This window comes from Equus przewalskii, chromosome 4 (assembly GCF_037783145.1).
Source record: "Equus przewalskii isolate Varuska chromosome 4, EquPr2, whole genome shotgun sequence".
NCBI classification, from domain to species: Eukaryota; Metazoa; Chordata; class Mammalia; order Perissodactyla; family Equidae; genus Equus; species Equus przewalskii.
This window is the reverse complement of record NC_091834.1, coordinates 674,470-800,267: the sequence shown is the minus strand read 5'-3', so window position 1 is coordinate 800,267 and position 125,798 is coordinate 674,470. Positions and strand designations below refer to the sequence as shown.

Below are 125,798 nucleotides of genomic sequence, written 5' to 3'. Positions count from 1 at the left end.
AAAATCCTTTATGTTCCATCTATACATTCTTCCCTCCTCTCAAACCCCTGGCAACCACTGATCTTTTTACTGTCTCCACAGTTTTGCCTTTTCTAGAATATCATGTAGTTTGAATCATACAATACGTAGCCTTCAGATTGGCTTTTTTTCACTTAGCAATATGTGTTTAAGCTTCTTCCATGTTTTATTTATGGCTTGATACCTCATTTCCTTTTAGCCGTGAATAACATCCCATTGTCTGGAAGTCCCACAATTCATTTTTCTATCACCCACTTTAGCAGTTACAAAGAAAGCTGCTGTAAACATTTATGTGCAGGTTTCTGTGTGGATATAAGTTTTGAACCCCTTTGGATAAATACATATGAGTATGATTGCTGGATTATATGTAAGAGTATGTTTAGTTTTGTAAGAAACTGCCAAAATGTCTTCCAGAATGGCCGTACCAATGAATGAGCTGGAGATCACTTCCTTAAACCAGATCTTGCTAGGAATTAGGGTGGAATGCCGTGAGGACTTAGAACCATAATAAGAGTGTGGAAAGGATGACACCAAATGGGAGAAACTGAACAGAGTAAATAAAGTGGAGGCACAAATGACAACAGGAACTTTCCAGTTTACGGAGGAGTGGCCTTCCTACAGCTCATTGACTCCTGAGCACAGCTGACCTTATCACCGTTATCACTGTCCTCACCATCTTCCTTCACCTGACACTCTGAGTGATCGTTGAGAACAGTACACAGGTGATTTTGCCTGGGGTAATAATTATCCCAGGAAAATCACAAGTGGGAAATAAATTAACCAAACATGTTCAACATACATTACTTCTGGAGAAGAAGCGCACACACACACACACTCACACACACACACTCTCATTCGTTGAAACTGCTGGATGGAGAGCTTGCTTGACTTGGCTACTCAATTCAACAAGTGGCAATTGGCCTCACCCCAGTCCACAGGGCCCTTCATGACCCAGCTCCTCCTTGACTCCCCAGCCACTCTTCTTGTCACCACAACACCCTACCACCACTCTAGTCATGCAAAGCATCTTACCTCCAGAGACGTGACGTTCTTTCTCTGGACTCCTCAGACTGCACAGTGTGCTCCCTCTGACTTGAATTTCCTTACTGCTCTAAACACTCCAATTTGGGTAGTTCCTTCTAATCTTTCAAGTGTCAGCTTTGAAGTCTCATCCTCTTACAATTAAAAACAAATACTTGCTACTATCCTAGATTGGGCAAGGTTTTCTTCCCTATTGCTCTTGGTTTATCTTGCTAATAGTATTCACCAATACAAGAAACTGAACAATTCCTTTTTTCTAATTGAAGTATAATTGGCATACAATATCCTATTAGTTTCAGGTGTACATTACGGTGATTCAATACTGCTGTATATTGTATAATGACAGCCACAATAAGTCTAGTTACCACCTGTCACCATACAAAGTCATTACAATATTATTGACTATACCCCTATGCTGTACATTATACCCCCACAACATTAATCTTATAACTGGAAGTTTGTGCCTCTTAATCTCTGTCACCTATTTTGCTCACCCCAACCCCTGCTCCTTCTGGTAACCACCAGGAATAATTTTATTTTTAATTCCCCAAATTAGGTTCCAAAATAACTAGGGAAGGTGCTAAGCATTATTTACTATTCTAGTCTCAGATCTTGACACACTGTCTGACATATGGTAGGCACTCAAAACTTGTTGAAAGAATGAGTGATTTCTGTGTTGAAATGAGAATTCTTCCAGCTAACTTGATGGAACAAAATTGTTTTTCTGAATGTGGTTAGGCATAGTTCTAAGCTAAGGACATTTTATGGGGAAATTTTTTTCTCATAAAGTTATTGATATAATATAATTTTAGAGCTCTGCCTCAATCAGAATAGAACAAGTCATCTGTGTTACCAATGCCAAAATCTCGGAGAGTTGGAACAACACTGATTTCATATAGTCTCACACTGTATGTGGATAAAATTACACGGAGACAGTACTCATGGAATGAGGACACCAGAATTCTGAGGACAGGGGACTTGGGAATGTTTAACAAGTAAAATAGAGAAGACTTTTTCTCTATATTCCAGTATAATTACATGAAGATAATTGTTTCTATCAGCTTCGGCTGCACAGACATGCATTTATGTGTAGCTATGTGAGCAAAAATAAAGTTCATAATTAGACGCTTAAAAATATTTAGATAGCCAAGCTATTACTATTAAATAAATTTTCCTATGAAAGTGAGGCATTTGTATTTTTATTTATATGCCTATTTTCTCTAAAAGAGTGATTTTGTTTTTTTTAAATTTTCCGATAATATTCCAGAATAAATACACGTGAAAGGATGCTTTCTTTTTACATATACGAACTGGCAAGAATGAAAAACTTTCTCACAGAAGACTTTAATGACAGTTTATGAATTGTTTGCATGTTACTATATTTTTTCAAGTTTTATATTAGTTCAAATCAAATTCCAAGATCTTATTATTTTTATATTTTCTTTGAAATATTTGGTCATTAGCCGTTATTTCAGTTCTTCGGGGAATTATTGTTTTCCTCACTGATATTCTAGCATTCTCTGGCTTATTTCCCACAAGTAGAATGTTTTACTGTAAGAGTTTTGTTTTTTATGTCTTTTACTACTGAGAATGCAAATTATGGCATTTCGTTAAATGATACTATACTTCTAGCTTACTGCTTCTTTCTGTAGGCAATATTCTCAAGAAAGGACCAACGGTGCTCATGAGTAGACTAGGTAGATTGAAATGTGGAATATAATTCGAATAGTTTTAAATTTCTCCACCGACGGCTTCCAGCGGCTCTCATCCCCCGTTGGCTGTGCTTTTGAAGAGTAGATATTTTGGTACATTTATAACGTTAACTCAGACAAATGTGTTTATGTTTTCTCTATATTGTTCTCCTGTTTTCACATTTTATTTGTCAGAGTTTTAAAGAATAACGTTAAACTGTTGAGTTATTTTAGAACTGTAAGTGAAAGGAAAGGAAGAGACTGGCTTCAGTCACAGGCCAGAAGCTACTAGCACAGCCCTAATCAATCACTCCCTTTCTCGTTCCAGAAGAATTAATCAAGGAAAGATCAGGGGCTGGCCTGGTGGTGCAGCGGTTAAGTGCACACGCTCTGCTTTGGTGGCCCGGGGTTCACTGGTTTGGATCCCAGTTGCGGACATGGCACCGCTGGGCAAGCCATGCTGTGGAGGCGTCCCACATATAAAGTAGAGGACGATGGGCACGGATGTTAGATCAGGGCCAGTCTTCCTCAGCAAAAAGAGGAGAATAGGCAGCAGATGTTAGCTCAGGGCTAATCTTCCTCAAAAAAACAAAAAAAAAAGGAAAGATCAGAAAGGGTCAAGTAGAGCCATCCTTCTTCCATTACCTAGGAACACATCTTTTCTTCTATGAAGGAGGATATATGTATCTATTGATATAGATATAGATGGATATAGATGTATATTCATATTTCTTAATCCTCATTTCATTCACTTATTTCAAAATCTCCCAATGATCCATCACTCTCATTAAATTGAAAGGTAAATGGTGGTGGAAGCCGCTCAATCCATTATAATCATTCCCGCCTAATCCTGCTTAGGTTAGATTATGTCTCCTGAATTGGCCTGAGGACTTCCTGGGTAAAATGATTCTGTTTTTTCTTTTAAAACTGTAGTCCTTGACACATCAAGGCATTCAATAAATCTTATTAGGATAGTTAATGAAGAAATGAATAGATGGGTACACATTAAAACATTATTTAATTATTAAAGGGATTTCTGGAATAAAAGATTAGAAAATCTATTATTTTGAGTAGTTTTAAAGCAGATTTAGAACTGATTTTTCAATAAGCAGATGGTTCAAAATACTCAGGCGAATTCACAAGACTGTTAAGAGTGATAAATAATGTAGGTCACGTATCCCTCTGTGAAAGGCACAGGTACTTAGTAAACGAGTTACCCTTTTATAAAAGTGTCTCCCAAGGTCCTTTTAACAAGTAAACCATGATGTACCAACCGCAAAGGACACATGATCTGCTGACCAATTCCATCAAGCAAACCGCATCTCTACCAGTCCAAGTGGGCAATGGAGCTCCCAGTAACTCACTGGGGAGACAATTGTCCTTTCGTGGAAAGCTTTGGTATTAAGGTTAAATTGGGGCTTCTTTTTTGAAGGGGCCCTGTAGCAGCCTCAGAATCCCACGACCTCTCCAGTGAATGCACCTTGGATTTGCCTTTATTTGTGTCTACTCCTTTGTTTAGTTTTTTCTTTAACACTACTTTATCTAGCCCTTTTTTTTTTTTTTTAAAGATTGGCATCTGAGCTAACATTGGTTACCAATCTTCTTTTTTCTTCTTCTTATCCCCGAAGGCCCCCGGTACATAGTTGTATATTTTTAGTTGTGGGTCCTTCTAATTGTGGCATGTGGGACACCACCTCAGTGCGACCTGATGAGCGGTGCCATGTCCATGCCCAGGATCCCAACCAGCGAAACGCTGGGCTGCCAAAGTGGAGCGCGTGAACTCAACCACTCGGCCATGGGGCCAGCCCCTATCTAGTCTTAATTGTACTGAATTCATCAACTTTGGGGTCTTAAACATGGATGAAATGCAAAGAATATTTATGAACATGCTTTTTAGCCTTTCTTCAAAAGAATAAAAAACCCTTTCCATGCAAACTGGTATAAATACTAGAAAATGCTCACCGTGCCAACAAGTATTGGGTCCATCCGAGAGAAATGCAAAGGAATCACGTCAAAGAGGATCTTAGATTGAAAGTTCAGAATTTGGATTTATGAAATCAAAGAAATCCAAAGCCTTGTCAACCCGCAAAAACAGAAGCCAGTTGAAGAGTCAAAGTGTTTATTTGGGGTCAAATAATTGCAATTCGTGGAGCACAGATTCAAGTAGAAACCCAAACACAGTCACACTAGGGAGTAAAAGTCAGGGGCTTTTAAACGCAAAGAAGGGAGGTTGTATTACAAAGAATTTTAATTGGAGTTGGAGGCAGACAGCTAGTCTTGGCTGAACATTGATTGACTGTTGATTCTGTCTTCAGAAAGTCCACCATCCTCAGTGTTTGTGACCAGGATATCCGTTCTCCTGCTGAACTCTCAAACAATTGCCTGTAAAACAATTGCCATTTTGATCCAGCCCAAAGGTTTGGCCCCTTCCAAGTTTCGAGACAGCAAGGCAGTTTCTCTGGAAAGGCGGCTCTGACTCCGTTTTACCAGGACTCCACTAAAGTCAGTTTTGACAGCCCTACTCTAATTTACCTTCAAACTTTCATTCAGTAATTCTTACGCAAATTGTCGTGGACAGATGAGAATTGCAATGTTTCTGTTTCTGCTGTCATTTGTGTGTTATGCTATCCCTGAATAAGACGAATAGTTGTGACAGTTGGCAAAGAAATCCTAAGGTGTTCATTTATATCCTTTGGAATACTCCTTGAAATAAGCTTTCTTGGATTTTCCTCTCATGTAGGCAATGTTAGTGTGGAGGAGGATAATGCGGCATCCTTGGACTAATAAGAATTGCTAAAAGCACTTTTTTCCTTGACTGCTTCTACAATCTGCCTAAAGCCTGATTTCTTTAAGGCTTTCTACCTACCAAGTCATCCTGACAACCAGCCAAAAGGGATTTCACAGCAGACACTAAGTAAAAAGGCACATTCAGCTTTTTCTGCGATCCTGGGAAAGCATTTCCGGGCACAAAGTTATTCTTGATTTCTTTTAGTTAAAAGTCCTACCTAGAGAATTTATGGGATGGAAAATTTGGGGATTTGGGATTTTGAATTTTTGGAAACTCACTGTGTTGTCCAGAGGCTCTAATCCTTTTTAGAACCGCCCTCTCCCCCGGCGCCTCCTCCCTCCCGGTGACCCCAGTAGCTTTAGGCTCCTCCTAGTTTTCCTGGAGAACAAACTGTGCGGGTCAGGAGCTCAAGTGGAGATCATCTGAGCAAGGAACACGTCCTATTTGTCCTTTTTATTTTCGTCTCCCCTAGAGTCCCTGAGGCACAGAAGATCTTTAAAACATATTTATTGATTTTCTGACTGACTTACTGACTAAATGTCCATGTAAATGAAAGAATAAAGGAATGAATAATCACAGTTTTGTTACAGATATCTTTCCATCTTATCCTTTCAAGCTATTGTAAAAGGACAGTCATTGTGATTAGCTTATTCTTCATTATACATTGAATGTTTAAAAATAATTCTTAACATTATTTTCATTTATAGCCTACTACTACCTGTTATCTTAAATGCCGCAAATTTAAGATTAAATAAATATGTAAAACTCGAGTGCCCTTATAAATGCTTGAAACCAACATTGTTTTCTTTTTCTTAATTTCTCTCCTTTCCTTTGTATTGTGGGGACATTTGGCCCAAAGAAAGCACAGTGTTTTCAGGTCATGGAGGTATTTCTCAGAGGGAGTAGAGTCTGCTTTCTTGTGGTTCTTTATCCTTTCCTATAAGGCTTTCCAGAGCTCTCGTGCTGAGAATCTGTCATCCTAGGGATGGCTGGGCAATGCTTTGTTTTGCCTGTTGTCTTATATCAGTTCTGTGACCCTACAGATAATAAGAGGAAATTAAAGAAGTGAAAGTAAAGAAGTGAAAACCGATCAGAGGCACAAATAGAAATGAAAGTGAAAAAGAAGCAATAAACACAATGGAACTCTTACCATAAAGAGGATGGCACAAATAAATGATTGACTTAAAAATCTGAGAAAAGAATGGCAGTTTATAAAACCTGGGGGGAAATCAGAAGCTTGGCATTTATGGCTAGTTGATATGTAGAGATTACATAATAAAAAGTTTTCATGTCATGGATTTGAGAACTGGATATTTTTCTTTTCTTTTAAAGATTGGCACTTGAGCTAACATCTGTTGCCAATCTTCATTTTTTTTTCTTCTTCTTCTCTCCAAAGCCCTCCAGTACATGGTTGTATATTCTAGTTGTGAGTGCCTCTGGCTGTGCTATGTGGGAGGCCACCTCAGCATGGCCTGATGAGCGGTGCCGTGTCTGCATCCAGGATCCGAACCAGTAAAACTCCGGGCCACTGAAGTGAAACTTGTGAACTTAACCACTCAGCCCCAGGCCGGCCCCTGGATATTTTTCCCAAAGTAATTCAGCCAGTTCAGGGTCAAGACAAAATTAGAATCTATGTTTTCCTTCTTTAAGCCTAGTTGTATGGTGACTTTAAAAAGATTATCCATGTTATTAACATGAGCTCTCTGAGAACAAAGATTTTTGCCTTCTTCACTGTGGGGTCCTTATGTTCTAAAACAATGCCTGCCCGTTGTAGGCACTCAACCAGCGTTTGGAGGATACATGAATATGCACTGAATACATTGACTCATTAAGACAATTTTTGAAGGGTTTGTGACAAAGATTCTATGTTGAATGGTAAGTTCCAAGATATAAAAGCCCTAAAATATTTGACATTATTTTCTTTAAATAGTCATGAACGTTTAGTAAGTAAGTGTATGCAAGTACTGATATTTAAACATTTTTTACCTATAAACATGGTAATTTTGTGTTTCAATTGAAAAATCATTGTGTAATGATCAATATTGTATGCTTCTAAGAATACGAAAAAATAATAAGGCTATATCATGTTGGAAAAATAATACATCAGCTATGCTAATGATCTCTGGCAATGGTAAAAAGGTTATTTTATCTGATTGGGCTGGATGATTTACGTAAGAATCGTCTTGGAAGCTTGTCCAAAACGTACATTTCTGAATCCTTACCAATTGACATTCTGGACTAGAAGATCCAGTGTCAACTCCTCGGCCTGGCACTGAAGGCCCTTTGTACGAGGTCACAGCTGTGGTGTGGCGCCATCACCATCTCTCCACCAGCCCCATTAGACCTCCTCTACTCTCAGTCACACGTCACATCTTCTTGTCTCCCTGTCCTTGTTGTCTCTATCTGAAATGCTGCATGAGTTTGTCAAATTAATAAATTTCTAATCCATTTCTTCACAGATTTATTTAATGGTTTATTTGTTATCTGTCTTCCCCAATAGCAGGTCCATTCACCAGCATTTACCAAGACCCTGGTAAATTTTTCTGGTAAATAGAAAGTGATCAATGAGTATTTGTGATATCCATAATTGAATGACGTGTCCACTTTGCTATAGTAGAAGGCATAATGGCATAAATATGAGACAGAAATGCATATTCTGTCGGTGGGATTGCAGTGGGCGGGTTTATTAGTGCTTTTGGGGTAGGGGTTAGTTTTAGGAAAGGCTTCGTTGAATTGGCAACAAGTCAGAGTTGAGGTTATGACTGAAGGCTGGGGTTTTCTCCACAGGCAAGCACTGACCGAGGTTCTCAGTTTTAGTTCTCTCTGTCTTTCTCTCTAGCTCTCGCTCTCAATCTCGCTCTCTCTCAAAATGGCACATGTCATAAATAGGGGTTTTTTTCATTAATTCTTCAACTGTTGTTTGTTACCAACTAACCCTTATCACCGTTTGACAGCTTGACTTTATCTTAATTGGTAGTTGTGTCTTTTGTTTGTTTAATGTAACTAGTTTATCACGGGTGTTTTCTCTTTCATAGTGAATTCCTATTAGCTCCACATGATTCTCTTGGCTTTTGTGCTCAGTGTAAAAGTGAGTTGGCCTTTGGAAGGATTCCAGAACCTCTGACCTACGATTGACAACATTTACTTAATGACACAAAAGAAAATAAACAAAAGGACATTTTTGCACATCCCCAGAGACTTTCCTCATTAACATCTAATATTAGATTGTTTCATTTCCTGCTGTTGGCGGTCTTAGGAGCTGCCAGGTTATGCATTGCTTTCAAACTTACCCGAGAAGGTAGTGAGAACATAACGGGCCAAAGTTCTGTTTTTCATATACTCCGTTTTAACCTTTCCCTTTAAAATTCAATCAGCCTGAGAGGAAATAAATACTTTTTGTCTCCATTGTACGATGGGAGTGATGTCCTCCTCCACTTCCCCAGTGATAATCAGGATCCAGATGGCTGCAGTAAACCGCAAAATTTAGATCCAGTTGACTCCCAAAAGCAACTGGCAAGTGTTTCTACCAAGTGGAGGCCAACTGTTCCTAAGGTGGAGCCCTAGGGACAAATACTAGGCCAAAAGTGTTCCCAGGACTTATTTGAATTTGTGGTAATGTGCCTGTCAAAGAACTGTTTGGCATGTCCCCTGAGATGTAACCAGAAGGGAAAAGTAATTATGAGAAGAAGACATCGCATTCCTGAGGCATCGTGTAGCTGTCAACAAACTTGGGCTTGTATTACAGAATATCTTCTGAAAAACTAGCAGGACATAAAAATTTTAAAAGGGAAATAAACAGGGAATTATTAAAAACCCACTGCTTTTTCTGAACTATGAGAAAAGAAAGAAAGAAGCACTTGTGAAAACCCATAGATCTTAAGAATTTTACCCTTTTTGTTTTTTGAGGAAGACTAGTCCTGAGCTAACATTGCCACCAATCCTCCTCTTTTTGCTGAGGAAGACTGGCCCTGAGCTAACATCCATGCCCATCTTCCTCTACTTTATATATGGGATGCCTGCCACAGCATGGCTTCATGAGCAGTGCATAGGTCCACACCTGGGGTCCCAACCGGTGAACCCTGAGCTGCAGAAGCAGAACGAGCAAACTTAACCTCTGTGCCAGCATGTTGGCCCTCTATTTTTGTTTTTTATAAAAAGAAAGCTAAAACTCATTAAATATCAATTGCTCCCTCTTAGTTGTGTGTGAAATGGAATTGCCTGGATAGCTATTACTCACTATAGTTCTCACACTTAATGGGTCTACACTTTACTGACAGAACTAAAAACTGAAATTCTCATTCTTGAAGCTGAGAGGGGTAAAGTATTCTAAATCTAAGAGGAGGAAATTTTACCTTTCAATGATTACACTATTTTGATGAATAATTGCCTTTTTTCTTTTAAGGAACTCCTAGTTCAATAAGAGTCCACTGGTACATATAATTATGGTTTTCCTTAATTATTTGTTGGGATATTTTCTTTCTATCCAAATAATTTTGTCGCTGGCTACATTCTCTCTCTAGTTAGTTTCAACAATTAGATCGCTTCATCATTTAAGCAACTTTTTTGCCCCCAAAATATAAAGTACATGGGCAATATTTTAAGCAGCAATGATTCCTGTTTATTGAGCTCCACTTGCGTATAAGGCTGTGGCAAGAACTTTGCACACTCTAACTTATTTGAGTTTTCTCACGTATAAAAGGGGGTAATAATGATATTTACCTCTTTGTGTTGCTGTGCAGAATAAAGAGGTGGTGAATGAAAGCGCTCAGAACAGTGCCGGCCACACAGTAATCTCTAGATGCATTGTGTTACTTAATACACGCATATGAAAATACGTTACTTAATAGACTTGACCCCTGAGGTTAGTATTCAAATGTTGAGGGAATGGAAACTTAAGAGTTGAAGTAACTGGCCCAATTGGACAAAGTAAGTAGAAAAGCCAAAATCCTAAACTTAGGAGCCCAGGTGTGTAAGCTGGCCAGCCTCTTCTTCCAGCACCTGCCCTCCATCCCCACATTCCATCTCCCAGTATAGACAACACCAACATGCGGGAGGATGGCTCCTTAAGGAGAGGCGAGTCCTGCCTCCAGGAGAAGCACTTGCCTGAGTTGTGCTCTACACACAGGATCTTCCACCCCGTTCTGTATGTAGGATGCTATTCCTTTTTTCAAGTCCTATTTTTGTGTTAGGTTTGTTGTTTTCTGGCTCTCCTCCCCATTCTCCCTCCTATTCACTTGTCATCTCCAAGCTAAGAGAAGGAGGGTTGCTCTAGTTTAAAACAAAGTCATCCGGTTTCTCGTAGTGAAAACCAGATAGTCGCCTCCCACTGCTTCGCAGTCGTTAGTAGGCACGGCACCCTAGCTTCAGCCAGTCCCGAAAGCCTTTCTTAATCTCAGTCTGCAATTTTTAAGGATGGTTCGAAATCCCTCAGATGACTCTTAAAAGATTAAGATAGGCTCTCTTCGGCGACTCTGTGAATTTGCCTCGATAAAACGAAACGACAATGCACTTTTTGGGGGAACGTGGTGCTCAGACCCAAACAACATGATTGCTGTGAGGATGGACAGCTTACCCCCCAAAACACAACGGACAGAAAGTATTCATTTCACTTCCTGATGCATCGTGCAATCTTTGTAAATGTCACACCAGCTGGAAAGGAGCAAAGTTTTTAAGCAAGAATCCACAAAACAGGAAGAAATTTTGGGGGCAAACTACTTCGGGGATTAATGTTGTTCTTTGATGGCAGAGATAAACCTGCTTATCTTGGCCAAGAGACCCTTCTGCCTTTCAATTAACAACTTGTAAACGTAATTAGTGGGATATAAGCCAAGAGGAACAGTCTCCCTGCTATTTCCTGCCTTCAATCAGGAACACAGGCAGCCCTGCCCTTACTCTTCCTGTGCTCCCTGCATTAGCCTTCATCCTGGTGACCCAGAGGGAACCTGTCCTGATAAGCTTTTCCTGCAAGAATACATCAATTGTAATTTCTCCTGCAGAGTTGCTGTGTAAATGGGGGCGACTTACACTGACGTTTCTCGAGCTACTGCTCTAAAATGATTGCTTTGAATAGTTTCATTCCTCAAATGTGCTAAATATCAGGACATAGAACTTACATTGATAATCCATAAGACATCCAGAAATTCACACTGCTCCATAACACAGTTAGGTTTCTGTTTTTCTTGCTTTTACCAAGTCTGGGCCACAAATCCTTGAATGAATTGATCAGGTAGCTGATATAGCTTGTCTAACTTGGGAAGAATTGAAGGAGTCAAAATGATTCATTGAGAATGACTAAATACTTAGTGTGAAGTAAGACATTTATAGAACTAGCTTAGGAATACTTTTCATGAATGCTAAAGAACTATGTAGAAACTTCTAACTCAACTTTCAGGTGCCCATCTCTCAATGATAATCATATTTATACTTAGTGACTTATTCCCTTTTCTATGCATCTATGTCTCTTCTGTTTAGCCAATTTCCATATCTCTAATAAATACTTTTTATTTGGCTCAATCTACCAAATTTTATGACCTTTAATTCTCCTGTCATGACTCAGTCTTACAACATGCACATGTTTGAACATGTGATATGTGTGGCTATGAACTTGGAGGATAAATGAATGGTGATTTCATGTGGCTGAAAACCCTGATTCAAGTCTTAATAGATGCTTTTTGGATGTAAAAAATGATCTGCTGGGAATGATGCTAACAGCCAAAATTTCGTCAATCGTCTAGAAAATTGTCAACAATTTGTAGAAAAACCTAACTGTCTTCTCCAAAGTTTTTACTAGTTTCTCATGTTGATAAATATTTCTTTAGAGTGTTTTATTTTTCTTCACTAATACTTCATGAAGCCAATTCTACTCACAGACATGTGCTAGATAGGTATCTTTCTTTTTAGTTCAATTAAGCATGCAAGATATTAGGTGCCATGGACTGAATGTTTGGGTCCTCTCAAAATTCATATGTTGAAGTCCTAATCCCCAGTCTGTGGTATTTTTGTTATAGCATTCTGAACTGAGATATTAGGGTTTATTGTCCTTTTGTGGAGTTCTTTATTTTGTATGCATAGATGAGTGAGGCATGCCTTACGCCCACATGGAGCTCACAGTCTGTGAAGCAGAAATCAGTATACATACACTGCTTGGCTACAATACAAGCTAAAGATCAAGAGACAGTATGAGAGCCACATCCCATCAGCCACATTAAAAAAAAAGAGAGAAAGAAAGAATATTTTCATCTTAGAGAGTTGTTTTACCCTTGAGGAACAAATTGGACTTCTTTAAAAAAGTATTTTTTGTATTTAGTATCAAAATTTCAAAAACACAGAAATTGGAACAAACAATAGAGTGAAACCCATATACCAAGCCTTTCTATTGGGCTATTATTAATATTTTACCATATTTGCTTCAGAAAATTACATTTTCATGATGGAAAAGCCTGGGAGGACATTTGAATTAAAAGGAACTTTCTAAGCAACAGCACTGGGGTAATGTCACTCTGGGATTGCTTGGGAACAAGATGTTTGAGAGGATAAGAGACAAAAGGGAAACAAGGGTTGTCATATATCTGACATCTGGATCATATGAACACCAAGTTCAAGAAGATGTGTACGAAGAGGGGCGCTGGGCATAGAAGGGGTCTAACTTCTTTGTGAAAAGCACAGTGCTGCATGCTCTCGTCTACATTATTTTGTGTAAGATGTTCTGAACTTTGCCTACAGATAGCATAGATCTTTTTCTTCAGAGTTACTATTTGGAAAGAATTTCTAGCATGTTGAGTTGATGGCTTCAGGGGAAGAAAGAATGAAAGCACGGAGGTCAGTTGAGGGGGATGTGTATGACAGCTACGTGAGCACTGAGGAAATAACGTGGAGCACAGGGCGTGGAGGACGAGAAGTTGCAAGCACATTTTTAGGTTATCTTCAAGGATGAGGAAACTGACTTGGAACGGATCATGAAGGCACCTGGCTGTCTAGAACAAAGAGGACATTTTCCAGCTTCTTTTACAAACATGCATTGACATGTGACAAAATTCTGGCCAGCAGGATGCAGGTGAAATGCTACTAAGTTCAGTGTATGGGGAATGTCGTTAAGGAACAAAGTTATGCTCCTTTTCCACATCTTCGTCCTGACAAATGGAAGGCAGAGGCCATGGCGGAAGCTTCAGCTGGAATTCTGAAAGACTTACCTTTCAGACCACGGGACCGCAAGCCACAACCAGAGAATAGTAAGAGAGAAGTAGCCTGGATCCCTGCCACTGTGAAGTGAGGCAGCTCCAACTTGTCTAAATGACGATTCCTCTAGAACTTCTTCCTTTCTTGTCCTACCAGATACAAATTTAGTGACTTTCATTTCTCTTCTATGGCTTCTTCAAACCCCAAATAAGTACAATTCAACTATTGAACTCAACACATTCCTGTGAAAACTCTGGTCAAGAGAGACTGAGTATCTATTACCATTTTTTCCCCTAAGAGTTGTCTATAACTTGATGCTTTAAGTATCTTTTGATTTAAATTTTTATGAATGAAAAGACTCTACAAGAAAAGTAAGCTCCTAGATAAAGAAGAACTTGAACTTCCATGTAAATTCCTCAAAATTTACAGAGAACTTAGATAACACAAAAGTAACACAAACATTTGATTTTCTTAAAATATTATATAATATCCCTTAATTCTGATTACTAATTGAACTCTGGTGAACTCATAAATTTATGATACTGTATCACATTTAAAGGGCAGTAGACATTTTGAGCTAAGGATGCTCATATTAGAAATGTTTATGTAATTACTGTCATCAAATAATACTACTAATAAATGCACGAATATAATAATAGTGGGAAAACCCTCAATAAAAAAGAAATGTCTCTGGAATCAGTAGTGAGTTTTACATGGAATATGTTCTTTGGATATCGGATGACTATGTTTGATTTCCAAGAAAATTGTGGGAACTTTAGGAACTTATGCGTCTCTTCAGAATGTGCTGTTCGGCATCTATCTAGTCCTCACAGGGCTTTGGCTTGTTCCAAGTTACTTCCCTAAATAATTAATAAATAGATAGTGTGCAATAAATAATTGAAGAAGAAGGATCCATGTGGTCTGGCTGTTAGAGAGAAGTGTTGTGTGAGGGGAGGAAGAGTTAAAGATCAAAAACAAAAAGGGAGATGAGTAATTAATGAATCACACCCAAATACCAGAAATTATGGATCAAATCCACTTTTGATGTTTTGGGAGACAGGGGTAAACATGCACATTGCTTTGAATTATTTTAATTACTGGATCGTGTCCCTCTGAATGTGGCACTGAAAACTTGGTGGATTAGGGAGCATTCAGCATTTTATTTAGGTTGCGTGGTGAATATAACTGGGAAAGGTGTTCAATTTTTATTTCCTAGTGAGGGTTGGTTCTAACTATATGTAAAGAGATAAAAGAGACTTTGAGCTTACTGTGTTCCCTGGCTCAGATGTGCGTCTGGAACACTGCAGAGCAGTCATTCCAAGTGACATGCACTGTTGATGTGTTAGACGCAGGAGCTAAGCAGAAAACAAGGATTGAATTCCGGTAACTAAGCTCGAATTGCTGCATCCTTGTTTGGGATGCATTCCCTATACCCTCTGGGAGAGGAAAAGTAAAAGTACTTGTAATAAAAGATACAAATATGAGGATGCTTACAGACATAGGTATCATTCTTCCTTGCTCTCAAGTACAATGTCTGCTCCTTTAGTGGGAGCCTGTCTTGTTTACTCTTAGTCTTAAGACAGAATTTAGCATCTAGGACACACCCAGCAATTATTTATTAAATGAATGAAAATGCAAACAGTGAATTTAAATGACCATCTCACGTTATGCTAAAAGAATATCTCCTTTTCAGTTTTATATATATATATATATATATATATAGTCTATATATAGATATGTATATATAGTCTATATATAGATATGTATAGGCTATGGAGCCTGTGAGAGTTCATGTATATATGTCATAATACAAATAAAAATCATATATAAAATACATGTGTCTATGTGTACATATATGCAAAGTAAGGAGAACCACAATGGCAATAACTGTAGTTAACATATATTAAACATTTCTTATGTTCTAGATGGTGCTAGGCATTGCAATTTTCTGTTTAAGAGTCACATAATTTCATAAATTATAAAGTTTCTACAAACATTGTACCATTAGGAGAATGAATATGAATGAAATATCACTTACAGTCGTGCCTCCATGTCTGAGAGGGGATTGGTCCCATGGATACCAAAATCCTCAGATGCTCAAGTCCCATGTGTTAAATGGTGCAGTATTTGCATACAACCTGTGCACATCCTCCTGTCACTTTAAATCGTCTCTACTTATAATACCTAATACAATATAAATAGCTGTTACACTGTATTGTTTAGGCAATAGTGACAAGAAAAAAAGTCTGCACTTGTTCAGTACAGATGTAGCCATTGTAGGCCTTTCCATCTCTGGTTGGTTTAATCCACAGATGCAGATGCGGGGGGCCCACGTTAGTCAGTGGCAGTGCAAAATTTGTACCCATGTTTATTTGACTTCAGAGACTACACTCTTAACCAGTACATATATATTTTTAAAAACGTGTAAAAGATCAAAGAAATAATTATGCTTTTACTGCCTTTTTTTCATGAACTAAAGTATAATTCACTCCTAAGAAAATGTTTAAAAATGTTTCACTTCAGTATGAATCAAATATTCATGCAGAGAATAAAGAAAATGATGTGTCTCTCGCTATCCCAGTTACATCATTGACTTGTTTTTAGTATGTTATCTAAAGGTGGTAGAATGCACCAAGGAAGCTAGTCAACTGTGAATGTGTTCAGGGTAAATTACCTTATTACTTACTCTTCTTGAATAAAGCGGGAATCTGATTCCTAGCGGTATTCCATTTCCTGCATCTATACAAGAACAGAGTATTATATAAAACCTACATGTATCATTATACAGGGTATGAAACTGGAATTATTTTTATCTCTACTCCTTTCATTGGTTTGGAGTCAAAGATTGACCCCTAGGTAAGTCTTTAGTCTGTGAAACTCTTAGCAGGTTTCTCAGCTCTTAGCCTGGACGTTTTCCAGAGTTCTCTCATGTGCTGACTCTACTCAAAGCTGGCAGCCTTCTGAGTCAGCTGATAAGTTAGTCGGAGCAGTATGCTCAAATGTCATATAAGCTGCTTCCAAAATCCAAATAGAATAACCAAACTGTATACCTCTTCCTTACAGGTGGTGAGTGCAAGGTATGATAACTTGTCTTTTCCCTTAATGGGGGTGTCCTAAAGATCAACACACCGCTGCACTCTTAAGACCCTCTCTGATGAGCTGGCCCATGAATCTTGTAGGTTCACCGTTCACCTCTGGCTCAAAGGTGTGTAACTAGGCCATCAGAGTACTTGTGCTGCATACTCACCAGTTCCGGTTTGCATGATGTCATAGTCCCTCTCTCTCTTGAACCAGAGTGACGTTCTGAAGAGTATGAAGAAGCACAAGTACAATCCTGTGTACTATACTGTGACAGAGACAGAGAGCAGGCCGTTTAACACAGCCTTGGACCACGACTGTAAACGCTTGTCGCTGCCCTTCCCGTGTAAAGGCGGACTAATTTTTTATTCTCTTTATTAGTGGGGATTAAAAAAATTATATTTGCCAGACGTTCTGTTATGTTCAACATCCACATTGCAGCGGCAATTGGAGCCACCTGGTTAAGTCTATGGCATTCCATGGTCATCCACGTAGTTTTTGCAAAGGCCGTTCAAAAGAATTAAATGGGAACATCGTGGAAACCATTACACCTCTGTTCTTAAATCTCTGAGGATGGCGCGCACCCCTGCAATTCTATCCAGAATGCGGTGTTGCTCCTGAAGTCTCAGGAGGGAGGAATTCCAGGAATTCTCACTTGCTTCTTCTGATGCCACCATAATGGCTCTTAGACACCACAGGTTAAGGAACCAATAGAATGGTTTTGCCAGCTGCAAATGTATCTGCACCAGTTAGGCACTTGGGGATCAGGAGATAACCACGGGCGGGGGATCTTTGGTTTGGGGCCCTAGACTCCTTGTTAAGTGATCTCCTTTAGCCCACGGTCCAGCTTGGGGGCCCTGCTTGCTTTTATGTCCCTGATGTCAACATCAGATCATACTTGAGGCCCTGAAAGGTCTGGATATCCTCCTTTCTGCTTTGTACAGTTATTCTGGCAAACGGCTTGATGTCCTTTTGGGGGAAGAGTGTGGATATTTGGTTCTATATGTTTGTGGAGGAGTTTTCCCTCACACACAGTCACCTCTGAGAAACACGTCCCTAAGGCCAGCTCCCACACCCAGTGGGAAGGAAATCGAGATCCACGTCTTGAGGGGAGAAGTATCAGGTAATCTGTGGGCAGATTGTGGTACTGCTATAAGTCTGATGGTAGAAAGACCATGTTATCCACAGACTTTCGTTTTGCTTCAGGAAATATCCCCCAGACGCTCTTTAATACTCTTTTTGTCCTGTTGGTGTTTTATTTCTCTTAGAATTGATGGGAACGATGAAAACGGAGTGAGTTCCTGGCCCCGATTATCCTTCACTTTTTTTGGCTGGATATTACATTTTTTTTCTGTGTTTAGGATAGATGGTTTCCAGTTGAGTCACCAGATTATTTCAAACTGAAATAATCTATCCGAAACAGAGATGTTCTATTAATTAGGTCAGTGTTTTCCAATTCTGGCTGCAGAATGGGTTTTTTAAATTACTGTTGCTCTTGTTTTGTTTTTTGCCAATATCTCTGCTGCACATGTTGCCAAGTAAACAGAAGTTTCAAGCAGTGGGTCCAGCCATCTGAATTTTTAAGAAACTTCACAGCTGATTTTTGCTCCATTAGATTGAAAACTGCTGTAGCCAATTAAGTTTCTTTGTCTTAAGCCATCACTTTCAAAGTTCTGTTTTGACTGCATTTTCTTGGTTCTCTAATACTCATGAGCTATACATTGAGATGATGGCTTAGGGCCTAAGAAAATAATATACATCTCAATTAATTAATTACTCATTATTATATAATTGCAGTCTCTCTTTATAGGAAACTGTGGGCTTCACACAGTAATATCATCAGTTCCTGGTGTTGGTTATATTATATAATTCTTTTTGAATTTCATTCTTAGAATCTAAGTTCATCTGGGAAAACAAACAAATCTTACTGATTCTTTGGGCTGTATGGACTGTGATTTTTAAGTTACAGCTCTTCAGGCCTGGGCTTTCCTTCTATGCACACTGTTAAAGTTTACTGAGGGCTGTTGCAGAACTATTTAAAGTTTGAAGATATGAGTCTCTTGATATGTGAAGGATCATTTCATATTTAGTAAAAAGTTTTTTTGTCTTTTTTCTATCGCTATGATCCTAACGTGGAAACTGAAAAAACACAGAACATTCTTCATGGGCTCTGTGTTAGGACAATCCAAGTATATTCACATTACCCAACATCATTCAATGCTTTTAGCACCCTCAGTTTTATTTCTTTTTTTAAATTTTGTTTGTTTAATTAAGTAATATTTCAAATGTTTAAAAAATTAGACAATACAAAGCTTCTAAAAAGAAAATATTCAATGTGTCCCATCTCTGCCTCTCTCCAGTCCCGTTTCTCTGAAGGAATCTGTTTTAACTATTTCTAGTTTTATTCTTGTTGTAGTTTCCTCCACAACGGTACGTACAGTTAGCACAATGTGGTGGCTAAAAGCATGGAGTCTGGAGCTAGACTATTGGGTTCAAATCCTTCACCACTTATTAGCTGGATGACCTTGGGCTTAATTTTCCGCGCCTCTGTGTTCTCATCTATAACAGAGAGATGAAAGTGTCAGCTTTACAAATTGTGATACGTTAATGTAGAATAGTGTTTGGCATGTAGAATATTAGTGATTCTAAATGCCTCCAAATTTCTAAACACTGTAGTTATAGCACTATTTTTTGAATCATCAGTTCTAACTATTTTCTGTTGATGAGATGAAGACATGACTCACATGGACCGGGTTGTCTGGCGGCTCCACTGCAGCCATTTCTGCGTGTATTTAAGGCCCTGACGTCCTTGTGTTTACTTCTTCTTTCAGTAACTTCTTATCCCTTCACTCTTCTGCAGAAATGTGTTAGAATCTCCCATACGCTGAAGGTTCTCCTCTCGTTCACTTTATTAGGTTTATACATCTATTATGATTTATTATTATTTGAGCTGAGTTAGAGGAAAGGAGGTATCAAACATGAGCTTTGTTGTCATATTGAAAGATTAGACAGCTTTTTGAGTCTAAAAACCATATATATTTTCTGTAGAAATCTAGAGTGAGATGGAAGAAGGCTAAATGATATGTAGTTTTATGTGAGCAGAGAAGATAGAAAAACTTTTGCAAAATTACTTTGAGTTACCTCTATTTCTGATACTTAATTTCCAATCTGTAAGACAAGTGGTTGAACAAGATGACTTCTAAATCCTTCCAACTTAACTTATACTGGTTTTGCTTTCCTTGCCAATCTCTACTTTCCTTCTCACTGAGCCATGCTGGCTTATCACCTTCAATAAGGCAGTCTACACACAGCTCGCTTCCTATGTATCCTTGCTGTGTCATGTCCGCACACGAAATGGGAAGATAACAGAAACATTCTGCCACCCTTCATTGACAATCAGCTTCTTTCATGGTTAGTAATTAAAAAAGAAGAATTTATAAGCATTTATCTCACTTGTTCTTGAAGAATTAGTCTCAGAAATGGCCGTCTGAATGTATTTGGGTAACATTTAGTTATATATTTGGGGTATATCTATATTAGAGGTTCACACATATTTTGACCTAGTAAAGCTGGCAGAATATTTCTTCAGGAAAACTTGCTTGTTCTCCGAGGCTGAGTTAGATGGCCCTTCAAAGCAGACATCCAGGATTCTTCATGATTTTTTCTGTCCCTTCACATTCGATATCTGATCAATTCATCAGCAACTATGCTTTACTTTATGTATACGTGTGAATATATATGTGTACATATATTACATGCTTTTCTTAACAATGTCACCAATAAACCCTCTGTCATGTCACCCCCAGGCCACTCCAGCCTCCTGCACTAGTTTCCTAGCTGGTCCCTTTGCTTCCACTCTTCGCCCTACATTCCTCTCTTTTACAATGGCTTCCCCACACACGGAGAATAAAATCAAGACTCCTGCTGTGACCTATGAGCCTTTCTCAATCCGTCTCCTCCCACCTCGTCTATAGATCTCTCTCCCTGTCCTTTACTCCCTCCCCACAATCCTGGCTCTGGTGTTTCCCCAACAGGCAAATCCCTCCCGTCCCTCAGGTCTTTAGGCTGTAGTCTCCTCTGCCTGGACCGGTCTCCCAGGCCTTTCTGTGGCTGGCCCACTTTACGCCGAGCCCTTTGCTCCAGCGCGTCAGTTGAGAGAGATCTTCCAAAAGAGCTGTGCGTCTTCCTCACCTCCAGGCTCTCTCTTCCCTTTACCTCAATCTAGCTTCATCGTAGCACTTACCGTTTTGTGGTATCATGCCACTCATTTGTATTTATGGATATATATTTGTTTAGGTTTTACTTCTCTCTGTCTCTCTCCATCTCTCTGTCTCTATCTCTCTCCCCTCCATGGAAAGGTAGGGCAGACATCTTGCCTGCCTCCTTCCCTGCTGTACTGCTGTTTCCAGTACCTGGGACAGAGCCCGAACAATAATAGGGACTTAAAATACTTTTACATTGAATTCTCACAGCCTGTTTAATTGCTTCTGATCCCACCGGTCTGTAAGCATTGCAGAGCAGGAACCATGTCCATCTTACCATTTTCTCCCCAATACGGACCAGGGTGCCTGGAAAAAACACCTCTGTCTTAAAACAAAAGACAGAAGAAATGAAAGTTTCTGCTTTTGATGATGAGTCCTTTTTGGAAATTACTCTCTATGACATTTATAGGAAAATTCTAAATATTATAATAAATCATTGGCTTCATGGCATTTCTAGGCTGGTGGGCACTTTGAATAATTTGAAAAACGATAGTTGATTTTTAAAATTCAAAATGTATTTAAATCGTGTTTATGATGATCAGTTTGTAAGCTTTGGTGGTTTTCTATTACACATAAGCATCTTGAATCCATCAATGTCTTTCAGAGCAACTGGACACTGTTAGCAGTGAGGACAGCTCCAATTCTGCTAATAGCCGTATGAATTTGGGCAAGTCACTGAATCCCAGGGTACTCATTTGTTTTGCTTCTAAGGTGAAAGGAATGGTATGCACAGTCTCCAAAATGCTGATGTTCTCATTATACCACACCTTTTATGTCATAACAGTCACATTGGCTTCCACAAAAGAGTGGATGAGTCACTGTTAATCAGTCGCACTGGTGTTACCTGCAGAAGTGTTTACTTATGAATAATTGCTTCAGGAACCCTGTTTTGCTGGGTGGGCAATAGCTAGATAGTAGAATGTCCTTTGCAAAGCTGAGTTCACCATCACTTGCTGTGCTGTCCATGGAAAATACAAGCAGAGCCTCTTCATTTGGGCAAGGTTGCTGGCCCTTGAGTTTATGTGCCTGTTGGATTATGATGATTTATTAAGGCAGATAATCTTCTTTGAATTAAAAAACACCACTCTAAAAAAATTCTAAAAGCCGTGTTCAATGCTTTATAAGATTATTTGTCAATGTTTGCAATAGGTAAAACAAATCTATTTGTTCTATAGATCAACAAGTCATGTGTTCAGTGATGACCACCCCACTATACACTCTTATGTACTATATACATGTTAGTTCTTTATTCCAACTGTTTTTTTTTTACTTATCTAAATACCACTATTCTGCGAGTCATTTTTAGTTCCATAGGGGAGGAAGAGAAATCCTCTACCCTCTCTAGGTCCTTCTGGCTGGGCTACAAATTAAATTGACATGAGCCAGAACAACAGGAGAAAATCAAACACAGCTTTATAACATGTATACATGGGAGAAATTCAGGAAAATTGAGCAACTTGCCCAAATGGCGGTGGTTGCAACCTTAAATACCATCTTCAGCTGAAGACAAAGGAGGATGTTGGGGGTGGGGGAGTCAGTTATGGGAAATCACCAGAAAAGCACAGCAAACAAGAGTCAGGTTATTATGCAGATTTAAATCCTTGCCTTCTGCATTGATAAGAGTTTCTAGGGATAAGGTCATCCCCCCTTCTTCCTGGTACAGAGAGGGAGACACCCTTACAAATGTAAATGTCTCTCGCAAAGGGTAACTTCTACTTTTCAGTTTCTCTCATGTCTGCAGTTCTTAGCAGTAACCAGCCCAAAAGAACCCTCATGCCAAAGAGACACATCTTGAGGTGGCCAATTCTGATTGCCCACAGTTCTTTCTCTTGAACTACTCCAAGTTCTTCAAATTTCATTTGCTATAACCAAAACTACAAAGGCAGAACAATGAATATGATTAATAGAGGCCTAAAGTTGTTCCTTTACAAGGCATTCATTTTTTGCTCACTCACATTTCAATATCGTCTTAAATGTTTCAGAAATAACAAAACATTGGTGACCTAATCAATTTGAGCTCTACCAGGAGCTTCTTAGTTGGCAGAAATAGATGTAATAGGCTGCACATAATGATTAAGGCATGCACTTTACTTTAAAATGAATAAAACAAACAAAAACAAGACAAAAGGGAAAAGTCAACAAAAACAAAACCTATGCCACCACTATTGTTACTGTTATATCTTTAAAGTGTTTTGGTTTGATAGAGTCACCTATTAAGCTAAAAACCTCCCCGTATCATATTGAGTAATAGCATCAGAATGTTAGGAAGAGTGTATTTAGCTGCAGGTTCAAAGTTCAGAGTAGACGACAGGTGTTGTGCTGTGGGTCAGCATCAAGGAGCTCGGACTGAGCCAAGAGCAGAACAGAAAAGGCTAGAGAAACTGTGGATCAGTATCACAGTGATCTCTAGAGGGATAACGCAAGATACGCAAGTGAAAATCCTGGCAGCAGATCAGATTAGGCTGCCAGACATTGTAGAAGTGATGGAACAGTACAAAGACTGGAGAAAATAGTGCAATTCAGGAAAGGGTAAGGAAGGGGGCTAGATCTTAGAAATGTGACATTGAGCGATGGGGACACCATCATTGAGAGCCAGGGCCCATCTGTGATGGGAGCCTGTACATTCACCGAGGAAAGGAGACTGAGTTCAAAGGGTAAGATAGAGAAGCATTTGAGTTATGAGTGACTGGTAAACAGTTCATTACCCCCTGAGAATTTTGTTTACTGAGCCCTTATCGCCTACCCACCTGGTAGGAGTCAGCAGAAACAGGGCTGAGGGGAGTTGCTTTCAACGTATACAGCTATGGTTTGTAGTGGATCTGGCCTTATAATTACAAACTGAAGAGTGTGAAATATGTTATATTCCTATGCCTCCTTTTTATAAACTCACATTAGATTCTGAGGACCCAGTCCGCTGACCTGAAGGAGAATTCAATCTCTGTTACCGTGGAGGTTCTCTTCCTTCCAGTCGAGATCATGGATGAGTTCAGCTCACAGCCTTTGAGATCCTGCCCCTTCCCCCAGGGTACTGTAATGAACCTGGAGGAAAGTCCTGTTTTTGAGACTTTTGGAATCCTGCCCATCCACCCTGTACCAAAGTCGCTTTTCCTTCCTCTCCATGCTCTCAAGCATAATCTCTTCAATGAGTCCAGACACTTAGAAAAGTCCTAATGTGGAGTTAACTTCAAGTGACTTCTATTTTCTGCTCTACAAGATCCTTTATCGTTAGCCAGCCCTGATGGCATAGTGGTTAAAGTTCGGTGTTCGCCGCTTTGGCAGCCTGGGTTCATTTCCTGAGCAAAGAACCACACACTTGTCTGTGAGTAGTCACACTGCAGCAGCAGCTCACAGAGAACTAGAAGGACCTACAACTGGACCATACAGCTGTGTACCGGGGCTTTGGGGAGGAAAAAAAATAGGAAGATTGGCAAGAGATGTTAGCTCAGGGTGAATCCTTTCCTGCAAAAAGAAAAAAATCTTTATGGTAAGAACACTCCAACAGCATAACAATATGTTTAGAAATAAGGTAAAGAAAAATGAAGATCAAACCCATATATATTTCAATAATTTATCTAATCACTTTCCTCCACTATGTTCTCTCAAAGAACGCTTGTTTCCCATTCCTGGGTGACCACACACCATCCCCTCTGTCGCCATCTCTACCAACACCAGAAAGCTGGAACATGTACACGTCATCCCACATGAGGATGCTACCCCAGCCTAGTGTGATGTGTACACAAAGCAGCACCTTTTAACAACGCAAGAACTAGGGAGCTGAGCTTGGGTACCAGGATAATGTTTGACCACCCCTCTCAGGAGCTCACTTTTCTTAATCTCGCTTCTTCCATCACCATCCCCCAGGGTCTCAATCTTAGAGAGGCTCTAGGGCCACTTGTCCTCAGAGGTATTTGTCCTAAACATGAGCAGGGCTGACCTCGAGGTGGCTGAATGAAGTTTCTGTTCATTATTGGTAATTACAGCAAGCCACTGAATCCTATTCTCCAGCATCCTCCTAATAATCCCTTTGCTTCCACCACAACTATACCGAGATCTCCTGCTGATATTTTCATGGATTAAGCTAGCTGGCCTCTTTCTCTCACCCATATGAGGTCCAGGCTTTCAAGGGTGAGAGAAGAATGGGAATTTACGGAGCCTAATCTCTTACGGGACTGGAGTCGTCTCACTCTGTAGCCTACCTGCAAATTTCAGCTGCTCAAACCCATGTGACTCTGTTCCGTCCACATCAGCTGGGTGTTATTTTCTTGCAGCAGGGTCGGGTATGGTTCACGCTGAATGTTCTTCTTTCCCACGAGCAAAGCAGGAAGTGCCGTGCAGTGCTGGAAACTCTTTTGCAGTTGCTCTTACAGTGTTTCCTCCTTGAACAGGGCAGTGCTCTTCTTCATTGCAGCCTTTCTCAGCCAGGTCCCTCGTATGACCCACAGCATAAATCTCCCAAAGACGGTGCACAAGAAATGCCATTCTAGATGCACAGGAGAGAAGTTACTTTATTCCACACCAGGGACCCCTGAGGACGTTGGGGCTTGATTCTCTTGCAGAGCGCCAGATGAAAGACTATAAGGGACCCAGTTTCCTCCTTTTGTTTTTTTCTGTATGGGCTCCTGTGGGGTAGCCTGCGTGTGTGTGGTGAGGGGAGAGGATGGGGATCACAATCAGAACTCCTAGGAAAAACATGTTAAGGAGAACCACTTTCCTCTGATGATGAACCCATCATACGTGCAGCCTACACCAGCGTTCTCAGGAGAACGTGGCCAGGCTGGGCTGACACGTGGAAGCACACAACTAATTGTTGGATGAAGCAACTTTCCTCACGCTCCTGTAGCTTCGATCTCGCCCTTTCTATGGACTCCTTCGCAGCAGCAGGTCATCATGCTTTGAGTCTCTCCACCCCCTGCCTCAGCTCCTGGAGCCCCGCTGTTCTCCACCACATTACCTCCCGTGGGCAGCCAACTTTCCAGAAGGAGTTGCTTGTGCTTGCCCTTTCCCTCCCAGTCCTTGTCCCTCTCTGGTTGACATCCACCCCTAGAAATACCCGTGGTCAGAGTCAGCCATAACTCCACTTGCTAATCTCCTGTTTGAGAAATACTCTCTTCCTTTGTTGAGAAATACTCGTCCATCAACTTGTGTGACCTCAGACTCTGTGTGTTTTTTTATTCTTCCTACCCTAAAGGGTGCTCCATCTGTCTCCTGTGCATGCCCCTCTTTCTCTGCCCAGCCATTAAATGTACTGGGCATTGAACATACTCCGGGTTCTGGCCCTGCCCTCCCCCACTCCCCGTTGTCCCTGGGCCATCTACCTTCTCCTTTGGCTTCAGTTATTAGTCATATGCTGGTGCTTCCCAGTCTGCCTGTAACTGAAACAATCTCCTAAGCCCAGAGGTGTACATTTCAGTACCTACTGGACACCGCCACATCCCACAGGCACCCGAGACTCCAAAACTCAAAATCTCCAAAACCTAACTCATCATTTTCCCCTTAAAATCCACTATTCCCTTTTGTCATTTTTACCATTTGACACTTTCACCCAATTCTCCCACCCTGCAGCCTTGAAACCCATCAGTCTGTCCTCTGTATCTATGAGCTTGTTTTGTTTTATTTGTTTTTCTAAGATTCCACATATATGTGAGCTCACATACACCACATTCTCCTTATGCATTCACCCATTGAAGGACACTTAGGTAGTTTCCGTATCTTGGCTACTGTATATAATGCTGCAATGAACATGTGAGGGGGATGCAGATTCTCTTTGACACAGTGTTTTCCTTTTATTCAGATAAATACCCAGAAGTGGAATTGCTGGATCATTTGATAGTTCAATTTTTAATTTTTTGAGGAAACTCCATATTATTTTCCCCAGTAGTTGCAACAATCTACCTTCCCACCAGCAGTGCACAATGGTTCCCTTTTCTCCACATCCTCACTAAGGCTTATTTCTTATCTTTTTGACAATAGCCATTCTAACAGGTATGAGGTGATATGCCGTTGTGGTTTTGATTTGCATTTCCCTGATGACTAATGAGGTTGACCATCTTTTCAAGTACCTGTTGGCCATCTGTACATCTTTTTAGGAACAATGTCTACTCAGATCTTCTGCCCAGTTTTTAATTGAATTTTTTGGTTTTCTTTGGAATTCAGTTGTATATGTTCTTAATATATTTTGGATATTAGCCCCTTATCAGATAGGTGATTTCCAAATATTTTCTCCTATTTAGTAGGTCACCATTTCATTTTGCTGATGGTTTCTTTTGCTGTGCAGAAACTTTTTAGTTTGATGCAGTCCCACTTTTCGTTTTTGTTGCTTTAGCTTTAGATGTAAAAAAAAAAAAATCATTGCAAAGACCTATGTCAAGGAGTTTACCACCTATATTTTTTCTAGGATTTTAATAATTTCAGGTCTTACATTCAAGGTTTTCATCAATTTTGAGTTAATTTTTGTGCACGGTGTGAGATAGCGGTAGAGTTTCATTCTGTTGCATGTGGCTGTACACTTTTCCCAGCACTGTTTATTGAAGAGACTATCTTTTCCCCATTGTATATTCTTGCCTCCTTTGTCATAAATTAATTGACCATATACGCATGGATTTATTTCTGGGCTCACTATTCTGTTCCATTGATCTATGTGTCCATTTTTGTGCCAATATCATTCTGTTTTAATTACTATAGCTTTGCAATATATTTTTAAATCAGGGGGCATGCTGCCTCCAGCTTTGTTCTTCATTCTCAAGATTGCTTTGGCTTTTCAGGGTCTTTTGTGGTTTCACACAAATTTTAGGGTTATCTGTTTTATTTCCTTGAAAAATTCCATTTGAATTTTGCTAGGGATTGTATTGAATCTGTAGATTGCTTTGGGTGGTGTTGATATTTTAACAATATCGATTCTTCCAATCCATCCATGAGCATGGTATATCTTTCCATTTATGTGTGTCTTCTTCAGTTTCTTTCATCAATGTCTTGTAGTTTTTAATATACACGTCTTTTGCCTCCTTGGTTAAATTTATTCCTCAGTATTTTACTCTTTTTGAAGCAATTATATAGGGGATTGTTTTCTTAATTTCTCTTACTGATAGTTTTTGATTAGTGTATAGAAATACAACATATTTTTTATATTGATTTTGTATCCTGCAACTGTAATGAATTTGTTTATTAGTTTAACAGCTTTTTGAGGGAACCTTTAAGGTTTTCGATATGTAATATCAAGTCATCTGCAAACAGTGAGAGTTTTATTTCTTCCTTTCCAATTTGGATGCCAGTTCTTCCCTTTTCTTGCCTAATTACTCTGGCTAGGACTTCCACTACTATGTTGAATATCATTCCAGAGAGTGGGCATCCTTGTCTTGTTCTTGATCTTAAAGGAAAAGCTTTCAGCTTTTCACCATATGATGTTAGCTGTGAGCTTGTCATATATGAACTTTATTATGTTAAGGTATATTCCCTCTAAACCTGCTTTGTTCAGAATTTCTATCCTAAATGGTTTTGAATTTTGTCAAATGCTTTTTCTGCATCTGTTGAGATGATATATAATTTTTATCCTGTATTTTGTTATTGTGTTATATCACATTGACTTATTTGTGGATGTTGAACCATCCTTGAATCCCAGGTATAAATCCAACTTGATAATCGTGTATGGTACTTTTAGCATATTGTTTAATTCAGTTTCTAATATTTTGTTGAGAAATTTTGCATCTATGTTAATCAGGGATATTGGTCTGTAAATTTTATATTCTTGTAGTGTCCTCATCTGGTTTTGGTGTCAGGGTGATGCTGGCCTCATAAAATGAGTTTGGAAGAGTTCCCTCCTCTTCTGTGTTTTGGAAGAGTTTGAGAAGGGTTGGTATTAATTCTTCTTTGAATGTTTGGCAGAATTCACGTGTGAGCCTTTCTGGCCTTGAACTTCTATTTGTTTGGAGATTTTTATTACTAATTCAATCTCCTTACTGTAATCAGTCTCTTCAGATTTTCTATTTCTTCATGATTTAGTCTTGGTAGGTTGCATGTTTTTGGAAATTTATTCATTTCCTCTAGGTTGTCTAATTTGTTGACATATAATTGTTCATAGTAGTCTCTTATAATCCTCTGTGTTTCTATGGTATCAGTTATAACATCTCCTCTTTCATTTCTGATTTTATTTATTTGAATTATGTTTTTTTCCTGGTGAGTCTAGCTAAAGGTTTGTCAATTTTGTTATCTTTTCAAAGAACTAGTTCTTAGTTTTATTGATCTTCTTTATTGTCTTTTTAACCTCTATTTCACTTATTTCTGGTCTAATCTTTATTATTTCCTTCTTTCTCTAACTTTGGGCTTTGTTTGTTCTTTTTCTAGTTCTTTGAGATGTAAAATGAAGTTGTTTATTTGATACTTTTCCTGGTTCTTGAGGTAGGTATTTATCACTATGAACATCCCTCTTAGAACTGCTTTTGCTGCATCCCACAAATTTTGGTATGTGTCAAAAGTCCATAAAAAACAAGTAAACCAACAAATCGCTTAAGTTGAAATTAGTAAATGTTTATTATACACAGTTTTCAAACTTGGAGTGCTCAAACCAAAACATAGAATGAGGCTGAGAGGATATTGTTATAAAGCAGCTTATATAGTGTGAAGGCAATGAGTGTTTATTCTTCACAGTGATGGGTTACAATACTAAAATTTTCTTAAATAGAAGAGTAGTGGTTATTGGTTACCTCATATCAGTCTTGGGAACAATTTAAGTTTTGCTTATGATCTTCAGATACATAAGCAAGAAGGGACCCAGGTCAAGTTAATCTCACTAGTTTTGCAAAATAAGTTAAATTAATTTTTGCTTGTATGACTAATCAATCTTGTCTGCTCTGGGAACTTTCAAGTCTGGTCTCTGTTTGTGTTTAGTTTTAATATGTTACATTTCCATTTTTTTGTTTGTTTCAAGGTATTGTTTAATTTCTCTTTTGATTTCTTCTTTGGCCCATTGGTTGTGCATGTTGTTCAACCTCCACATACTTGTGAATTTTCCAGTTTTCTCTGTGTAATTGACTTCTAGTTTCTTCCTTTAAAGCAAAATATTTGCAAACATGCCCAGGGCCCCTCATCTCTGGCAGATGCAGGGCCTTGCCTTTGGATTTTGGATCAGGTGCCCCCACCTTGGCAGCCTGATCTTAGGGAGCCTGAAGTGGTGTGTTCTCTTCTGGATTTCCAGAAGCCTTCAGCAGCACTCAGAGACCCGTAACTGCACAAGTGACAGGGCCCAAGGGTGCAATTACAAACTCAGTTCCATCTATGCCCGGTTCTGCATACACATCGGTGTGAACCACCCCTACCAGCTCCGGTGTTCTTTCATCTTCCATCCTTTCACAGTGTGTCCAGCTTTCTCCGTGGGAACCCTGGAATTCTATGACCTTACTCTTCTCCATGTTCTTTTCCTTGAGTCTTGAAATTTTTCCTACGATTATCACTTTTAAAACACTCCATTCTTTGCACATTTTTTTCCAGTTCATTATCATCATCTCTTCAATGAGCATTGGCTTTTACGAAAGATAGTGGAGACAGTTGCCTTCAAGCAGCTTTTGCTTTATCCTATAAAAATAAACATTAGTGACAAAGAAAAGCAAAGCCCTCAGTATCTACTTGAAAGAGGGATGGGAGGAGGTACAGAGAGAACAAATTAAAATTAGCATCTCAGAATAATGCTTTGGAACTTCATATAGTCAAAGAAGGGAGAGACTGTCTCACTTCCTGACCTACTGGGAGGCCTGGCCAGGAGTGGACCCAGCCTTTTGGGTCATGGGGAGTGCAGAACTATGAGTGTCTCTCACATCACCAGACCTGATGCCAAAGGGCAAATATCAGAAAATCAGCCAACATGGTTTACAAGTCCAATGTATTATGGTGTGTCTGAGTCTAAAGGTTAAAGCTAGTGCTCTTACAAAAAACTCGGAGTCAAGGAGCCACGTCCAACAGAGGTCAGACTATGAACAGTAAGGTGTAGTGGGGGTGGACGGGAAAAAATCCCAGAGATGTAGGTTAACATTCAAGGCTGATTTCACATATTTCCTGATTTGCCCCAGTAATCCTGATGAAGGCAGCAATCCCTGTTTTTCATTTTTATTGTAGAAAAAGAAAAAAGCCCATAAAAAAGAGCCTACTGTGCACTTCTGTCTTGCTTTCCTTGGATTCAGAAATGCAAGTGAGCCCATTGGGTTGGATGTAGTCTGTGGCAACAGGTGTATCATGTGGTTGACCTTGAGCGGTAAGGCCTCCGACAGGCCTCATCCTTATCTGAGATCCCACAACCAGGGCAGGTGGATATGTCGGCGGAGGAGGGAATTACAATAGATATACTCAGTGCTGATGACATAATTCAGAAGTGAAATAGAGAGCATAAACCATTTAGATGTCAATGGAGCTGTGAGTTCCTAGATGGGACATACCAAAGAGTAAAGGAGACCTGACTGATAGATCTCAATTTCTAGCTTGCTCTCTCATGTGTAGGTCTAACACTCACCCCTACCACCAAACATTACAAGGAGCAACAGTCATTAGGACTTTGAATGGTATTCATTGCATTAAATCAAATGTTGTAAGTGAGGTCGTGTGTGCAAGCCCTGTCATGTCTGGCACAAATAGATAATCAATATTCTTATATGAGGCACAAGAATGTATTAGGAGACAAGCACAGCAGCTTCCCAAGGCCCAGTTAGGAGAAAATAAATTCAGGGACTTTAATTCATTCAAAATGAGTTTTGTGATAAAGAGTCTAACTCCTAGAAGAATTAATGAAGAAAAAATTAGACTCATTTATTCAAGAGCCAGGGAGTCACAGTAAAAGAGACCTCAGCAGCAAGGCCGACTTCAGGGCCAGGGTGCTGCCCGATCTCAACATGGGACATCTCCTGACCTGAGGCGTCTAGTCCAGCCGGTGTCTTGGAAAGGGCTGAGCCTCTGGTGAGACCAGTGGCCCTGCCTACAAACGCTAGAGGAACTGGGGTCTCAGAACCAAGAGGCCCAATCTGGTCACAGTTATCTCAAAGACAGTGGAGAATATCACTTGGGGCCTGACAGTGTTGAGATGCTAATTTAATAACAGGTTGGTGCTACACCCAACATATTTGGGTTCGAAAAGAATAGTGATTTTACTTTCGGTTGGAAAAACTTGACAGCAAAGAGAAACACACACAGAGCGGCAGTTATACTTCTGATAATAAATTTCTTAAAAAGTTTTTTGCCCCTATCTCAGCAGGAGGTTGGTAATATTGCTCTTTAGAAACAGGAGCCTTCTCCTGTAGCACAAACACAGAGAACCAGCAAGCAGAGCTTCTCATGTCTTTCCTCCTGTAGAAACTAGTGTTTGGAATTTTTGAATAAAGGCTCGCCATAATCCCGAGGGAGCGATGGTCTCACTCATGTCATCACATTCAGATCGGCTTTTTTATCAAATGTGTCACTGTTGCTAAATTTATGGTGTTCGCATAACTATTTTTAGAATACGGTTTGTGTTGGGACTTTTCGAAGGGGTATGTTTTGTCCTCATTGCTCTTTCTTTCTAAAGTGAGGAGTTACAGGGAGGATGGCCCACTAATCAGGATAGTTTATTACAAAATGTGGATGACGATGAGAATTTTGAAGAAGGAGACACCTGGAATCATAAATGGGAGATTGGAGACGATTTCCAGAGTTATGGAAAAAAAAAAAAAAAAAAACCAAAAAAAAAACCCCACTACTAATCCTGAAACCCAAAAAGGTCCATACAGGGATGTATGAAAGGTTAAAAAGCAGGGGAATACGAGAAGAAGGGCTGTGATGGGATTTATTAAACAGAGAACTTGAAATCCAGAAGGTGGGTTCCAGTTGCTTTGAATGAATTTCATTTGTTCCTCTGCTAGCTCTTTTCAATGTCACGTATTCTATAATTCTTTGCGAGTCTTATGTAGTTAGGACGAAGTTTTGTTCTTGAATTGAGCTCCTGGCGTCCTCTGTTTTCCGTGGAGTAACTTACGTTCTAACAATTCTAATTGGGAAGACACATTGTCTAGTGTGGTTTATTGCACATAAGGACCACCAGTAAGTATTTGTTGTGTGAAAAGACTTGAGTTTAACAAGATTCCTATTGAAGAATGGAATACAAATGTGCATACTGCTTTGCCATTCTCTACAAATAATGCTTCCAAGGGGGAAGGAGGCTTTACTGCCCTGGCTTTAGTCCTAGCCACCCTGATAGACTAGACTCAAGTGTTGCTTCCCAAAAGAACCCTTCCTGGGCCCCTCAGAACAGGGACATCCCACCCTAGTGCTCCCAGCGCACGTTTCTGCCCCGTGCTTGCCACGCTGTCTTGCATTACTGCTGCCCGCTCTCCGTGCCTGCCTTCTGGACCAGACTGGAACTTCTTAAGGGCCAGGAATATATAAGTGTCACATCCTCCATGTCTGGAACACAGGAAATGGTAAATAAGTGTTTCTGTAATAAACGAACACACAAGATATTGTCTGTTTTGCTCTGTCACTATTTGTAATTCCACTTCTCCGTGAAAGAACAAATGTGCGTTGTAAAAGTTAAAATACTCGGCAAGATGAGGTCATTACTTCTCAATCTTAATGTGGCAGTCATCTGTACACACCCTAACATGTCTATCAAACAGCTTTTGGGGGAAACAAATTTATGCCATGTAACGATCTGGGGAGATAATTTGTAAGGATCTGAAATTCTTAGAACATATTTTTTGAGAATCTGCAGTTGTAATCACTTATCTCAACTAAGCACCTTTAAGTTTTCGGTTTAAAAGCTAATAATTGAAGTGATAATACAACATGATTTAACGACTTTGAAAGAGCCTCACCAAATAATGAGGTTGAAGTTATTTATGACGGCTTTAGCCAAACAAAATAAACTTACCAATACAAATCATCTTCAAATTCTTCCAAATAAGTATTAGGACACTTCAGCTATCTATGAAGAGCATTGGAATTCTCAAAAGAATTATTTCCTTTAAAATAGAAAATGTTCTAAAACGTGTAGGTCTTTGGTTAGTATGGCTTAGAATCATTAAAATACGAGTGATATGTAAAACTCAGAGGGTGACTGCATCTCTTGGTTAACAGAAATTAAGCAGAATCAAATTTAAACTATGCAAAATTAATTTTACACACTTCAAATCAAATCAAAAATACAGAATTTGAAATACATTATTGAAAACCGTGAGGCAAGCACATCATTTTACTTAAAATCGCCCTCCCATCCCTACTCCTGCCTCACCTCCACTCCACACTCTCACACACACCCCGAAAATGTGTGCTGGATTCGGGCCTGGGGTGCCTTCGGGTGTCGGGTAACCCAGGAAACCCCAAGGGCAGATGGAGTTGGCGAGTGGCACTTTTCCTCCTGGGTGCCTGCTCTCCTTCTCGGGGCCATAACCCAGCTCTGGAGACCTTCCTGCCTCCATATCTGACGTTCCCATCCCCTCCCCACACAGCCCTCTCCAACCACTTCCCTTTGCCATCAGCACCAGCTCTGAGGTTACACTCTACCCATCACTTTTGTCTCGTTTTGAATTGAGCAGCACCGTGATCGTTTAAAACACGGCTCTAGCTATAACATAAAAAGAGCCCGCTCTCCAATCAAAACCAAGCCTTAAAATGCTAACATCCATCGCACTTGTTTAAGTGTTGCTGATCTTAAACGTGAAGTGAGCATGTCTTCAAAAGAGGGGACAAACGGAAATGACGCAAGAACTTTCGATCATGGGAGAAGGAGGGAGAGACCAACCTAGAAAAGAGGAATTTCTCAAGAATGGGAGGTCAGGGAATCAAAACGAAACTTCCACTTACTTCAGACTTTTTCCTGAGAGGAGCCTGCGAGCTTCGTCTTGCAAGAGAGAATTTCTGGGGCTCCACAGCTGTGCCCACCTCCTGCCTGGTGCCAGGCTTTGTCACAGGCACTGGACCGTTCTGCAGAGAACAAGGCTACCAGGTTAGCAGGGCAAAAGTTCCATTTAACAGACGAGAAAACTGAGGCTCAGAGAGCTTGCCCGAGTGAGGTGGTGACAACCGCGTCAGGAATCCAGTCTCCTCTTTGCTCTCTGCAGACCATCATTACGACCCAGACTGTCAGGAAGTGACTTAATGAAACATTGTCAAGTTTTCTCTCATCTGCTGTCAGCACGTCGGCCAAGGCGCCAGGCAGGCAGAGGCATGCCAGCACATTGCATAAGGGCCTGGATCCAGTCATCAGAGACTGTGACACAGGACCACGTGAGCAGGGAGCCAGAGACATGAGACAGAGTGAAGGGAGAGAGAGAAAACTCGAGGCCTGCTGCCACATGGCACCGGAAACAGAACCGCGGTCACGTGCTTCTGCAGCCACGCCATCAGAGGGTTTACTGACAGACAGAGGTCCAAACAACATCCAGAATCCATTAGATGAACAGTTGTTGGGCCTCTGGACCCAGGCACCATCAAAGATGAGAAACGGACGTTTCCTCCGCTGTACAGAGCGCGTGGTCTCCCAGGGGAGCTGGACCCACCACGGGGCAGTGGAGGCCTGGAGCACTCGCCATATTGTTTCTGCTTCGTTTTCCTCTGAAATTTGTTGCTGGCTTTGTTCCCAAGGATCATGGGCGAATTGGGATAAGTCTTAGAATGTCATTTCAGGCAATCTCTGAAATCAAATTTGTTTTACAAATTTGAAAAGAAAGGGGTTTGACTTCTTATTGCATTTATCCCGTTTTAGGCACAACCGTTTTCTGCTCACCCTCAAACAGTTGTTTTCTAAGATTTTTGCATATTTGGCAAAAAATGGGTAGTCAGTCCACTCTGGTTTTATATACAGCAAAGGTTAGAAAAAGATCGTGGAAGGGATGCTTGGCTGACGTCTCCACTTGTTTCTTGTGAAAGAGCCTCAAGATGGTACTTTTTTCAAATATCAGCTGTCATAGACCTTACTGCCACCAGTCACCTGTACGCACGATTTTCTAAATAGCTTTAATATTACAAAGAGAAACATTCTGGGAGTGGGTGTGGAACAGACGTCTGGATGTCGGAGAATGTGGGATATGAGCTCATTCTGTTTATTTACAGCTTGATTTCCCTGCGGAGGAAACATGTTCCCTTGTCATCTGCAGGATCTCCCAGGTGGAAGGCAATTGTTCTTAATCGTCCTGCTTGCTCTTTCAGTCAAAGTTCTTGGGCTTGAAACTGATTTTTCTCCAAGGCTGTATAAATCTTGGAGTTGGTGAGATAATTTCAGAAAAAAGCAGCATAGGCTATGAAGGCAATGATTTGACACGCTTTTTTTTTTTGAGGAAGATTGGCCCTGAGCTAACATCCATGCCCATCTTCCTCTACTTTATGTGTGGGAGGGCTGCCACAGCATGGCGTGCCAAATGGTGCCATGTCTGCACCCGGGATCCGAACTGGTGAACCCCCAGCGGCCAACGCAGAATGTGTGAACTTAACTGCTGTGCCACTGAGCCAGCCCCGACATGCTATTTCTTATAAGTCATTAAGGAATCATCAGTTGTGTCATCAACTCCCCCAAACTGAATGAAAACTAATTTTAAACTGAATTAATACTCATAAAGTAGTTGTACAAAACAATAGAAAGAATATTGTTCATGAGGCAATGCTGGTTCTATTTCTCAGAAATAAACATTTACATTTTTATTTCTTATGCTCTGACATAAACTAAGAATGTAAGCGTAACCCTGGCAGGTAGCGTCAAGCAGTATTTCCTTGGAAAAATATTCAAACCATAGCTTCCATATTGTCTCTCTTTTCATAATTTTTTATTTTTAGAAGTTAATAAGTTTTTCCATATAAAGATGAGTGTGTTCCTTAAATATAATTAGGAAAATATTTAAAAATAAAAAAACATATATATGTATTATTTATTCCACTAACTAAAGGTGAACACTTTAAAAGGTTTTGTGTATTTTCTTCCAAAGAAAACCTACTTCTTATGGCTTAAGAATGTCACTTAATGGAGATCAACTATTATATAGTATCAAAAAATTAAGGAATTCAATATTATTAATTAGAATTTGAAAGGAATAATAGAAATAAAATAGTCAAACTTACTGAATTTTCAGCATGCCAATTAGTCCTCATTCACAGAGGCATTGCCTCTGTTGGATTCATATATATTTCTTTGGTTGGAGTATTTTTCTGATATTCTATTCTGATAATACCTACTATTACAGTTCATTTTGACCTCCTAGATATTACAACAGCAAATATCTACAAAGCATAGTAGAAAAAACTTTGACTCTGATTTCAGGCCCTTTGTTCATCTCAATTTCAAATTTACATAATGATGAGTCCAATACATCACCCACAATCTAACCATCAAGGGCCCAGGATTCTGCTGCCTCTTGTTCATCGCTGAGAAAAAGTGGTCCTTGGTCTTAAAAAGGTTAGTTTGGGCAACTGAGTATTAGGAAATTGTCCAAGTGACAGTGTTTGGAGAATACAGATTATTAGGTGCTCCTCTAGCCTTTCATTTCCCTTTCAGAACTTTAGTTTTAGGGTAAAAACAGTAACAACCGGCTACCAGGATAAGGAAGGATGTTATAATCAAACAAAATTTTGACGCTTGATGAGTAGCTATTCCAACAGCAAGAGTAAAGAATAATGCCTGGCTGGTGAACAGGATGGCTCCCTCATCTCGTGGATTGTCTGCACTGCAGTGTTCGTCACATGAGAGACAATGAGGCTTAAGTAAGATGGTTAAGGTGTTAGCTCTCTGACTGCTAAATAACTGTAAGGTGGAGTGTGGCAGCAGACGAGGAGAAGTACAAGAGTAGGTATGAACTGTACACTGAGGGAACATGAGCCCTACAGCACGCCTCAGAGAGAGAAAATCAGTGGGTGTGAAGACCAGGAGTTTGCAATGGGGTCGTCCACGAATGGTCACGGAACCTTGAGAAAGGCATTCAACTTTTCTCCTCTGCCGTCTGTGTGACTTGAGTAGCACTATTAATTTGCATTCACTTGAGCAAACTGCCTACGTATATGTGTCAGCCAGTCTGGTTTTCAAGTCACAAGTCATCAGAAAAATTTTTCCCGAAAGTCAGCCTTACTCTAGAGAGAACAAATCTAAGAAATCACCAAGAAGGGCTTGAGATTGGAGAGAATTCTGAGATCCAATGGGAAAGATAGTTTAGCTCGATCGTAAAGCTAAACTTTAAATTTGCTTGATGGTACAATAGGAAATCCTTGTATATGATGGAGACTGGTTGTTCGTGATTCTGATAGAATAGAGGATTGGGATTCGATCAAACTATTGATTGATATTTGATTATTCCATTAAAGTATTGATGAATCCACGCATTCAAAAATATTACTGAGCACCCACCAGGCTCTAGACGCAGTGATGAATGCAAAGCCATGCTCACTGCTCTCCAGGCGCTTCTAGTTTAGTGGATAATGATAATTAATGACACGAGGCAGCAACTGTTAATTTTCAAGAGTGTTGCTGAAAGTAAATTCTCCAGGAGTTCATAAGAAACAATCTCTCAGAACAGAGGCGATCTTAAAGTCTCTCACAGCAATTTCATAGGAAACTACATGCTCAACTAAATGTACATGCTTCCGCAAGCAGAATCAGTTGATGTTTCCACAGAATTCCTTGTGGCTTGATCATTGCCATAAACAACTTATTCTTTATTCTTGTTTTATAACATGACTGGGATCAGCAGTAAGCATAAATGGAGACGCTGGTAACATTCTCTGAACATATTTCATATTTCATATTTTTCATATTTCATAGATTTCACCTAGGTTCTTGGTGAAGGAGAAAAGAATTTGCTTTGATAATGTCTCGATTCAATCTCTTACATTGCAGTTGTATAAATACATTTTAAAATTAAATTAAGTCACCAGAAAAGTTAACCTAACTACTCCTTCCCAAGGGAAACTGTGATAGAAAAGCATAGGTGGCAAGCTGTTTGTCTAATAATTATTGAAAGGACTACAAAAGGTTTGTGAATTCATAGAATTATCAATGGAAAGTTAGGTGAAGGTAACAATTTTCATTAACTGCAGGAAACCATTTAAAGGCGTACGCTGAGACTCCTCACAGGGTCCAGAGATGTAGATATCTTGTCTGGTCCTGATGTACTCTGTCTACAGGCCTCTTACGGCTTCTAGAGGATGTCTAAGAGTAGCTCAGTGATTTGAGACAATGAGACCACTGTTGAGACTGTCCTCAGGATATTTCCAAGCTTGTTGCAGATCAGACTGCTGTACAAGTTACTTGTTTTCTATGGTTCCTTCTTGTGAAGGTGGGAGTGGAATTCTCAGCCTGTGCAAAGGAGGAAGGGGATATAGAAATCCTATTTAGTTGCGTAGTCTGAAAAGATTTTCAAAGATGGCAAAGGGAAGCTGGGTGTGGGTAGGAAGAAAAGGAGGATGGAGGGTCCCTGGTCATGTACACCTTTTGTTTTTAGGGCTTCTTTGGTGCTCGCTGGAGTGTGGGAAGGTTTGCTAATGTGATTGGGTAAAACAAACTAGTTCTCTCATAGGGCCACAGCTGACATGGCTCAAAATTGTAGGGTGGGTGACTTTGTCCTCAGAGTGTTGCCAGCCCTCTTGCTAATGTCACCTTGGCAGCACATCCATCTCTCCAGTGCCTATTCTGGTCCTCAGAAACACGTTTCCTTGACCAGCTCATTGGAATGGTTTGTCCAATCATTTTCCATAGAAAGCCTTCAGTGTGACGGGCTCTGCGCTAAACAAGGGTGAGCTCACCACCACTGAGCGTGACTGGCAGATAATGGAGGCAAACCTCCATGGGAATTTATGTTATAATGTGACAAAGTCCCACGTTTGACATTCAGGCAATGGAATAGAGTTCTCATTTGAGGTATTATCAAGAAAAGTAGAGTTAGCATTTTTGGACTCTGATTTATATTATCGTTTTGATCTTACAGATTTCTTAACACTGTAACTAGTATATTATAGCAGAACAAATCGAATCAGTTTCTTCTGGCGTGTGAATTGGCATGCACTCAAAACAAACATAAAGTTTCATGACCGTTTTTGACTTTTCCTAGCGACTCTTGACCTAGGTCTTTGTGATTCTAATCTAATCTCTGATTCAGCTTACAACTTCCAATGTCCGCATATCCATTTATTTTTTACGTGTCCTCCATGTTTCCCTTCCCAGTCATCAATGCCTTTTGGGTTGAATATCTAAGAACAATTTGCCATCCAAATGGCAAAGTGGAGATAAACGTTGAAGAGCGAGGGTGGTCATATAAGGTCATTATGCCTTTATTTCCACCTCTGGAAAGTCCAAAAGCAGAGACAAAAGATGAAGAAAACCATGACAAAAGTGATCTTCAGATATTGTGTTTGTGAACAAGATGAAAATGAAGTTGACTTTTAACTTTACAGGAAGAGAAAAGTTCATAGGAAGACACCCAGGCCTATGTGCTTCTACTGCCATTAAAAACACAAATATGCCCATTAAAAAATACAAGTATTTTCTGCCTTACGATTTTTGTGTGCAACTAAGTCTTTACATGAAAGACTGTCAGTCTCCTATCGTCTGTAAGTTTCCTTGATGAGTTGATGTCCAATAAATCTTGATCAAGAGTTAGGCCTTGAAATTTTAACTGCTAAATTCACCCTTTTCTATGTTGCGGTCATTATCTTTAACTTGAATTTAAAATTCCACAGCTCTGTGCTTCTTTTTCAACACGTCACTAACATTAGGGACCAGATGTTTCCTTTAGATAGGTTAGGGTTTCTTCATTGCTTCCCTTTTTTCTCTAATGAAGAATAAGATCATACTATTATTATCATTATCACCTACCATCATTATCCTCCATGCAATTGTTTGAGAAACATCACAGTCCAGAGTCCTTGAGCTGGAAGCTTGGAATAACGGCTCAGGGACAAGAAAGGAAGCTCTAATGAAAAATGTGGAAAGGAACAATAAAGGGAACAAAGCCAGCGTATGGATATACTACATGAGGCTAGGAAAAAAATAGGCAACATTTTCCAACTTGCTTCACTGTCATGTTAATGTAGAAGGAAAATTGTCCTATGAGGAAATGTTCCAATTTGCATTGTTAGTTTAATATTCACATAAACTTTTAATAATTGTGTTTTAGGATATGACTGTTTCCATGGTTCAATATTCTCATTGCATCATTACGTTTTCTATCATGTAACATTTAATGGGAAAAAAAAATACTGGCAAGGTTATTTACTATTACTCTTCTGGTATAACTTTTGCTCCATAGACCAAATAGAGACTATGCACCATCAAAAGGCATTCAGGATTGTACTGGCATCTATAAAAATTATTAATCATATCCTATTAATTTATCATCTTTCTGCTGTATTTTACAAATGGTAAAATTAAAGTTCAGAGAGGTTAAATGGCCTATGACCACACATCTTGTAAGTGGGAGAATGAGCACCCCTAGATTTCCTGATTCAGACCTGGTTAATTTTCAGGCACTCCCATTACATGAAAGCACATTTTTTTCTTCGACAATAAAAGAAAAATAGCATTTTTAAAATATATTCTGTTTTAGGTTCCTTACAGCTTTTCAAAACTCTTCTACCCAAGATTCAAATGAATCTCAACCAGGTTGTCACTTAATTTTCAAACATATTGAATTGTTGAGTCCTGTATTTCATTTAGATCTCATCATAAATGGTTACACAATGTTTTTGCTTGAAAAACTACATTATTTCTTAAGATCTCATTAGATTTAGAACCAAGGTATTTTCAGAGGAAAAAAACGATGAGGCAGTATCTTTTTTTTTTTTTAAGCAAATACTGTATTTTACGGTTGAAGGCAAACTTCTTCAAGGTCTCATCAAAATCGTGATGAGGAATCATACGCTGCCAGGGAAAAAAAGTCACTAAATTTTGTTTGTTTTGCATTTATGCCAATTCACAACCCAGAGGAAACTGACTGGATTTATTTTGCTATCAAGTAACTTGATCTATAACATTTACAGAATATCAATAAATTCTTAAAATACCTTTAAATACTCAAATGTCTCTTTTAAAACGCATCTTACTGGTTGATGAATGAATTAAAGAGGCCTGAATAGACTTTATTTTTAAACTCCAAACTGTTGAACGCAGGCTGGTTGTTTGGGGCACCATCTGAGTGCGGAGGAAGAAGATTGAGTTTTCCAAGGTCTGAGAGCTCAGTGGAAATTGCCCATTCAAAAAAATGAAGAAAGCTTAATGGCTGCTGGGACGAGCCTGAGCAAAGCCATAAGGTAACGCTGAGATCCACATTCCAGGCAAAGGATCCGTGGACACCAAGGCCAGTGAGGAGGCTGGAGGTTGAAATCAGAGAAGCGCTCAGAGCTTGGTGAGAGACAGGAATGTCCTGAACACGGACTGGACGTCAGTGAGCAGGTCAGAGGGTCCCAGATGAGGGAGCTCACCACCAGAGTCCAGATGCCAGCAGTACAGGCTAAACTCTTACGTATTCTGAGTGGAAACCTGTGTCAGCCATTAGCTCAAATGATTTAGGAAAATTCTCTTTCCTTCTTGCTGGGCTTTTCTTCAACAGGAATAACAACCTTTGCTTTCAATGAGACCCCCACCACCTCTTACCTCCCCCCTACACCAGGGTATTTAAACTGGAAGTAAAAGGAAAGAAATTACATTATTATGTGTTCAACAACTTCTTGGCATCTGCCTGCTGGCAGGTTTGTGGCCCTTCCCTAGACATATCACGTAACGTTGACAATTTCTGCAGTCTTCCTTCATTGAAAAATGCACAGTAGGGCCCCATCGAGAGGATCGACACCTCCTGTGGCAGCTATTGAAATATTTGGGGGAATGTTAAAAAGAAATATTCTCAAGTTTCACAATTGTGTGTCTCACAGCAAGAAGTCAGCCAAGGTTGCAGGGACCCATACTAGCGACTTGCATCAGATGTGCTGCTGAACCAGCACTCATACAAACCACACAGGAATGACACAAGGGATGACCTGGCTGGGCTTCCATGCCTTGGCCTGTACATAGTATCTGACTCTTTTGGACTAACAGACATAGAGCAAATCCACAGCCTTTCCTTAAAATGTCCCAGTTAAGTCAAAGAGGATTTGCCGTAGCCCACATTCAGTCAGAAAGATCACTGCTTCATTACGCCGTGTTAACAACCACCATCGGCAATGGCAGACGACAATGTCCTTCGAACATTGTGTGTAAGTTAATCAATCTACTTTATTTGTGAATGAAAAGGCAATAACAAAACAAAACACATAACTTCCAGAAAAAGGCAAACTAAAAACTCCATTCGAGATAAAAATTCTGACACAAGGAACAGAAAGCTGCTATTCATGTTATCTACCCTGAAATCTATGGTATCTACAAATGAAAAGACAAAGGTCAAAATCACTAAATTCATCTCAGATCTTTCAGGAATCAATGACCGTAGTGCCTAAGTCTGGTAACAAACCAAACAAGTATAATTAGCAAACATACCAGCTTTCTGTATCATCTACTACTGGGACCGTTGTGATGTGTTATTAATCAGTTATGTGAACTTTATCTCACATAAAAACGTCTCGCTGTGTAATATCATCGCTGCATCTCTCGGGTTTATGCCAAAACTGTTTCAATTTTGATAGATGGGAAATCTCTTCTCCTTGTACCTTGGTGGTTATGACCGATCCCCGGCTACATGTTGAGTCATCCGCTGAATCCCGGACGTGACCAGCGATTAGGGTCTGAGCTCAGCAATCACATGTGGACTTGACATGGCTGCCCTTATCTTCCTCTCAAGGAAGGTTGTTGTAAACGATTTACTAAAATAAAAATATTCCTTACAAGTATCTGGATGTTACCCAGAAAATGGTGTGGTGAAGAATATTCAATTCATGTGCTCATGGGTCCAGGTAAAATTCAGAAATCTGGTAATTTAATGCCAATTTTTGGATAAGGAAGATTATGGAGAATGAGGGATTGCAAAAGTTTAAGATAATATTTATAGCAGGGCAACAGTTAGTGCAGGCGTTTGAATATCGTTCTGATGTTCTTTCTTACAACCCCGAGACACTTGTAATTTTCGAAGAGAAGAAGGAGAGTTAAAATAGCAAAGCCAAGGGGAAGTGTGAGCCAAGATAGTGCAGAGAATAAATGCCAACAACTGCTTTCACAAATCTTCAATATTTCCCCAATTCCTACCCAAAAGATACCTTGGCCAAACCTTCAACTACTTCTGTGATATTTCTCCAGTTTTCTTTTCCTTTTTTTCCTCCGTTTAAAAATCATTTCCTACGTTTTCAGTTGGCAGAACTTCGGGCAAAGTGAGCGCCCGCCTGTTCCCACACGTCTAAGGGCCCGCGAGTCTTTCTCTAGGCTGTGCGCCCTAGCAGAAGAAGCTCTTTTCTTTCCCCTTTGCTCTGGTTCAAATCCTACCCATTTGTCAAAGTGTGACATGACATCCTGCTACTGCCTTTCCTCATCTCTGAGGGCTCCAAGCAAATTACTGATGCAATCTTAGGTGTGATAACTAGCTATTATGTAAAGCAGTTTCCTCAAACACTGATTTAAAATAGTCAGGGATTAACCAGGATAAAGCTGGTCAATGTGTCTCTTGCAATTCCTATTTTAAATCAACTCAAAATAGAACTGCCTAAAAAAGAAAAATAACAGTTTGAAATCTAGCGGTTGTCAAATGCGTGTGCATCCAATTTGTCAAAACTGATCACTGCCAGCTACATGGACAGCTTTAAACACTTAAATTTTGAACGACCATTATTCCTATTTTTACAGTGATTTTATAAATCATGAGTTAAAGATATTGAGAAACCTGAGGATATTGAAAACTACAGGTGAAAGTGGAGGAAAAAAGCATGTATATTTGCAAATTTGCACCCACCCCATCTTTATCAGACTTAAGAACTGCATTCAGCTGATTTTCATTCCAATAAGGCAGAAAGAGTTGTTTCTGGCAATTCAAGATCAGTAATCGAAGAGAACGTGCAGTGTCGCGTATCCTTCACGTGATGTTTTATTTGTTAGGTACAAAAACAGTCACATCCAAACAGTGTTATTGGTGGAGCAGTGTTTTCATAAAACAGCCTGCAACCTTCTTTCTTATCTCCTATTTAAGAAATTAAACACTGGGAATATATATTTTTTAAAAAGATACATTTTAAAAGTATGAAATGCAAAAATTCAATTATCAATTTAACAAAGAAGTTTTTGTCTACATTTGAAGAGAGAAAACGTAGTTAAGTTTTAGCTTAAGTTTCATTATAAATTTGGTACTGAAACACAATATGCTATAATTTTATGCATTAACAAATTATGCTTTTTGTTGCTTATTTGAAAGTAAAATTTCCTTGTTAGTAAGAAAAATTCAAATTTAGTTCTCCTTTATGGCTATCTTAAAGAATACACAATCCTTAACAATTTGCTAATATAATTAAAACTCTAACTCTTTATCGCATTTTATTAAAAATGAATAACATTTTTAAACTATAGAGAATTTATATATAACCTTAAAAATAGATCACAGGTCAGAAAAGGTTTGTAAATGTTAGTTGGTAAATAAAAATCATTAAAAACTGAATATAGTAACTTAATCCTTTACAGTCACTCAAATTTGATGTATATATAAATCAATAGATGAATAAATACATAAATTGGAAGGAGGAGGGAAGAGCAAGATTTGTTGGAGAAGAAATTGACTGTGAAGCCAGACAGACCTGGTTTGAATTCTAACACTGACGCTTGTTAGCTGTAGGTCTTTAGGAAAGATATTTAACCAAGAAAACTTTAGTCTTAGAGCACAAGATAATTACAAAAGTAAAAAATTTGACAAGATCTCTAATACACCTAGCTATGTAGTAAGCTCTAAGCAAATGTTTTCCCATTCACATGCTCTGGTGGTGTCCCACATACAAAGTAGAGGAAGATTGGCACAGATGTTAGCTCAGGCCTAATCTTCCTCAGCGGAAAAAAAGAGAGAGAGAGAAAATGGGCTAGAATTACATTGAGATGTTGACTATTAAATAATAAAATACATCTCTAATGATGCTGGAATTTTAAGATCAGAAGTTCCATTAGGATAAGAACATGTCTTAAATTTACACAGATTTCCTGACGAGAAGCAAGGGCTTTCATTACATGCTTCCTGCTGTAGAAACCGCTGATATAAGAATGCATCTGTTTCAAACATAAGGCATAAACTCTAAAATAAACTGGTTTGCGGGACTAGGAAGTTAATTTACAACATCTGTGCCTAGCATTATGTGTATTACTATTTCTAAATTCAAATCAAATAATCAGTTTAAGATGGAAAAAATGAGCAAGATATTTTTTTAATGCACGATAGACATTGTGATTTAAATAACACTATTCCCCTGTTTAAAGAGAGACTAGGAGGCCACTATCCCTGTGCCAGTTCTGTTGAGGTACGTGGAGATTTCTCTTCTGAATGTGAACAGTAACGGCTTTGCTTGGGCTGGATTTGGAATAGCAGCGCCTGGGGTGTGGCAGACAGAGTTCCACAATGGCCCCAACATTCCTGCTTCCAGAGCACGTGCCTGCATATTTCCCTGCCCTGGAGAGTAAGTGGGACTGTGAATATGACAATTTTCATTCCAGTGCGTAGGATGTGTTATGTCCCAAAATTGGAGGCTGTCCATCATGGGGGAGGCCTTAAAAGGGGACAGAGATTTCAAGCATGAGCCATTCTCCTGGTGGCTTTCAAGAAGGAAGCCGCCATGTTGTGCCACATGGAGCAGAAGCCTGACGGGGGCTTCCTGGAGCTGAGGACAACGCCTGCAAGCAAGGAGGCAGGAACCTCAGTCCTACACCTGCAAGGAACTCACTGTCCAACAAACACGTGAGCATAGAAGACGACCCCAGGCCTCAAATGAGAATGGAGCCCAGCAGAAACCTTGACTTCAGCCATGTGAGAACCTGAAAAGAGAATTCCGCCACACCCTGCCCAGACTTGTGACATACTGAACTATGAGGTAATAAATAGGTGTTACTTTAAGCCACGGAGCTTGTGGAAATTTGTTATGAAGCAATAGGAAACTAATACTTGAGGGTTTTGTTTTGTTTTGCAATTAATTCCCACCACTTCCTGTATCAAAACGAATAACCAGAAAGCTATAGATTTTCCATTCCGCACAGAAATTCTTTCACGGAACAAAGGTTCAGTGTTAAATCTTAAACATTTTAGTTGTGAGTTAGTGTAATAAATAAATATACAAAAGTAGTTTATTGAGCTAGTCAACAGATATTTCTGGTATGCTTTCTACGTGCTGAGTTCTCTTCTCTGCAGGGTGGAATGTAGCAGTAAACAAGCTGGGGAAAATTCCCTGGCCTCAGGGAGCTTCCATTTTATATGGTAGACATTAAAGATTTTAAAAATAGCAAACAAATCTGTGGTAAAATCAGGTGGCATAATAAAAGCAGTATAAAGCGGAACTAGAAGATAGGGTGTGAAGAGAGATGGTTATTTTAGACACACTGGCCCCTAGAGAGAGGAGATTTGAGCAGAAAAGCTCAATGAAGAGGGAGCAGAACCAGCATGGAATCTGAGAGAAGAGGGTTCTAGGCAGAGGGAACACCCAGTGGGAGGTCCAAAGGCGAGAAGCAGCCAGACATGTTCCGGGAAGGTCAGTGTGGTTTGACCAGGATGCACAAAGTGGAACACGGAGATAAAGATGGAGCCACGGCCAATGGCTAAACCGTGGGTGGTCTTCTAGATTCTGAATCTTTGAAGATATTTTCTACTTCTGAACCTTTTGTTAGAACTCCTTGAAGACACTGTCCATTTTAACCTTTATCTCTTACAAAGATCTACTTAATCAAGTTATCGTGGAGTTTGGTGGATCAAGAAATCTGACGTCTGCTGAAGAGTGGCTAAGTTTTCCTTTATGATGAGGGCTTTGAAAACGTCACAGTTTCCTGTGGTCCTGGTTGCCAGGAGACACCAAGCTCGGGCTTCAGTGAACCAACATTCCTCAGCTGAGGTTTTTGGGGTGAATCCATCTCCCCTGCTTCAGGATTATTTTCTTTGTTATTTGTTTCATGTCTCCATTGATTTCATGTTGTTTAAAATACCTTTTGGAAATAAGTATAACAAAAAAATCAATAAAACCTCCACATTCGCCCATCAGAGATCTTTCTTTCTAAAACTATGATTCATATGAAATCCATTTAGCAAACAATTGGTTAGTATCTAGGGGTGTGGATTAAATTTAATAAGCTCTCCATTCCATCGGAGATTAAATATGTATGCCAAGCACGATAAAATAAGATTTAAATTTACGGGGAGGTAAAGCCTTGTATACCAGACTATGGGAGGTAAACACAGGTAGAGCTTTTGCTGGCTAAGGGGAGTTGAAGGCAACATCACAAAGAGGAGATGCTCTCATTTGATCTTGAAGCAAGACTACTGTAGGCTGCCAGATACAGCAATGCTTGTACACCTAATAATAGCAAAGGGCGCCATTAGTGTTGTTTATGTCATAACATTATATTCATGTGATATATAAATAATAATTGTAAATAATTTCCTTGTAGAGTGCAGCAAAGCATCTTGAAGCAGGGGCTCCTTTCAGTTGCACAAAGTAACAACATGGGCTAATAGCACAGACAATAGTTTCTAAATATGGAAGGATCCATTAATTCCAATAAAATTTGTCTGGGATGGAGATTGCACATCTTTTCTTTAATATCCTGAGGAAGATTTGCCCTGAGCTAACATCTGTGCCAGTCTTCCTCCATTTTATATGTGGGACGCCGCCACAGCACGGCCAACGAGTGGGATCCAAACCCTTGACCCTGGGCTGCCGAAGCAGAGTGTGCTGAACCCAACCACTAGGCTGTGGGGCCGGTCCCTGAACACATTTTTTAAAACTTCTAGTGCACACACCAAGTGAAGGATCGTTGAATTTGGAGAGTAAATTTTAGGTAGAGAATTGAAACGTCTAGACAGAGGAATATTTGAAGCAGTGGGAAATGCAAGATATGAAAGCAGGAACCATTTCATTGGAGAATAGATTTGATTTGGGAACAGAAATGGTAGTCGAAGGCCATCAATACTGGTCAGAGGAGTCTGAAGTCCATTCTGCAGGCAATGGGTCCTACTCGTGTTTTATTTTAGACAAATAAATCACAAAATATAATTTGTATTTTAGAAAGATCAGTCTGAAGGAAGTGGGAAGAATAAATGAGAGGGGGTGATTCTGCAGGCAGGAGAGTCAGCTAGGAGACCAGGGCAATGGTGAAGGTAGGTGGTGATCCAAAGCCCACTTGGGTGGAGGCAGCGAAAATGAAACACAGGAGACAAACGGAAAATATGCGGTGCAGCCCGAGCTGTTGGGAATCAGAAGACGACCGAGTGCTTGGGGAGCTGTTTCGAGCTGGGCGACAGGGAGTCTGGTGATGGGGTCTACAGAGATCCAGGGCGCAGACTCGGAGGTAAGGAAGGGGGGACCTGTCTGAGACAGCTGGGTGGAGATGACCACAGACGGTTGACATGCGCTCACATCACACAAAGTCAATCACAGCACAGTCTCGGAGCTCAAGACCCGGAGCCACGGACACCTGGGCCTAAGTCTGGCTACCTGGAGCACCGTGACGGTGAAGGGAGTTACCCAGCTTTACTGAACCTCCACTTAAATTTGTAAAATGGTAAACATCAGTTTTATCTCCAGAGTTTTAAAAACACTAAATGAGGTAATACACACACTCTATACACGTGTATAGAGAATTCTCAAAAATGCTAACTAGTTTTACCATTAGGATAGAATTTAGGGGTAGAAAATAGGTTTGGGGATAACTGTGCAGAGGTGCTGAATTAAGCCCATGGAGTAGGACACATTGCCAAGGGAGAGAAGACACAGGAAGAACAGAGGAGAGATGGACTTAGACCTTAGTAGATCCCTACTTTTAAAACGCAGATAGAGCAAGAGGAAACCAAAAGTGGTCGGGGCAAAGACAGCCGAGAAGGTGGGTGTCCGATCTTTACACGAAAAAAATACGCAGAAACAGAGGAAGCACATGCGAAGTATGATCTACGGGCTGGAGGTCTTAATTCTAGAGCTTCGTTAGAACCTGTTGATTGACCTCAGGATGGACTTCATCTTCCCGTTTCTCCTGAAGAAAAGAGGGAGAAGCTACAGGACACTAGACCCTGCTTTCTACAGTTGCTCACCAAGAAAGTACATAAGAATTGTCCGATTCCGGACCGATTATTCTGTGATAACATCAGAACAAACCTTATAAACAGGGAGTGCTTCAGCATGGAAGGAATAATTATAACAAACCAAGCCTCTGCGTCTGATTTAAAAACCGGTGGGACATGTGCTTGGCTCCTCCCGTAATTGGCTACCAGCCTGTTGTTTTGTTGTGCTGGAAGAGGGACTTTATGTCCTTTGGATATTATTTGCTCTTGGTCCAGGGGGACTCAAGTTTCCATCAGATTACAAGCTCTATACGCACGGCCAGACGTGTGCAAGACTCGCACAGTTTCTCTAAGTCACTTTAAAATGCTTCCTTTGAGTCTCGGGTTCTTCCAGGCTCCTTCGGTCCTTCCACTGCGAGAATGAAATGTCACTCTGGACTCAGCCCTCAAAGCGTCACTTGGTGTGTTGTGACTCTCCCTGCCATCGCTGGTGCAATCTTCCTAAGAGAACCCAAACAAAACAAACGCGTTGTTGCTGCAACATGCTGTTCACCCCTGCCCCACTCAGCCCGGCTCGCCCGCACATGTGTTTATTCCATTTTCATGCAGGAAATGTTTTTCCAGCGCTGGCTACGTGCCAATCACTGAGCGAGAGGCTTGTCGTGTTTTATCTGAAGAGTATTATTGTTTCTAGAATAACTTCAATTTAAAGACTTCCTCAATTCTTCTTTCCTCATATACCACCACCGTGCATGTGTACAGATATAGATATAGATGATGCATACATGTATTTGAGCCATCCGGTAAACAAAGAGCCAAAGTTTGTGCCCTCAAGTATCTCATTATTCAATGAAGGGGGACAAGCACCATTTAGCAAATCATGTGTGATCATAAACTTGGATAAATAGAGAAGGGGAGTTGCATTGTGCTAAGCTACGCGGAAGTTCAGATACGTGTGCATACATCCCATGTGTGTCTGCACATACACATAGACATTGTATGCATATGTGTGTGTGTATGTGGACGTATATGGACACTGGATGTATATATGCACACACATATGTCTTAGAGAGCTGTCTGAGCCCTCAGCCGACCTCATCACTGTGTAACCCTCCTTTATGACCCGTGCCAGCGTATCTCAGCTTACGATAATATGTTACTATTTCTTAACTAGTGCTTGTCTACTTCACTACACAGGAAGGTACCTAAGAGCACAAACTTTGGCTATTAACCATTTTTTTCCCCAAAGGAGGAGCACAATGCTGTACACAGAAAAAAAGTCTCCTTCTATCTTGCTGTTGTGTTAATAAATGATTAAATGACCACTCATCCAACTTAAAGGGGAGGCATGCCGATATCGGACAGTAAGATTTTATGCAAATTCTTGATAAGGCTTTTACTACTAACGAAGATGACACTGGAAGGAAGAAAAAATAAGGATATAAAATTTAGCAATAATTTCAGGCTTCAAAGACTTAAGACCACTCCTCCATTAAATTATTTGAGATAGTGTAACTTTGCATCAATTCTCATCACTTTTGAACAGCAAGCACACGACAAGCACTCTTCCCTAACGTCACTTTTGAGAGGAGGTGGCAATACAAGCGTCACGATAAGCTGATGTGTAGAATAAAGGCATGTCACGTGCACATAGATTTGAGGAGAGCAAGTTAAGCAGAGGCTAATATTAAGGCTTCGTCACAGCTCCCCTGCAGGACAATACTCCTCATGAAGAATGTCTTCGAGTAAAATTATTTATTCCACGCTAACATAGGACAACAAACGGACAAACACACACACTCACAGAAAACCCTGGTAAGAAAAGTGTGCTGATAAAATCAGTTACAAATTAGCCCCTGGATGGCTTTCAGATCCTGAATGTATAATTTCAGCAAGCTGATAATGGTCCAAGGGCATTTTTCAAATGTGTTTTTCCTAAAAACAAGTCAGCTAGGCTAGTGTGTTTAAGTGTATTGGTGAACATTATCATTGTTTTCAAGTGTATACAGTGTGTTTATGCCAAATTTTCCCAAGGCCACGAACTACCCCTTCGTTGTTATGTTCAGGGCCAGAGATTCAAGAACAGTTAAGGTTAACTCTAACACAATGGACAGAAATAGATAAATGAGGAGCAAGTCTATGATTTAAAATCTTAGTTTCCCTGAGAGGAATTTTTCAAAAGCATCATACTATTAATTTAAAAGGCGCAAACAAATTGAGCATGACATACTCAAGGAGGAAGTCAGTTCTCTTAATCATTCTTGAAGCGCACTGGCTGATGCTGGTTGGACAAGGAACAGGGATAACACCCTGAAGGCATCAGGGAAGCATGACGGGGGAGGTGCTGGGAAAGAGGGAAAATAAGAGAAATACTATGGCTGCTGTATCAACGATGCTTTGCTTACGTCCATGTGACTCTAACTGCTTGTTCTGAGAAAAGATGTTCACGCAAAAATGGGAGATTCCACAATAATGTCTTATGAGGAACATTCTGTCAACAGCTGCTATGAGCAGTAGGATTGTTGGTTCAACTTTAATGTCTTAAGGTTATGCCACTGGTGGTGCAACAAAAACCAGACGAAGTTTTGGTTTTCTCTAGTTCAAAACCTCACGTCCATAAGCACTAGAAAGGCAACCATTTAGGGCGGAAAAGTCCTAGGTTTAATTGACATTCTGTTATAAAATTTTTAATTCTGAAGACAGTTGGTGAAGAAAATTTGTGATGATTCTGGATGAAGGGGCTCAGAGACCTCGTCCTAGTTACCTACCCCGGAGCCATAGTCATTTCTCAGCTCAATCCACCATTATTCTTCCCTCTCCCTATCACCCACCCATCAAAGCTTGATGCCCAGCAGGAAGTGAACAGTTTAATGACAATGAATATATAACTCAGGGAAAGGACAATCAGGACTTCTTATTCTTGTCTAAAGGACATAAGCCATATTCGAAGATGATGGTGCTTAAAATGCCAGAGACATTCTATGATACTTATTGTAATTCATAGAAAATATGTGTGATCTTAGTACACTGGATTATAGTTTCTCTTCCCACTTCTTTGATAAAACCTTTGTTTAACAGGTTCCTAGTTCAAGTAAAAGAGAAACTTTTTACACACATGAAAGAACACTTTTTTCCACAATGAAGAGGGTCACATTCTGTGATATTTGGGAATACGTGGCCCTCCTGCTCAGGCGAGGATCTCCCTGGTATTGACCACCCGACCTCACCAGCTGACTTCCTGCCCCCTGGATGTCCTCCCCTAAGGCCGCTTATCCCGCCTCTGACTGCTCAGCGTAGAGTTATGGCTGAGAGGTGAGCATTAGGACCGGCTCTCCAGGTTCTGGTAGGTCAAACTCTGCTTATACAAACCACAGAGGACAAGTTGAAAAGCAGAAATGCAAGAGATGAGAATTATCTCTGGCTGGCGTTGTGCCTTACAGGTCTTCTATCCTTTCCTTGTATTGGGGCCATGATGCTCCTGGGGATTTCCTGCTGTCATAGCAATTCTCCATGGGGACCACTTCGGTGCTTTCTCTAACTTTGTGTAAAAAAAATTACAGAAGCTTTGGGATTGCTCATAGGAGGGCTGGTCTGATACAGATAAAGGATGGATGAAACTCACTTGTAACCTGTGATTATATCACAGGGTGGGAAAGAAACACACTTTCAGTAAAAATTGTATGGATTAGACTCTTACATGACCCACTTTTAGCCATGTGTCTCCTGTCAATACATATCCTGTTGCATTTCAGTTTTCCTTTCTGTAAAACAGAACCTAAAAATATCAACTTGACTTGAAAGGATATTTTGAGATTAGGAAAAAGAATGAGACTGTGTGGTATCTACCTGTCAAAGTGCCAAGGACATAGACAGTGCTCGATACATAGGACCTATTATTAAAAAATGAAAATAATAGTTTTAATAATTATTATTATTGTCTTTTCTGGGATGGTAGGTACTACTGGTTACAGATCATTTTCATTTAGAAAGTGGTAGCTTCAAAATCCATCATTATTTTTCATGCCATTCTTCAAAAAGTAATATTAACTGAAACTATTTAATACTTCAAAATCTCAGGAGAGCAGTGTCACTGTCTTAGTTCCTCTGTTCACTTTGTTTTAACATAGAGTTAGAGATTTGGAACATGTGAATCCCAGAAAGTGATTTATTTTTAGAAACCTTGCCCTTATATCTCCAGAGTAATAACTTTAGTCGTAGGGTCCGCTCAGGCTGAGGGTGGAGCCTTAGTCATGTTTACCAATAGCACTGAGCAAAATTCAACCTGAATTAACTCCGTTAGACAACTATACCAAAAGATTAACTTAACTAACACACCCTGGCAATGCACGACCCTTTTTGCCTCATTAACTGAGGCAAGCAAAAAACGACCAAATTATTCTGGAAATCATGTAGCAGAACAAATACTAAAAAGTTTACCAGGTAGTTATTCACATTTCAAGGACTCAATAGCACAAGTTACTTAAAAAAAAAGTTTGTTGGATAAATAATACTCAATACTCGCTATTATGTTTCTTTTATACTTAAGAAAGGAAAATTTTATCCCGCCTCTATACTAAGACAACAAATGGTAATTGTGGAGAAAAGCGAATTGATTATTAACGATTGATTATTTGAATTCCCATGTTTCATAGGAAATGAATATTTATTAAGAGGCATAACAGGTTTAAGGGTTAAGGATCAAGGATTTCGTTTTCCTCACAAAAGGATTAAGGGTTTTATTTTCCTCAGCTGAAGCACAAAATGAGCGAGATTCTTCGTTCACTTCCATTTCATCGGGCTCGGGTGTCAGGATCTATATTTATCTGTGTTAGCATGTGGCCAAGGAGCTGGAAGTCTTTGGATGTCAGTGGCTTTCAGATGTCAGGATAACCTTAAAGACACGTGAGTGGTCGAGCTCCCGTGCCCCGCTTCTGAGTTCTCAGCTGCTGTGCTGTGGAGACATGTGTTTGTTTTCTGAGTCTCCTACAACCCTGCCTCTGAAGCCAGTCTCAAGATCCCACAGATGTCTGGGCCAGCAGGCTCCTCCAAAAGCTGGTGAGCAGAATTATTTTTGTTTAGGAGCGTGGCCATAAATTTCTTTGTACTTGATAGACTATCATCTAGTAAATAATAATTAGTTATTTTTAACTCTTTAAGAAAAGTACTATCTGTTGTAATAATCTAGTCTGTGATGCTTCTTTGAACAGATTTATGATTTTTCTTCTAAATGAAGGAAGGAATAGACTTTTAACACAAATTTTACATTTCTACTAGTCTCTAAATTCATCCTATGAAATTCACATTGACACATTTTCATGCCTTTTATGTAGAAAGTATCAGAAACCTTTAATATCTATTTCAAAAAATATAATTTCCATGGAAATTTTTATTCCTTCAGAGTCTCTAAATTGATCTGGAATGTCCTAATCTAGGCCAATTTCTTCTTTAAATTTCTTTTTACTGTCTTATAGGCTTTTAAAAATACTACTCATTTGAAAAGGACACTCTAAAAATCTGACCACTTGGATTTTTCTCCTCCAAATTGGAAAAACAATGTTTAATGAGACTTGAAGTTGACTGACCTTTGTCCATAGGACTCTGAAAACGTTTTTGGTGTCTTGTCAAGAGTGACAAGCATATTTAAGAAATAATTTTAAAGACCCCATCCCCTTAACCAGCTGACTGCTATAAGGAAAGAAGAAAACAATTCTTTCCACACGTAAACTTGTTGATCATTAGTGATCGTAGAAATTGTATTGATTGTGGGCCCCAGAGATCTTCTTTTCGGGGGAGGGGATTTTGTTACATGGTGTGTGTGATAATATCTTAGACCAGGAAACACTGCAAAGAATGGGAGAGCAGTGACTTATGCAGAAAGGAAACAAGGATATACTTATTTAGAGACAAAATTTAATGTTGATATAAAAAAAAGCAGTTCCCTCTGACACTCCAGCTCTTCTGCAAAGCCTGGGAGTGGATCAGACAGGCTTCTTTACCTTTAAAGAAGATCACTTCCTTTTGTTCCCTGGAGAATGGTTGCTTGGAGCCCTGCTGGATTCTGGGGAGAGCATTCTGGGCTGAAACTTATCAAAGTGTTAACTTCTTGTTCACTTCCTGCGAGAGCGGGCAGAACTCAGGTGGGACGGGGATCAGATGAGGAGAAACAGGCCACCTGTCTCGTTCTCAGGGACACGTGACTAAAGAATGGCAGTGGGATTTGTGGGGCAGTACGTGAGACTCCTGTGACCCTGACAAGGGGAAAGGAGAAATATTTTCAAATGATGCACAACATAAACACTAATTATTTGGAATTGGAGCCTTTTGTAAAGGACAATGACACCTTTGCAATTAAGTATTCTGAGCGTTTAAGAAAGCAAGCAGACACCTGAGGATAATAAAGCTATTTTCACCTGGGAACAAAGGTGAGCTCTGAACTCAGAGGAATCATTGTTAGGCAAAAAAAGAAGGAAAAAAAGGGCTTTGAAGAGCTAACAAATCAGTGGCTAAGACCACATAAGATCGCAGAATGGGCCAATTAAATGGAAGAATGTGTTTTTCTTAGAGCAAAGAAATACATAATAATATGTTGCTGTTGACGTGACTGTGGCCAATTTGCTTTCTGGCACATACTGCTGATTAAGATTACTAACGCAGGAATTGAATCAAATGTTAGTATTTACAAACTTAGCTTCACAAATTCTTTGAACACATTTCACAAAATTTTGAAATTAAAAGAGGCTTTTAAATGAATGAAGAGGGAAAATGGTTTTCATTGGTCCGTTGCTTAGATGTTTTTGATTGCTTTTTGGATGAAAATCGTAAAGCGTGTCACCACTTTCCTACAACCTCAAAGGAGTGATCCGGAATGAGGAGTGGGAGTGACTGTTCCCATGATGTCACGTTCTCCTAAACAATGCCCGATCCAGAGTGATTCTCTCCATCTCGGTCAACAGTTCACCAGGAGAAGAAAATGGCCTAAAACTAGCAAAAGTGCACAGAGAATATAAAAAGAAGTGTAGGTTAGTAAATAGTGCTCCTGTTGGGTGTGTTGTACTTCAAAGTACAGAAATTGGCCAAGGCAGCAGAAACTGTTCTCTTTTAAAAAGGCCATTAGTATGTCATTGACCCCACAACAGCCCTCCAGCCAGCCTTTGGGGAGAAAAGTAAGGTAAGCGCTGCTTGTGTCTTCTGACAAATTTAGCCCGGTGCAGGAGAAACGGCACTGTGAAATTGGTGCTTGCCTGGTGGTACACTGTTCAATAGTTGAAGACGTTTTGAAGCATACCCAGAGACCTTTGTCACACAAACGCTGTCATCTGAGGGAGGAAATGACAGAAAGTTGGCAAGCGCCACACTGGGAACATAGCGGACGCCTTGGCCGCCCTCACCAAGGATCCAGAATGTGCTTAGATAGAAAAGCATTGTTCCCCCCTCAGCACTGGGGAAGTTGAAAAGTGGAATAAGGACAATTATTTTTATCCCCCCCCAAAAAAACCCTGCTAGTTTCATCTCTTAATTAATGTTGTGTTGTTTTTTCTCATGAAATCTTCCAAATCTTGCATTTCTACCATTTTAATTTTTAGGAAATCAAAAAGATGTCACTAGTCATGTCATGGTTTTAAAACTGAGGAACACAGTCTAATCGAAATTCATTTTGAGGCTCATTTTGTTCTGTTTGGGAACTTTGTTATTATTCTATTTGAAATGGAACAGACGCCATTTTAAGGTGTCCCACCCATATCTCATTCTAGGGAGTTTTAAAAATGAATAATAAAAGTTAGTTACTCAGTGCAGTGGTTTCATAGCATGGACTCGGAACAAAATATCTTTTTAGAAAAGGTATAAATTTTTACTAAGTAAGCAGGGTCTTTTCAACAAGCGTTCTTACTTTAAGACTAAACCCGAAAACAGCAAGAACCGATTTTGGTTGAATACATGATGAAGTCACCATCTTTTGGATTCACTTCTTCATTGACATGTTTGTTACAAAATATTTGTGAGCACTTCCTGTGTCAGACGTGTCGTAGGCCCTAGAGAGCGTTGTTAGGAACCGCGTTGTGCTGGACGATTTTAAGGGTCTGGGATCATTCTTCAGGTGGTGCTTCTAAATTTTGTTTATATGGAATGAAACCTTTTGATGAAAGTTAAAAAAAAACACCAGTAAGTGATGAAGACTTGGGTTGAATTTTGTGGACATTTTCCCCACCATGGCCCACAAACAGACCCCTTAATGAACCATCGGTCTCCTGAAGAAAATAGCCCAAGAAGTGACAACGTCACATTTGAGGGGGGGACTGGGTAGTCTTGCCCACTCTCAGCTCCTTGCCACTGTGTTTTCAAATGCGTAATTTACTCCTAAAATTCGAAGTAACTAACACAGCTCAGGGAAACCCTCCAGAACAAAGTAGCGTAACTGTAGTGTGCACTCAAAGACTTAGGTTTCACAGCTTCCTAAATTTGCTTGTTGTTGAACTCTTTTGTCTGCGATGGCAAAAAAAAAAAAAAAACCACTGCTCTAAATTTTAGCTTGGTCTTTTGGGGGAGAAGACCTCCAGTTTCTGTGAGCCCCATCCTTTGAAGAGCTGCTCCGTCCAAACTTACCTCTCAGCAGATGCAGACAGGCAATGACAATGCGGGACGACGTGAGCCGTGATGAGGGGCATGTACAGCGATAAGGGCACAGACCTTTGCTGTTGGATGTTGGCTGTCAGCTCCAGGGAGGCTGGGTCATTGTAACCTCATGTCAGCGATGTCCAGTGCTTGACGCACAGCACTCCACAGATAGAGCTTACGCGTTTATTCAAAAATATTATGTCTAAATCTTTTCTAACTGAGAATGTTTACCTTCTTCTAAGGACTATGATAGGAGTTTTCAGGAGTTTTCATCATTTAAACAATTAAAAACCCTGTTTCTTCCGTCTCTTACACCTGGTACTCTTTTCTAAATATTCAAATTGGCATAAATCTCCACCACAAAGGTACACATAGATCGGTGCGGTTTTTTGTGAGAAATCCTCAGTAGGTAGCTTCAGGGAACGTAGCCACCCAGCATCACCCCTGCCCTTCCCAGAAGTTTGAGTTTGCGTATGTGTGGGTGTAACATAGGGCGGATCAGCTATTAAAGAATTAATTATGAAATTCAGTAAAGAAGTATTCTATCATCCACTTTACACTCCGTGTGTAATCTCACAGACACTAATAATTTCTCAGGGAGTCGAGTCCATGAAGCTCGTTCGTGTCACCTAACACCACTGAAGTCTTAGTTCTTTTCCCCAATCCGCTTCAGTGGCGGCTTCTGTGTTCACCTTCTTAGATGTCTTCACTACATGGACCAAGTTTGGATGAAGCTAGAGAAAAACTCTTTAGTTCAGTTGGTTCCACTGTGGGTCAATGGTCATCTTGGAGGTTTGCTAACCTCGCCTCCAGGTGCAGATTGCGATTCCCCCACTTCTCACTTTATGGGGATCCATGGCAGGTACAGTAGTTTTTCTTTGCTGGCCTGCTCACCTGGCCCCCCAACCAGAGCCCTCCCTGGGGTGGAGGTAGTGGCCAGCTGGTGGTAGAGGCGCAGACATCGTCTGCTTTCTTCCTCAATCCCTTGCTCGGAGTTCCTCCATGACCTCCTTCAGAGCCTCTTAAAAGTTTTTTCGCCTTCAGTCTTCCAAACCTCAGTGTATTGCAACCTTCTACTGTAGCCCCATTACAACGGTTCAGTAAAGTTCTATATTTTACCAGATAAAGTCAGGAGATGCAGGATTCAGCAAGGAAAAAAGTAAATTCTAGCTTTAAGAGGCAAAGAGAAAGGAAGCTTACCATAATTATTCCTGTTATCTTCTCTACCCCATTAATATTCCTCTTGAGTGTTGAAGATGCCATTTTGTTTTCTGGGATCTCCCATGCAGGGCTTCTGTACATAGTAACAGCAAGGGCATTTCTAAAGCTGAAATCCTGTAGAATAAATAAAAGCAATTGAAACAATCTGAATGGTCTTTTGTGAAAAGAAAACTACAAATAATTATCTACCATGGCAAAGCAACAGCTATGAAGCTGGGCTTTCTCCTGAGGTTTAAGGCTGAAAGTCAACTTTCAGCAGCTCCCTGAATGTGCGCAGAAAAGCTGCAAACATTAGAGGTAGTGATAGTTCTAGCACAGTCTTACACCGAGACCCACTGATTCTCGCCTGCGAGGACTCTGAGGGCCCTGAAATACGGAAGCTTAACAGCCTTCGTCTCCATGGGATTGTCACGCTCATTTCCCTTTCTGCAGTTTTTCTAGGCTCTCCTCTGTCAGCACCTACTCAGGGATGTTATCTATTTTTATGGTTTCACCTATGATCTGTGTGTTGAAGAGACCCAAACCTACATTTCACAGCCCTAGTCTCGTCTCTGTGCTTCAGACTCACGTATCCATGTGCCTGCTGATCAAGTTCTAGACGTGGATGCTCTCCGTCTTGAGTTGAAAGTGTCTGACATCTTTCTGTTCTGACTTGTGATGTGCATTTTAGGTTCAAAATTAGATTGGACACGACCCAAGATGGATGTGTCTCTTACTATGCTCGAATCTATCCCGTGTTCAGTAGAACATACGCACACACATGTACTCTGCAAATACTATTTCAACAAATGGATGGTTAAATGATGATGACTAATTATAACCTACCGGCATCTGCATGGCACTCTGATAATCACAGTGCAAAATGCCTAGTCTTCAATGAGAGGCATAAATTATCGGTTGAGGCATAATCTATGCAGCCATATTGAAGAGCCTTGAAGCTTGGCACTGCCATGTCCTAGCACTGTGATCTTGAGCAAGTTAGTAAACTTCTCAGTGTCTCTGTTTCCTCATTTGTAAAATAGGATAATAAACGTGCCTATCTCTTAGGCCAGTGTTCAAAATAAGGAGTTACTATATGTAAAATATTCACACAAGCGTCTTGCAAGTGATAAATGCTACAGAAGGCTTAACTATTATTTAATTCCTACAGTCTTAAAATGTGTAACATAATCCTCATCTTAAGGATGAGTAAACAGACTCAAAGAGATCAAGAATCTGGCCTAGGATCTTGCAGCTAGGAAGTGAAAATTCCCGATAAAGCTAATAGAATCCCACCCCCAAAGCTAGTCCTGTTATTTCCTCTCTGTTCTTTTCTTTCAACTTCTTACAGGAGCCTGAAACCCAGGACTCATTCTGGATTTTTTTTTCCCCCTCCACCTAGCTAATTACTCACCAAGCTTTAGCTATTCATGCTACGTGCTAAATATCTCCCTATCTCTACAAATATTTCAGGAGCCTTCCTCAGCTTCTTCCTCCCCAGCCACTGCCTGAAGTCAGACCATGTAATTTCCTGCCTAGATGATTTTAAAAGACTCCCTCTAGCCTTCCCTCCCATCTATTCTCCATGTTGTTCCAGAGCCATCTTCCAAACCCAAATTTCATCATGCACTTCTTCCCTAAAATCCTCGAGTAGCTCTGTATTGGTTTCAAGATGAATTCCTGAGAGAAAGAATTCCTAGGTATTCAAGCACAACCCTCACTTTGGTATGTTGTGCGTTATACTGGGGCTTCATCATGTCGTTTGTGCCCACCGTTCCAGCGTCCTGACTTGTTTTTCCAAAACTCATACCTTGTACCGAAGCCTGACCAAAATATCTGTATTTCCCCAATGGTATGTTTTCTTAGGGATCTGTATTTTGGAGGAATGCCTTTGAAACATTTGCCCTCTCCTCACTTCTTCACCTGGCCTTATATCTGTAACTTTCATGGGAGGTACCACTTCCTCCACCAACTGTCCTCTGACACTCTTCCCTGACCCACCATCCTATCTCCCCACCTGCATGTAGGTGTCATAATGTATTATAACCACCTGTTTACAAATCCGTCTTCCTGCCCATGCTGTGAGCTACTTGAGGGGAAATATCAGGTTTTTGTTTTGTTTCTCCTCCCATTTTATCCCAACTAAAAGTCTAGGCTAAGAACACTTAAGGAATTGATTTTGTTTGACTCTTTCAAGGGCTACAGATTAATGAAAGATTTGCCAGTGTCACTGGGAAATAAAAGCATAAATAAATGAAAAACAAAGTTAATGATTCAAACTATAATAGGAAAGTAATTTCAAAAGCAACCCAGGACTATTGGTGGTGAACACGATGCAGTCTATACAGAAACTGATATATAATAATGTACCCCTGAGGTTTACACAATGCTATAAATGAATATGACCTCAGTAAAATAATTTTTTAAAAAAGTAATCTGAAAATTTCAAGAATGAGAAAGAGTTTGATGGAGGAAATGATCCAGTGTTAGAACCAGTATAAAAAGTTGCATGAAGACTGGAGCCAGAATCTGTGTATCTTCTGGGTCATGAACTGGTCATGGAGGGAAATTCCCACCTAGATGGGAATGTGGTTCAGGTTGCAGGCATGACCACCAGCAGGTGCTTGCTATGTAGGCAAAGGGTTGAGGGCAAGATGAGATTAGAGAAGGACATGCACTGTGATGGGGGAGCCAAGCCCAGAGTCTGATATAGTTTCAAATCCTTTCTTCTTTTGTTCAACAAGGACTAGCATGTGAGTGCTGGAAACTGGGTAGTACTTCTGTACTATCTCATAGCATCCAGCTCAGTTTTAACAGCTGTTTACACCAGACGAGATTTAGCACAGTAGTTCTCAACAATCGGTGTGCATGAAGAGAACCCAAAGTGCTTAACTCAGTACTCAGAATGCCTGCTGTTCAGAAATTCACTGTTATCCTATTGTTGTAATTATCTTCATCTTCATCATCATCCTCATTGTTTTCCTAGTTTACGTTCTTACCTAAAATTTTAATCCCTTCTAATTACAGACTTTGCCTTCATCTGTTCTAAGAAGTTATTTAAAGTTCACCTACTCTTACCTTGACAGCCCTTAGCTGGGAGGGTCATTGGTTCTCTAATTATACTGTGCCGTTCTTAGGAACTCTTTTGCAGATATAAAAATATATCTTCAGTGTAGTGGCTGAGACTTCCCCGTAGTGAGGTTTTGGAGATACAGACTTAAAATCCTCCCCCAGCTTCTTTTGAAGCGGGATTATAAAGCTCTTGGGTGTTTCAGGGTCCTTCTGCTGAGGATGTGCCCTCCCTGTGCCCTGGCTTGGGTCCCTCATCTTGACATGTTCTTTTCTTCCATATTTGACACAGCTGCTCTAACCTCAAAATCACTGGTCATCAAGCCATGCTGTGGCAGGCATCCCACATATAAAGTAGAGGAAGATGGGCACAGATGTTAGCTCAAGGCCAGTCTTCCTCAGCAAAAAAGAGGAGGATTGGTGGCAGATGTTAGCTCAGGGTTAATCTTCCTCAAAAAATAAAAAAATAGGTAAATTACAGCAGGATCCTGACAACTGATTGGATTCCTTGTTAACAATAATAAAAGGGCAATAACACCAATAAACATAAAAATATCCACTAGTTACTTGGGAAATTAAGATAGGACTCTTGGGGTCCATTCTTCTCTATTTTACGTCAGGTCAAATTGGCATAATGTACTTTTGGACGTGTATATTCTTTAATCTTACTGTCTGGAAGTTTGCCACAGATGAATACTTATTCCTGCTTTTCGTGCTGGTTAAAAGGAGTGTTTTGTGCGCCCAGCTTAGCAGCAGGTACTAGGTGAAGTGGGGACTAAAAGAGGATTAGGATCAATTAGTTTTCTTACCTGAAATATTCCTGTACTTGGTGGGTTTCCACAAACTTTTTACACAGCCCAGATACTCTCCAAATAGTTGTTGTATGACTCGTGCCAGAATAAAATGGCAGCTTCTCTTTTTTGCTTGCATCTAGCCCTTGCTTCTCCAGGGTGTATCAGCCTTGGGGGAGGGGGAAGTGACTGTTTTAATTGCGAAAACTGCCCAGATTATTTCTTGGAATGTCCCCTTGTTTTCCCCTGGCTTTAGGCTTAGATTCTCTTTTTCTCTTTATCCTACACCTCTTTAAACTGTCATAATGCAGTTACATTTTACACACCCACTAGCCAAACAGATAAATTATAAATATGTTCACCTCAAAGCAGGTTCCTATAATCGTTTGATTCATTGCTTCTTCCTGACAAGGTCCTTCCTTAACTGAGTCCAGTTACTGACTCGACTGAGTAAATCAGACCATCTCCTGCTCGGTCAGCAGCATTTGGCAGCACAGCCCTCTGTCTCTTGACCTTTGTTCCCCATCCTTGTCCCCTACATTTGTCCCCCAACCCCCATGATGTTGAAATGCTGCCCTCCTTCTGCACCACCTTGGGAGCCAAACCCCTGCCTGGAATGTGAAGAGGAAAAAGGAGATTTAGGAGATTAAACACTTTCTAATTCCATCTGGAGTCTGCGAGGACCTGGTTATCTGCTCTGCTCTTTGTCGGCTTTGTGCTGCATGTGTCGCTTCCATCAGAGCCCGTATAAAAGGAGCGCTGAGTCTCTGGGTTCCTTGGCCTCTAGTGTTTTGTCTGCTTTTTTTGGGACTGTTGCTCCAGTTCTTGTCTGGTTTTCCTTACTCCTCCTCTTTCCACCCCTGCTGTTAACCTCCAGAGTGCCCATCGGAAAAGCTTAGCAAAAGAACTTCTCCCCTCCTGATAATGACGCTGGGGGCTTGTTTCTCAATTTTGCAGCCCTCTTGGCCGTGGCTGCCCCCATAAACTGTAAGGACTGTCCCACTTGTCCACACTCTGCCTAGAACAAGCCCCCTTCTCAGCATGACCCGGAATACGTTTGTTTAGAACCTGATGTCTTTTCAGTATTATTTTATCAGTCTTCTCTCTAGACGGTCATCCCAATTGTCTGCTTGTACCATGACCCTCTAAAAATGAAAACCCTTATCCTGTCGCTTCCCCTACTCACAATTACTTAATGATTCTATCCTGCTTACAGAATAAAGTTCAGCCTTCTTAGAATATCATGTGAGGGCCTTGAAAATCTGGTCTCCATCCATTTTCTTTTTCACTTTTGACTACTTCCCTCAAAACGTTTTTGTGATTTTCCAAATATACCATTCCCTCCTGCCTCTGAATTTATGTCTGCTATTCTGTCTGCTTGTACTGAACTTTCTCCCTCTTGTGTGATTAGAAAATGTCTATTTATCCATTGAAGCTCTTCCATTATTTTATAGTCTATCTTCTCTCAACAAAACACAATCTATTAAAAACCATATTTTATTAGTCTTCATATCCTGGTGCCAAGCTCAGAGTCTGGATATCGTCAATGCTCAGGAAGTGTTTAAATGAATAAATGAATTCCTGAACACCTTTTCTCCCTTTTAACCCAAAGCTTGGAATTGATTTTACTTATACTCTTTATAATTTCTCCCAAATTATAACTTTAGAGACAAAGTTTCATGAAAACTCTTGAGGTTTTCCCTGATATTAGTCCCCAAGTGTAAAAACTATAGGCTATATGGCATTGGATAAATTTAAATTCAAGGGCTGCATATCAGTTTTATGACCTTAAATAACTTATGTAACCTCTCAGCATCTCAGTTTCCCTCTCTTATCTTATGGATAAGATCTTAAAAGCCAAACTGTATGTACAGTTTGGAACTCTGTTTCCTCATCTGAAAAATAAATTATTTACATCAAATGATTTATAATATCCCTTTCAGATTTTAGAATCAGGAGCTATGAACTTGGTTCCTGTTCTCTTCCCATCCGTGACATTGGGAAGGTGGCTTTTAACGTCATAGCTATGCTGCTTAGCAAAAATGAGAAAGTTGTACCAAACAATCTATAAAGAATCTTGCAGTCTAAGTTTATGCGATCATCTATTATCTGAATCTATGTCTTATTTTCTTTCTTTTTGTATGTTCTATTACAACAAAGTTTCCCAAGTATGTTTTCAAAATTATTGACAAACGAAGATAATTTCCACAGGGGAAAGTGTTCTCGATTTACAGGGTAGGTGACGGGAGCTGGTAAGCAATTGGCTATAATATCTTGGTCCAATTCCAAACAAAGAACTAAATTTTTGTGTGTTGATTTTTCTCATGCACAGAATTAGATAGCAACTGTTTGTAAAGACTTCAATGAAATTTTTAGACTAAATGGGAATGATGTCAGCAACATGGCAGTTGTAGAAGCTTCTAGCACCCGACCCCTCAGAAACATCAATTTGAACAACTACACATGCGTGAAAATACCTTCACAAGGGTTCCAGGTGAGGGATTATAGTAGCTGGATGAAGCAGGTACTTTATTTTTGTAGAGATGTTGAAACTATCCAGTAGATGACCTCAATCTTTTTGGTAAAGTAGAAAATAAAGTAGAAAAATAAAGAAAAGAAAGAAAGTAAAAATAAAGCAGAAATTTCCAGGGAAATTCTTAAGAAAGTAAAGAAGACACAACAGAACCAAGAGAGTGAAGGTACCAGTCACAAGATAGAAAAACAAGGAAAGGATTCGGAAGCATTTATTGAGCACAGCTCAACTCAAATATAATTTTGTTGAAAAATGTATGTGATTATCAAATGTTTGTTACTGAAAAAAGTCAAATAGTATTTTAAAGCTTAAAGAACAACTACTTGCTCTATTTTCCCCACCTTCTCCCATTTCCCATCTTTCTTTCTAGGAGGAAACACTTGCGACGATTTCTAGATAACGTACTTATAATGACATTCCTTGATTTTTTTTTAAAAATTGTTTTGTTTTACACATCAGCCTTTGATTTTCTCTGCGGAAGAGAAGGAGCTAGCTTTTATAGTACCACACTCCACCCACCAGCTCCTCATATGCGCTTCTCTTCTTCCAACCCAATTTATGTAGTAGTTCATTTTTGATATTTACTGTTTACACTATTATTATAAATTTTCTGAACAGCAGAGCTGAGAAGTCTATAATGAGCACTTTCTTTCTGGTACAAGTTATTTTTTTCCTGATGATGATAATTGCCTCCTTAAATCCTCTGTCCTCATCCAATAATAACTGGTTTTGTTCTATGCCTGTGACATCTTTCTTACCCTGAGACTTCCTTTACCTACTTCCTGGAAATTCCTTTTGTCTCTCAGTTTATCAGATGAGCTATTTCCTCAATCCTCTGTCCTCTGGTTCTCGGTTTACTGCCTTGTTTTGGTGGAGTTTATATTCTGCAAGTTGCTTGAGCTCCTTAAGAAAGGGTAAAAGAGAAGTAACATTTGGGACCTTGCAGATATTAGAATGTTTTCATCCTCATTCTTGAAAATTTGTGTGCGCATAGAGTAACAGTTGGAAACCATTTTCCCTCAGATTTGGGGAAGGCTGCTCATTTGACTTCTGGATTCCCAGGGTTGCTATGGAAGCTTGTTGCCTTCCTGGTTTGCCTGTGGCCTTACTCCCCAGATCCGCTGTTTGTCCTTGAGACGCTGCCACACTGTGAAGACAGGCAGGAAGGCCGTGACCCGTGGCCCTTTTAGTCCTTTGTGCTGTAGCTGGTGGCTTCTTGCAACCTGGAGATTTGTGTGCTAGATTCCATGCTGTCTTATTTCCCCGTTTTGTCTGGTTTTATTTTGTTCTCTCTGGCAGTCCCATGATCTGGATGCTGGGTCTTTTCTGCTGTTCTGACGTTGCCCTGATGTCTCCCCTGCTCTCCAGTGCTGCTGCTCTGGGGATGGTGTCATTTCTGCCATCCTTGTTTAAATTTCCCGATAGCTGCCTTTTATTTCTCTGCTTTTTATGATTTCCTGGTTTTCTCATTCACTAGTTTCATGATGCAATACCTTCTCTTAGTCGTCTTAAAACATTAACCACAAAAATATTTAGTGTTTTTTATTCGCTTTTCTTAGATTCTTCCTTAAAGTTTGCTTATTTGTTTATAAATTTGTCTTGCCTGTCAGAGATGTTCCTCAAATGTCTGGTGATTGTCCATTTATATTTAAAATCGTGGCCAGTAAACTCAGATCTCACTCTAGAGCTACATTGTCTGGTACGGTAGCCACTAGCCACAGGCGTCCACCGAGCACTTGAAATGTGGTTAGTCCAAATGGACTAACTACAAGAGTAAAATAAAAACCAGACCTCTAAGACTTGGTACCAAAAAAACGTAAAACATCTTATTGATAACTTTATATTAATTGGAATGATAGTCGTTATGATACCAGGTTAAATAACAAGTTAACATGACTTACTTATTTACTCTTTCAATGTGGCTACCGGACATTTCAAAAGTGTCTATGACGTGAGGCTCATGTTCCGCTTCTACTGGACAGACTGCCCTAGAGGGATCTGATGAGGCCTGGCCATTTTGTGGCCCCCCAGTGGCCCCCGAACTAAGAAGTGGTACCAGGTCTTCTCTTACACCAGTCAGTCCCCAGAAGGTAATCCTGTAATCTCTCACTTGCTGGAGTCCTGGAAGTGGCAGTGGAAATGGAATTGAGATGGGGACTTTCGCCTCAACTTATGGCAGCACGGATCTCCCTCATGGCCCCAGCTGAGCCTCTGGTTCTTATGTCCAGAGTTCTCTGTTCAATATTTCGAAACAGGAAACACCCCGCCTGTTGACGAGGTGGGAAGGAGAGTGGGCAGGCTGGTGGAGAGCTTGGGGAGAAGGCTGGGGCTCAGGACTTCTAAAGATATTCAGCCAAGTTAGATCTGCTTTCCGTGGCATCCTGCCCGCCATCCATGACCCTATCTGGGATTATTTGGCAGATTGTGTTTGCTTCTTATCGCCTTTTGCTCTAGGCTTAGATGCTTAGAATCTGACACTTTAGGGTAATTATCCTTAGTCCACTTGTTCTCTAGATATCGGCTTGTTTTCTGACCTCTTATCTAAATCTTTGGACTGAACACGTGTGTTCATAAATTCTATTACTTCAATTTCATGAGATTTCAGGTGCAAGTGGAAACGTATTCAATCCGGACGTTTAACCAGAGGTATTGGTCACGATTTTATACCTTGAAATCGTCTCCTCACCTTCTTCAGTCTCTTCTGCCAGTTTATGCTCAGGCATTTAGGTCTCCTACGACCTAGTCTACATCCACATTCCCCCACCAGTGGACATGGACCTTCCTTCAAACCAGGCCTCGGTCTTCACATGCCTTTTCTCAGCCATACCCGTTATGGGACCGAATGCTTTACGCAATTACCTAATTTTATTTGCCGAGAATCCCACTTTCTTCTACTTATTTATATTCAGCTAATCTTCTAGGGAAGACTAAAGATCTAAGACTTCTGTGAACTTATTCGTAGGACTTCTGTCCCCATTGGTCTCTCTCTTAGCTAAGCTTCTATCGTGTGTTATTTTCCCACAATTTTTGGTTTTTCCAACATGATAAAACCATATCATGAGGTATTACTCCACATGGTTCTGTCCCTCCCACCCTCTTCCTTTTCTTTCAGACTGAGAGATACGAAGCTGCGAATGAAGGAGGGACTTCTAGGGGATCCCAGGTACTGACGTTATGTCAATATTCAGTTTCAGTAAGATTTGGAAAGGAGTTATGAGCGACCCAAAAGAATTGTTCTCAACACCGTAGCAAAATAGAAGAAAGGCCCGTAAGCTTGGGTCAGAGTGGGAGCACGGGAGCTCAGATGGGAATGAATCCCAGAGGGCTACTCTGATGTGCCCAGCTCCACACTCGCTCCCGAAGGCAAGCTCTTTGTCCTCTTCCACCCCACAGACAGGTGGGAGCATCTCAGAGCAGAGGTGTCACTCAGAGACAACAAGCCTGAGAAAACATCGCATTAGTCATGGCACCCGAGTGGTGGAGTGCCATGGGCTGTGTGTGGTGTGTAGGCAGCTATGTTTAGATGCAGATTCATGGAGCCCCTTGGACCCCAACACTGTGCTCAACCTAGAAGGTTGTGTAATAAACTGAGAAAGAGAGAGCCATCATCCGCAAAGTGCTCATGACCAGGACAAAGGAAGCCGTGGCTCTGAGTTCAGAGGGCTCTGTGTTCCCATCTCCTCCTCTGAATGGACCACCTGCTGAGAAAATGTAATTGGGTTTTAACCCTGAGATGTCTAAGAAATATCAAAAATGGGAAGTTTTTAAAAAGTGACTGTATAAAATATTCTGGAGCAGACAGAATGGAGGCTTGAGGTAAAAATGAAATTTAGGAAAACAGAATTCCATTTTCGCACGCCTGCGTTTGTGACTGTGAAACTCATTTCCATTTCAGTAATAGATAGCTGTTCCCCAAATTTCCAACTGCGATAGTTCTTTCCTGCAAACACAAATGGAAAACCCCTTCTAGGCTGCCAGGCAGCTTTTCTTTGTTTCAGATTCTTTAATTTTGTATTTCACGTTCTCTTTGTCAGGATAGATAATTCTGTTTCCTGGAGTGATAAAAACCATGACTTGATTTTCATTTTGAACTTTGATTTGATTTTGAAATCTTAACATAGAACATTTTCTCCCTTTAAAGAAATACACTCTTCTAGGGGATGGGAGACCCAGCGGCACGTCTGTGGTCTTTTTTTTGAGTCGATTGTGTATACATAAACACACACATGCAATTTAAGCAAATACTAATGTTATCAAGACGGTATGACAGCCCAGTATTTTAAAACAGCTGCTTTGGAGAAAATCTAGCATTTTGGGAACTGATAATTATTTCCTAATATTTATTATTTAAGTCCATAAACGTTCCCCCATATATATTTTGAGCTACTTTCATTGGAGTATTCTGTTGTCTGCAGACAGAAGCATCCCAGTTGATGCAACCACAGCTCAGCACTCTGACCTTGAGCCAGTCACTTAACCTGTCAGTCCTTTTGCATCTCAGTGAATGGTGTCTGTCTGGCCTGTGGTAACACCCTCAGTGTTAGCCATTAGGATAACATGACACAGAAAACGAGCTTCTGATAAGACTGTCATTTCACAGATTAAATTCAAAGTGATATTACAAGCAATAAAAACGGTGATGTGATTATTTTAAAAGGCAGTCAACAAACAACAAAACTATATCACCTTCCCTTCAGTCAGATTCTGGAAGGTGAGAGCGACTATTTCACCAGAAGCAGCTTTGGATGTATTTAGCCTGAAGGAGGAAGGGGCACAAGATACCATTCGGGTGGCGTTTACAATTGTATTTGAGTGACTATTTGCCCAGTTGTCTCATTCCAGGAGGTTGCCCGTATATCTGAACACGTATTCGTAGGTTTAGCTGTTGAAACTCGGTGAAGCTCAGGGAGAGAGGAGCCTGGCCCCGGGCACTCTGCGAGTCACCTCTGTGACAGAGCTGGGCAGGACTCTGCTCCTCGTTGCCTAATCGGGTTGAGCAACAGGGAAGAGGGAGAGACTGCAGGAAACTCTGCCTCACCAAGGCCAGAGCGAGGCTGCCCAGGAGGGAGCCGTCCTCACGAGGCCCTGCGTCTGTCAGGTGAGTAGGGCTCGGAAATGAGCATGACCCGAGACCTTTCTATTTAGGGGGTACCTGTAGAGCGCATTTTAAAACGAGTGATCTGGGCTCATCAAAGGACTTTAAAGGGAGGGGAATCAAGGAGATCAGACGAAGATCATTGCTTCTAAAAAGCCAACGTCCGTAACACAGGGCTACAAAGTAGGCTACGGACAATTTTGAAATGTTTTATGGTGAAAAGTAGAAGAACAAATAGAAGAACAAAAAAAATTTTCTTTCAAAGTATTTTCCTCTGTGCTTTCAAATGGAAATCAATTTTCCCCTGCATTTAACGTCTTTAAATAAGAATGCATTACTTAAGTTTCCATCTTATTGTGCATGAGTATTTATACAACCTCAGGGTTCTTGTTTCCTTAGGTCTGAAGAATGTTTGCTTTCTCTAACCCCATAGCATTCACAGTAAGATGATATGCTTTATCCATAGTAACAGACATACAAATATACTAAGATCTTTTAAGAGTTTACATTACTTAGTATAACATGTAAATATGTAACTGTCAAAAATACTTACGTTTTGACATATTTAGTCTGACTAGTCTTACATTGAAAAACCATCAAAGAACCTTCAAAGCTGTATATACACCTTTACTTTTAGTCTTCATTATTTTCAAATTAAATTGGTATGTTTTTATAAGTCAATGTATTTGCCCTCATTTTCTAAATTTAAACAAGCCTTTATCTATAACAGTGGCAAATAATAAAACAGAAATGCTTATAAAATGCATCCAGTATGGTTTTCTTCTTTTTTCAGCATTAAGTATAACTTTTGTGCTTTGAAGCAGAATTCTTAGTTTTCACTTGTGCTTTTTTTATGCAAGAGAAGTTATAACTTTTGGCAGTTTAACATGAATTGCTTTTGAATTCTAAGGTGAAAGTACTTTTTTTTCCCCTAACACTGCATGAACATAGCAGGTACTCAATTAATTTGAAATGAATTTTCTCTAATCTTATCTATTTTGACATTGTCACACAACTTTCTTTTTTTTTTTAAGGAAGATTAGCCCTGAGCTAACATCCACCACCAATCCTCTTCTTTTTGCTGAGGAAGACTGGCCCTGAGCTAACATCTGCTCCCATCTTCCTCTACTTTATATGTGGGACGCCTACCACAGCATGGCTTGCCAGGTGGTGCCATGTCTGCACCCAGGATCCAAACCGGCCAACCCTGGGCCGCCGGAGCGGAACGTGCGCGCTTAACCGCTGCGCCACCAGGCTGGCCCCTAAATTTGTTTTAACTATAATCTGTATATTACAAGTAATGAAAATAATTCTAAAGCATCAAAGTAACATAACAAAACACATCTGCTGAGGGATTTATATCGATGAAAGGTGAGGGTTTAGATGTGAGCAAGAAAGAGCTTGCACTTAACCTCACGTCTTTAGGGCTTCCTGCTACTCTTTGAGATTACTGCTCACCTGGATGCATACACTCAAGGTCACTTATTCCATACTAATGCAGGAGATCTTAGCATTTACTTAATTTTCCATGTCAGTTATCTTCTGTGTAAAAATGTGGTTAACAATACCTTATTATAGGACTTTTTGTAGATTTAAGTGACACATGGAAGCATTTAGCATGACACCTGACCCATGGGAATATGTTAATAAGTAATTGTCCTCTTCCTTATGCTCTCCTAGAACTTTTCAAGTTGTCCCATGTCAGGGGAAAGAAACAGAATATACTAAATAGAAATATTTTATTTTTATGTCTAATAATTTAAGTTAAAAATGAAAAAAAAATTAAAATAAAATTTGAAAAGTCAAAAGAGCACTGGAACCAGAATAGTTTCAAAAAATTAACTTCACTCTAGTAAGAGAGTACAGTGTATGGGAATCAAAAAGAGGTGTAAGTTATTCCAATTATCCAGTAACTTTATTGACTAGCATTGCTGAACAAGAACAAAGAAGAATAGTGACATACACAAAAAATTAAAGCCACACGTCAGCAAGTGCCAGGCCAGAACCTGGGAGAAGATATCTGAAAGAGACAAAAACTGGAGAAAATGGAAACATGGGAGAAAGAAAGCAATCCTGGAGTCGAGGGTTTCTTGTTTTCTTTTTAATACCCCTTAGGGCAAAGTAGAACAAGCATTTCCAGCTCCCTGGGTCTCTGAAACCTCATCTGTTAAATGATCAGGGCCTAGCTGATTCCTAAGATTCCTTCCACTTCTGCCATGTGACGGTCACGCACAAGAGAGAAACAATGTGCCACAGGTAGAAGTGGCTGAGAGGTCTTTGAACCAAGGGCCACAGCTATTTGCATCTGAGTAGAAGTGGATGTCCTGTGACCGGGAGACTTAGTGGTGTCCGCCCTGGGATCTTTATGTAGAGTTGTCCTCTGTGTGCGAGCTCCATTTCTAGAACGGTAAGTGTTGCTAAACTCTGCAGGCCAATTTGGGCGTGCACTGCTGTTGGGTTATCGCGATAAATGTCGGTAGCCTTCAATAAACAGCAAGGAGAGCTACCGACCTTCTCCCCAAGACAGGTCCAGAGAACGTCCTCTCAGACTGGCTTCTGACCAAAACAAGCCGGACCCCCATCTGTCCCATGTGCTCCGTGAAGTCCCCACTCTCTGTCCTTTTCGGTGTCCCTTAGTTCTCACAGGGAAGATTCATCAGAGGGACACACTTAACATGCTAACTACGAATTCAGCTAACCACCCAGTCAGCCCGGCAACCAGGAACCCCTGCGATCAAGAGATAGACAATAGACAATGGGCCGTTTATGAACTGAGCCTCAGGCAACTGGGCTTGGTGGGTTTTTACAGCCTGTGACATAAGGGCAGGGAGTTAGCTGGTAAAATGCCTCGCCAGTTCATAAATCTTTGAAACCATTCATTTGACCAGTGAAAACCTCATTGTTACATTTATTGCACAAATTTCCAGGTTCTAGGAGAGAGAGAGGACTCAATTATGGATTTTGATTACATGCGAAGTAAACAGTTCTAGAACGAATGTTCCTAACAAGGGTGGCTGTCCACTTTGCTAAAGTGGATTAAAACTACTGACACTCTCTATTTTATGTGGAAGTATTTGAAGTGTGTTACCAAAGACCTCAGAGCAGGGTTCGTGCTTTCTTCCTCTTCGTGGTAGTGTCTGGGCACATCGTGGTCGCATGATAAATCTTCACTGAGTATGTGTGCGTCGGAGGATGCATTTATTACCTTAAGTGATACGGGAAAATTCACCCAGTTTTGTCTAATTTAGCATGTACTACAATGACTTGATTTGTTTTGAGAGTGACTTTATTTTTGTTTTAATTATTCGTATTCTTATGAATGGCATATATAATAGTATATCCACCAAATTTTGCTCTCTTAGTTCTCCTACATGTCAAAAGAACGTCAAAGCTGTTGTACACCTGAGCTTGTTGATGTTCAAGCCCCGTCCAAGGTCGCTCTCTTCTCCAGCTTCCCATAAAGTAGAATACTCGCTGACACGTCGTTTCTTATCGTAAAGACCAGCGTGCATGTTGTTAGACGGTGCCTAGGAGGACTGCAAAGCCATATAACAAAGACACGGATGGGAGGCGTCAAGGGAATTGCTATGAGAACATAAGTAGGAAGATCCCAGGAGAGGTAGCTGCCTCTGTGTTCTTTTAAACGTCACAGAGTAATTGTTTCTTTTTTTTTAAGGAAAGAAGCAGGGTGAAGAGCAGCTTGTTTTCAAGCTGCAGAGGTTGGCAAACACTGCCTGCAGGGTTTACTTTGGTTTAGCAAATCCCACTGCCTCCCTGGAGTGTCAGTCAACATTCCACAGCCATTCTTGAAGAGCTGGAGGTGGGGCTGACTGATGGACAGCAGTGGTTTGACCCAGCACTCGGGGCAAACACGACCAGTGTCATCAGTGTGAGTGCCGTTGTCTTCCAACCAGCATTTCGCACGTGTGATAACGGTGGTGGCCTTGCACTCCGTCAGCGGACTTCTAACTGGTAATTACACCTGTGTAATCGCTGTGAAGTGTTCTAGCCTAACAATGTAGGGCTGGAGACTGGCGCCTGCGATGCTAAGATCTCTTACTTTGGTCTGATTTTTGCTTTCATCCTGTCTAGTTCAATCTATGCTTGAATTTTTCTCTTCTCTTAGGGAGTTGAGGATATAAGATAGGAGAGACACTCAGGCACCCTGTCCTAAGCTTTTAGTAAGAAGGTGTATCTAAAAGAAAGTAGAAAGAGTTGGTGAGGTGTGATAACTTGACTATGATCTTGTCAGTATTAACTACAATACTGTGATAAGAGGACCTTCCAAAATATTTGAAATTATCCTAACCCTCCAACATACAAGCGTTTACATACATGCAGCAATGGAGGAATTTCTTAACAGGACAACATATTAAAAGGGAAAATTCCTGTGCAGCTGTGTTTTCTCCCTAAGACTGTTAAATTGTAGATGGTCAGTTTCTACCTGAAAATGCAATGATAATGAATATCATCGGTTCTGGACTCTCTCATCTTAAGATTGTAAGGCACAGTGGTTGTCTTCTCAGTCTTGGAGACGGAAGAATCTATTCTTCCCCACTTCTTAGTCAACAGTAACCAGTAGAGGTCACAGGCGGTTTCGCTTGCTGGCGTTCCTGGCGTGGCCCTAGTCAACAGGTGGCTGCTTGTTTGAGAAGTGACTTTCAACTTCACCCCTCAGTTGTCATATGGTAAACCTGACTTGGATCTTTGATGCAACAGCTAACAGGATATAGGAAGTAATGATAAAAATTTACTCATTATATTAAAGCCAGGTTTCGATTTGCAAATCATTCCTACGATGTTTTCCATGGTAAGAACTAGCTACATGGGATGAGAATGGGAGGCATACAAACACAGGTACTAGAATTAAGTGAAGTTTTACAGATTCTGGGCATAATCATTTTACTGGTCACGTATAGCCATTTCTACTGATGGCATTTTATTTCGACCTGCATTGTGATACAATGTTCTGTAGGGTCAACCAATATTTGTGTGCCTCAAGTTTATTTCATGGTGGTTATCTTAAATAGCCAGAAACTGAGCCTTGTGAATTAAAAGAGAGCACTAGACACAGTGGCCTGCCTCAGTGGGCAAGAAAGGGGGCTGAAGAAAGTATTTAGCACAGGCAAGGAGAGGAAATGTTAGTCCCAGCTCCTCCAACACATAATTCATGGCCTTGCTTGCACCTCAGACCTATACAATTCTACTTGACATTTGGGTAGTATACGTTGCTATTTAAGCATTCTAGATGAGCCATAATTAAATATTTCAATGTAAGATCACAAGCAATTACTGATTTACAATTAGGTATGTTACCTGAATGTAAATAATTAGAAAGCAAAAAACATTGAAATGACATTCTGTATAGTAATGCTACTAAACAGATATTTTTTATATTAAAAGGCAAGGACTTCATGAATGCCAGCATTATGTAAATAACTTTGTCTTTAGAGAGTTGGATTATGTGTTGCATCTTGTTTATTCACTCAACGAATATTTGTCTGCCCAACACATACTAGGCACTGGCCATTTTCTGTACCTAATTTTATCCACTTAGCACTTTGAGTAACCAATTAATTCCCCAGTACAAATATTATTATTATTTAGCACATTAAATGGATATCAATATGGGGGGCATTTTATAAGGGTCCTTGCTCTACTGAGTAATCAGAGAATCCTCCACTGATTCTGGCACACAAATTTTCATCTTTCTCCCTTAAGGATAATGAAAGATCAGTGGACTCCTAAGTCTGTGAAGTCTTAGGTTGCTTAGAAACTTGGTGACTATGGGCTTGCTATGGCAGTGAATGCAAAACTGGCTCAACCGGGCCGAATCTCCGTATTTTGCTGGTAAAAATATTCAGATAAGCTCTTCTATCATTTCAGTATGTTTTATTATTTACAAAATCAAACTAAATAATATTACAATTTACCAAATTTTGAAAATAGTAATTTATAGTTTATCATAACAACTACATGAAAATTGAACTTAAATTCACTACGTAATTTTAGTTATTTAAAATGTATTATCTTCTGGTTACTATCCCATTGCCTAAGCTTGCATTTATATATATATATGATTTGCATTAAATTAAAGGCACAAGAAAATAAGACTAGTATAGTATGTTATGTATGTGATGATTAAAAAACTCAGTATATTTGACTTCTATCAATAGTCCTATCCAAATAATCTTTAATTTTATCTATATGTGTATATGTAGTATGTTTTAATGATATTTTCCATTTACATTATTAACTCCTTATTTCCATATAAATATAACAAATGTGTCACCATATTATTTCTCATTAAAATCTTATGCCTTAAGTAATATATCATGTAATCTGACACACAAATGTATTGGAGAATTAATTTGCTTGTAAAGCACATTTTTGCAATAATGGGAAAGGCAGTAGGGGACCTATTCTCATCCTTATTTTGAGTATTTGCCCCCTACAGTACATCCTTAACTATTTTGCCCTTTCTGGTTTTAGGCATGTTTTCAGATTTTAATAACACTATTTTTTTTACATATTCATGCTATGTCTAAACTGTAAACTTCTTTGTACCTCTTCATATGCAGGCCTTGTATTTATCTTATCTCCCTGTTGATTCTAACTTTGGTGTATTTATCATAGTCAATAGCTGAGGGAGAGCCAGCAGCCTCTCCTGAGAGCAGCCTGCTACGAGTTCTATTTACTGTCCTTTTCTCCCGGGTTTTGGCATTTATGCATTTTGTTTTGATATTTAAGAGTTCATCAAGTAAACGTTCTCTTGGGAGCAAAAGAAAGAGTCTGACAGGTTTTCATGGGACAATGATACATTTGGCAATATGTGAAATCTTTCTTCGTACTTTATTCCTTTCCACAGAGTTCTGCAATTGAATTTTTTTTTTTTTTTTTTGCATCTTCTAGTATGGTATGTCAGTTCAACCGGGCAGTGGCCACCTTATGATGCTATGTCTCATCTCACAGATGGAAACAAGTACACAGACAGCACGTCAGCCGTTTTTCTCGAATTACCTGCTCTCTGCTCAGAGCCCCAAGGACTAGCACACTAGCCCCTCGACAGAGATGCATTTTGTTGTCAGATAAAAGCCCACTGTTTTTAAAAAATAAATGAGCAGCCCAGAACAAAGCCACTGAATAACCCAGAGGAATCAACCTGTTAGCAAGGGATTACACATGCTGGTCTACAAGGAGATAGCAGATTGGCATGTAAAAAATTAGACGGGTGAGTGTCATATTCAGGAGACTTGGAAAGAGTTTTTAATAGGCCCCCCAAAAAAACCCAATATAGCCACTTATTAATGATCTACATTTAAAATTTAATCATGGTTTCTGTGTGATTTAATTATTTTAATACATTTTAGAAAACTTTGTTTTACTCAATATGTCTATTCTTGGCAACGGACACAGAGACACATTGCGTACGTTAGATTGTTTAAAACACTTGGGTGAAGCTGTTGTGTAGGAGCGTGGCATGCATCCTTGCACGGCAGTTACAAAATACCTTGGAATGGAGCAACGAAAGCCCTCTATAAGAACATTGTTTAATGTGGAAGAATCAGATTATTTATCTGTTCAGTACATTCATATTTTTGCTTACAGCAGGTTACATCTGTTCTTATTCCATTACATGCCTGGTGTCTACTAACTATAAAAAATACACGTCTGGAAATTAACCAGTCCTTTTAAACTTGATGTCAGGTAACTTGGAAAAGCAAAGATCCCTCTTCTCCTACCAGAGCATTTCCCAGACCTGCGTCTCTTTTGATCTGTGCTGTGCTACCTGTAGCATAGTTCCTTTGAGCATCTGTTCAACGCATATTTGAGCACCTTCTATGGGTCAGGCACTAGTTCAGAATCTAGGATATGGCAGTAAACACTCCCAGCAGTTCCCAGTGAGTACATTTGAGGGGGTTTCATTGTGACCTTCTTCCTTGCAGCTCACAAATGAACAAATAAATGAGGCACTGAGCTTTTTTGTGACACTTTCAGTGAGTAGGACACTAAAGTTCCTGGAGATATACAGATGGGTAAAATAAAGTCACATGGTATTTTACATGTGCTTAACATTATATTAATGCCTCTGTTTGTTGCATATAGTGTAGAAAACCATATGGCAGAGATGTTTTTTTAGGGGCCTGTGGGTTTCATGTTTCTTGCCCACATTCAAAGAGCTGGGACTTTGCTTAGATGTTTTTCTTTAAAGTACATGTGATCAAAGTCCTCATTTTACATAAAATCTCTGGGTATCAGTTTGGGTGCTTTCAACTCAAACTAGCTGAATGGATACGGGGATTTTTGGGGGCCCTAGTAATCGTAAACTCCAGAGTTAGCTTCAGGCACAGTTGGATCAAGCTGCGGCTCTTTCTTCTTAATTCCCTCTGCTCTCCCCTTTACTTGGGTGGTGGCGTTGACCCAAGTTGACTTTCCTCAAGGTTCTAAGATGCCCCATGAGTGCTGAACCAAGGAGCTGAGCTTTTGTGAGTCTTGAGGGGAAAATGCATGTTCTTATAACACTTCCTATTTATGAAGTAAACGAAAATACTAAATAGAACATTGGTGTTTTTAGAGGCAATACCATGTTAATGCCATGTTAATACATGAATCATAAATCAAAATATGGAGGCAGCCTTTGAATCTTCCCTTCTGAATTCAGTATTAAAGGGCGCCTCTGAGAGCAAAGTCAGCCTCTCACGGCTCCTGGAACACAGGCTGCCCCTCTACACAGGATGCGCCAAGACCTGAGGATGTGCACTTCTTGAAGAAACATTTCTATCTCTCTTTCCCCTGGGAAATTCTTAAGCATCTTGATAAGCATATCCCTTAAAGATTATGATTCAGTCAATCGAAATGGCTGAATTCAGTCAGATTTATGACGCTTCATCTTTAACTAAAAATTAAAGCCAGTCCCTGAAAACACATCTTTAACACACAGGTATTGGTATTTTTCAAAAACAGATATTGTCTATTCTCAGTTTAAGTTTTACTCACCTAGGATTGAATAAAGATTGTCTGAAAAAGTGACATAGACAGTGGTAGAATATTTTATCATAGAAAGGGTTTTCCAAGTAATTAATTTGCACCAAAAGACATAAAAAGAAAATCACCACAGTATTTTTTTCTCTAACCTAAATGACATGGCAGAGAAGTCAGAGGAAGTCTAGTAAATAGCACAAATTTAATTTAATCTTCAATTTTTGAGTTTCATAGTTGAGGAATTTAAATATTTTCTACTTATATAGTAGATGAATATATATATGTAATATATATATATTTCTACTTGGTAAATACAAGGTTAAAATAATAAGTGGCATAATAATGTTCAATTTTGACTAAAATAGTTTTCGTAATATTTGGAAACCCATGATCGTGTCTTGAACTGCCATTGGAGGCTGGATACCTTTCAAAGCAGAAATATCTTTTAAATGGATAACGCTTGCCTATCCGTAAAAGGGGGAAAGGACCAAATGAACACGTGGTTTCTGCTAATTTAAAGATAGCTGTGCTTTTGTAAGCACAGCTGCAGTAAGTTAATTTGGATGCAATTCCAAATTCACACACCTAAAACCATGTGTCATTTTGAAAGTATGTTAGAAAGATAAAAATGAGATGTCAAATAGTCAAATAAAAATCACTAGGACAGATAAATGTGGGGCAACCAAAGAAGGAAAGAAGGAAAAATTGAAATAGAAACGATTGTGAAAGAGAGAAGTAATATACTGAAGCTTATTATAAAGATAATATTTTGGAACATGCTTCTTTATAGCATGAGAAATATTTAATGGTTTTTAGTTTTGAGTTGCATGAAATGGTACGGTTTCCATGTTTTTATGGACTCATTTCACCTTCAAATTTTACTCGCCCTAGCCTTCTTTTCTCCAACCTACTGTGATTACCCCGTTTTCCCTGAGGAGTTGTAGAAAATGAGAGGAAAAACAGGCCTAGCAACGATCTTGGATCATGTCCAGAAAATGTTTCCAGCCTTTGGAATAGCGAAGGATGCTGCTCCGAGCCCTGAGTGTGCAGCTTGGGAAAACAACGATATTCTCAGCGTGTTCCCCCTGAACAGGGAAGCACTGTGCTGTTAACACGAGGGTACACGGAAAGGTGCTCAGACAACACGGAGCATCGTAGTCCACATTTATTTCTTTACTCATGAGCCCGAGGCATTGTGGAGTGGGAGGGGTCGCCTACAGAAATTCCACAACTCAGACACCTCACCTCGGGCCCCAAAAGCCAAGGAAACAGTTGTATCCTAGGAACCTCAGAGAATAGATGTACTAATCGACCGGTGCCAAACTAGCAGACCTGGTGGAGTTACGTAAGGGAGACAATCCATAGCAGTGCAGATTCCATACCTACTGTTGTTTACTTAAATTGGGATGCCAGAACAAAGGAGACGAGTGACACTGAGGAATCTGAAAGAGGGCGGTCACAGTAAACGTGTGTCGAGTCCTTGATTGCTTGTTGGAGCACAATGAGGAGAATGGACACTGGCATGAAGACTGGGTTGATACTGCCTCAACCTATGTACTACAGTTAGAAAGGCTGGAAGATTTCTTCCTACTTAACCACAAGGTCAACTGCTTTCTCAAATTCCGTGTCTTTGCTCCATAAGGCGAAGTAAACTTTAATGCTGCTGCTGACGTCTCATATGCAAGTCACATTTCTCTGTCATGCACAGTTTAAGTGTGGAGATTCCAAGGGGAAGGTTTTTCCTCTGCTCCCAACAAGTTATCTCTTTCATTCAAGCAGATAATCGGCTAGCACAGACACGTGCAGGATAGTGGCTGGGTTTTGAAGTTTTAGAATTATTATGAATTTATATGATATCTGTCTTATGCATTATAGAGCAGCGGTCTCCCACTTTTTTATTCTAATGTTTAGGATTTCTAGAATATTCTCACAGAAATATATAAAGAAAGCAATTTATGGGACTGGCCCCTTGGCCTAGTGGTTAAGTTCACGCTCTGTTGTGGCGGCCCAGGGTTTCACTGGTTGGGATCCTGGGCGCAGACATGGCACTGCTCATCAAGCCATGCTGAGGCAGCGTCCCACATGCCACAACTAGAAGGACCCACAACTAAAATACACAACTATGTACCGGGGGGATTTATGGAGAAAAGGAAGAAAGAAAAAGAAAAAGAAGATTGGCAACAGTTGCTAGCTCAGGTGCCAATCTTTAAAAAAAAAAAAAAAGAAAGCTATTTAAACGATCCATAGCATTTCCAGGAAAACTTTTGCTTCTGCCAGTTTTATCATACATATATATATAAAAGACAGACTCACCCTTGTGGTTAGTATGTCTCTTTATTTATTAAATGGAACAAAAATCACTTTGTCTCATTATCCATCTGATTCCTTTAGATAAATTTTTCTGTTCTTACACACTCATCACACTCTTCAAACTATATGAGCACAAATTACCCTGACAACTGGGCTGATTATAGCATTTTCTTGCGTTTCCTAGTATCGTTTAAATCTTGACTTTTTTTCCTCTTCTTAGAGAGCTAAGTCAGCGTTGCTAACGGTTTAAGTAAAGATTAGGTCTGCTAACGTTTTCAGATTGCCCATGAGATTTGCATAGTGACCTGGCCGTGCCCACAGGGGACTCTCCAGGCTCAGGGCTGTCTCTGTCATCTCGCCTCCCAGCTCCCACCAGGGCTTCTAGTAAACACGTGGGTAAGCATGCTTTTTATGTTTTTATTGTAGTGTGTTTGCTTTCCTCCCGTGTTTCAGTTCCTTAGACCACATGGTTTAAGTCAAAACTTCAATTCCCTTGATATTGTGCATTTTATCTTTAATAATGTCCTTGAAATTTTCTTTTAAAGATGATATTGGAAACCTCCATTTTACTCTCTCAAGCTTTCACTGCCTTACATCGTACTGTCAGGTCTTGTGCATTTAATATTCTCTGTTTAAATTCTGTACATATATATTTACTTATTATTCTTGCCTGTGGAGCTCCTCCTCACTATTCAAAACAGGTAGAATATGCCATTGGTTTAATACTTCCATAAACAACCAAGGCAGCAGTTGAAAAAATAGATATGTGTTCATAAATATATACGGCCACATAGAATCGTGTCTATACATGTGCATAAGTATGTGTGTGTGCATAAAATCTCCATGGTTAGTTATCCCCAAGGATTATTGTGATAAAACAAATTTTACTTTACAGTCTTACACTGGTAACGAATGTGTTGAGGTAGTTCACAGGGCTTTAGAATGGATTTTATTTATTTAATCTCAAGATCATTCTGTTATTGTCACATATAGAATATGCTCACTGTTCGTTCCTTGTTTGTGGGCTTTAGATATCATTTTCCTCTCCATCTAATATCAGCTTATTTAAAATTATTCAATTTCTATAAATGTGTTGAAAAGAATATGTAAAATTAGGTATCGATGAAGTATTTCCATCTTTTGTTGTTGTTGTTTTTTTCTTTCAGAAAAGAGCGTAGCTCTCCAGTCAGTCTGTGTGGGTTTTCATTGCTGTTTTGGCAAATTCTGGCTGTGTGACCACAGCTGCTTGTCTGCAGAGCCTGGTCAGGTGGTGTGACAGGTCAACGAGGCAACGTGTGAGATGCTTTAGTTTCACAACTGGCAGATGGCAAGCCCCACTGTGTGTTAACTCTGTCCTTGTGTCATCATCGTTTATTTATAAGTCTGTGCTTTCCCGTACAATCTAGAATTGCCATGCATCTTAGACCAAGATTCTTCTTTTCATTTGCTGAACTGTAAAAGAAGAAATGAATCACTTTACAAATTTTGTCTACTGCGTAGAAGCTGCCTACAGCTTTACGTTTTTAAGTTTAAATCTGCCATCTGATTTGATCTTCAGCTTGAGGGTGTAGGTAGACTCTGTGGCTATCCTCTTTGACGAGAGGGGAAATCAGGAATATGATGGCTGTGTGTCACCCAGTTCACAATCCCGTTGTTAATCAAGCTGTGATCAAACGTCGGGTCACGTGATCGCGCTTCTGGAACTCTTACCATGCATCTATGGTCTGCTTCCCAAATATGTTGCAATATTTATGTTACTCAACTTACTTTACTCTTCCTCTTTTCCTTCACGAGCGTCAAATTCCATGAATCAGCTTATTTAAAAATACCGTTATAAGGGTTTTAAAAATCATACAAATGCTGGAAGAAAGTTTATTTTTCATATTCCGGAAGTGGAGAAAGATTTTCAAAGCATGACACAATACTTAGAAGGAAATTACTGTGAAAGTTAGTGGCATAAAAATTGAAAATTTTGGTAACTTAAAAATACTATAAAAGTTAAGAACAGTCAAAAATTTAAAAAAATTGTCAAATGTCAGAAGACTGGCTATTTCCTTACTAATTCATAAGGAAAAGACAAATCTGTTGAAAAAAAGATGAACAAGGATATTATCACAAATATTTTAAATATAAATGGCCAATGTACTTAAGAAAACAGATTAAACTTCACTCAGTCAAATATTTACCAATAAAAAAAGTATTTGTTAACAACTTAAAGTTCAGTGTAAACCAGAGTGAGTGATGTATGCAGACAGGCATTCTCGCACACTGTTGTGTACATGTGTGAACAGAAATTTGGTAAAACTCTCCCTACAAAAAATAAAAGGACACAGTTTTGACCCAGAAATTTTACTTTCTGCTGTTTACTGGTGTCCTAGAACAGGTAACAAAATTAGGGGTCCATGAAGTTTTAGGATTGTTTTCATAAGGTCAAAGAACTAGAGACAACAAAAAATATTCATGCAACAGGAGACTGGTCATTTAAAGGACAGTACATCATTTACTCTGGAATATTTTTCAATAATGGAAAAAGAGACAGTTAGGTCTGTCAGTGATCTCAGAACATCTCCAAGGCACACAGCATGAGTGGAGGCAAGTTGCAGAAAGTATGATTCAGTGTGTATTATCCCACACACACATGTATATGGTTTAAACTTCATAACATAGCTGGGGGTGTGGGAACACACCTAACATGTGTTACTTCGGAGGAATAGAATTGAGGGTTGAAAGAGACTTCTTATTTTATGCTTTTCTATAATTTTCAATATTTCTTACTTGTTCATATTACTTTAATAAATCCTCTAAAATAAAAATTTGCTTAATAGCCAAGGATCACCATAGCAATTATTTATTAAGCAAACACTGTATGTCAGGCTGTGCACTAAGTCCTTCACGTTATCACTTTGGATCTTTACAACAACTCTGAGAGGGAAATACTTCCAGTGGGGCTAAGAGAGCTAAAGGAGTTAGCAAGAAGCCAGGCTCTCGAGGAAGTGACGACTTCCAAGGGCAAGCTCAGGTCCGGTTGCTTCTGTAGCAGATGCTCTTCATCCCAATGAAACCACTGCGGATTCGTGCTATGAACAAGCAGCACGATAACCTCTGACTTCTGGTCATCCTCACTCTTTCCAAAATATTATTATGGTTGTGATCACATCGTTGTGTGTGTCCATTCCTTCAGCTGAGTACCAGCCATGAGCCTGGTCTGTACTCCCGTCATTCAGCAGTGAACCAAACAGACAAGTGGCCCCTTGTCCTGGAGCCAATTTGCAAGCAGAGGCAGAAGCAGGTCAGAAAAATAAGTCAATGGCACGTCTGATGGTGCTGTGTAATCTGCAGAAAACAGCAGGGCAGGGAGAAAGAGGAGGGGCCCCAGAGGAAGGAAACCCCTGTGAGGGCCTGGGAATTGCCACCGTTGAGCGTGGAGCATGGCACACAACTCGCCTTATTTAATTCTTATTGTCACCTTCTTCGTTGGTTCTCCCCCATTTTTGACTAAGAAAATAAGAGTAAGGAGCTATTTAACTCCTAATTCCAGTCAATATAACTAGTGCCTGGTCACATCGGGTTTCACTTGTCTGATTCCCGACCCTATGTGGTCTCTCACCAAAAAAAAGTGCCCGAACTGACTTCAGTAAACCGAATATTTTATGCTTCGTTCTCCTAAATTTATCTGGTGCTATCGTGAATTTCCATCAGACAAGTTAAACCCTCATATAAGTCACATCTCTTCACGATGTCGTGGGCATGTAATCTTTTTAAATGAAAACCCCAACATTCTTTACTCTGAGATGGGTGCAGCATTTTTCTGTCTTATTGTTCAAGGTGTGCATCTTGCTCAAAATCTGAACACATGGTTTCAGATTTTCCTTGGCTTGTGCTTCCTGGGCCTTGTGTGTCAAACTGCCCAGGAGCTGTTGTCTGTGGGACTGAACGCCAAGCGTTGGCCTCTGGGAGTGTCTTTTGGATTCTCTGACTGCTCAGGGGAGGGTGTGACATTTCCCTCTCCAGAGACAGTCAGAGAATCGCATGGCGTTAGGCTGCTGATTAAAAAGGATCCAAGAAAGTGCAGGGTCAACTTAGGCGTCAACTTTGCACGCATTTTTCTGAAATATCCTTCTCTAGCAGTCTTCATATTTTCATTATTATTTAACTGGCATTTCAATATGTTTAAAATACATCCTTTAAAATAGGTCCTGTCTGAAGTCCTGTGATGGTGAGCTATTTCTGAATGGTCACATTGGGCGGGGGGTGTGTGTGTATGTGAGAATTAAGGTTAAGAAGAAAATATATTGAAGCAGCTTAAATATAACAAAATAGAGATTCTTAATCAAAATATTTACTAAATTAGCCTTTACACTACCTTTTCACCTAATACCACAAAGATAAAAGGTCACAGTTACAAGGGAATCATCTTTTTAAGATTGCTGAAATCTCTATAAATCATTCTTTTAAGATGAAAAGCATAAATCCGCATGAGGTTGCGCAAGGCCATTTCTACTTGGCCCTAATTAAGCGGTCTGAAATTTGGAAAACAATCCCAATCTACCTAAGGTATTTTATCACTTATTATTAATTTCTAAATAAATGCGTCAGTCAAAATGCCCCAGAAAAAGAGAGTTTCAGATTCCTTTCCAGTTGGACTGCACGGTTGACATGAAGGAGCCACCACATGCCCCAGGAGCAGCCGGTGGTCCAGTGAGAAGGACTCGTTAACTATGATCTAATGGACTAAATATGTTCTGCCTGCCGTTGTTATGTTGCTTTATTTCAGGCTTGACCTGGAGGGAATTATGCAGCTGATGGATGGCAGTTTAACATTCTGAGATTTTTATTTTGCCTCTGTGATTCCGAGAATTCCTTTCTAAGAATGGATTCTTAATATCGAGGGTCTTTCTTTTCCCCAAAGGGCAAGTCCTTCTGTTTTTATTAGATTTAAAAATAATGACTTTCTTTTGAAGTAACTTAAGTATATACTTTTTTATATTCAAAGGTCATCCTAAATCATGATTCTGTTTAAATGTTGTTTAATCGTATTTTGGCTGAAGTAATTTAAGAGAAGTTTAATTTTTTTGTTTTCATAGGAATATTTTGATGTGCTCTTGAAAGTTCTGTAATATTAACAGAAAATGACAAACAATTGAAACTGTCAGTTAGAACAATAGGCTATTTCCTTTTTTAAGGTCTGTCATCCTCACTGATTGACAGTCTCCAATTGTTTTCAAAATTATCAGTCTCAACACAGTCCAGATTAATGCTGTATAGAAAAATGCATTTTGTTTAAACTTCATGAGATGATTCGAGCAAGCTAAGTCATGACAGGGAAGTTAGGCTCAAACTGTTCTCCCCAATTTACACTTTCCACCCGCTGACCCAGTTCATCATCTGGAATGATCGTTGTGTAATAAAGCGGAATAGATTAGAGGCAGCTCAGCAAGTCAGTTTTTTTGCCTCTCCGACCTCTGACTTACTTGGACAGGGAAATGGCCAAGAAAGAAAAAAGAGCTGCTGACTCTCTCAGATATAGGTAATCGGTCCTCACCCGGCCACAAAAATAGACCCGGAGGCCCTGCTAGTAGTGTGATGTGTGTGGGTTTCTTTTTTTTTTCTCAATTCCTCTGGCAACAAATCACTCATTAGCATCTGACGTTGAGGTCTTTTTTTTGAAGCATATTTAAACTCACACACTTTATGTAATGAGGATTCAGTGCAGGGCTTTTCTGCAGAATACTATTTGGTTCTACTAAGAGTTACCTATTCAAATGTTGGAGCTTTTGGTTGAAAAGTTCTTCTTAGCCTTTTTGCAGGTAAGTCATATGATTCTTTTTAATAAAAGAGAAATTCTCTCTTCCAAATGAGGAGATAGTACTATATCAACACTATTAAGAAGTTATACGACAACAAAAAGCAGTAACTATTTTCTTAAAACCACTGGGCTTTACTTAAAAATTAGTTTGTGTTGCTTTCCAAGTCATCAATCTTCCTACATCTTATGCTGAAAAAATATTAAAACCTCGTCCAATGGTGAACAACATTTCACTTCTTGATATTTATAACCTTATGTGTATCTCTAAACATTTCTTTGTTAATATTGGAAATGACTTACAATCCAATCTGATTATTGTAAAACTTTCAATGTACACTTAAGCTACACGTGATTTTTTATTTAAATTATGAATGAAAATCATCATAAATAAAAATCAACATAGTAAGATTAGTTGTTTTACGTGACCTGCCACTCTTACCTCAATGTGCTCTCTAGTATGCAATTGTTAGCTACTTAATACTTTACACAGCCATTAGTTTGTTTAATTTTCTATCAGAATTGCACAATTTTTGGTAAATCTGACTTTGCCTACATGGTTAAATGCAGTGTGTATTTTGTATATGTTCTTACTAAGCATTTTTTAAAAATAAACAAAGATATTGTAATTGCTACTGGGAATGTTAAATTATATTAATTCCAAACAATGACTCTAGATTTAATTAATTAGTGTAAATTGTATAAAGTTTTGTAGAATAAAAATAAACTAAAATTAACATTTTTGGCTATTTAGGAAGCTTATTACAAATGTCAACAAATTATTTTCTTGAATGATGATACCAAGTTTAAGTAAAGGATAAATGATTTTGGGGAAATTAAAAGTTTCAATTTAATTACAGAAAGTGAATTTGTGCCTAACTGTGAATGGCATAGATTCTCTAGATTAAATCTTAGTTTCTGGAATTATCAAGTAACATATTGAAAGATGTTTTTAAAATGTTTGCATGTACTTTTCGGTTCTTCCCCACGTGGTTTAACGTTAGTAATGTCTTTTGAATCTGAAAGAAACATAGCTTTTAATATTGGTTCATAAAATCACTAAAATGAAATTTAAAAAATTTTTATTATGTAGAGAGTTTAATGGTCCATTGAATTTTATGACAGAAAAAAATATGTACAAATTTTTTCATTTACCAGAACAATAAATCATCAAACAATCATCAGATAACAGGTTAGCCTGGGGGGCGTCTCATAATTGAACTGAAGAAGTACTTGGACAGAGTACACTGAAAAATTTGCAATTTACCTTGGAAGTTATAGTTGCCACCCTTATTTTTTATGATAATGTTGGCCATGTTTACTCAAATACGTTTGAATCTTGTGGGTTTTTCTTCCCAAAGAAACTAATTCTGTGGCTATTTTCTAATTTAATCACAAGGTGTGTTAGTTCACCGGCCCAAGTCATGGCTAAAAGTTTCAAGCAGCATTGTGCTAACCTTGTAGCTACCTTCCCTTTTGCATGATATTCTTAGTTCTTGAACATAGAAAGAATACCTCATCTCATCAGATTTTACTGTAATCTATGTGTTTTGTAAACTATATACATTTATTTGACATTTGCAAGCGTGATGTCTAATACACCCATTTTAGAGAAAATTGAGCCACAGAGAAACTGTAATAGTAAGACCCAGAAATTAACCTAAATTACCTGACTTCAAAGTCCAGACTCTTAACCATTGCAAATCATATCCTCACTGTTTATAGTAGAATTGGGGTGAAAAAAAAAAGATAGCATTTCCGTTTAGGATTCAAATATCAAGAATGGCTCTAGATAATCCTTTTTAAAACCCACGTGACTCTAATAAAATGATTTCAAACCTGCAGTAATCCATGTAATCAGATACTCCGAAAAGTACTCCAAATGATAGGCTTGTTTCTAGAAGGATCCTTAGTATAATATGTGAAGTCCAGTATACTTATTGTCTTAATTTCTTAAGACTACCATCAAAGCAAGTTTCAAATTGTAATATTTGAAAAGCGTAATTTAGTGAAGTGTACTATTGTTTTATATTACAGATGTCTGTAAATTTTTTTCTGTTATGTATTTTTACCTCCATATATTCTGGTAGGATGGAAATCCACATATAAATTAAAAGGATTGTGGTAACTTCAACAAGAAAAGATGTTAGAGATCTCCTAGTCTAGTCATTTAGAAATTTTCTACAGAGCCCTCGGTTTCTGCGGGGATGACTCAGAACTCAAGCGAGGTGTGACTGGGTGGGGAAAGGCTGCATTTCCTGCCCCCTTTTACCAAAATAGCTTTTCATTTCACTGTATTCATATATTGGGATTTCACGTGATTTAATTTGAAACGAGAATTTTCTCTCTGAACAGAAGTTTATGAAGTACTGGTCTACTGACCTTCTATTTCCACATGATGAAATATAACTGGGTTTAAATGATTTATTTACACCCATTTCAACCAGCTTGAATTCAAACGCACATCTTTCTCATGTCTAGGGAATCATGACTTCATGAACACATCTAGATATGGGGTGGGGTAGGAGTGTGAAAAGGACTTTAATTAATTTTGAACACTGACTTTCAGTGTTCATATCTAGCCTGTTATTGGATTAATCACCTGCTAAATCTCCAAAAATTGGTTTTGTGGGCAGATAGAGATTTATTAGGTAAGGAAGACTGTGTCTCAAAAGAACAGTGTGTGTGCAGTGGAAAACAGAAGTGTGTGGTCTGGTTTTCTAGTCTGAGGAGGAGTGGAAGGCCGGCTAATGGAGAGAATAGGAAATCTGAGGTCCTCGCTCACGAGTGAGACGTGTCACCCAGGTCCTGGCTCCAGTCCACGGCTTAAGGACTCTCATGGTCTGGCGCTTCTTCCAGACCTGTGGTTCACATACCCCGGAATGTTGCCCCGGGGCCAGGCCTTTTCTGGGTGGAGTTTTCCTGGTAACACAGCTTTATCCACACACAGGAATCGTTGCAGATTCTCTGGAAATTGTGTCTCATTTTCTGACCTATTTATCAGAGCTCAGTCTCTGTTTCTACGACCAGATTTCCGATACCATGGAAAGGCATAACGCTCAGAAGTTCGTTCTAGAAGCACTCCATTAATTTGAGAGCAGAAAAAGAAAAATTCTGTTCTTCCTTCTTTCAAAGATAGCCCAAGGGAATGTGATACACTCACAGATTCTACAAAAGGAATAGGATTTATAATCTATAAACTGAAAGGATACCATTGATCGCCATATAGACTTAAGAAAGTTGTATGTTTTTATTAGATTCATGATGTCCTATAAACAAAAGTGGAGTGTGACATTGGGGATTTCCCATCCCAATTTTTAAATGGGTTTGAAAGACATAGATTTCTGCAGAGATCCTCCCAGAGTTCCCTAAAGTGGGACAGGAGTGTCACATGGGAGTGGAGAAACCAAGTCAGGAAGCAGGATCTCTGGGTCCCCACCACAGCTGCCATCACAGTCGCTCTGCCTGTTGGGCTTCCGTGTAGGAATCTGAGTGAAGAACCAAGTCAGCTGTTTCAACAAAAAACTGCTGACCTCATCTTAGCACCTTACTTTACACATGAGGAAATCGATGGATAGAGAGATTAAGCAGCTTCTCCATGGTCACCTGGCAAGAGAGCAGCAAATCAGTTTCTGGTTTAATCTGCTGATCTCAATTACACCGGGTTGGTTCCCCATATTTTGAGGGCTGCCTTAAGTATAACTTGCAAATGAGAATTGGAGGATAGTGTATGAAATGGGTGTTCAGCAAAGTATTGCTTGATAAGCTACCCTGACTATGATTATTTGTTCACAGTATACAGAACACCAAGATGATATTCTCTACTTGGCAATTATTATGGTTGTTTAAAAGATTATGTTTAGAGAAAATTGTAAGGCACTATACCATTATGCTTTGCAAAGGAAATTGTGCTTGATAATATCTAAACCTTATATCAGCCTTAAATACCTTGTTCCATTGCATCAGGACAACCCTGGCCAGAGGGCATGGAAGCTCCTCCACACTCTGCCCCAAGCAGTTAACAAAAAGCCAACCTAACTTGCTCAGTGAGACCTAAAATAACACAGGGAAAATAAATCACTTGTTAAGCTAATGTGTTTTTCATTTACGTTGGAAAAAACGTGATGTTAATGACTATTCAAGCTTCTTGGCCATCAGCACCTCAGTGTGAATGAGTTGGTTGCATCCTGATTTAAGTGGAAGCACCCTAGGTATAAGGCATATGTAAAAGGGAATCCCAAAGGGTAAGAAAGAGTAAAAATAAATTACCATAAAAAATTTTGTAACATTTATCTTTCTCCATTTTGGGGAAAAGTCTTATTTATTTCCTTACCATAATTTTCTTAGCTATGCAACTAATACATTTGGAAAACTAAATGGTTCCTCAAGTGGAAATAAATACCAAAAAAATCCTAAAAGTGGTACTTCTGTTACAGCAGGGCTATGGAGGGAAAATCTGAGACCATAACCAAGTACCATGTTTATTATTACTCTTACAGTGTTCACAAAAATGCTCTGTGGGTGCCTTTTTTTTTGTCTGCAGCCTCCATTCTGGGGGCATTTACGTTTTCTTTGGTCACGAACATTTTGAAGTGGGAATGTCGATAAAAATAACCCATAACCAATCTATAAATGAAAATTTGGGTGAGTTTATTCTGAGCTTAAATCTGAGGATTATAACCCGGGAGAGTCTTTCCACAAAGAAACAGAGCACTCCAAAGAAGTGGGGTACACAGGGTGGTTATATACCCTCAAAGAGGGTGTTTCACATATGATTGAAATGTCCCTTTTACAATAGTCACCAGGCTGCTCTGTCAGTGAGGCTACTCTGTCAGTGAACGCATCGGGGTGGCAGGTGTGTTGCCTCGGGCGGGCGGTCACAGATGAGCGCTGCAATCGGTTCCCAGCCTAAAGAAAGATGCTTAATCTTTAAGGAGATGCCAACGTTGGGAGGGGGAGAGAAGTTGCACCTTTATCTCAAGGGCCTTTGTTCTTGCCATAGGGAATCTCTAAAGCAGATATACAATGCATGCTCAACGGCCATGGTCAGGCCCTTTTGGAAAGACAAGGTCAGGCTGAATTAGGTTTACACAAAATGGCTTCCTCATATTCTCCAATATATCCTATTTCTTGCCATTTTTATTTGTCAGGAATATTTGTTTATAATCTACAAAGCATATTCTGACTGTTTATCAATGGCAAGTCAACCCTATTTAAAGAAAAGGCAGCTGCAACCAAAATAACTCAAATGAATGTGTTTTCAAACGTTTGTCAGAAGTAATAAATTCTCATTAATTCTGTTACAACAGGATCCACTTATTCCACAAATCGTTTTCTTCCAATCTTTAGAAAATAACCACATATTGTATAAAGATATCAAAAATAAGATTGACAAGGTTGTAAACTATCATAATCTCAATAAAAATTTTAAAAAACATAAGATTGACTAGGTGAAATACATACTAGCACAGACTACTTGACTTTTACAGAATTGGCATGAATCAATTGCCCATGACAAAATGAACAATATTGCAGTTGAATTTGTAAAGAAAAAAAAAAATATTTGAGGCTAGTAAGAAAGCAAAGCCTACCAAACTAAGCATTCTCTACAATATATATTTTCTTCAAATTCTTTGTACCTATCCAAAAGTCAATTATTAACAATGAAATTGAAAGTGAAGGACACTTCTTCAAAATATTTGTTCTCAACAGTGTTTATAAGAAACAATTCGAGCATGAGCTCAGCATTCATGAAAATGGGATTTTCTTTTAATCCTGATTATAATTTTGGTGATATTAGAGAGTATTCTAGTATTAATTTTCTGACAGTATTTTTCCCCAAATTTACCCGTGCTTTTTTGTCTTAACAGATAGCTTACAAATGATTAGAAAAATTGATTCTTCCTGAGACTCATCAGCTCCCTTCCTGTAAAATCGACATCTTGCTGTCAATTTGTGAAGAAGGTAAAGAAAACATCGGTCACCATTCTCTCCTGGCATTTTAGATGTAGGAGGCCTCAGGCACCCACATTCAGCTTGCAGGAGAGTTCCAGGGAGCCTGTGGATGGCTGTGGTGGGGGGTGAAGGCAGATGAAAGGCTGAAGATGCAGCTCAGTGTCCCTGGCTAAGGGAAGGTGGACAAGGGTGCCAGTGCAGGGAGCGTGTGCTCCTTAGATAGGGTTTTGTGCTACACTTCAGTGGCCTGGGGTTTATGTGTTTGGATCCCAGGCGGGGACCTGCATACTGCTCATCAAGCCATGCTGTGGTGGCATCCCACATACAAAATAGAGGAAGATGGGCACAGGGGTTAGCTCAGGGCCAGTTTTCCTCAAGCAAAAAGAGGAAAATTGGCAACAGATGGTAGCTCAGGGCCAATCTTCCTCACCAAAAAAGAAAGAGAAAAAAAGAAAAGCATTTCTTTATCTGTAGCTGGCAAAATGATGTTTCCACTGCATGTTTTCTTCGCACTTTGATCTTTTTATACTGATATTTAAGCTTCTGTTTTATGATCTTGTTGTAATGATAGAACCAGACCCCTTGGAAACCGCCTTACGCAGATCTGTGAGTCTGAAAGAAGCAGGTGCTATACCTCAGTTTCCCCCGAAGAAGAAGCATGGGCTGTGACAGAAACTGTGGTCTCATCACAGGCGCCGTCATTGGTGCAGTCCTGGCTGTCTTGGGAGGTATTCTAATGCCAGTTGGGGACATGATTATTCAGAAGACAATTAAAAAGGTACAAATCATCTAACGGATATTTCTTGCCATTCTGATTCATTCCATCTTCTGTCCGTCTTTTGCTTTGAGTGTCTGTATTTCGCGGTAACTGGCAATTTTGTGTCTTCAACATGAAGGTGATTACGAACCACTGTGACTCTATGTCATAGAGAAATATTAAAAGTAGAATGCATATGTAACACGAGCGCAGTGCTGTCTTAAGTATAAACATCTAAATTCTGATAGAAGCTGTTTATAGGTTTGCAGGTCAGTAGAAATAATTGCTTCTAATTATGTCCTAAAAGTATGTTGATACGCTTTTCAATGAGAAATAAGTAAGTGAATTTAGGAGGGTACATTTATAAAAGAGGCTGCACTTTGGTTAATATGAATAAAAGTAAAATCATGTTTCATATATATCACAAAGATGATTTAATATGGAGGCAAGAATCTTTGGTAAAACTGGTAAATTATTTTTTGTTTGGCAAACTACAACTCTTTAGAAAATATGTAATAATATATGATTTCCTTATAAATACTTGCTATTTATGAAGTTTTATATTTGACCCTTAGACCATACTTTTAGAAATGTTAGGTAAGACATAGCTCAGTATATGTCTTTGCACAAGTTAGAATCCACATCCCACTCGAGTCCCTTCTAATCAGCTTCACGCTCACCAACTGTAATTGATAGACAGAGGCAGGACCAGAATAAACGCAGATCTGCTAAAGTCCTAAATCAAGGGATGGCAAATTCAAATGGCTTCGGGAGTTTGAAGATAGGATTTCAAATAAGAAAAAAAGTGAAGCTGCCAAGAACAAGATGAAATGAAGTGCAGGAACTATTGTGAATTTGAGCGTGTGCCCTGCCTGGAGGCATGTATGTTTAGGTTTTTAAACATAATCTTGGCCAAATAAAACATATCTGAGTGAAGACCTCAGCTCTCAGCCTGGCTGGAGGTCAGTAATCTAGACAGAGGGTTAATAAGCATAGGGCACAGTGCAGAACAAGAAATGAATCAGGAAATGGGCTAACCCTACCTACCAGTTCATACTGGAATTTCTGTTAACCCCAAGACCTTTCTCTCTCTCGTCCATTCATCCGTGTTTCACGTCTTGCTCTTACTAAGAACATAAAGTTACCATTTTATTTCACTGAGACATTGACTTAATTGACAAATTAATATGAAGACAATTTCAAATCTAGTTACTGGTGACACACAGGTACTATTTTCTGAAGTTTCTTTCTTTAGCTAAAAATGCTAAAGACTTTAAAGTTAAAAGAAATCATCTCACTGTACCCTTATGGCTGTTGTCTTACTATAAAAGATGGGACAATGGACATTTTTAAGGTGGTAGTTCCTATACTTGCATGCCACATTTGCTCAATAATATAGTCATTTCTATCTTTTCTATTGCTAACAGACTGAAATCTTAAACCGCATACATTTAGCTGAAAAAAATACTATAAATTGCCTCACCCCTTGCCTTGGGATTCCCAGTTTTCTTGACAATAGTTTTCATGGAGTCCATGAGAGAGACAAGTGATGGTGAGGGAGTCTATCCAACAGTGTGAGATGGAGTTGCTGTTGCCCCGACACCCTCCCTGCTCTCTACCGGGGCTTGTCTTCTGGATCTTCTGCGGAGAGAGAACAGGGTCAGTGTGTGTGCTAACACCAGGATTACAACTTCTCGTTTGTAAAACTCTCCCAAATAGAAAAGCCACAATAATCTCCCAGTGTGCAGCATTCTAGCGTGAGACTATTTTTTCTGACGCATAATTGATGATCAGAAGCTGAGTATCCATCATGTATTTTCTTCTTCTTCTTCATTCAACAATGTTAGTCCATAAAGACTCTGTTACGTGGCATGTGAGGTGCTAGCATCTATTTTAAGTTGTTGAATATTTATCCCAAAGCTCATGGTAGTTAATCGTGAGAAAATAAGAGTTTTGAGACATCAAAATTTGCTATTGTATAACCACTAAGAGAGAGTAAAATGAATTTTATCTCGACAAGTGTAAGATTTAAATGGGGAATAGTAAAAAATGGACCTGTGAGACTCTAGAATTCACTTCCAGGGTGTATAGTATGGAAAAATAAGTGCGATTTAGACAAATAAATCTCTCGGAGTGTTCAGTAACTTTAGGAAGAAGGTGGAACTTGAGTTGGATTTTGAAGAAGTGTGGAATTTTGAAAGTCCAAAGAGGACTTTATGAACGGTGTGGAAGGATGGATTAACAGGGTAGAAAAAGTCGTGGGAATGAAACTAAACGCTGTGAAGAGGGCAGGAAGAATACAGAGATTGTGCCAAAAATATGGGATTAACAGGAGAGATGATTAGAAACGCAACATCGGGTCAGATTGAGGAAGCTTTGCACATCAGGCGGAAGACTATTTAATGACGTGCTAGGCAGTCGTAATTGGTGCATGCTTTTCAGTAGGCGTAAGACTTACCAAAACCTGCATTTGGAGATTAATATTATCAAATGGCTGGCATTTATTCAGTGTTGCTAAGCTCTTCATATATACTCATTCATTTAACCTTCACAGCTATCTATGAGAAGGCACTGTAATGTTACCCACAAAAGTCACGAGACTTTAAATCCCCTGGCCCACTCACCTAGCCGAAGGGAGGAGGAGTGAGTTTGCACACCCAGGCCATCTGAGGGCAGACTAGATGACAGTCTTGTACACTCTGCTTCTACAAAAGGAAGGTTGGAAAGCAAGGAGACCGAATATAGGAAAACAAGGAAAACTGTGTAGGACATGACTACTCTCAAGGAGAGCTCTAGACTCCCTTCTAGAAAGATCTTTGCACAGCCTGTACACTGTATAACACAAGGGCTCTGGTCTCGTGTGGCAGAGCGCACAGAGAGAACCGATGGGTGAGGGGCGCTAGGGCCGTTTGGATAGCGGGACTAAATTAGGAGAGAGTGGAGTAAAAAGAACGGGCTGCAGGACATCCAGCTGAGTTATTGATAGACGTGTACACCTTCAGAGAATAAAAGAGGTTTTACAGGTTTGATATGATCACCAGTGTATATTTCAAAGATCCTCACTCAGGTAGATGTGACCATCCCTTTAGAGACCACAGATAAAACTAAATGGTAGACTTGCCTTCTAGAGGGTCTGAATGGAGAGACAAAAGAGTAGAGCGATTATTATAGGATCTGTGCAGAATTCAGACAAAAACAGAAGACGGAGAGAAATGATTTCATATGAAGAATAAAAACAGAAGAGTATAATTTTTTGGAAGTTAATAGAAAGCTAGCACTCCAGGAAGGAGAATAAAATGTTTTCCGGAAGATGAAAATCAAGGAAATAATGGTTAGAGCATGGTCACTAATGATTTTGAAAGGATAATTTCAGTAGGGTAGAGGCATAAGGGGGGATGAAATAAAGAAATAGGGTGTTTTCCCTTGTTATTTTTGAAATAGGGGTTATCTGTGCAATCTTTTACAAAAATAGACTCTGGAAGAAGGAGGAGGTAAAAAAACGGAAACTTGAGGGAAAAATGAGTTCCAAAAACTATTAAAGGATAGTTACTCTCTATCCCAGCTACTAAGCCTGATTTTGCTCTGAGATTTCGATCCAGACATGTTGATCTTGTCAATTTTAGTAATATAAAGATGCTAGGACTTTTTTTCTATAAGAGTGTTTCTCCTTTCTCTAGTTTACACAACTATTTTTAAAGTGAGATTGGTATATGTATCTGTTTGGCATGTAGTCAGAGTCAAATCTCTGAATTACTTGTAAACCCAGGGAGCCAAGTGTCATACCCCGGCCTCAGGAACACTGACGTTAATGCTGGTATTTTACAAATATGGATAAGTTTTAGAACTGTGCAGTTTTTGTTTGAAACCATTAAAACTCATGGAAGATTCTTTTCTTCATTTAATTGACTTATAGCAAATTGGGAAAGTTATTGCCCATATACAGCACCATTAAAAAAGAAGAAGAATTAAAGTGCTTAATCAGAAAAGGCCAGAAAATCATCTCATCTTATCTCATTAATAAAGTGCAGACTTGAAACTCAATGATACCTTCCAGTTCTAAAAAATGGCACCCTGATGCCAGCTCTTGAAATGGTCTAAAATAGGCCAGAAATTTCACTTTGAACATATATATATATATATATATATATATATATATGAATATATATATATATTTGTACTCTTTATTTCCAAGGGATGTTTCTAGGGAATTCATGCTTTTTATGGTTCATAGCTGAAAACTTTCTCACAAATATTTTTAAATGATTCCTAATAGTTTTGCATGGAGCCAGTGGGTTCATGCGATCTTGCTGGGTAAGACTAAAAGTCGACAGCATGGGCAGCACGGATGTGGATGTAGAGACTATCAAAGCATTTTGGGAAAAGGTCAGGCTCCTGCCACCATTTACAAAAGATAATTAATCACTTGACATTGTTAACATCACTTGATAAATGTTTAGTGAATATTGTGTAACACCGTAATTTAAAATAAATGTTAATTTAATTTCCCTATGATATTAACTATAGAATGCCAAGAAGGGAAATAAAGTTTTCTCTTTTTTTCCTATTAAAGGCTAATGTTTGATTTTGCCATCATTCAATTATACCATCATTTCCTTTCCCCACTCTTGAAAAAAATGCTCCTTTAGCAGCCTCTGAGAAATGCTATCAGATAAAATAAATAAATCGAAATAATAATTTATGTTTATTAAAATGACTAGACTTTTGAATCAACAGTCCACATTTTAATAATATAAATTAATTTATACTTATATTAATTTCATAATATCCACTTATAGTATTTTCAGATATGGTAAAATAATTTATACGTTTTTATAATATCTAAAAAGCTCAAAAAGAAATGCCTAGAGTATTAGTCATTAAAGCTGGTAGAATTTGTTTTAAATTTAATGACAATAGATGAGAACTCGAAACAGGCCAAAACAAATTTTAGATTAAAATAGCAGTTTTAAAATAAATTATGTTAACTCCAATAATAAAATGACTTAAAAACAGTATTTCAAGAACTAGCAGGTAAGCATGTGTCATTTTCTTCCTCCACCTCAATTTAAAACCAACATGGTTTACTTTTCATGCCACAGATAAATCTCCCATCTTAGGTTTTACAATAATTATCTGAGGCTAGTTTCCTGAATGTCAGAAACATATAAAATTCAATCGGTTTCACCAAGTTCAATTCAATATTTTAATTGATGACTTGATGATCTGAGTCCAAAGCCACTCTTCAACTCTCAGCACAGCTGTCACCAGTGCCCTCATGCACTCTCCTTCTCGGAGTGCACACGCACACACACACCCACACACACATGCACACATGCACACGCACACACACGCACACCCATGATGCGTCCACAGAGGAGGAGTGTTTTTGAACATGGGGAAGTTCCTTGTCACAGGTCCCAAGCAGAACAAACCGTGGGGAGGATGAAGACTCTTTTCAGTATATTTCTGCTTTTTAAGGAAGTTCTGATCTCGCTGGAGAGAGAATAAATATAAAAACGATTAAATAGCAGAAAAAAGTGTCAGTCACAGGATATTACATGACTTATTGCCACATGACTGGTTTAGACAGCAATACTAGGAATGAAGCAGTAACCAGTCTGGGGAGAAAACGGTGTAATTCTCCCTCTAAAGGGTGGATGGGCTTTGTATAATAATAATCGCTAACATTCATTGAATGCTTGCTATGTGCTCACACTGTTCTCAGTGCTCACATTTATCAATCCTTATAACAACCTATGAGGATAAATATTTATTTAAACCATATTTGACTTATTTTGATTCTCAAAAATACTAATTTCATATGGTTCAACCTAATATTATTATTATTATCCCCATTCTACTGATAAGGAAACTGAGGTACAAAGAAATTGAATAACGTTCCCAAGGTTAAATGGTTAGCACATGACCAGACTCAGGATCAAACTCCTAGCACCTAGTTTCATTGATAATGACGTCACTCCAAGCTTTGAGTGAAGAAGCCTCTACACTTGGTCAGGGTAGGGAAGGGTAAGGGAATCCAACTCATAGATTAAAATCTGCCATATATGAGTCTGTTAATACTTTATAGGATCCTTGAGAAATGAGACAATATATTTTCTACATTCATATTCTACATACTCCATGCACAGAAAGACATCAAGCTCATTTGCATAATTACCCTACAGTTGCCACTCATGTTGATGAGGACTATTGTCCTGCAACAGCTATAATGAAATGAGGCTGGGACTAGTTAGAAGGTGTTACTGTCATAGACATACACTTTCAAATTAATGTGGCAAAATAGAAGTTTCAAGGTCACCGGCTTTCAACCCAGCTGGAGACCATGCCATGTGCGAGTCATCAAGTTGGGATCCAGTCATTACCGACGTCGGGTGGTCTGCAACCTTAAAGTCAGAGACAGACACTGATGTACACATCAGCCAAGGGAGAGGATCTTAAGTTACCTTACATTTTCTGTGCTCATAATTATCAGCTTTGTACTTCAAATTTAGTGAAAGATTTGCAAACTAGACTAGATAGTCCAAATCCAACATAAAATCAAGGCCTTTTAAGTTCACAAAGGACATGAAATTGTTTGCTCCTTTTAAAATTAAAGGAACTTGTACGATATTTAGTCTTTGTACTCAAGGAGTGGCTATACCATATTCTCATACTGCATATGGTAGAAATGCATTCCTATTTTGACTGCTTGTGTGATTTTTCTCTTTGTCTCTGAACAAACCATGGAGCCACGGAAGCTACACAGGATTGGACTGAAAAGATCCAATTTCCCCATTATCTGCTACTAAATTGTCCTATAACATTGAATCAGACACCTGTTTCCTCTAGGACTCATTTCTCCCTGGACGAGGTTAGATGAGCCCAACTCTAACAGGTGATAATTCAATGCATCCATGTCAACTCCTTGTGTTTCAACTTTCAAAGTTTTTAAAGTATCTCCATGTCAACAAATAAGGCGAGTGATCCACACACGCCTTTGGAGGAAAGGCAGGACACACTTACAGTATCTTTTGATATTAAATGCACACACGTTAAAGGGAAGGAGGTTTTCTGTCTTGCCAAGCGCATTCTAGCACAGTTCCTCTTCAGTTCTGTAAACATTTATTTAATTCTTGTCATTAAGAACTGAAATAAACTATGTGCCTTGAGAAGCACATGTTAAATAACTGGTGTTGTATCAGTTCTTAGGATTCTTATAGCGTGAGAGTAATAATGTGTGTGCGTACATTTGTGTGTGTTTTCCTCTCGTAAAGTCTCTTGAAATGGGTAAGTTAACATAGCTTTCAGCTTCTATACAGATTTCAGCTTCAATACCCTGTCAAACACTTTGCATTTAGAAGAATAGACGTAAGACTTTATCTATATGCAATTTTGTCTTCATATTGGGCTTGTTAGCGTGGAAATAAGACTTTTTAAGAGCAAATTAAAAGCTTTTCAAGGACAGTTGGTGGTAAAAGTAATAGGGTCTGACATTGCTTTAGCAGCTCCCGTGTCCCCACGGGAAACGCGTCGCAACAGCAGAGGGTTTTGTAATAGTGTTTTAGCCTGGTGCCCTGCTGCTCTCTAAGGAATTCTCTGCTCTGCATTAAGCAATAAGTAAAGTATCCTGAAGATATGAGGTTTAATTTGACTTCTACCAACTAAGTGCAGAGATGACAGGAAAAAAATAAAGACACTAACAGCATTGTGTAAAAGAGGACACGTCTAAGGGTCAGAGGCAAGAGTTCTCATCAGGAGGCCGCTGCTGTCCGCCCATATTCCCCTGGGCCCCCGCCTGTTTGCTCTGAACCTGAGGGCTCGACTCGGTGATGTGATCATGTTCAGCAACCTTTCCTGATCTGTGATTCTGCGAATCGATGCTTCCAGGTGAAGGAAACGTGGGTCCGATTGTCCCTGTGTTCCTGGGTCTCTTTAGGCTCATTTCTGCGAAGCTCTTTTCTACCCCTTCCCCTGGCACACTGAGGGAGGGGGCGAGGTTGCTATGCTGGGCATTCTTCCCAAAGCACTTCATTGGAAATGCTGCTTCGTTTGTGCCAGTTACTACACCTCATAGACATCCAGCTCAGAGCGTGGCAGCCGTGGGAAGAATCTGGGAGGGCATCTGTGATAACGCCTTCACTTTACAGACAATGACACTCACCCCGAGGGTTTGGTGACTCACTCAGTCCCATGGCTCCTAGAGCAAGGGGACAGGCTTTCACTGTAGGGTTTCCTCATTCTGTCACTCGTATTGTTTCCACTTGTTTATCTTCACTACAAGGGACATCAACAATTTTTAGCAGATTCCACGAAAGAATCATGGGACGACTTCCTCATTTCATCCTTTTATTTAAAGAGCAGTAGCCTATAATAATGAATTAGACATTGACACTTCCAGGTGAAGGGAATAAATAGGTCAGGTTGTTCCTGTATTCATGGGCCTCTTTAGGCTCCTTTTCTGTGAAATACTTTTCAAGGAAGTATTCACAAATACTCGGTCAGGGTGAGGTAGGGTAAGGGAACAGCTCATCGATTAAAATCTGCTATATGTGAGTCTGTCTCTTAGTACTTTATAAGATCCTTAAGAAATGGAACAATGTATGTTCTACATTCATACTCTACATACTCCATGCATAGGAAGACATCAAGGGCATTTGCATAATTGCCCTAAAGTTGCCCGTCATGTCGACAAGGACTGTCATCCGGCAACAGCAATAATCAAGTGATTTTTGGAAATATGTGCTGTTTTTGGAAATATGTACTATTGGGTTGCTGCTAATATATTGAGAGTTAGGGAAGCCATATTGAGCAGGACTTTGAAGGGAAGAAGCCAAATTTGTGTTTTTCATCCAGAAGTGTTCGTTTACTTAATTTAATAAATGTTAAGTGATCATGCCCAACTTTTGAAGAAAACGAAAAACCCTCCAGTACCACTAGATTTTTCTGTTTTGCATCATTAATGCAACTCATGGAGGGCAGAAGAGAAGTTAATGTTCAACCCGATAAGAACTTTTTGGAATGGCTCTGATAAAATTTGCCTAGTAAGTGTGTTACTAGCTGTTGCAATATTGTCATCTGGTCACCCTAAAGCTTGCCAATGGTTGGCCTTAAATCAGCAGACAGCTGCAGTATTACACACTGATTCTCTCTGTGAAAGGTTAAACAAAAGACATCGCAATAATAATTTGTTGAGAACATTTCTGTTGCAAGTGCGTGGCAAGGTTGCGAAGCTTCTCGTGAACAAGGTACTTGAGCTTGGTCCTTTCATTGACTGACCAAAGGTCATAAACTCCCGGAAGTGCTCATATTTACTACAGAGAAATAACCCAAACTTGTTTTCTTCTTCATAGGAAGTTGTCCTTGAAGAAGGTACAATTGCTTTTAAAAATTGGGTTAAAACGGGAACAGAAGTCTACAGACAGTTTTGGATCTTTGATGTGCAAAATCCACAGGAAGTGGCGGTCAACAGCAGCAAAATTAAGCTTATGCAAAGAGGTCCATACACGTACAGGTGAGTGGTCCCCCCAATTAAGTGGCACGCTCTCCGTGACCCTATGTATTTCTAAAAAGGCTTCCAATCAGCAAATTCTATTGTATTGAAATGTATGTACTATTTGCTTGCCAGTGGTATAATTTGAAATATTTTGTTTCTGCCTATATAGAATCCTAATCTAAGGATTTAATGATTATAAGAAATACAGATCTTATTATAAATTTACCAGCATCAAATAATTGCCCTACATTTACGAAGTTACAGGTGTTTCACACTTGTGGCTTATATTCTCAATAACTCTGAAATATGCGTGCTGAATACAAAAAAGAAGTCTATCAGAATTTAAAAACCAGAGAATTTTAAAATCCTAAAATTGAACGGATATGTTCTGTCAGTGGTTCGCAAACTAGGGCTCCTGGGCCAGCAGCATCAGCACCACCTGGGAACTTGGCAGAAATTGCAAATTCTCAGACCACGCCCCAGACCAGATGAATTGGGGACTGTTGGGCTGGACTCAGTCCTGAGTCTTACAAACCCTGTGGGCGATGCCCACACACACTCCATGTGAGAACCAGGGCATTAAACTGACTTTATGTAACTACAGCACCTGTTAGGGATTTCTATTCAAACTAATTTCCAGGTCATAAAGGTGTTTATATTTATTCAGCTGTTTCATTCTTCTATTTTCTCCAGTCCTGAGACTGTCTATGCTACATCTTTATCCTCAAGTCCCTAATAGTTTAATACCCTTCTGAATAGAATCTTTGACAATTAGAACCAGGGGAAGCGATTAACCAGAACTTTTCATTTAAATTTAAAAAGCAGTCCGCAGGGCATGTGAAGTGATTGGTCCATATTCACACAAACCTGGGAGCTGGTACCTCCTAGTTGTCTGCATACCTTTCCTCTATTTAAATTATAGACCATGTGTCTTTTCCAACTATCAAAGTAAGAAAACGGGAGACGGAGGTGCCGAAAACACTTACTTTACCCAAGGATTTGGAATGTATTCATGATATCCATATGGGAAAAAAGCCAGTCCTGCTGTGTTGTTTGTTATACAAATGTGAGATTTTCCCTTGAGGGTAACGACACCTAGTTATACGCTGTCATCAATTCTTATCACAAAAATTCATATTTGTAATGATTTCTTATAATTCGTAGTCTTACTCTCTTATCTGTTTTAGATGGTCTATAATTCTATAATTTCTTTCCTCTCCACGCATTGATATGTTTCTAGATTGACAACTCACACTCGAAATATAACAAAATTATGGCGGTGATGGGGGTTTTCCTGCTGCCATCGTGCGTGATCTGAAAGCTGCAGGGGACCTTGGGGCCTTCTCTGTCCCAGCAAAGGTCCCCGGTCTCCCATCTCAATGCACATGTGACTACCCACACCTCTGTCACGGAAGACTTGGTCTTCATTGTTACAAGAAATATCTTACCCTGGGAAATATTTTTATTTTTTCATGTTCTTATGGTTCTTATGTTATTATCAAAAGCCTATAGGAATATGTTGTCCCCCAAAAATGCTATAGCTCTGATGTGCACCTGTGAAAATCTAGAATTCACGGGACCTGATGAGACCCTAAGCAGAATTGTTTAAAAATTCCTAACCCTGAGTGAACTGAATACATGCGAGGAAAGAGAAGAGCAGTTAGAATTTTAGAACTTAGCATGTTTTCTGTTTAATGCTTTGTTTGTTTGGGGAAGTTTATTTATTTTACTTTTAAGGATATTTCTCGGGATATGGGGAAACCTTAACATAACGTTGAATCTAGTCCTAGTCTTCCTCCGATGGGTGACAGCAAACATGCGTTTTATTCTTAGAGGCTTTTAGACCAAAGCGGGGTGGATTAGATCTATTTGATTGACTTGGAGAGGCAATGAGGGGAGGATTGGAGAGGAGAAGTTGGATGTGCAGCTGAAGCTTATAAATGATAAACTCCTGTTTATAGAACAGCGTGAACAGGGTTTCTGATCACCTAGAAAACCCGTTGTCTCACAGTGTCTCCCAAAGGGAGTCGTCAGTGTCTGCTCGGAAGGCTTCAATCATGAGAAACCGATCACCTTTCAGAAAAAGTTAATAGTTTGAGAGTCTTCCGTGTGTTGAGGTGACGCTGGCTCCCCGTGAATTACACCCTGAGTCCAGTTGACACTGGCAGCGTGGGGGACGTCTCTTCTCGAACAGAATCTCAGGCTCATTTGGCTGATGCTAACGTGTGTTCCATGCAACTTTGATTGATGAGGTCTGACACGGGTCAAAGCATGATATTGCCTGGATTGAGATCTTAATTCTATATGTTACGTCTGCACCACCTCTGTGAAGACTCAGTAACTCCTTCAGAATATCCTCAGGTCTAACATAAATCTTTGCTTTTTTTAAATTTACTTTGCTTTGGCAGGAGTACAGAGAAAGCAATCTTGCGAAAAATCTGAGGCAGATTCCTCCCTTTGACCTTATTAATCAACACTTTCCAAAACCTGCATACGTTCTAATTTTTAAACAAAACCCGAGCGATTATGCTGTCTTTTTAAAAGTACATTCTAAACACAGTCCTCAGTTTAAAAGGTTTTTCTCTTAGGGAGTGCCATCTACTGGTAAAATGTTGTGAGTACAATTTAAGTAAGCTCTAGAATTTGGGTCACAATTATTTTGCTATTATTTCAATAGCTATACATATACATAAGTGTTCCTGAAAATTAAAGTATTCAATTTTAAATGTTAATAACATGGAATCTAATTTTAGAATACAATTATCTAAGAGAAATAGTAATTGACTAGTAACACACTGTCCTGGGGGCTGTTTCAGACTTTTCTGTTCCTTGTGCGTCTACAGTACTCCAAGAAGAGTAAATCATAACATTTCAATAAAATTATTTGAAAAACAAAATATCTTTCTAGCTGACTGTGAATGTTCTTTTAGAAGAATGTGAGCTATTAGTTTATTCATTCAGAAAACAGTTATAGAGAACTCTCCACATACGAGGCTGGACTTGGGGTATAAAACCCTCTGAATCCTCTCCTACGAGAATTTACATTTTGTGACATCCTTGTGAAATGTGCGTGTGTGTTTTTTTCCCTTTCAGTCCCATTTTTTTCGGTCTTTACCTTAGTTTTCACTTCACACAGCAGTCAGTCAACTATGTGGTCGTGCAATGAGCGGTGTACATCTCATTTCATCTCTGTGAATATTTCCTTCTCAAAAAGCCTTTTCTCCATAATCGTCACCCTTCACCACATTCCTAAACAGTCATTTGGTGTTTTTACAGCGTAGGGGTGTCAGAGCCAGGAGCTCAGACCTAATAAGTGTTCAACACACAGGGGGCAGGGCGATGGGCAGTCGGTCTGTAAACCGGGAATCGTATTCCATTCGTTATCTTTAATTCTCCATAAAATACTGGAAAATGTGGAAAAGCCGTGACTGGATAGGCTATGTCCTGTGAGCATCCTTTCTGATATAAGAAAATGGGCTCTTAATGTTCTCCTGCTTAACCCTCTGTCTGCCCCTCGCCCTCAGGACGAGGCCACACACCTGGGTGTGGAATGCGACCCTTTGTGTTTGAGACCTGGCTCCCTGCCGTGGCTTCCCTTCCCACGGTGCTCCTTACTCTCACTCTGCAGTCTGACTATCTGCCTTTCTGAACATACGCCTTGTTGTTTGGATGTCTACTTTCCACCTATTTCACCTAACTAGACTTCCATTTGTCATTCACACCACTTAGGTGGAATCGCCACCAAAATGGGTCTTGACCCTTCCCCCGACCATGACCACCCCAAGCCTGGGTTGACACCTGCTCTGTGTCCCCCTCGGGCTCTGTGTGAACTCCCACAATGACAGATACGACTTCTCCCCTGAGAGGCAAACTTAAGACCCACATCTCTAATTTGCTGGAGGCCTGGCACTGGCTTATTTGTCATTTTAACCCAATTGTTTAGCATAATTTCTGACATGTTCTATTTACTCACAAATTATTTGTTGCATGAATGAATGGCGTTTGAGACCCAATGTTCACTTGAAACAATTATTTTGATTTTATTTACTTCTGTTATGCAGAGTTCGTTATCTAGCCAAGGAAAACATAACCCACGACTCTGAGAACCACACCGTCTCCTTCGTACAGCCCCATGGTGCTATCTTTGAACCTTCACTCTCCGTTGGAACAGAGAATGACACGTTCACTGTTCTCAATCTGGCTGTAGCGGTGAGTAGAAAAACCACAAAATTATTTGTCTTGAAATACTCTAAAATCTGCTATAATTAATCTCCTGATTAGAACTATCATTAAATACTTATTTTGTCATTTTTATAAAAATGTGTTCCTATGTTATTATTTTAAGTGGAGCTATGGTCATTTGGAAAGATGACAAAATCGTATAAAAACCAACTGAATTAGAAGACCAGTTAAAGTGCATCCTAAAAAAAAAAAGGACTTAACTTTGTTTTTCTCTTGTGGCCGACACTGAGGCAGAGAAATGCAATCACCTAGGAATTAGACAAATTACACTTTTAGTCCTGGCAAGATTTGGCAGTAGTTTTAAAGATACAGTTAAAAATTTTTTTTATTAAACCTAATTCTAGTATTTAATCCATTTATTTGTTAAAAATGGGATATTGCAATTGATGCTGCACAGTGTTTTTTTTTCTTTTTATAGGCGGCAGCTCATCTCTATGAAAATCCATTTGTTCAAGTAGTGCTCAATTCACTTATCAAAAAGTCAAAATCTTCCATGTTTCAAACCAGAACTTTGAAAGAACTCTTGTGGGGCTACAAGGACCCGTTCTTGAGTTTGGTTCCGTACCCTGTGCCTACCACAGTTGGTGTGTTTTATCCTGTGAGTACCAAATATAAACGTTGATATTGTTATGCTTTAATTGGATAAACATAATAGCATTGGCAATTCATAATTTTATAAATTACTTTGTTAACCCTATTTATTTCTGATCTGGGAATATATACCCCAATTTTTTAAAAGCCCCTCTCTCACATGGCTTCAGCTTTCCTAGTTGGGACAATTTCCTTATCTGAATTTAACAGTTAACTTTAAAATTAAGAAGCTGAGCTTCCATCAGCTTTCCCCTCTTCGATCAATATGCAGTTTGTCTCAAGTTGGGTTGTAAGCTGGTGAGGCTCTGAACACTGCTTTAAGTTTTTATTCCCCTTCTCAAAAAATCAAGTTTAACACCATATTTTTATGTGTTAAAATAGATTCATTCTATCATTTCTCCTTCTCTAGACTCCTTACAAATTTGTTTTAAGGTAAATTTACAAGTTAGACTAAATTTGCAGGCAATGAAATTAATGAATCATCCATGTAGTATTTTAATGGAGTTTGTTAGTAAGAACTTCCAGGGGTCCACAGATGTCACGAAATGCAGTTTGGAGAAAATGTGAACGCGGTGATGTACTTAGTTGTCGCTTAATGTTTTAAATTATAAATAGGACAAGCAGGTTATTGAATTGGCATTTTGACTACAATTTCATTTGGCGCTGTATGTGACTTGAGTTATATTCTCCAGTCCATTGTAGTTATTTTACTTTTAGATAGTGTTTAGGATTGCAAGTTATTTGTCAATTCCCTATGAATGTAGAAAGCCTTACAGGATCAGAGATTCAGTTATTTTTTTAACTCAAATATTCACAACTCTTTCTTTGGCTAATTCTGTTTTTAATTTTTTTATACCTAATTTTCAGTAACCTCTTATTAAAGATGGTAACATTTAGAATACTTCTAGAAACCTGCCATTGTTCTCATAGGTTTTGTTCAATATCCTCTCACCTCAATACAATGTAATAATGATCAGAATTGCCTCACTGGCTTAGGTGTGACAAAACGTACTGGATTTAGATCATGTCGACTTCTGATGTTTGCTTTCTTCCTGTGTCACATCATCCAGCACTTATTTCTAGGCACCTGTTATAACCTATCTTTCTAAAATGGTAACCACCAACAATTTTAAAACTTTATCGCATATGTACTTCAAATCATATGAAATGATTATGACTAACTGTGTTTGGGAAATGTACAAGTGAGTTAATTACGTTTCATAACTTGAAAGATACGGCTTATTCTAGAAGTAATTTTTTCTTGTACGTCTTTTCAGTACAACAACACTGTAGATGGAGTTTATCAAGTTTTCACTGGAAAAGACAACATAAGCAAGGTTGCTATAATAAACACTTATAAAGGTAAAAAGTAAGTATCCAGGTAAAGAGTGTGTGTGCGTGTGCACTGTCACTGGGCACTCTAAGTGGGAGTGGTATTCATTTAACAACTGAGAAAGCACAGGTGCCAGCCTGTGCAATAGACCTGCCTGTCCCTCAGCCTGGAAACTCCTGTCCTGCCAGGCGTCACCTTTTAGTGTGACAGCTGAACACACTAGTGCATGGCTGCTGAGCATCAGCCCCACTTTAGTGTCTGGTTTACCTTTATGCACAGAACCTCTTGCATAAAGAAATCCAAGGGGACTGCTTCCATCTCTGCTGCATCGCCCGCATTGCAGAGCACCCCTGCAGTTAGACGGGCACAGTGATAAGGAGGGAGGGCAACACGTGGGCTGATCTCCAGGACGTAGACATAGTTTACTGGGATTTTTTTGTTCAGCACGTCAAATAAAAATTTTTCATTACAGTGACATGACTGAACGTGTCTATAAAGACGGAAGCTTAATGTCTCCATGCAAACACTTTCATGATTTCCCCTTCAAATATTTCTTGAAATCGTTTTCTATATTGATAACTCAGCTCTTTCGAACCTTTGTCAATGCAAAAAATGGAATTCTTATTTCAAGTACGGTTCTGAAATTTACGTATTACACTTGAAAATAAAGAGCATGCCCCTCGGTAGTAGTGATAGAATGAGATGTGTTCATAAGGCCACGGTTTCCTTTCTTTTCCTAGCTCCTGTCTATTCGTCTGGAGGATACATAACATCATACACGTTTTGGAAAGAACCCCAATAAATATCAGAGGGAAGCTTTCTTTTATTCTCCTCAAAGTTAATAAATATGCTTTAGACCAGTTATTTTCTGAAAAAGAATAATCAAATCGGAAGAGATGAAACGTTTTTATTAATAGAAGTAACCATTGCCCCCCACCGAGTCCCTATCTAAAAGCTGTTACAACAGTTGAATATTTACTAGCCCAGTACTTTTTCTTCTAGAGTACGTAGTCACACATTTTCATGGAAAAATCTAGTGGAGGAAAACGAACACTTCTAAACGCTCATTTCAGGGGAGGTCACATCACTGTTTGTGGGTTGAGGAACATGAGCATTTCGTCCATTTCAACATTATGGCGAGGTTTTCAGGACAGCTGCTAAGTGCTCCTAATTGGAGTAACAGTTTCACATCAGTTTAAGATTATGGGGTTAATTTAACTGATCAGTGCGACACTGAGCACAATGAACAGCTCATTCTGTTTGAAAAAGGAGCATCAGCTTGTGTTGACATTCCACTGCACGATGTTAGGAAAGGGAAAAAACAGTTTTTCAACCACCATAAAGTGGCTGAGATGCAGAGAAACTATTACTGCCGTTGTTTTTATTTCTTCCAGATATATAGACATATATATTATCTAGACACCGGAGTATACATTAATAAACTCTGTCCTACTTTAGTGCCAGCTCACGCAAGAGTTAAAAGGGGGAAAGTATAAACTGATTATCTACATTTCCAATCTCTATTGGTCAAGCATCTGCTTCTCTTTCTCTCCTCCTCTCCCTCATACTGAGCTTACATCAGCTACTTAATATTTTCCTCTCATTCAGTCTGAACTCTCAACATACTACCTAATAATTCATTTCTCCCATTGGAAAGAAATGCTCTCCTAAGAAGAGATCTAAACGTCTGATAACCGTTTCTCAATTTTCTTTTCTCAGAACTGTGTCTGTTCCAAATTGTTTCTAATTAACAATGTTTGGCAGTTTTTATTTTTACAATCTAGCCACTTAATGGTATCAGACACTTAGTTTATCTCAACGAGATGAAAGCTTCCAACAAAACATGGACCGAATGTTGTAGCACATTTCTGAAACTCAGCATTTGTCATGCCTGATCTTTATTATTTTAGCAGAAGTATTGAATCCTAACAGACAAGGTAATGTGAGAAATGAGAATGTTTGTTCATTTTCTCTCTTTTTCCTCCTAAGGAACCTCTCCTATTGGTCAGGCTATTGTGACATGGTTAACGGTACAGGTGAGTCCAGCCGCGTTGTGGTAATAGACCCAATGAACCACGTTCCTCTCTCCCACAAACCCACCGTCGCGCCTGCGGTGTTCTGAGCTGGAGGGTGTGCGCTTGCCTGTCATGTCCCCACAACACAGTTCAGTCTCTGTTCACACACAGGCTTAGTAAATACCCGTCTAATGTGATGGGACTTGTGGAGATCAATCACAGAGGGTCAGCCTTCACGGCAGCCCTCAGGAAACATTTGCTCTGCAAAAACTTTGCTTGATGAACGGCCTTGCTGGCAATGGAAGTTAGGGCTTAAAAAAGCTTAGAGAAGTAGTCGCCATTCACACCTTCTGTAAATACTGTACAGATAATAATTTAAAATCGAAAGAATTAAAAAATCAGGATAATTGCAAAATGTAAAATATATTTCCAAGTGAGGTTTCAAGCTGAGGTAGGCTCAGTGAGGTTGCAAGACAGAGCCATCCACTTTGAACAAGATGGTCAGAAGGGAAGCAATGAGAACAGCAAAAACAAATAGCAAGGTCAGATGTCTACAAACTGTAAAAAATGTCTGCAAAATGGACATTCAGAATTAGAACTGGGAAAGAATAAAGCACTAGAACTTAGAGTGTGCTTAGAGCTGACTTATCATTCTCCCTGAAGAAAAGCAAAGGACGCACATGCCTATTAGTTTGAGAATTAAGGTTTTAAAGAGCGATGGGAATCGAATACCATGAGGTAACTGAAGTCAGAGGTGAGCTTTCAACAACTATTCAGCAGAAGCAGAAGCACGAAGTTTATGAAGTTGGTGAGGCCACGCCTTGTAGGAAAACAAGACAAAGGAGATGGAGACAGTTAAATGTAAAGTTATGCAAAAGAGAATAAACAGGAAACACAGGAGACGTTTATTTTTCCAAAGGTATTGTTGAATTTTGCACATTTATTTAACTTTGATATCTCTCCATTACAGAAGAAAACGTCAAAAACTGTTGAGTTTGCTTTGAAGTACTTTGAGCCATGGGGATGGGTGAAGTAATTCTGTTCTAAGGAAAGCATTTCTCCAAATAAATCGTCAAGTGACCCCATATGACTAACACTAGTCATTGCATAAGCATAATACTTCAGAGAAATATACTGTGCTGCTTTTAAATACTAAAGGATTCATTGTGAGTTTAAGGAAAAAAATCATTAAACAATCTGCCCAAAGCTAAGTAGAGAAATTTTACAAGAGGAAGTAGAGGATTCCTTAATGACCATAATATAAATACATGAGCATCAGGCATGAAGCATAAGACGTAAGGCGAAAATGTTGACATACATCCGATGCTAACGTCAGCTGTCTCGCGGTCCTGGCCCCTGGTCGTTGCTGGTGCTATTATGATGTAGTCGTCAATGATGTTTCAGATGAGGATTTTTCAAGCTGTTCAGTGTGTTCTTTTTCTTCAGTGCTTAAGGTGGTGGGCAGCAGTTGTAGGCAATGCCCCCTCAGGGACCCGTCTGGGGAGTTTAAGCTAATCTTTGATAGCCATTTCTCTCCATACCAGGGCCAAGCTCACTGGGATCCTCCGTCAAATTTTCACATGTTATCACAGGGGTCTAAATGAGATCTCATAAGGTCATGAGGTCGGGGCACTTACCAGAAAAAGAACCTGGAATTCATATCTGAAGGATGGGTCTTGCCATTTTGAACAAACACGTTCAGTGGCAGCTCCTTCTGACGGTTCTCATTTGAGGGGCCAATGTAGGAGTCCTCTAGTTGCTTCTTCACAGAGCCGGTGTGTGCCATAACCCTGGGAGAAATTCCATAAACTCAGCAAAGGCCCTTTGTAGTTGGATGCATTCATATGTTTTCAAACCATTTGCAGGAAATTCTGTTTTGTGAGAGAACTTTAGTGAATGATTTTAGAAACGTTAATCAACCATTAGGTCAGATGAATGAACCTCTATCAAAATAAGGACAGTAAGATCCCAACAGGAATTCTGACTGAACTTTATGGTGAGAAGCGTGCCCCTCCACCGATGAGGGGGTGGATTTCAGAAAAACACAGTCACAGTTTTAAGATGTGATTTTGCCACTATTTTTTAAGCCCTCACTTATTTTTAAGAAGTGAGAAAATGTAATACGAAAGTACAATGAACGTGTATAGTTTACAGACTTCTGAATCTGGTAGCTGCTAGCCACATGTCACTCTTATGCACTTGAAATGTGGCTAGTACAACCTGAAATGTGCTGTAAGTGAAAAATACACACTGGATTTTGAGATTTTGTTAATTTTTATATTGATTACTTGTTAAAATGATATTTTGGCTTAAATAAAATATATGTTTCTTTTTACTTTTTAAAAATGTGGGTACCAGAGAATCTTAAAATCGCATATACAGTTTGCATTATATTTCTATTGACTATGTGGTAACAGAGACTTCTCGATTTTTCTATGACACACATTACATCTAATCCCTTGCTGTTGGCTTGATTTTTAAACAGACGCAGCCTCGTTTCCACCTTTTGTTGAGAAGACCCGGGTATTGCAATTCTTTTCCTCTGACATTTGCAGGTACGCCAAAGACTCCAATGTATTTCTATGAGTCAAAATTTCTCTCCCCACATGACAAAACACAGACAAGAAGCTCATACTTAATAACCATGTTCTTTGAGAAAAATAAAATACACTTAGGGAAATTATTCTGGATTTATTAAGAATAAATACAATATGGAATCCATAATGTGTTTATTAACTCTTTAAAATATTGAAGGATGTAAAAGGATATTTTGCATAATACAAGTCATTTTCTTCTTTGTCATTTCTAAGCAAGAAATATTTTTATTTTACTAAACTAGTAGTATGTTTAATATCAGTCAAGTCTAGAAGGGCATGCCTGATCTTTCTGAAGATGTCCAGAGAAGGTGATGCCCCTGTCACAAACTATGCAAATTAATGTGCCTGCTGCCACTACAGCATCTTCTCAAGTCGATGGGGCCCAGAAGGCAGCACACAAGCTTGGGAGCCCACACCAGTTTGCTTGAATCCTAGCCCTGTTCCTACAGACTTTGTGGTCGTGGGCAACCTTCTGATATCTCTGAATCTTTTCCTTATCTGTCAAATTGAAGAGAACAGTGTTTCTTCATGTAGGGCTGTCTGGGGATTAGAAGGTATGTACGTCGAGCCCCAGCACGGTTGCCGAGGTTTTGGGGGACACTTGGTAAATGACAGAGGCCTAGGAGATGCATATCCAGCGTTCACACGCACAGGCCCCAGTGAGCGGGTGGCCTTTCTCTCCAGGATTAAGTTTCGAAAGACAGAAATTTTATTTTTATTTCTTTTAAACTGGGCACAGATAAAGGACGTGAGGGATTCATATAAACATTTAATCTATAGAGGAAATTAAGTACGAGAAAGGTCTTCAGTAGGAATGCTCCATGGTAGTTCACAAGCAGAAGTTAGTAGCTTTGGAAAACAAAAGTGAGAATAGCTCATACTCAAGTATTGAGTTCCTGGATGGTTTAAAATCTCACCAGAACTTTTTTCTGAAAATTAAACAAGAATTCTAACAAGAGTGTATTCAGTTTTTCTACATCAAAGCAAGAATATAAATCTGAAAGTAAGAAAACAGGGAATCTCCAGATTGCGGTTCAAGTTCTGAGAGTGGAGGTCTTTCTCCCTGCGTCCAGGTCGGTCTACGCCGTGTTTGGAGCTGACGTTAATCTGAAAGGGATTCCCGTGTATAGATTCGTTCTTCCATCCAAGGCCTTTGCGTCTCCACTTCAGAATCCGGATAACCACTGCTTCTGCACGGAGAAAATCGTCTCAAAAAACTGTACGTTGTACGGCGTGCTGAACATCGCTAAATGCAAAGACGGTGAGTGAGTGTTCTCAGTATCACAGTCCGTGACCCGATTTGCAGTATTCTTTAAAATGTGACCTTTACCCAAGACCCCTTTCCACTGAAAATTCAAAGTGAGAAAGCGGTAAGGGCAGAAAGTAAGGGTGGCGCCAGGAAACTTTTGTTTAGATTTTGTGTTGTTTGAGATGCCAGTTGTGTCTTGGTGTTGCAAAACTTAGTTATTATTAGGTAAAACTATACCAGTATTTCCCTGTGCTACTTTGGAAAATGTCTCTTTAAGTCCTTTGCCCTTTTTTTAAGTGGATTATTTGGAGTTTTTTTGCTATTTTTTTTTTTTTTGAGTTTGCATGAGTTCCTTCTATATTTTAGATATTAACTACATATTGGGAATGTTGTTTGCAGATATTTTTTTCCATTCCATAGGTAGCCTTTTCATTGTTTGTTTTTTTGACAGTTTCTTTTGCTGTGCAGAATCCTTATGCTCCCTATAGATTTAGGGTAAAATGAAAATAATTCCCTGAATACTTTGAGCATCCAAAATCCGTCTGCCATTTTTTCTAACTTTTTCTTCCCTAGAAAATGGTAAATAAATATGTTTTCAGTGTGTTTCTGAAACAAGAATTGACTTAAACATGAAATGTGGAGTCTCTTATTTTGCTCACATTCTTCGTATTGGAGTGGGTGTGAAGGGAGAAAGAGACAGTTCTTAAATTAAAGAAATTAATTATCAGTTCAAAGACATATTTTTGCCTGAAACATGAATGTATATGGTGGAAACTTTATGTTCGGCAGCTAAACTTTACAGATTGAAAATTAGCATCTAAGGAATGAACAAGACATTGGCTGACTGGTTAGTGGGTTGATGTAGAATTTTATATTTTATTTTTGTACAGTAGTGATCAGTTGTTAGAATTCTTCCTAACTCTCATCCCCCATTTAGTACTCAAACCCAACTAAGTATTCTTTTAATTTAAAAAGCTTTATTTTCGAGGACATCTTTCTGAGTGGTATGTGAAATGAGGAAAATGATTTATCCCCAACTGTCTCTTAAAACTTGTTTCCAGGAAGACCCGTCTACATTTCACTTCCTCATTTTCTGCATGCAAGTCCTGAAATTCTAGAATCTTTTGAAGGCTTAAATCCAAATGAAGAAGAACATAGCACGTACTTAGATGTTGAACCCGTAAGCGAATATATTATTTGATCTGATTTGTTTAATACTGTTTTTTTAAAATGAAATAAAAAAATGCATTCTCTCCTTGTCGATCACATTTATTGAATCACAGTCTTGATGAATTACTTTTATTTCAGTGAAAATTACGTTGATTTCTATTGCTTGTGAAATGTCAAGGTAATTCAATTTTAGTTTTTCAGCATATGGAACTTTATAAGCCTTTTTAGTGGTTCATAAATCAGGAATACCAATGATGGAAATGGTTCTCATTGGCTTAAGACAATTTGATATAAATTACTATTTTACATTTATTTTATACTTAACTGTAAGTATTGCTTATATGAAGAAACACATGTTATGAGGGATAAGAGAGATTTTATGGGTATATGTAAATTTGAAACTGGAACTATTACAGTTAGTGTCAAGAAAAATCTATCAAAATTCCTATAGTGCAACAGTTTCAATTTTTAAATTATTTTAATATTCTCCTTTTCAAAAGTTAAAAGAAATGCCAGAGTTTTCGTGGTCGTGTTTTGTTTTAAATAATGACAGAAGAAGGATTATAATTAAACAATACTGGGATTGCTGAACAATATGTGGATTTGACCGTGCACAGTTCAGGTGTTAAATTAATCACATGAGTTCTTATGTTTCAGTACTGTTGTTGTTGAGGCCCCAAAAACCCTTCCTGGTAAATATCACAAATCTAACTAAAACCTCAACACAAGGTCAGGCAAAGAAACTGTGTGTGTGCACATTTATATGCATGTGTGTACATATGCGTGTATGTGTATACGCACACACCTATACATGTAAAATGTGATCGTGGATAATTATGTATGCAAAATATTTAATATGTTCAATTAATTATTTAATAGATTTCACAAGTTGCAAGTAGGACAGTTTCACCTTAAGATCTATATAACAGTAAAATTAAGTTTTGGGTATTAGAATGGAATGTTTTAAAAGAAGTTGGTGATTATTTTAGTTTGTTCTCTTTTTAGATAACTGGATTCACTTTACAATTTGCAAAACGGCTGCAGGTCAACATATTGGTCAAGCCATCAAGAAAAATTGAGTGAGTCTCTTGAACAAGGTTATCATTACCCTATTTTTAGTATTTTCTTGTAAGAATGTGAGTGAATCTATGAAAGTAAGTGGGAAGAATATAATGTTTCAACTTCTCTTTGGCTTCAGGTACTAAATAATCATTATTAAATGCTTAGGATAACTTTTATTTGTAATTTAGAATTATATCTAGTGTTTATTGAAATGGTATATTTCATGTATTTTCCTGTTTATTGAAATGGTACATATTTTGGAATGTTTTTTAATTTGAGTATTTGGTGGCATCTCATTTTGCCAGCTACCCAAATACTTTCTGGAATATCCAAATAGTTTCTAGAATTCATATGTTACTTTCCTGGGTAGAATTCACTGAAAAGGGAAATCTGTACTTAGAAAAAGTCAGTCTAATTAGAAATCTGATTTATAAAAGTTTATAATAGTGAAAGATGTCTGAGAAACAGCCGTTTAAAATTTAAATGATTTATTACAGGGCACAAAAATCAAGAAACTTAACCATGCTCAAGAGCAATTAATTTCTGAACATTTATTTACACTAGTTACTACTAAACTTTCTATTATACATGTGTAACATATTGGTATATATTTTTACAATTATTTTCAATGTTTATTACAGGGCATTAAAGAGTTTGAAGAGGAACTATATTGTACCTATTCTTTGGCTTAATGAGGTTAGTATTTTTTACCCGTTAGTCATTAAAACCAGCAAACTTCTTTGTATATAAAAAAAGTTCTTGGTGTTTTAAAATTGAATATGTACGTATAGTATTTGAAGTTGAATGTGTTTCTACTGCCCATATGGATGAGTTTATATATTATTAATGATCAAATTTGTGTTAGTTTTTAGCATTTTTCTTTTAGAAAGACAAAGTGCCTCCTATAATATTGGAGTACTTTCAAAATGCATCTATTAAGCACTTTTTCTTGATGTAGTGCCGTGTTAGGAGAGAGTCGTGACTCTACGTAACTCCAAATAACGCCAGACTCACTGGGTATTGTAATGCAGTAGAAGCCAGCCAGTCTTAGGGAGGCAGGATTAGAGCAGGCACAGGCAGGCTGTCCCATCGCCTGACAAGACATTTCCAACATAATCCATGGAATTGATTAGCTGCAGAATTTGGAAACGCCTCGCATGAGCCTCTAGAGGAAGTGAGGCTGTTCACTCTTGCCGTTTCCCTCTGGCACGAGGAAACAAACATCCTTTGGAAAACTGAAATATTTCCATATGGCCGTTCTAAAGATCAGTCAGGCCTAGCATGCTGAGGAGTGCTGTGTAACCCGTTTAAAGGGAGGAGGGTTATAGTTTACTCTCCAAATATCCCACCTTGGCATTTATTGCCTTCTTAGACATACAAAGGGGATTCCATTGGCTTGTCTTGTAGATACAGTTGACTAACACTGTACAGGTGTTTAGAGAACAGAGTGATATATAAGTGGAAAGTTTTGAGTATTTTGCACCACTAATCTACTCAAATAATGCTAATTATTGACTTGATTACAGACTGGCACCATTGGCGATGAGAAGGCAAAAATGTTCAGAAAACAAGTGACTGGAAAAATAAGCCTCCTTGGTCTGGTAGAAATGGTCTTACTCAGTGTTGGTGTGGTGATGTTTGTTGCTTTTATGATTTCATACTGTGCGTGCAGAGCAAAGAAAGTAAAATAAGTAAGTGCATACAAAAAACTGTCTATTGCTTCAGTAACAGAGTTTATATATTACTGGTTTTCATTTTATCAAAGAGGGGTTATAAATTAGGCTGAAAACATTTCTGGAAATGTCTAGCCGACTATCATTTTGTGTTACATCCTTGAAGTTTTGAGATTCTTCACGTAAATTAAGACATAAATGAAGACACTGAGTAAATAAGGCCTGTGACTATCAGGTGGATCACTAGGTTACATTTTTCATTCTGTGAGGAATGGGGTGAAAGATGAAAGGGTCTCCTCTGAAAAGTTCGTACATATACAGCTTTTGTGCCAAATTCTGACTTCTCACTTCTAGTTTATTTATAGCTAGTTAATTATTCTAAAAATCACAAATAATGTATCATTGACTAGGAAAGGTAATGTAAAGTTAAAAATGGTAGCTATTTGGGGACGCTGAAATTAATGAGAAGTAAAAACTCAATAATAAATGTTAGAGAAAATACAATAAAAGTATGCTGTTTAAAAAATAAACACTGAAGTTATATGAATGCAGGATTGTTGCATCTAGACATCCTGGCCAGGCTTTGAGCAGAATCAGAGTGTTCACCCCAGGTGTCTGCTGTGGAAGCTGGATGAACAGTGAAACTTCATGAGCTAAAGCTTGAATATAAGAGGACAAGAGAATAGGAGAAAACAGTGTTCAATGCAGTAAAAGCAAATTACTCAGAAATTTGAAGAAAAAGTCAGGTAAATGTGGACAAGATTTGAGTTTTGGAAAAATGGTAGAGGTTGTTCGGGCCTCTGTGCTTTAGATATCAGTGCCTGTGCACTTTTTGCATAAAAAGGAATGAATGCCTGACCCTATCTTTCTTAAAGGGAAGCTTTATTTAATGATCATAGGTGGCATTCGTGTGGGCAGGATTTTCCATAGCCCTCCCTTCTCAGGCACCTCAAAACAAAATCTAAATAAAAGCAACATACTCGCCACGAAAATCACAGCTTCAAAACAAGTCCTTTTACTCTACTTCCAATGAGGCTGCTGACCCTCAGCTGTCTTACACTGAAATTCTGGAGCTGCCAGTGATAACTGTTGAGTTTTACTATGTGTCAAGATCATAATAAATATTTTACGTGAATTTTCACATCTAACCCTTAATAGTTTCCAATAGTTCATGCGTTTCCAATAGCTGGGGATTCATCTGCATGCATTCTACTTTCTGGAGACATTCCAGAAAATTGTAAATTTTAGCAGTGCAAAGCTGTCCATTTTCAGAGTGTGAATCAGTCAAATTGAAGATTAAAAAAATAAAGTGGAATTTTCATAGCAATGTTTCTTTTTTTGTGAAATTAATAGCTTGTGTCTGGGAAAGCAGCTCAATCTTTGTTCTGATTATTTCTGCCACTATTTGTTCATTGGAAAGAAGACTGAACAATTCTGCCTACAATCTGTTGGACAGAGTGTATTCAAAATGCTGACCTAATATATTTGCATTATAATAAATAAGGAAATATTGCATCACCCTTAAGACCTATCATTAGTCCAGAAACAAGCAAATGAGTAATGATTAAACAAAGTGATTCATATGACCATTTATAGGATAGAAAAGATCATCCACTGAAAAGCCAAATCGCAACAAAAAACTTGTTCTAGTGGGAAAGTATGTTTTTCAAAAGGACATATAGTAGTTGTAAAAGTTTTTCTGTATTATTATCTATTAAAATTACATGATAAATTTCATCAGTGCTTAATAAACCCTGAATGTCAGATTCCTTGCATCTGTATGTGGCTAAGGTGAAGAACTGAAAGCTTTTCAGAGTGCCTTTGTCAACAAGTATATTAGTTTTGCTTAAACATTTGACAGTTATAAGGAAAAGTTACTGCTCTTTACAAAACTGTCTTTTTTTTCTTTATGAGTAGAGAAGAAATTTTTTCTACATAGATTACTTGATTTACTAGATTTAGAAGAATCATAGATACAGAGTTCCTTAAAGAAGCCTCAATTTTGAGGATCATAAAAATTATGCCTTTGGGCATGTTTATAAACAATTGAAAAACTAAGGAGGTGACTGTACAAGAGGAAATAAAGCGTAAGATGGTGGCTAGAGCGTGGTTCCGCTGAATGGACCACAAAGAGAATAAGCCAATAGTCCCTTCAGAAGCCACAGTTTAAATGGCTCGCAGTGGAAGGTGGTCTGAAGGGAAATGCTCATCCAGGGCAGGTGGCATGCTCATCCAGCTCTGTGCAGCTCTTGAGACTGAAGGGGCCTTCCCAGGGATCCGGGAATGGGAACACAACCGCCTTATTCATGAGTGCATCAGAGAACGTTTCTCTGCAGCTTGAGAAACTGGGCTAAATGATTGAAAATACGATATCTCGGATGTATAGAATTTGAGTATTACCCATTTTATCTTTCCACTGCTTTCCGATAAGGAGTAACATTTCTTCTATTTTCCAGGCGACAAGGAGTCTTTACATTTATGCACCAGCTATGTCAGGACCTTTGTGAATATTAACCTACAAAATGAAGATTTAATATGCCTTATTTTTGCGAAACACACCTTATGTTATAGTTGAAGAAACGGTGGCATTTTTTTTTTTTGCACTAAGCAGCAGCCCATTTCTGAAGGATTACGAAGATGTCATTATAATCCATACTTTGAACAAAAAAAGCACTTTTAAAATTCATCATGTGTCCAATCCAATTGATTTCGTTTTCTACGGACCTGGCTTGAGCATGACCCAATTATTTTTATTTGGTACTGATTCACTCATTGATTCCCTGGTGGCAAATTCAGCAGAGGAGTGGCTGTTCCAAACAAATCCTCGACACTGAGCTCGTCTTCCCCATCATGGGAAGACCCCATCACCCTGAGCAGTGTCCCGGTTCAGTGGCAACAGACAGACCCCAGGACTGTCAGTACATTGCATTCCATGAGCATCAACTATTTTGAAAGACATTTAAAAATGGAAAGTAAATGATTGGCCTGTGAGCCCTCGCTCATACGTTACTTACGTTTCCTTCTCTATGGAATTCTTTGTACAGCAACAGCAGGCCTGATAACCATGTTCTTTACAACAATATGGGCTTCTATTTTTGTCACTGACTAGCAAATGGACATCACTTTGAGCTCTTTATGTTTAAGGACTTTGTCGTTTTCCATGTTCTGCTGCTCTTCTGGAAATCTGAGTAGATTTTGATCTTTCTGCTCAGATACGTACAACTTATGCTTGGCAACTTCAGAATGCTCTGCTAGCATTAACAGATGTACATGATAATAATGTAGGAAGATTACAAAGAGGAAAATGTGCATTAATAGTTATTTGTTGTAATATTTCTTGCTTTCATGGTCATCTCAGAAAGACTGGTTTCAACGATTAAAAGATGTTCTTCCTTAAATTCCTATGCTTTGCCTAGTTCCTGTTGTGTCATAAATTGTATACCCTAATTTTGTGTCTGAAGTATTCTATCCAAATTCATATCTCTTTATGAATCCATATTTCCTTCTGAAATATTCTTTCTGAATTCAATCTTGACCACTTTCTCCTAGGCTAATTTTTTAAGCCAATTGGAAGAAAAGCAAAAAAGATCTTTGGTTTCATCCTTTACAGCAGCCAGACTTAAGTTCTAGGCTTTGAGGGATCTTTCCTTTTTATTAGGAGACTTACTTCTTTATTGTTAGGTAATCCTGCTTTCTTTAGCAGGGGTTCACTTACTGCAGAGAGCACTAGGCCTTCTAAAAAGTTTCTCATAGAAAGGGAAGATGGACCAGGTTCTGTCTAGTGTTTTACACACCGAGGCTTATGGAACAAAGAATTAGTAAGTGGTTTGTTTGGTTACTAAAATTAACAATAACTTGGTATCCTCACGTTAGCTTCCAGCAGAGTAGATATTGAAAACCCCAAACCAAGATACCACCAGTTTGGAAGGACCTCTTGAAAACCTGAAGATACGCAAAGCATTCTGATTTAGTGTCTTTCTGTTTAACTAGGAGGGGAAAAAATATTCCTCTAAGATATTGCCAGTCAAGATGAGATTCTAGACATCCTCTTCTGATGATTGAGAGAAAGATCTACTCTCTTTGCATTCAGATATTTGTAGGCAGGTAGATCTAAAAGAAATATGAAGGAAATTTCTTTAAATAGTTGAGGCCTTCTTAGGTCAAGAATTGAAGTACAAACTATTCAAAAGAATTGGATGAGGAAATACGTATTCCCTTCACACGAGATCTGTATATCCAGTCAGCGACTCAGGTTTTAAAACCTTCATACAGAAATGCATCTAACAGTATTTAGGTATCAGAGAAAAGATTTAGACTTATGTGTCTTTAGTATTACTTACCTAAATGCATTTATATTCTAATCCTTATCATTTTTCACCATTTTTTCTCTAAATTCTATAAAATATATGGAAGAGGAAAGACAGTCCATACACAAAGATAAGTGGATTATATTAAAAATATCCAATAGGAAAAAATAGTACTTTCTTTGAACAATGGCAGATGGATTTTTTTATATGAAAAACAGGTATTAGATTTTTTTTATGTAAACATGGGTTTAGATGCATATGTGTGTGCGTACGTGCATGAACACACGTGCACTGATGTTGGAGTGGGGCATTCTGGGGAATGAATTAGTCGTTTTGTCCTAGAGAAAGTGTCTTGTTCAGAGAGGGTAAATGCTTGAACACTTGTAACTATATGTGGGTGAATTTGTGTGTTTTATTCCATAGAAAACATGTACCATTTGGTAGAAAGGGACGTCTTCATCCCAAACTATGTCTAACAAGCACCACAGCTACAGCTGTTTGTTGTTCATAACTTGTTTGAAAATCTATAGCATCTGCAAAGGGGTTGACACAGGTTAGGGAATCTATAGCATCTGAAAACGGGTCATTGTTTATTGTTGCTGACAGGTGTATGAAGAAAAAGAACAAGGTATATATCTAGCTTTCAGTTCTCAGAAAAAAAGCAAAGGGGGTATCATTTCAGGAAAAAATGTAGCTGTGGACAAATTGATTGTCCCTGAGAATTCACTCTGTGAAAGTGCTGGTTATCTGTGTTTAGATCTACACCCGGGCAATCATCTGTCAAT

General features: G+C 39.2%; 1 protein-coding gene and 1 long non-coding RNA gene across 8 annotated transcripts; one reads left to right on the top strand and one right to left on the bottom strand.

Annotated features, from left to right (window-relative positions):
- Positions 1 to 22,165: 22,165 nt before the first annotated feature.
- Positions 22,166 to 25,367, bottom strand: LOC139082739 (uncharacterized). Its single transcript, XR_011538927.1, has 2 exons — positions 25,250 to 25,367; positions 22,166 to 24,512 (listed from the first exon to the last, which is right to left on the bottom strand). It is a non-coding gene; the product is annotated as an uncharacterized lncRNA (long non-coding RNA).
- A 29,104-nt stretch (positions 25,368 to 54,471) lies between these two features.
- Positions 54,472 to 124,104, top strand: CD36 (CD36 molecule (CD36 blood group)). 7 transcript variants are annotated; one of them, XM_070616979.1, is made up of 15 exons: positions 54,472 to 55,228; positions 94,440 to 94,533; positions 95,096 to 95,302; positions 104,632 to 104,792; positions 108,836 to 108,983; positions 109,435 to 109,614; positions 110,885 to 110,976; positions 112,930 to 112,976; positions 115,441 to 115,510; positions 116,626 to 116,813; positions 117,863 to 117,981; positions 118,977 to 119,050; positions 119,675 to 119,729; positions 120,560 to 120,724; positions 123,163 to 124,104. In XM_070616979.1, exons 3-14 carry the CDS (start codon positions 95,183 to 95,185, stop codon positions 120,722 to 120,724), a joined length of 1,419 nt encoding a protein of 472 aa, XP_070473080.1. In that variant the 5' UTR covers positions 54,472 to 55,228; positions 94,440 to 94,533; positions 95,096 to 95,182; the 3' UTR covers positions 123,163 to 124,104. The 7 variants fall into 7 exon arrangements, with proteins under 7 accessions (XP_070473080.1, XP_070473082.1, XP_070473083.1 ...); XM_070616978.1 differs by lacking the exon at positions 54,472 to 55,228 and adding an exon at positions 71,111 to 71,477; XM_070616980.1 differs by lacking the exon at positions 54,472 to 55,228 and adding an exon at positions 75,052 to 75,446.
- Positions 124,105 to 125,798: the final 1,694 nt, after the last annotated feature.

Coding starts and splice junctions, on each gene's coding strand:
- CD36 (XM_070616979.1), top strand. CDS start 95,183: ATGGGCTGTGACAGAAACTGTGGTCTCATCACAGGCGCCGTCATTGGT. Junction 109,615..110,884: donor CAGTTGGTGTGTTTTATCCT/GTGAGTACCAAA, acceptor ACGTCTTTTCAG/TACAACAACACTGTAGATGG. Junction 110,977..112,929: donor AACACTTATAAAGGTAAAAA/GTAAGTATCCAG, acceptor TTTCCTCCTAAG/GAACCTCTCCTATTGGTCAG.